General features: G+C 42.9%; 1 protein-coding gene across 4 annotated transcripts; it reads left to right on the top strand.

The window, feature by feature from the left end:
* The first annotated feature begins 106863 nt into the window (after positions 1-106863).
* On the top strand, positions 106864-142626 carry CBFB (core-binding factor subunit beta). Of its 4 annotated transcripts, none has more exons than XM_072980780.2 (7): positions 106864-107087; positions 110778-110864; positions 117646-117762; positions 129808-129924; positions 132370-132465; positions 132936-132996; positions 138815-139960. In XM_072980780.2, the coding sequence occupies exons 1-6, from the start codon at positions 107010-107012 to the stop codon at positions 132969-132971; spliced, it is 531 nt and encodes a 176-aa protein (XP_072836881.1). In that variant the 5' UTR covers positions 106864-107009; the 3' UTR covers positions 132972-132996; positions 138815-139960. The 4 variants fall into 4 exon arrangements, with proteins under 4 accessions (XP_072836881.1, XP_072836878.1, XP_072836879.1 ...); XM_072980777.2 differs by having other exon boundaries at positions 132370-132496; positions 138815-138947; XM_072980778.2 differs by lacking the exon at positions 132936-132996 and having other exon boundaries at positions 138815-142626.
* Positions 142627-144179: the final 1553 nt, after the last annotated feature.

The raw sequence follows: 144179 nt of genomic DNA, 5'->3' as shown, positions 1-144179 counted from the left end.
GCAGGATAGTGAAGATGGTAGCAGCCAGCACAGCAATGCATGGTCTAAGTGAGGGAGTGGCATACGCCAAACCCCTGGAGGAGAGCTTAGAAGGGCTGCTGCCGTTCTCTTAGGTCACGACAGTGGGCATAGCTGCTCCGTTTTAACCCAAAAGTAGACCTGGATGCAAAGCTTCCACCACCCAATCTTCTGCAAGGATTAGCTGTACTTACACAAGAAGCCTCTTGGTTTTATTTATTTGCCATCAATTATTATGTGCATCCAGTCAATCAACTTATTAATGTCCTTCTTCCAAACGGTATTGTTTGATGCTAAAAGACTGGCAGAGTGAACCAGCCCTTCCTGGCACCAGAAGTAAACTTCTATTTATTTGCACAAAGTTCGTGGCCTCTTGTTTTCATCTTGTCAGGCATGCTCTCATCATCATTAGCTCAGTGACACGTTTGATTCTCACCGCTAAGGAATGATAACAGAAGGGCACCAGAAAAAGAAAACAAGAAAAAATGTCAAAGACATTTTAAACACACGCACACTCATCAAGGGCATCAAGAAGAAGATGCAAAAAATGCAAGAAAATGCAAAAAAAAAAAAAGTATAAAGACATTTCAGGTTTTCCTAGGCCAATATGGTTCACTTTTATTTATTGACTCATTCACTTATTCATTCATTCATTTCCATTTCTATGCTGCCGATCTCCCAAATAAAGAAAACCGTTCACAAGTTCTTATAAAAACAACATGGGTATTTCTAAACCTCTCTTGCCTTACCTCCCTAGAACGTACGTAGGTTCTTACTACTTTGCACATTTCCCCACAAAAGGAACTTCAAAGCACAGCTCAGCTCACCCCTGCCTACAAAGCACAGCTAAGTTCTACACAATTATTGTCGGGTCTGCAAAGCACGGTGCAATCTTGGTTCTGTGCAGGAGACACAAAGATGAAAAACTTAATCCTTAACATCCATTAGATAAGATAGATAAGAAGACTGAGGAACAGATGAGGGACTCCCATCAGGTGGAAATTAGCCACCCACACAGTAGATTATCTCTGAGGTCCTTTGTTATCTTACTATTCTACATATAGTTTGATATAAAAAGAGATTGCTTAGATATATGAACAATATTCACAAGCCACCTAGAGTGGTCGAAATGACTAGATAGGTGGGGTATAAATACAATAAATAAATAAATAAAAATAGATGATGACAACTGCTATGGTGGACCCTCAAAATATTCTTCTTCTTTTTTTAGTGTTGTCTTGTTGTTTGTTATTATAAAACACACACACCGCATGGAGTTCTTCCTTCTCCTGCAATCTATATGGGCCCATCCGGGGAAGGCTGCAGGTTGGCTGCTTACCGAAACCACTGCCCGAAATGCACCTGAGCCTCACGCTTCATTCACTTTTCTGACAGCAAGGGAACACAGATCACTGGAGTGAAAAGGAATGATGAATAAGGCCAGGAGGAAGACCAGGAAGCGATGCTTGGAAAAACACTCCCCATCCCTCTAAAAAATGGAGGACAGATGAACTGGAGCCCAAAACTCAAGGAAAAGGGTCACTTCCATGGAGTGATGGGCACTGATGGCAATTCTTCCTGGAATTTCAACCATTCACAATCGTCTTCATTCACAGATAGGCACTTAAACATTAAGTCTTACTGAGTTAGGGATGGGGGAGACTTTGGGCATGGCACTGGCTTATTGGGAACGGTAGGCTAAAAATCAACCCTGAGCGTTCACTGGAAGGACAGATCCTGAAGCTGAGGCTCCAATACTTTGGCCATCTCATGAGAAGAGAAGACTCCCTGGAAAAGACCCTGATGTTGGGAAAATGTGAAGGCAAGAGGAGAAGGGGACGACAGAGGATGAGATGGTTGGACAGGGTCATCAAAGCGATCAACATGAATTTGACACAACTCCGGGAGGCAGTGGAAGACAGGAGGGCCTGGCGTGCTCTGGTCCATGGGGTCACAAAGAGTCGGACACAACAACAACTAAACAACAACAACAAAGGCTAAAAACCTAAGTTCTGCTCAATAGGGCACAGAGGAACTCAACCAAGGAAGCTGCCCAGAAATGGAAACCATGGCCAGCGGGAGCCCTCTTCAGGCCTCTGATGAGAAGCAGAGAGAGGGAACATTGCCTGTCGCCCTGTTGAGAAACTAAAATTCTATGCATCCAGTTAATTAATTACATCCTGTCAAATCAATTCCCATGGATATTAACCCCTTCCAGGGTTTCTTCGGTACAGAGTACTCAAAAGTGGTTTACCCTTCCCTTTCTCCATGGGTAGGTGGGGGGCGGTGGACTGGGCAACTTTCTCAAAGCTTCACAGCTGGGTTTTTCTCCTGCAACAAGCATGTGGCGGTGAACGGAACCCCTGACCTCTGGATCCAAAGCCAGGTACCCAACTCACTGAGCTATCTATAGCAGGGTTAATGGTGCAATCTGTAGGTTTGTTGCCTCTCAAATACAGGGCTCTCCATTTGACAGCTTCTCAGAGACACAGCCAAAACCTCTGTTTCTTCCTCCCGTTGAGCCTTTATCCTTCCCAAGTTCTCTCTAGTAGGTCGTTCCTCATCTAAGTTTCTTTCCTATTTGCTCTTCTGTTGCGTATCATGGTGTGCCCTCAAGTCAATTCCGATTTATGGCAACTCTTTTCGTGTGCTAGGTACAGAGTATTGGAACTGGTTTGCCATTCCCTTCTTCTGGGGGGACAGTTCTGGGACTGCGTGCAGCTGGCCCAAGGCCACCCAGGCTGGCTCTTCTCCCACGAGGCCCAGTGGGGGAATCGAACTCCCAATATTTTGCTGAGCTATCCAGTCAACCGCCAGCTGGTGTATGAGCTAGCCGTCATTCTCCTGTTGTCTTGGTTCCCACATTTTGCTCATATTGCTGCTCAGCTTGCCACCGTTTTTAGTTCTTTTTTTCAGGGCCAGCCCTACCATTAGGCGGAGCAGAGCAAAAAAATTTGGATGTTACAAAAGGGAAGTAATTGTTTTCTTTTTGTGTTTGCTGAGTGCAATGGACAGAGACGCTTGTGGGATTTTCTCCCTCATGTACCAAAATAAATTGGCTTGCGTTAGGAATGACGCACCTTGACAGAGGTTAGGAGGTGGAAATTTTTGCCACTGTGCTCCAGGCAAGAAAATAACGTCTCGGATAAATGAAGGCTCCTCCATCTGACAGGTTACCAATGCATGCTGGTGCACAGGACGTACAGTATAGACCTCTAAGTAGTCACATGCTGGGCTAAATCCAGTTTCAGTGTCAACTAAAATAGACCCACTGAAATTAGGGTTTGTACCGGATTCAGACAAAGGCGAACTGAATCACTGATTTGAATGGAGTTGTATAAGAGTCAGACACAGGTGGTATGGCAAGATTTAGACCCGGAGAGAAGCAAACCATATTTACAGATCAATTCAGATTCGTCACATAGAACACTCAACAGCTTTTTCCTTTTTCCGTTAAACAAATTTCAAAGGTGCCAAATATGCAAGGCCCCGAAGCTTGTTGTGTGAAATTTGGCAGGATTAAGTGCCTCCTTAGGATCTATCGTGTTTCATGTACGTCAGGGTAGAAACAAGAGAAAAAGAATTGAAGCCATTTTGGTTTCCCAAGGCAGGTCAAAGAAAGTCTTATGAATTGACTCAGAACTGGGACATGAATCGCTTTGGACCGAACGGAGTTACATTCCAAAACTCTAAATTGGCCCCATAGATTAGGCTGGAGCCTGTAAAGAACAGAGAGGAACAAAGCAGCTTGTGATCTGCTAGATGTATAGAAACAGACCAAATGACAACCTTTGGGGAGCCTTATGTGACCCATGCCAGTGTGCCGTTTGTGTAAATTTCTATGTGATGACATTCTGGTTTAAATAGAGTTTCAGTCTCAGCTAGAGCAGCCTCATTAAAATCCATGGGACTTAGTTTTAACTAGTAAGTCCTGTTCTTCCCAGTGGGTGCACTAAAATCAGATTCAGTCCTCTCTTATCAAGACTGACTTTTGTGCAATGATTTAGGCTCAAATTCTAAGTCAAGGGGAATGTACGTTTCCTGACACTATAAATGTTTTCCCTCCAGGCATGGAGTTCCTTCAACCCTGCATGCCAGAGTAATCAGACTTGCAAATGAAGCTTGCCTCCCAATCACCACGGAAAAGCAACTTAGTATGCAAAGTGTGGGGCGGTAGGCCAGCTTGTGTGAGGACAAACACATATCTTCCTGTTCAAAATGGTGTGCTGATGGTATTGTTGAGTTCTGCCACTCACCTATTGATAAACCCCACAGCTGTGGAGGTTGAGATGGAAAGTGAAAACACCAACACTGTACAAGGTGCATCTGCTAATTCAGAAATTAATTTGAGAACCTGCACAAATTAAGTCGAGGGCTTTGTGGAGCAGGACAGAACACAGGAAAAACCTCTCGCTCGTAATTGTATTCAGCTCCGCCGGGACAACCTGACCCTTTGGTGCTTTCGCTGATTTCGCAACCGTGCCGGAAAAGTCCCTCAGTGGGAGGTTTCAGTGGGAAATCCGCCACATGAAAAAGGACAGGGAGATGAGCTTTTAGTCCCCTCGCTCTGGTGTGGCTTCCGGTGCCAACACGTAACTGCGGAGGGTTAGCAAAGTGAATCAGAGTCTCCCCCGCCACTAAGCGGGAAGTAATTAGTACGGCAGAATTTGCAACCCAACTGGGCTCCTCTAAGCTTTTATGAATTAAATCTCAAATCCAGGCTTTGTTAGCAACTGTGATTAGTTAAATACTTGGAACTGATTTTCGGCAATCCTGAAATGACCTCCCTACCCTGTCTCATCTTTGAGTCATCCGCGTCCCCTGAAAGGGCTCAAACACAGTCACAGAGGGCAGGAAACGGTGAGCAAAACCAGGGAAGGCCCAGGAAGAACAGAGCAGAACAGCTTGCTGATTTTGTTTGATTGAAATAAATAAAAATAATCAGACATGTAATTCATTACAAGGTCTTGCAGTTCAGTAAACTTTAAAAAAAAGCATGTCCACATTCTTAAGCACCCACTTTTCCTACTTCTGTGTCCTGGTTGCTTTCAATTTTTCAAGAAAACTCTATTCTGTCTGCACTAACTGGGTCATTTGAAGAATGGTCCTTGTTTTGTTCATTTGTTTCTGTTTGTTTTTTCAAAAAAAACTACAGCTCCCAGGATCCTACTGTCCACACAGTCTCTCTAAATAGGATATTGCATCAGTAATTCATAGAATCATAGAATGGGGCTGGACTCCATAATCGGGAAGGTCCCTTCCACCTCTGCACTTCTTAGATTATTATCATTATAAATTGGAATTGACTTCATAGCACGCTATTATTATACGAATTTGTATAAAGCACTGCAAAAATCTGTCTTGCAATTCACATCAAATCATTTTTGGCATAAACAGAAGCTCAACCAAAAATGTCAAATACTCTCATCAGAACGGAACATTCATTCATTCATTCATTCATTCATTCATTCATTCATCCATCCATCCATCCATCCATCCATCCATCCATCCATCCATCCATCCGTTTGTTTGTTTGTTTGTTTGTTTGTTTGTTTGTTTGTTTGTTCGTTCGTTCGTTCGTTCGTTCGTTCGTTCGTTCGTTCGTTCGTTCGTTCGTTCATATATTTATTTATTTATTTAACTTATATGCCACCCACACTACCCAAACATACCAGTATTTCATAACCATATGTTCCAGCAACCCCCCCCTTTTTTTTTTAAACACTTTATGTGAGTGCTGTCAGCCTGGTTACTCTCCGTGTGTTTACATATTCATTGCATGGACTGTAGAAGAAGAAAAAAAACAGAAGCACAGAATGGGAGATTTGCCTGCTTATGGGTAAACCAACTCATCTTTCTGTGCTCGTTAGGAGCATTCACTTCAGTTTGCAAAGGGGGGGGAATGCTAGAGACTTTTCTGAGCACATTTTGCAAAATGTCGAGCAAAAGACGGGGCGTCTCCTGCAGTTGTGCAATTCCAGGATCGGCCGATTTTGCCTGGAGACGAAGCATTCGCAAAATTCCTTCACAGCTCTAATCAGAAAAGGCCCGGTCCGCTCCTGACTTTCTCATGCCCTAAGCATTCACTGCCTATGCATATTTAATGACTAATAATGGGATTTCTCTGTTGATATACTCCTTGCAGATTTCCTTCCACCTTGATAGACTTTCAGGTTAAGTGTATGTGCTTTCCTGGGTTCCTTCATGTGTAGGGAAAAGCACTGAACCAATGCTTCAGCAAAGCAAGAAGAAAAAGAAAGAAAAACCCCAAAATATGGCTTTTTAAAGGTTTCCGTGTCTTCCTTGCAAGCACCAAAAAATTCTTCGGAGAGTTTGCAAGGCATCTGAAAGAAGTCCTACCGCAAGGGAACTTCTTGCTTTGCTCGTTTTTAGAATAAAAATAGAATTGACAGGCAACCGTGACGAAAACACAGTAACAATAACTAATGCTACCATGAGTGCTGAGCAGGTGTTGGTGAGGAGTTTGTTTATTTCTTTTTCTATAAGAACTCTCTGAAACTTGCAGATTTATATAATAAATTTCATAAATGATGATGTGCTATTTTTTTAAAAAATGGAGACGGTTTCGAGTGCTCTTAAAAACAAAAAAGCCAGCTTTGAATCCTTGTATTTTTCACCGTGTTTGAGGCATTGAATCCACATTGCCACCTCTTCCCTTTGTGAGAGGCTTCTCTTCTTTAACAGCTACGCAACACACACTCAATGCCACGACCTTCGACGATCTGAGAACAGCAATAAGGGCTTAATTTGGGCATTGCAGCTGGCAGAGGATTTTTGTTGTTGTTGTTGTTGTTCCATTCACTTCTATGAACCTTGCTTTTTATGGAAAGCCAGCAAAGAGCTTGTATGAAGATGTGAGCAGGGAGGAAATTGTGATCAGACCAGAGCAGATTTGCATCATACTCTGGCCTCTATAGCTGGCCTTTCTTCACATAAGAGGAAGGAACAGATGGCGAATTCGTGTTTTCTTTCCTTGCTCAAATTACCTCTTCATTTAATATCTGAAGAGGGCTTAGAACCACCACACGCCAGGATATAGCAGGTGGTTCCTTTAATACGATGTTGTCAATATGAAGCTTGGCATGGTCCTCCATGAACGGTGGCCCTCTCTGGAGCTGAAGGGACTTTTCTGACCCCTGTTCTCTAAGACAATAACCCTGCCATGGGGTATTGGGAATACAATTGTTCCTTATATCTGTCGGCGCCATATTTCTGCAAACGGAATCAACTCTATTCCGTATATCTTCTTATGCATCTGAATTTATCCTAAAATTTTGCTAGCATTCAAATGACTTTAAAAAAATGAAAAGCTGAAACCAGGAAATGCGTCCAAAGGAGAAAAATCCACACACATATATAAATGACAGAAAGCCTCAGAAAAGAGAGGAGAGTGTTTGGTTTTTTCTGAATGGGAAAAATGCTGCCATTGTATCTCGAAGGGCATGAAATAATGACGCACATGCATTGACCCCCTTATCCTGAGTGTGTAATGAAGGCAGAATTTAAGTGTTCACAAAGAAGCAAAGCGGTTCCTGCCCATTCTTTTGGCTACCCCAAAGTGTAGAAAAGTTACATTCTCCAGCTATATCTTTCAGATTCCCTCTCAGCCAGCATAGCCAGTACTTCATCAAGCCGTTGGTTTCTGGGAACAATCATTCAAGTAAATGTGTGTGTTTTTTAATTAGGCAAAAACATAGAAAGCACGAAGAAAAAACAACTGAATACACACACATATAATAAGAAGTACGGTAATGGAATATATATATATATATATAAACGTGTGTTTGTCTGTGTGTTTATATTTGCACTACTGTGCAAATTTGTCAGTGTTTGAGTATATTTCATACAGACAACAACTTGATGAAGTTTAGAAGTCTTTCCTAGAAGCTTGTATGTGTGTGTGTGTGTGTGTGTGTGTGTGTGTGTACACACACACATGTCAAACACTGACAAATTTGCACAGTCCTCACTCTATTGAATAACAGGAGGTGGGGGAGCCATGAAAGTAACTTTCTCAACCTCTACTGCTGCTCTGCTGTTTGTGGGGAACTCAAAATGAACCTGCAAGGCCTGCTCCCATGGCAGACCCCGCTCCCCATCACCATGTTTTAGATGATTGCTCTTGAAAACCCTTAAATGGCTCCAAGCGCATGCTATGCCTGCACAAAATGTCCGCCTCTTGGCCTGCAATGGAACAAAGGTCTGAAGACTGATGAGACGGACGTTTCCCTCTCAACAGTGGCCTGGGAGTTTTTCCATGTGCTCCTTTCCGCTCCTGTCCAAGGTTACAGATCACCGCGGATCGCTTTAAAAGGACAGGACAAGAGCATTCTTCCAAATACCCTATCCGAGGTCCCAATCCACTAATAGCAGAATAATCCTCTTACTGGGGCCAGATCAGGGCACTGAGAGGAATCCATACATATTTATTTGCACATTGGCAGAAATGACAGCTTTTGCCCCCGACCCCACCTTCCCCTCCCCGGCCACCGCATTAGCAAAATGTTCTAATATAAGCACACAAGTCCATTCTGGCCACTTACGTAACTCAATTTTAGACTGGGCGGGTAGGTGTTCTTGGGAACAGTACCTTTCATTCAAATGGTGCCGTTATGAATCTCTCTCCTGTTGCCTCCTCCTATCTAACAGCAAAGTCCCCTCTGCGGTGTTGTGCTGTCATGATCAGAGCTTATAAAACACAATTTTTGGAGCACAGAAGCAAAGTGCTGCTTACAAAGCCCAGCATCCCCTAGCTAGCATGGCCATTCTAGAAGTCATCGTCCATAAAACTGCCTTGTCTAGAGTGAAAGTATTGGGGATTGCAATCATCCAGAGCGACCCTGAATCTGGTGAAATGACAGGCACGAATTCAGTTTGTATGCTTCTGCTCAGTTCTCATCGGAGGAAGGAACTCCAGGCAGACGATTAAGATCCACAAGCAAGTTCCATTAAAGCAACAGGACAGAAGGGTGGCTGGTGATATTCCATGGTGTCTGTTAAATGGGGGGGGGGGTCTTTGTCCCTGTTTATAGCTCTGACTGCAAGTCTTAAGAGAAGATCGCCCAGGAACTGTGATGTAGTCACTCTACCCACAACACCACACTAATCAGTGGCAAAGGATCATAGGATGTGTAGTCCCACAGGATCTGGACCATCACACACCTTTTAAATCCCTAAGTTAAAAAGTTTCAGCAAGTAGTAGGAAAATCCTTTCTTGGAGACTTGTAGGAATCATCACGTGTATGAGATATTCATAACACTACCGTTTGAATGAAAGCTAGCATTCCCAGGAACACCTACCTGCCCAGTCTAAAATTGAGTTACATAAGTGGCCAGAAGGGACTTGTGTGCTGGAGACACTTCCTGCATTCAGGTGTCCTGGCTTTCTTCTTTCGGCTTGTTCCCCTCACTCTTTAGCAGATGAGAAAGTCACAGCCTGGCTCATGGATGGAGCACCAGGATGGCCATCTGATTTATTAAAAATAAAAACTGGCATCCGGCCTGCAACCTACTTACACATTAATCTCTTCTGACAGATGCTGATGAGCAAACACACTTTCCGCTCCCAGCAGGGGGAACAAGCCCTCTTTCTAACTCTGTTTTATTATCCTTTAAAAGCCATCATCTTTGCCTAATTATGAACACCAAGCTCTTAAGGCCTGGGTGCTGAGGATCAGGCCTTGGTGAACATATTGTGTCTCTCCCAACCTCAAAGAGGAGCGAATGAATGCAGAATCAGGCATGATTCGGTTTTTCCACAAGGAAGAAACCAAGATCCGCCAGCAACAAACCAACATCAGTGAGGAAACTGAGCTCATTGGCTCAGCTTTTGCATCACTTCGGCTGCAGATGTTGCATTATTTCGCTGTGGCTTGGGGGAGGTGAATTTCTCTTCCTTCCCTGAAGGAATGGCATAGCAAGCCAGGAAAGGACTCTGCTTAATGCCGGCATCCACAGTCAGGCAGAAGTGCAGATTTCAAAGTTACAAAGTGCCTTAGAAAAACAAAGCAAAAGCCAAATGGCATGCCCAGGTAAAGGGCAAAAGAGAACAGAGAACTGCATATAGACATAATGCTTTTTTAAAAAAAAATTAAATATAAGTAGTACACAGGTGGAAAGACTATGGAGGTCTGCCAGGTTTCAGCGTGCCAGCTGAAATCTCAGGGCATTGCTGTGCTTTTCCAGGTCTCCACGTGAGCAGACAAATGAGAATAAATAGTAAAGTCTGAGTTTTGTATATGAGGTGTCCCTGAGTAACTGTATCTATTCCCAGTTGGTTCCGGGGCTCCCGGGCTCATATGTGGAAAGTGTATTTTGCTCCAAACGGCACAACAGGTCAAGCGTCTGCACCCTGGATTCTTCTTGCCTATCCCATCCCTTCCCTTCCCTCTTAGCTTTCTCCCATGCTGACATGGGCTCCTCATGCCCTGTGGAGCATGACAGGAAGAGGAGAACTGGCGCCATGACTCCTGAGCCTTCTTGTTCTGCAAACTGATTGAGGTGTCACTCCTAATTCTTGCCACTCCCACTTCTGTGACATCACAGGGCCCCGCCCTCTAGTCTCTGGAGGAGGCACCCAATTCTAAGGGAATATGGGATGCTGCTCAACTGACAACCCTACCAGGTGGAATGGCATAGCTGCAGTGCGGTCCCCTGTCCAGGGATGATGGCAACCTCAAGGGCTCTGGTGATCCCTTTCTCCTGGATGTTCATCTGTAAACTGGACTTTGTCTTGAAAGCCCTTCAATAGAGGGGTGTCCTCAGTAAAAGTGGACTCAAGGGTCATTATTTTAGGAATGTCAAACTAAGGCTTACATGCTATACTCGCTTCAAAGGGGCTAAGGGTGCAATCAAACAGGGAAAGTTGGATCGTGTTGGACAGTGCTGGAAAGGGTTGCTCTGTTGGGTGTGAGCTTCTTTACAGTGACTCTTCTGGGCACACGGGATCCTGTCCCCATCGCTCCAGCCCAGCTCCAAAAATAAGCAGCCCTGGCACTGAAGCAAAAAGGTCTGGATTGGGTGTGGAGCTGATTGGGATGACTTCCTGTATCTCATGTACCCACCAGGAAATACCTCAAGCTGGATCAGAGCACAAGCAGTTCAAAACATGAGCTAATGAACCATCTGATTACACTGTAAGTCCAACTTACTTCTGAGTAGATGCATATACAGAATTACAGCAGACACATTTTAACTTGTAGGTATTAGCAGAATCAGGAATACCTCGTGCACTTGAGCAAAATTTCTCACAGCTGCATACAAGATACATAAAGATTTAATGAGCAATGCTTTTAAGCTATATCTTTCCTTTAATTCTTTTCCCCTCTGTTTTAGCATTGTGACTGCCTTACAAATTTAACCTGTATTATGTTCAATGTCTTTTCCTGGTCATGGACTGTAATGATAATAAAACGAACCAAACCAGAATACCTAGTCGGTGAGGTAACATTCTCCAAGGATAACAGTAAGGTGCTCCCTTGATTAGATAGGGTGAGGACTAAAGCTTTTCATTCTCCAGAACTCTTATTCAAAAGAAGGCAAAACGAGGAGAAGGAGGGAAAAAATTGAATAAAAATTAAACGCTATTTCCAGAAAATAAAAAGCTATTTCCAGACCAGAATGGAAGTTTGGAAGAACCCATACACATGTAGTGCAGGAGGTACTGTATTATGCAAGCTTAATTGAGATGTGATGTGTGCTTAATTAAGGGCCAGAGCAGAAATGATGTTAATTGCATCAATGCAATTAACATGCACTTGAAAATAATGAAAATAGCAGCTGCAAGAGAGGGGCTGAGGATCAGTTGGACTGAAGGCTATGGGAAGGTGGGTTTCATCCATTCTCCCAGAATTATCTGCCCTTGATATCAAGAGAATAGCCGCCCCGAGTAGACACAGTCTAGAGGGGCAGGGTAAAAATCAAATCAAATCAATAAATAAATAAATAAAGAGAAATTCCCCTTTGGACACAGCTGGCAGCTTTAGAAGGATATTTGCATGAGAACAGTGGATGAGAAAGGCAGAAAATCTTCATTTCCCCCCAAAGCCCCTTCATGTCTACTAATTTTACTCTTTCCACATTGACTGTTATTAACTCTTTATCCAGTACACAACCCAAATTTGATCTTTGGTCCAAATTTGACTTTAGCCTGAGTCAAAACAAAACAAAACAAAACCCAATCCCTTCTGCTGGTTTATTCCAGCAGTGGGAACAGGCCCTTAGGCTGAATGTCAAAGGAGTGATCCACAAAGCTGGAGCCTTTTGGATTCAGCACCCTGGATAGCTCCTGGAAAACCCGGAGTGGCTGCACTGCCTGCTGACACTGGAGCCCTCAGCCTCCAGTGGGTGATCTCCATGCCCCTAGAAAGAACAACAGCAGTTGCTGGTGACTCTCCAAGCAGGACAGGTCTCCATCATCTGAGCTGGGCACCTCACCTTGCCTAATAGAAATGCCAGCCCTGCTCTTTCTGCCTTCGAGAGTAGATACAAGTTCTGTACAAACTTCTTGACTTGGTTACTCTTATTCCTGGAAGCTGCTGTGCAGTTGTGGTCTCCTGGGTGTTTTTTCTGAGAGGTCGTGATCCAGGTCCTCTTTTCTCTTGATTGCTTCTGGTAATAGCTCGCTGTAAATGTCTAAAGCGCTGCAGCCCTCCGGCTTTTGCTTGTTATTGCAATGATTAACACCCTGAAATTGGAAATGCTTTTCATGGGGTTTCTAGTGGGAATGCAGGACATTTCATTTGCCCCAGAGCCACCCCCCGTACCCCACAAAGAATTAAATCTAGGCATTCTGCAGCCTCAGCAACTCACCTAAAGTGTTGGGTAAGAAGGCTCCTAAATTTCAGGATTATGTCATGTACGGGTGTGGGGTTTTTTTCCCTTCAAAGTTAAAAAAAAGCAGAAAGGCAATAAAGTCCCAGAAGATGTGCTATGTCTTGCCATTGCAGTATTTTTGGCCAAGCTACAGAAACATATGAGGACAAAAACTGTTCTGTGCTCTTTTTTTTCAATGAACCATGATGCCAAGAAGCAGAAGTGGCATCTCTGTCTGGCTAGCAGCAGCAAGCATGTTATTTTCAGGTGGAAGAATTCATAACATCTACCAGAATTCAACAGGAATTCTCTAGCTTGAGTTGCGATAGCTTTAGCCAAAAAAAAAAAAAAAATCCAAGTTCTCAGAGGAGTTTGAGATCACAAACCTGTTGTTGTTTTGCCAAGGATCTCTCTGCATCAATGGCCATGAATCATGGAGAAGGATGTGGGCCGAGCTTCCTAAGCTGCATGGGAGCTGCAAAGCATTAAGGGACTGGTAGGTGTTGGGTTTTTTGAAAGGCATCTTCTACAGAGCCTAAATAACAGAAAGACTACCAGTCTCATAATGCTTTGCAGTTCCAAATTAAAGTACATCTGACAGATGCCTGTCAAGAGCGGTGCTATTCGGGTGCTCTCTAGCCTTCTACAGATACAACAGATAGATGGTCTGCACTGGTCTAAATCTCCTTTCTTTCCAATGTTGTTGCCCTCTAACACGTAGAAATTGGAAAACCCTGAAGAGGATCTGCCTGTACTCTTCCTGGGGCTTTCCATGTAAGTTGAAACCCTGGAAAGCCTTATGAGCCACCTTTGGGCATACATCCTATAGTTAACCAGCAGAGAGAGAGAGAGAGCACGAGAGACTATATGATGGGAAATGGCATGTCACAGTTCTTCTCTCCGATACGTGTCTTTCAAGGCACAGTGGCTTCCCTCCATTTATACATGAACAGCATGTATAAATAGCAGCTCTATGCCCTGAAATGAGAAGAGATTCAAAATGGCACCCAAGGATTGCTTGGATGAGTAAGTGATTGAATTTTTCAACTTGCCTTTCTCCTCAAGAAAAGCTCTTGGAGCAACTAAGCAATATTAAAAGTGAATGCCGTTCATATATATGTAAGACAGGTTAGAAATCACAAGTCCTGTTTTTAAAACATCAGCCCACACTGGTACACCAAGCCCTTGGCAATTGAGAATAGCTGTCAAAGACTTTCTGGACCAAACAGCTTTTTGTCTGACTGGCCTGTCTTGGTAGGAAGCTCCAGAGGAATCCTCTCTCTTGTCCACACTAGATGTTTCTCCAAAGACAGCAAGACCATGGGAGGGGCTTCCTCAGGACCTCTTGAGTCATGAGCAGACTCATGAGAAGATATGGCCTCTCCAATCCCCAGGCTGCAGAGGCTGAAAATCATTTCCACCACTTCTCATTTCTGCACAACACTTTGCCCATTGTCCTCTCATGTATCTGTGCTGGGAGGTCACTCGGGAGTCTTGGTTTCTGTGTCGCACATACACTCGGCAAGTTCAATAATTAACTGTGCAAACAGCATCCTTGGGACACGGAAGCCTCAGAGCTGTACGAGGGCCAGCTGTTGTGCACAAAACATGTACACAGAGACACAAAAAAGGACCCAGAAATGTTCTGCATAAGGTATAATTAGAGACTGACAACAAGCACCGGACCACGGCACAATCCTCACAAATGAATCATCCCTCCAGAAATAAACACAGGACTGCCAAAAGGCCTATCATGAATACAGAAGGTCGCAATTAAGGAGGGGTATAACAACACAACGTGAGAAGAGACCGGCTAGGTCGAGCTGAAGGCCTATCTTATCAGGCCGTCTCTTCCCACTGTGGTTCACCAGGTGCCCACAAATCCGACAGAAGTGCGACAGCAACCTCCCACTCTGGTTCTGTAGCATCTGGTTTGCCAAGGAATGCCACTTCTGATTTGGGAGGAGGTCTAAAAGGAAGAAAATGATGCAAGGACATCTCGAACAAAAGCAAAGATGCCAAAGAAACAGGGCCCCCCAAATAAGATGCAGAAATAGAAAATTCAGAGACAATCCATGACTTCGTCAATGCGCGTGAAAATATCAAAGCCGTCCGTCCGTCCGTCCGTCTGTCCCTCTATCTATCTATCTATCTATCTATCTATCTATCTATCTATCTATCTATCTATCTATCTATCTATCTATCTATCTATCTATCTATCTATCTATCTATCTATCTATCTATCTATCTATCTGTCTATCTATCTATCTATCTATCTATCGATCGATCGATCGATCGATCGATCAATCAATCAATCAATCAATCAATCAATCAATCAATCGGTCTATTGATCTGTGTCTTCTACTAATGGATAGTGATAATACTTTGATATTTGACATTGATTATAAGAAAAACTAAAGTATGGAGTGAGTATATTGAAGAGTTGTTCAAGATGAAGAGACCTACAGAATTCATTGTACCAGATGCCCATATGGGACTGCAAATACAGAAATCTGAAACACAGCATGGCTCACAGGAACAGCCAAACCCCTGGACTCGACGACATTTTTGCAGAAGTATTAAAGCTAATAGAAGATCAAGACTCGGATGTTTTAGTGCATCTTTTCAACTGGATCCACATCATACCTCAAATTTGGCTAAGACTATCATTTTCTATATGACTCAAGATGGTGACTGCAGAATAATAAACTTAATAAGCCATGTGCTTAAGATTTCCTTCAAAACACTGCATGACAGAATTTCTGGGAAGTGGAAAGAAGGGCCAGGAGACACACAGTATAGACTCAGAGGGCCAGGAAGGTCCAATTTTACACATTTTGTCAATTATCTACAATTAGCCACAGTGAATACTTATAGGAATGTGACCTTCGTGTTTACTTAATTGCCTCAACAAGGGTTCCAAGCTCATCCAGTTTTCCTGACTGTGCTTCTGGACCTGACCTTTCCAGGTTACCTGGAAAGAAGCTAGAGACAAATTTTAGGTCAGTGACTCTCCAGGATATGCCTTCTGTGCAAATGACCCACAGTCAGTCCTGTTGCAGAATCAAAGGCGAGAGAGTTGGAAAAGACCGTTCACACACTGGTATCCATGGAGAGTTTTTGGCAGTTGAGCAGAGATATTCTACAGCAAGATGGCTTTCTGACAGGACTCTATAGCTACGACTGGGTTTTGCAACCACACATTTGTGTATCTGAGTCCATTGTGGAGTCCAGTCCCACCTCAAGGCCAGAAAAATAATGTATTCCTGCATATACTTAGCAAAAAAGATACTGCCTGATGAGATGATGTGAGGGAAGTCTGGCAGGTGTGCTTAAAGATAGTAATTTCCTCTAAGCTCTGTTCCATATACACACACATATTAGATTAGGCATCCTTCAGTCTCGAGAAACTATGGTAGCGTGCTCTGTATGGAGGTCTTGGAACAGCATCTAGTGTGGCTGAGAAGGCCAATTCGAGAGTGACCATCCGTTCCACACTGAAAACAAATACAATCTGTTCCCTGTCCAGCTCCCTGATTTTGCTGCTTCTGGGACTGCCTCTTTGCCTCGGCCTGCTGTACAAGGGTCTCTTCAAATTGGGAGAGGCTGTGATGCAATGCCTGCCTCCAGGCTGAATGCTCAGGTTTCCCAACTATTGAGATCCATTCATAAGGCCTTCAGTTTTTTTTCTTTGACAGATCCCAAGTCTGGCAATTTCGTCTCTTGTAGGGCAACAATGTCCATCTATAGTCTACTCAGTTCCATGTCGATGACAGCTGCCTTGCACACGTCATCTATTTCCTGCAGGTCATCAGAAAAGCCGTAGTCAGAAATGCCACGGGTCATTGTCCGAACATTCCAGGTGTCCAACTTTAGGGCATAAGTTTTCTTATGGTTGTTGCATGGTTCAGGGTTATTGATCTGCTTTTCAGCTTTCACCCTAAACCCCACGCACCCCATGAGGTTAATAGACCCTGGCGAGGTAGCACCTTACTGGCTCGGGGTTGCCCAGCTTAAGGCGGGTGGTAGCTACCTAGTGAGGTGCAATGACCTCTCCCACTGTCGGAAGAAGTCCCTGGCGTCATGCTGTACGCCAATCAAGGAAAGACTTATAACCGGTAACTGCTACTTCCCATGTTGTTTCAACGCTGTATGGGAAGCTGGAGTGTCCTCTCCAGAGCACAAGGCCTGGGTAAAATAATGTGGAGGATAGGCTGTTACCCAAGCAGCAGATCCCCCCTCTCCATGTTGCTGAAATAGTCCAATGGAAAGACAAGAGCCAATACAACTGGTTCCAGTGACGTCGCAGGAAGATTACTGGCTAAAGCAGTGTAGCAGAGAAAAAAACAATCACAGGCTTCTGTATTTTCCCAAAATTAAAACATGGATTCACACAGTGGTTATTCAAAGCAAGCTGTTTTCCTTCCTTCCTTCCTTCCTTCCTTCCTTCCTTCCTTCCTTCCTTCCTTCCTTCCTTCCTTCCTTCCTTCCTTCCTTCCTTCCTTCCTTCCTTCCTTCCTTCCTTCCTTCCTTCCTTCCTTCCTTCCTTCCTTCCTTCCTTCTTTGCCTGGAGCCATTGTAGCATGTGTTGTCGTTCTGTCACATCTCACAAGCTAAAGGGCTTCAGGAAAAGACAAGTCAATATTTGAACATGGCCGTTGAGCAGGGAATGAGTCACGCATTCTCCCTGGCTGCTCTCGGTCCATGGGACTCTACCCCCCCCCCTTCCTGGCCAGGTTTGTTCTAACTCTCAACTATATGTTTTCAAACCACTGCCTCACTAGCTCCATTCTGTAAGAAGGGGAAATCATTTCCTAACAGCCATTATTGAATAACTGAATTCTTTTAAACCCCCTGTCTTAACATGTATTCTTAAAGAAGCCGTATTGTGTATCAGTATTGTAAATCCTTGACTCTACGCCATGTTGGCTGAGAGACTATGAGAAATGTAATCCAAAAAAGGACATTTTCCCTAGTTCTGATTTATAAACTTTGCACGCACTCAGCTAGTCTCCAGTATGTAGAACCCAAAGCATAGGTCCATCGCAGGACAGAGGTACAGCTTCCTGGGTTTTTTTCCCCCTCCTCTAAACAAAGTTACCCAACCCTGTCTTTTATTCTCTGTGTTCTCATCTTCCATTCTGTTTGGCAAGAGAACAGAGGAATTTTCTCTGCATTCCAACCACTTAGTTAGGAAACAATTACCATTAATTAGTTATGGAGCAATGCTTATTTCTCAGTTCTTCAGAGCATGTTAGGAAAACGTCTTTCTCTCCCTCCCTCCCTCTCCTGCCTTGCTGAGCAGAAATACAGCAAAATAGGGGGAAAAAACATTTAAACTGTAAAGAGGAAAATAATAATAGTAAGGGATTTACTACTTCTACAATAACTTCGGGTAGCAAAAATTGCCAGATTCCTTCCCTGGCTGGTGATTCTGACTTTGCATACGTAATGCTTCTACATTAGGTTTTAGTTTGAAACGGTCTTAAGATGTTGATTCCGCACATAGATTCAGAAGCATGAGTACCAGGAAAAACTTCTTAACTGTTAGAGCAGTACAACAATGGAACCATTTAATTTGGGCCATGGTGAGTGCTCCAGTGCTGGAGGCCTTCAAGAGAAAATGGGACCACCCTCTGTCAGATCTGCTTTGATTTGGATTCCTGCCTTGAGCAAGGGGTTGGACTCAATGGCCCTAGAGGCCCCTTCCAACTCCATGATTCTAGGATAGCTCCTGTAATGTTTGGACTAAAACCAGAAACTGCCCACTTCCGCAATACTGGAGTGAGCAGCCTCCAATATGAACAAAATATGCCTCAAATGTTCTATTCCATATTCATCCAATCCTTGCACTGTACGAGGTGCTTCATTTAATTCGTTCATCCAATTTTGATCTTTACCCTTCCTTCATTTCATTCCTAGTTATGCTACCCATGGGAGGTCTATGCTGTTTACCATTCATGCTCACTGTTCCTGTGCTCATGCATAGACCTGTTCATTGCTGTACAATTCCACAGGCAGTCCAACTGTGCTAAGATTTCCCCCCCCCCTCCACATTTTCTTACTTGGATTGACCTTTAAGCAGCTGGTGAGAAGACAGGGGGAAGAAGAGCAGTGCTAATCAGTGACAAAGTGCTGATTATGCCTGTCACTGAATGCGTGGAGTGATAAATAATGCAAGCCAGCATGTTCTCCTGCACAAAGGAGGATCTTTATTAAAATGATTGGATTCAAAATCTCTAGCTGGGCACTGCTAACATTAGGATCAGGCCGGAGCCAGTGGCCTGGTTAAGATTCTTTAAGTATTGGCTCAGGATTTTCTAGGCATACGATCATGACAGTTTGCTCTATCGCCTTCGACAACAAGCAGAGCCCTCTAGGGAGCTGCATCTCTTTCAAAGGAAAATTAAAGCCATCGGTCTAGACTTGGATATCTTCGGCTCACTTAAATTGGAGCATGCATTCTCTTTTATTAAACACAGACTTTTGGATATTGAACACCAAAACCTGTTGAGTTCTGCCAATAAGATATGTTCGCCTTTATACATCCAGCTCTTGGTCAGGTGCGGACTTATGGGGTTTTTTTATTTCTTAAAATAGTCCTAATTCCCAGAGAACCTTTTTGTTAGCCAGAAGTAATGTTGTGCCCTCCAATATGGAAGATTTAGAGGAATCCTTGCTAAGGAGAGAAACTGCACGCGAAGGAATCTATTCATCTTTCATTGTCCAGCTACTGGTCAGGATCTCCCATGACTACCTGCCTTTCTGATGGCATGAAGGTCTGAATGGGTCATGGGGGGGGGGGACTCTAAATTATATTAATTACTACACCATTCTTCTTGTGACAAATATTGCAAACTGCAAACTGGACTGCAGTAAATCAAATGGGCAAATATTTAGGGTGCCAAAAGATTCTTTGGGCAGATTACTCAGCAGGGGAAATACAGTTTGATCCACTGTGATGCACACACATGGAAACTAGGTTTACATGCATGAAATTACTGTAGCTGTCCATATGATAATTTACAGGAATCAGAAGGACAGAGGCAGAGAGCTTAGCTGGCATGGAGCTCCAACTCCCAAAGCTATCTTAACATGGTGCTAAATAAGGTGCTAATTGGCAATTTCCACTCCTCTCTTTTTAAATATAATTCTACGAAATGCCCTAGCTGGGTTGACATTTTTTAAAGAACTGGTTAAGAGAGAAGGGGATCCAACATCTTTGCACACCTTTGCATCAGATTAGACCCATACATTTTCAGTTTTGGAAAAGTATCCTTTTGGGACCAGAATTTTCCGGACACAATCTCTCCACCTCCATTGGTTTCATTATGCATGCAATAAGAGCTTTGCTTTCCACTGATATTTCCAGTGATAACAGCATTTTGGGAACTGTAAGCCAAAACGTCACTTTTCCAAGTGATCTTTCGGCAGGGCTTGGGGAAAACAGCTTTATCATCAGAGAGCACAAGACACAGAAGGCAGTTCCAGAAAGATTCCATTTTCCAGGATGCTCTGATTACTGATCTCAAAGGGACATTGGAGAAGGAAATGATGGAAGGGGGCTACATTCATAAATTCCAGCATACATCTAGGGCAAGGGTGAGTGATCTCTGGGCACTTGACAACTCAATTTGTGTCCCAGACTAAATTAATGAATGAAACTCACTTTTTAAAAAGAGCAGTAATTGGGAAAAGGGCAGCTTGTGGAATTTTTGCCAAAGATCCCTGGAGGCAGGCACCTGCCATACATTACAGTCCCTTCCATCTGGTGTGATGGGGTGAGGGACCAGTAATGAACCAGTAACAGATGCTGCCTGTCACAGGGATGAATTTAACTGAAACACATTGTCCGAACAAATGGGGAAATCTTCAGCATTTCCATTCAAGTAACGTATCCCTGAGAGGGAGCCCTCAGAAGGGCCGAGGCAACAAAACATGGGTTTGATGGCCCCAGATTGGATTCATAAAGCTCACTGCAAGACCCAATGAAACATGTTATCTGGGTTCAGAGAGCTGATCGGGAATGTTGGATGTTCTCCTCATCCACTTCTATAACTCATGTCAGCATCCACATTTCTCCATCAGATGTCTACTCCAGCATTGCACAATCCACAGCTTAAGCATTAAGGACTTGGGGTTTGTGTGTGCACGTGCGCATGCGTGCACATGCACACACATGCACACATACATCTGTTCTGCTCCTCAAAGGAAAATGACACTGGATAGATTTTGCAAAACTTGCAAAGACAAGATTAGAGAGAGAAGATGCTCCTGCTATCAGCAGGAAGTGAGGCATCTCATGGAGCTTGCTAAGTCTTCATCAGTGTGTCTTCGTACATTGAGACAGCCTGAAAAAGCTAAAATGCGGAATTTAGCATACCTTTTTCCATCCCTAGAAAGGTTGTGTTCTGGGAGATGCTGTAGAGTCAAGGAACTCCCAAGCTTCTGACATGCCCGCTAACAATCCATAAATCAGCAGCGGGCGTGGGGCTTCTAGAGTTTGTGCACTGCAAGATTCTCCCCTGGTCTTAAGAATAATAATGGGGAAGAAATGCTCTACAGCTCGGCGCCCGGTCAAAACCTTCCTGTTCCAGAAGGCTTTTAACTGAAATAACATCAACTGTGGGTCCTGATGGTAATTTTTAGAGTATCTATTTTTATTGTATTTTTATTGTTTTATCTTTTATTGTATTTTAATTGAATTTTAATTGTTGTAAGCCACCCAGAGACCTTTGGGTAGAGTGGGTGGCATATAAGTTAAATAAATAAATAAATAAATAAATAAATAAATAAATAAATAAATAAATAAATAAATGAATGAATGAATGAATGAATGAATGAATGAATGAATGAATGAATGAATGAATGAATAAGCTGAGCTATGGACCCTCCCCAGTACACCGCCCAGGACTGACTGGTTTCCCTACCACTGCCACCAAATGTAGTACCCAGGACGCTCTTCTGCTTAGCTCTCAAAATCTGATGAAAGCAGCTCAGTTGTGTGTGTGTGCGGGTCTATTGTGTTGCTTGCTTCACGTTCTGCTCTGGACTTCATGCTTCTCTGGCTTTTTCCTTTTTTTTTCCTGTTGGAAGAGACTGATAATGTTCACCACTGAAATAGAAACTCGTGTTCTCTTTGTTAATTTTTGAATCAACTCATTTGTAAAGGAAGATGGGGGTGGGATGGGGGGGGGAAGAGAAGGTCCCAGCATGGCCGTTCTCTCTGGGCCTTCTGCCAACGCAGGCAACAACAAAGGGCCATGATTTGACATTATCAAATCAATGTCGCACATTTGGAAAGGATGGCTTTCTGTCAGACGAAACTCTGGAGCACCATCAAAATCCTCCGGATTTCAAGAGGAATAGAAGCATTTATCTTCTCTCTGCTTTTAAAGTTAAACACACCGGTGAATGCATCAGAAAACAAAGTATTGGGGGGGGGAGCTCATGGAGTCCTGATTCCCCAGGAAGCTAGGTTGCCAAGACAATCAATCATGTTGGGAAAGGTGAAAAGCAGCAGGAAAAGAGGAAGACCCAATGTGAGATGGATTGACTCCCTCAAGGAAGCCACAGGGTTGAGTTTGCAAGAGCTGAGCAGGGCTCTTGAGGACAAGACCTTTAGGAGATGGCTTGTTCACGGGGTTGCCATAAACCAGGGGTGATTTGATGGCACAGAACAACAGCCTTTTGACATTATGTTTCATTGCATTTAATGTACAGTGGTGCCTCGCTAGACGATGATAATCCGTTCCACTGAAATCGCAGTTTAGCGAAATCATCATCTAGCGAAAAGCATTTCCCCATTGGAATGCATTGAAACCTGTTTAATGCGTTCCAATGGGGAAGAATCGTCATTGTCTAGTGAAGATTGGCCATAGGAAAGCCGCTTTGCGAACCACCGATCAGCTGTTTAAATCGCTGTCTTGCAAAGCTTAGGTCCCGAAAACACCCGTTTTGCAAGCACGGAGGGAGCTGTCAAAATCGTTGTCTAGCGAAAATTGGTTTGTGAAGCAGGGACCAAACATTGTCCAGCGAAATTCCCCCATAGGAATCACTGTTTTGCGAATCGCTATAGTGATTGCAAAAAGTCAATGTCTAGCGAAAAACTGTCATGCGGGGTAACTGTCTAGCGAGGCACCACTGTATATCATTGTGCCTTTAGTGGTATCTATTTTAAAATGTTTTGTAAGCTACTGCAAGCCCATGTGAGGATGCTCCACCCATCTGTGGATCAATGGCTGTCAAAGACCCCTACTCCCGATGGTAATTACAAGGAAGGTCCAACAGAATTTACATCGGGCAACACCTTCACTGTAGAAATGTTCACCAGGGAGCCTTCGGAGCCATGGATACCGCTCTCCTCTCTTATAGTCTCTGAGTCACACTCAGGGGATCCCACTGCACCCCTGGTAGGACCGGACCTCAAGTTCCTCAAGAGGAACAGCTCATAGCATCAACTCTCCTTTACCAAGTCTTGGGTCATCTGGTGCATTCTCTTAAGCTGTCTCTGATGTCTATACCTTCTCAGTTGGGTTGGGTTCAATGTGACCCTTGCAGTTGGGGGGGTTCTCAGCAGGTAGAGCTAAAAGGAGCCCCACATCATGCCTTGGGCATGAACCAAAATGCTCTGCGCTGATATTTGGTCTTACCGATGTCCTCTTAAATCCCCAACGGGTAGCGCTGGTTTACCAAAGCTTGCAGAAAACCCTTGGCTTTGGCTAAGATTTCAGAGAGCAAAACGGGAGCATCTTTATCATTGTTTCGCTAGCGGGCAAATGAAAAACACTGTGAACTTGTCTTTCGTAGTAATGGATGTGCCCTCTTCCCTGAGCACCTACCTGATGCCATGTCTTTTAAACGATGAACAGAGCAGCGACACGATAGCCCACGGGCTGAGTAACAATATACAGAGGATCTTACCCCTGCGGCCAGCTGAGTTCCCAACCTAGGTCACTGGCTACAACCGGACATTTCATCGGGGAACATAGGGGAGATGGCAAGAATGAAGCATTTGCACGTACACTATTGGTGCCTGAAGCTCTGATACATTTATATTGATGCCCAGTGACATTTCTTCTCTAGCTTGAGGACACTGAAGCCATGGCTGAAGACAAGGAAGAATAAGAAGCCTACACATACAGTATGCGCCCCGTTACCAAGCCGTTACGAAGCACTACAACCTCTCCCCTTTTTTTCCAGGAGGGAAACTGGCAAAGGGAATTTCAGTCTTACAACGGTGGAAACAAATCCAAAGCCGACAGAAATATAAGCAGAGCCATAAAGGGGAAGGCAACCCGGTGTATTTTGACACAGTTGAGCAAAATTGGATTCTTGTGACAGTAGAAGAGACCGAGGGAGAAGATGGATAAAGCTTGGTACCACGGCTGAAATAAATTTGCATGGCTAGTATGAATTATGTTGGACAGTTCACAAGAGCAGTGGCGCTGAACTGTTTCTCCATTCATAACGAGAAGCAGAGGGTCGAGATCAACCCCCAAATCTACCTGTATATTACATGTTGCTGTTGTGGTTACATGCCGTCAAATTGCAGCCGAGTCACAATAACCCTAACAGAGTTTTCAAGGTAGGTGAGATACTTGAAGGAGTGGTTTTACCAATTCCATTCCCCCAACAAGTTTCCAATGGCTGAGCCAGGATTCGAACCCTGTTCTACTAGTCCATCACGATAGTGTTTATGGCTGGCGCTGATTCCCCTCTCTTCCTATAATTATAGATGGACAAGAATTCCAATTTGCTTATTACAAGCAAATGTTCACCTGCTGGATTTGTATTTTATCTTTCCTTCAAGGTTTTCGGAGCAGCCTTCATGGCTCACATTTTGAGTCCATTTCTGCAACATTGTTACATTCCAATGGGCCAAAACATGAAACTCAATGACGACACCCTATGCTCGGAATATACTCTTCTTGCTCCCTCTAACAATTTGCTAAATTTCGATAATAAACATTTTTGTTTCGGCACACCAAGAAATTAAATTATTTTGTGGCACTACAGTGCCACCCACTGCTGAAAGATGTGTTTTTGAGTATTTTTGTCCCCATTTTTTTCCTTATTAAAATGTAAATCTTCGTTTACATCGATGAACACACCACATTCGCCATGCACCGTAACACTGCGTCATGCTCTTCTAATTTAAATGCATGGGGGAGGTGGTGTTTGACAATTACTCAGAGATTAAATGAGGAAGGAACATAGGGAGCGATCTTATCTCAAGACCAACCATTGGTCTATGTAATTCTGTGTTAAACAGGGACGTGTGAAATGCAACCACTCCTCGCTTTGGCAGTGTTGATAAGGAGTGATGAGGTACCATATTTTTCCGTGTATAAGACGCCCCCCAATTTTCTAATCCAAAATTAAGAAATTTAAGTGGGGCTTAGCAAGGGTAGGGGGGAAAGGGATAAAAGCCCTGCAGGATCGCCTTGATCCCTGCTTTCCCCTCCACTTGTTTTTGTTCTCTCCTCAGCTTACTTCCGTGTATAAGATGACCCTCAATTTTTAGTCTAAAGATTTTAGACAAAAGTATAGTTTTATACATGGAAAAATACAGTACTTCCTGCATGCAGAGCCCAGATAGCTTCTTGGTCTAAAATGCACCTTTTAGACACTGGAGATCTGCTATCTGTCCATGTTGAGGTGGGAAAAGTACCGTCCACCAAGCAGAACAATACTTGATGGACGGCACTTTTCCCACCTCAACATGGACAGATAGCAGATCTCCAGTGTCTAAAATGTGATTTTTTCCCCCACCCCTATGTGGATGTGCAAGGAGCTATGACCCAACGTTATCTGAAGTGAACATAGAAAGTTGCCTTATACCGTGTCAGGCCTGGCCATTGGACCATGTTATAAAGGCCCTGTTCAAAGAGGTACATTGTTCCTATATTACTGAAAAATCTAATTTTAATTTTGTGATGCCCAAGGAGCGCTTATCACTTGGCCAGAAAGTTCGACAGGCCACTTACCTACCACCTTTGCACTGGGGGAAGTCCCGAGACCTCAGCAGTTTGTAGCATAAGCCCTTTGAAGAAGTCTGACCTTAAAAGAACACTCTACTTTTACCCTGCACTTTGCAAGTACAGACACATAGGCTGTTGTGATTCCTTAGAACTCACAATACCTCAGTTAAGCAGGACTCTTAAAGATAGCTAGTTCCTGGATTTAGCCAGACCCTTCTTTTCAAGAGACCAGTCCTTTTGTAAGAATTTTTATAATTATTTTTATTAGAAAAATAGTTTCATAGAATCAGTTTATATTGCTCAAGCTTTAGCATAAAGAACATACTCGAAGATTATTACAGTTAAATAAAATAACTGATCCCCATTAAAATAAAAAATACTACTAAGCTGGGCTAAGGTGGGCTAGCCCCACCTCCTTCTTTCTCTTTACTCACATTCTGTCTCCTTCAAACCACATGCTCAAACCATCAAGTTCTTTTTCTCTCCCATCATGGAATCAAATCTCTGCCACATAATCCATCATCCATTTCCTAGATTCTCTAACTCCTCCCTTCTTCTTGACACTTCATGGCTGTTAACCAATTAGCCCCAAGGGGCTGTAACACCTTCCTTCACCCTCAATTCCCATGAAGATCCAGGTGTTTTATCTCTTCTCCAATGTTGAGTCTTTCACAGGCCTCTTTGTCCGACCTTCAGCTTTATCTCAAACCATGCTGTTCAGAAAAAAACACTCTCATAGCACTTAGAAAAACACATTCCAATGTCTCTCAAATCATCTTCACACAGAATCTTTCTAACTCCATCTCACACTTCTCTAACTATATATCCCACATTGCTTCAACTCCATCACAAATTAAATGTAATTTTAGCCAACTTAAGGCATCCTAATTGTTCAGAGTATTTTGATTTATGATGTGACTAAGCTTGCTCTATGTCATTAGCCACTGCTTCGCTTTATTGTCACCAGTTTTTGTGCTCTGCACCGGTGTGTTAACCACCACCCTGGCATCAGCTGCAAATACGGGGAAAACATTAATCATCCTCATCATCTTAGAACTGCAGAGTTGGAAAGGACTCTATGGATTGTCAAGTCCATGCATTTCAGCAATAGTAAGAGGCCACAATCTCAACGGAGAAACGAAAATCCATACCTTTTCCTTTCATTTAAAAACACATCAAATTGTGTCTTTTCAATTCATGGAGTGCATTCGATGAGAAGAAATAAAGACCTTTTCATTCTGTCAGCCTTTCCGCTGTTGAAAAAAAGTTTCCTTTGTTTAAAACAGACCATGATGTTCTTTCTTCTGCTGATTTGTCTTAACATTGATCTTAATTCAACAGCGTGTTAATATTACAGGCTGTTTGACAGCATTTTAGTGAGACAGCAATTTATGTGTTTATAAATATAAATATTTTGATGGATAAATGGCAGTTGTTATATGCCTGAAGCCAACCCTGACTGATAAAATGAGTCGCTCAGCTGGCACTGCACCAGGTGACGTATGGAGAGAGGTGGCAGCTAATAGCAAAAGTCTCAAAGTATTTGTGTCAAATGCACACACATGCCTCAGTGACTCTCCTGCCCCTCCCAGATTAAAATCAAGTCAATGTTTTTTTCATAACATCTGTGAACCTTGAAGGTACACCAGTGAATGCCAAGAATATAATGTGGAAAGAACAACGCAAGTCTTAAAATGTCATAATGGATGGAACGCCAAGAAAGTTTAGGTCCCAGTTGCATAATGAACTGGATGACTTGGAAGTTACAGTATATATAGTATATATAATATGAAGTGGAATTGGCAGAATCAAAGTGAACTTAAGAAAATGTGTGTTTTCACACCGACACAGTCCTTCGCGAGTGCAGAGAAGAACAGACATTTCCACACTTTCGCCAATGGACTCTGTGCCCCTCAACAGGTGCACATGGAAGACTCGATGCTTAGCTGGCGCAAGTGCTCTTGATATTCCCCATTATTGGGTGACAACATGAAAGACATGTTCACCTCAAGGCACACGTAACATCACACCTCCTTTATTTGTTGATTCACTAATTGAAATATTTCACATCCTGCCTTGTTCATTTGTTGATTTATTTCTTAAAATATTTCTATTCCATCATTTATTGAGGGTACTCACAACAGCTTACGGATGACAGCATTCGGGTGGTAGAACAACTGGAAACCATTTTGAAGGATTCAAAATGGAAGACGATCTCAACCATGTCTGGAAGGAGCTAACCAAGGTGCTGAAGCAAGGATGGGGTAGCATTGGATGGACAGTGCCTGTAAGGTGAGGACAAACACCTAGAGTGGACAGACCCCCCCACCTGCAAAATAAGAGTCACCACTAGCCCCACTGAGCTGAGTTTAAAACTGCAAAACTGTTGAGCTGTAAACAGATGACTCTTTGGTTCAAACTGTGAGGGAGAGCACTGAAGCTACTACCAATTTTGATTCTTCAATAAACAGCAGAACATTCAACAGCTGACTGATTAAAATGGGCAGATGGTGAAGATTTCAGTACACTGTTAAACATTTCACCACTTTTCAGAATGGCGATAACTCTGTCCGGTTTCAGGACAGGGTTTATGTTTAATTTTTTAAACAAAATAACCCAGGTATAAAAGTGGTTGACAATTTTATTCCAGTTGTGATTTGGCTCCCTCCTCTGCCTTCTCTTTTCCCCAGCCCTTAAATGATTTTAACTCCAGTATGGGCAGGCAGATGTAAAAAGCTGGAAACAATCTGCTTTTTGCATCTGAATGGGTAGCATCTGGTGCAAATTGATGAAAATTTTGCTTCAATTGAAGCGGTAGACAGAAATGATACTAGCCTTCATATAGTGAGTGTGGCACTCATCTCTGAGCCTGAATCTCTGTTTGTCCAGAGAAATGGGCTGCTTTGTACTTGAATGCCAGGTAGCTGATAATGCTGTGGAAAAACTCAGCAGTCCACTGGAGGGCAGTATCCACCAGGAAATCTCTAGAGAACGGCAATAATGTTTTGTACCACGGATGGCAGAGAGTCTCAGAATGGGTTGCTGTGTTCCAAAGGAGAGAACATACGAAAAATGCAAGAAGATTCCATGCAAAGGGTTTCTATTAGGCAAAATTATGAGCACAAATTAATGACTGTGCAATTTTGTGCAATTTTGTGCACAATTTTGCAAAAATGCAAGAAAATTCCATGCAAAATGTTTCTATTGGGCAAAATTATGAACACAACAGCACAACATGGCTGAGCAATTTTGTGCAATTTTGTTCATCATTTTGCTATGCAATTTTGCGTCAATTGGGGGAAAACCTCATAGGTTGGAAGTCATAAAATGACAGGCGAATGGGGTTGGAGGGGGGCCATAAGGCCATCAAGTTCAACCCCCTGCTCAGTGCAGGAATCCAAATCAGCAAATGCAACACACTGAGGCAGGGAATTTCCATTTAATCTTGGGGTAAGGCACAATGTTCGAGATGAACTAAAACTTAAACATGACAAAATGGAGCGAAAGTGAGGTGGGCAGGATCATTCAGCTCTATGAGAAGGAGTGAGTGAGACCAATTTAATGCCACATCCCGGACAAGCAAGGTGACAGACCCAACATTAAACTCTTGGGAAGTTCAACAGCTGATTTGGTTGTCAGCTTAGCACAGCAGCTGGACAACGATGTCCCTGTTGCCTGATCAACAGGGTCATATCACACCCAGCCTTCTGCTGAGACTCTGATAATTCCGGATGGGGGGATAGTGAGTATCAGGGACTCCCTGTTCTGCTTCCACTGTGGTTCAGAAGCTTCCTTTGAAATTCCTTTATTCAAGAATTGTATTTTTACGGTGGCCATGCTTAAATCAAGGACTCCCAAAATGACAAAACTGTTGGGTTAGAATGCAGGAAATTTAGTTCTATTCAGCTGGGTTTCAATAAAAATAGTGTTTTCCTGTTCCATCACAATTGCTTATGCATTCATAAGCAAGTGATGTTGATTATTGATTGAGTAAGCAAGTGTTGTTGATTATTTCTGTTTTATTCCTTGTATTACTGCATTTGTAAACTACCCAGAGTGGCCTTGGTAGCCAGATGGGTGGTATAAAAATCAAATCAATCAATAAATCAATAAATAAATTCAGCATCTGAGGTTGGACTCATTGGCTTTCTTGGACTGCACGTTTTAGAATCTCCTAGTCGGTGTGTGTCTTGGCCGAGCATGGCTTCTGCTTGGAGTTTCACAAATAATCTGTGTTTATTGCCTACTGTGGCTTTCGAGATGGTGCCTCTGCTTATCTTGCTTGTAGTCAAGCTCGAGTTGAATAAAGTTCCAAAAAAAACCCAAAAAGCCTTTCCCACGCTCTGTAATCACAACAGCCCACAGATCATGTGGATTTGTTGATGGTTGTGGCTATTTTGTTGGCTGCTCATCTTCTTGTTTTTCTTCTAATTACAGATCACAAATAAAAAAACAAGATTTCAGAAAAGACAAAATAAGGTCACATGACAATCAAGCTGCGGGGGGAGAGAATTATTTTTTAATTGCCAAACAGAGAGATATTCTCAGTCTGGTTCAGCAGAGAAATGCGAAAAAAGCACTGAATCATCTCAGAAAAGATGCCACGAGGTGCAACTTAGTATGGTGGTTTCCATTCTTCTCCATTAGAATCTTCTTCATTTTTATTAACCCATTAACATCCAGTGTTGGGAGTAGGCATCCCCTTTCTGCTTCCACAAATTTGTATTTTACATTATTCCAATCCATGTCAGTCCCATGATCTTTTAATGTCAAACATCCATTGTTTCAACCCAAGATTGCCATTGATGTGTTTCTTTATTCTTTTGCCCACCCACTTCTCTTATCGTGTGGCCCATGCATCTACAAATCGATGATGCTCTTTGTTCTTGTACATCTACTTGTTTTCCTCTTTCGTCAAATATACTGCGTTCCTACTTTATTCATTACCCTGATATGGAGCATCTCTCTTTCCATTGTTCTTTGGGTTTCTGAAAGCTTTTCCATTATGGATTCTGTCTGGGTCCAGGTATGTCTACCAGGGGTCAGTGCTGGCAACACACATCGATTGTAAACCGATCTTCTTAACCTGACATGCTTCAGATTTTCTTGAATGCCTCCTCCGATGAATTCTAAACACTGTCTCGATGGCTCGGTGATTTAGGTCCCTGGCTGCGGAGCCAGAAGTTGGGAGTTTGATTCCCCCACTATGTCTCCTGTGAAGTGGAGCCAGCCTGGGTGGCCTTGGGTAAGCTGCACCATCCCAGGATGCCCCCAGAAGAACAAGGATGATAAACCACTTCTAAGTCTTCCCTACCTGGAAAACCCTGAAAAAGGGGCTGACATAAGTCAGAACTGACTTGACAGGAGATGATGATTACTGAAGCTGACAAAATAGCTCAGTAGTTTAGGCATCCTGCCAAGGAGCCAGAATTTGGGAGTTTGATTCTCCCACTGGGTCTCCTGGAAGGAGAGCCAGCCTGGGTGGCCTTGGGCAAAACCTGCACAGTCCCGAGATACTCCTAGAAAAAGGGAACAGCGAACCACTTCTGAATATTCTCTACCTAGCAAACCCAGAAAAGGGTCACCGTAAGTCAGGATTGACTTGATGGCCTTGGTTCCTTTTAAGATGGGGTAAACAGAAGCCACTGGCAATGGTGCGGCTAAAAAATATTGTAAATAAATAAATAAATAATAAATAAATAAACAAACATATTTATTATTTAGTTATTGAATAATTAATTAATTATTATTTTAATCAACTAATTAACCTATTGAATTAATTAATTAAGTTATGTATTAATTAGTTAGCTATCAAATAATTAATTTAATTAATTAATTATAATTAATTAATTGAATAAATAAATATTTTAAATTTAATTCTAGCAACAATGATGCCTACTGGGAGTGGTAATCCAGTGGACTGATAATAGGTGCCCTTTGTGACCGATGTTGAAAAGAAATGATCCCCTGTCTGTCTGCAATTATATTGTATCAATGCTTGGAAAAAGTTATTTATTTGGTTACAGGTCTGAGGAACCTCAACCAGCATAGACACTGCTGGTGGAAAGGTTGTGGAAGGTCTCACCCCCCAAAAAACAACTTTTGAAAGCTCTGTAGTTTACTTAAAGATGGCATGGATGGAAGCTTTGAGACAAAGCTGCCACTGATGAGAAAAACAAGCATGTATTCTCCCTGGTTTCTAAAGTTCCTCTCACTCTCTTCTATCTGTGGCTTCTATCATGACAAGTCTGTTTTTCATCATTTATTACTGTTGCCAGATTAAAAATAATTATGAAACGTGCCCATTTTCTCATAAGGCTTTCTGCAATTAGTTATTTTGCTGAAAGCATCTCAAGCTTGCCTTTGAATTCAGATGCTTCCCACCCGTTCTAACCTTGACACTTTCCCTTAATTGCAATAATTAAAAGAGGTTTTTTTTCCTCCCAGTGCCCAATGAATCATGCATCTTTCATAGGAGAATCTTCCCGACCAGATATCTCAGATAACATGTACTTTAGTGTTCAGAAATTTTGGCCGTGTGTAAAAGAAGAACAATCTAGACAGAAGAATCAGCTGGCGTTCTGGCAGAAGGAGAGGGTTGAAAGATCCTGTCAGGACTGGAGGAGAAGACAGTTCCTGCAGGAAAAACAAGCAAACGGATTTTTCACTCCAAAAAGAACCCATTTGTGGCAAATATATATTTTTCCAGAGATTGGGCATTCACGTTTTAAGAGTATTAGTTGCAGATATACTACTGTGACCTGGAAAGTTTGCCACCTCTTGAAGCGCCTCAGAAGCAAAAGATAAAAGGGGAAAGTCACAATGTGCATCAGGGTAAGGAAAGGTTGTCTGTATTCCCCCACAAGGGTCAGAGAGGCTGATTTCATGGGCATTTTAGCTCGCTGTTTGGTTCACTGCAGGGAAAGGACTGGTTTGTTCCTAAAGATAGCCATCAGATGACTTCTTTGCGGGAGTAAAACCAGCCCCTCCTCAAAGAGGTTCTACCCACACCTTTCTGGCCTCTGTTAGGGGCCTCTGCTCTTTTTGTGTTTGTAGGATCTCTCTGTTTTGGTTCATTTCCAGCGGGCACAATCACCGGAAACAACCCAACAAATGAGCCATCCGGTCAATGGTCAATAGCAGGAGGTGGTTTTTCAAAAAGAGCTCTTTCAAGCTATTGGCAAACTAAACACTTCCTCACCTCCATGCAGGGGCCAAGGAAATGGTTTTAATTTAAGAGTATTTTGTGTTGTTGTTTAGTTGTTTAGTCATGTCTGACTCTTTGTGACCCCATGGACCAGAGCACGCCAGGCCCTCCTGTCTTCCACTGCCTCCCGGAGTTGGGTCAAATTCATGTCGGTCGCTCCGATGACCCTGTCCATCCATCTCATCCTCGGTCGTCCCTTTCTCCTCTTGCCTTCACAATTTCCTAAAATCAGGGTCTTTTCCAGGGAGTCTTCCCTTCTCATGAGATGGCCAAGGTATTGGAGCCTCAGCTTCAGGATCTGTCCTTCCAGTGAGCACTCAGGGCTGATTTCCTTCAGAATGGATAGGTTTGTTCTCCTTGCAGTCCAGGGGACTCTCAAGAGTCTCCTCCAGCACCACAATTCAAATGCATCAGTTCAATTAAGGGTATTAGTGCAGCGCATATGCACGGCATCACTTAAAAAAAAAAGCTAAAGGGGAAACTTCTTCCCAGAAGTGGGAGGAAACAGGAGAGAGCAACGAGGGGAATGTTTTGCTTGCTTGTCTTGGCCAGATCTCCTGGTGACTCCATTTAGTCCAATCCAACCTTCTCCAAAATGGGTATCTAGACATAACCTTGGCATCTTCTCAGTTCAGGTAATATGGGCTGTAATTCTGCTTAAATTATTTCTGAACAGCTTGTCCAATTTTCCTCCCCTTGTATCCAAGTTAACAAAAGCTTTTTTTCTGCTAATGGATGTGCGCAATTTTATTGAAATTGGTTTCCTCCTTGGTCTTCCTTTTAGCGACGCCTGTCCTCCGTTCCGGTGAAATGGGGGAGGTCACTCTACTACCCACCCTCTTCATTCCACCCTAGACATGCGTCTAAATGATGTGCATTTCCCTTCTCCAAAAAAAGATAATACTACAGCATTCTGAAGAACTCAACAAGGTTGAGAAATTGCCCCAGAATTTCTGTAGTCCCTGAAGACCCCCAACACACACACAGAGAGAGAGAGAGACGCAGACACAGACACACACACTTTGATAATCCTTAGAGATTCATCTCCAGATCTACCGGCAGTTTAAACAGCAGCACCCCCCACTGCCCTGTGACACCCTCCTATAGTATCTATGGGAGCCTCGTGCTTGAAACCATCTTGGCTTCCTTTAAATTCATCACACATTTTGCCTCAGGAAAAACCTCCCCCTTTGAGTTGACATTTCATTGGCAACTCTTGTGTTCAGTTGGCCTGCTTCCACGCTTAGCAAGAGTCTCGCATGCATTGACTGGTGCGTCTGCATTAAATGCTTCACCTAGGAGTGAGGGGAAAAGCATCACAAAAAAATTGCATCGTCCATATTTGCCTTGCTTGGCTTCATCTCTTTTCGGACCGATGACCCCACCTTAGGGGCGAGGGCTTCTTAAATGTCTTGAGCACTTTTCAGGGCTCCTGACAGCGAACAAAACCTACAGAAATGGAAGAGAGAGGAACAATGGCCGATGCAAACCATCTGAAAAATGAAACAATTAAAATTATAAAATGCTCCCCCTGTGAAATAGGTCGTTTCATTTTTAATTAATTCACCTTAGAACTGCAGAGCTAGAAGGGACTCGATGGATCATCAAGGAGGCCCAGTGGGGGAATCGAACTCCCAACCATCGGCTCTACAGCCACATTTGGATAATCAGGTAGCAGAACTCCACTGTTGAGAAACTGACTGAACACATCCCGAATAGGACAAAATATTACCTTCTGGCCCAGATTGCAGTTATCCCTTCTACATGTCCACGTTTCCTATACCCAGAACTTGGAAGATAACAAGGAAGCAGACTTCTGTTTGGAGCCACAGAAAAAAAAATCTGGCAGAGAAATAGGGAACCAGGCTGTTCAAGTGGCAACTTGAAGAGTCCATTTGGGGTTAGCATCACTTAATGAAAAAACCCTGCAGAGGCTATTATTTCTTCTCCACTCATGGGAATTCTTGACAGAGCAATTAAGTCCCTGAGCATCCTTCTGCCTTGCCAAAAACATAAAACCCCAAAACCTCACCCACCTAGAGCAAGACAAGAAATAGTTCTCTTATAATTTGGGAATTAAAGAACAGCTAAAGAAAGACGCCATCTTCTTATCCCTCCTGGAGAAAGAAAGAAAGAAAGAAAGAAAGAAAGAAAGAAAGAAAGAAAGAAAGAAAGAAAGAAAGAAAGAAAGAAAGAAAGAAAGAAAGAAAGAAAGAAAGAAAGAAAGAAAGAAAGAAAGAAAGAAAGAAAGAAATCTCAACTTTTTTACAGTCATCTCACATTCTTCAGGTAGATGTTCCAAGAGGCATAAATGAAAACGATCTGAATGTTCTTTCAGGCCAGTGTCTACTGTATGATAGCTACCATGCTTTAGGAAATCTAGAGCTGAGGATTTATTCTATGGTGATCCTATCTTTTCCCCTCTTGTGGTTCTGCAAATAATCAAACATCCTTGCTATAAACCTTGCAGATTTGCCTAACATAAGAATTCGTCATTCTTCTAACAGCCAGAGCAGCCTTCCAGATAATATCTAGAGAAGCCAGATAAAGATCAAAAGCTTAGTAAATCCCATTAGAGTAGGCCAATTCAATCAGCCGGAATTTACTGCGTCAATGGCTCCATAATTTCTATAGAGCCAAATGGGCCTACTCTAAGTGCTAAGGTAGGACACAATTAGAGTAGGCCCATTTGAATCCTCGGGACTTGTGAAGGTGCTGACCCATCAAACCTCCATTGATTCAATGGACCTATTGGAGTACAATTTACGATGCTAAGCAACAGGAGTTGGACCAAAATGAAAACAGTGTCTAGATTCAGACTAAACCACCTTTCTCCCACTTCTGGTGGATATTTTCAAGATTGGTCTTTTGGACTACAGTTTCTAGGATTCCTGACGAGAAGTCAGAACACTTCCAATTTTTGACAATCATGCCCAGAAGCCATCAAGCAACATCAAGAATTTCTGGTTGATGTGGGATAAAACCAATATAATGATATGATGTAGACTAAGAAGGGAAGGCTACTTTGACTGCTTTTTCCAGGGCACTAAAGGTATTGGAGTACAAGCACACCGTTTATCTCCCCTAGATCAGTTCCCGACCTGGGGTCCCCAGATGTTCTCGGACTACATCTCCCAGAAATCCTGGGGATCACAGCTAGTGGTGAAAAGGCTTCTGGGAGTTTTAGTCCAAGAACGTCTGGGGACCCAAGGGTGGGAACCATGATCCTACAGCTGTGAGATAGGACTATTTCTTTGCCCTTTGAAATGTTGCTCTGACTTTGGTCGCTAGGTGTCCTCTTTCCACCAGATAAGAACGCCGCTAGCAACAGCAGCCGTGAAAACCCCCTTTGTGTGCTTTTTGATCTGCAGTCTGAGATTAAGGATGGGTGAGAATTTGGTGGGGTTTTTTTTTAAATCAGCATTTAGCAAAATTATTAGATGCCTTCATATCTGGAATGGAAAGAACTCGAGATTTACAAACTTCGAAGGAGAGAGGAAATGGAATGTATCTGATTTGTGTATTTAAGCCCGTTACTTTGAAGACTTAACTCTTCAAAGAATCTTTGAATCCCTATGTCTACAACCACGGTAATCCTGCATTAGGGTCACCAGGAGTTGTTTGTTTAATTTTCTCTGAAAAGCTTCTGCTTTCTAGCAGTTGTGTGGCAGGCTGGTAAAAAAAAGGGGGGGCTCTCCTTGCAAGAAATAGCCGTATCCATTTAATTTGGCTGACACAAGGGAAGGAGGAGAGATTTGCTTTTGCTTATTTTCCAAAAATCTACTAACATTTATGGATTTCTCCAGGTTTTGGATGAAAATGACACAAACCTTTTTTTAAAAAAAAATCCTGCTTCTCAGAAGAACTGTGCAAATATTTGTTGAGCATCAAAATTGCTTGCAGGGGAGATCCAGAAAGGTATTGCTATTCAATCATCTAGTGTTTTGATTTTGATTTGATTTGTCCTTGTGTGATAGACCCTCAAAATTGTTCTCCTGGATCAAAGCCATCACAAGATGGCAGGACATTTTTACATGAAATTTTCAGCATTTTGGTCAAACGAGCAGTCGTGGAAAACGAAATTACTTTTTCGCTGCACGAATAATCCGTCACGCTGGGCGAGATTATTGTTGTTGCGACCAATCTGCCTGTCCTGCTGTGTTGGTGTCACAGTGGGGAGAGCACGAGTTTTGCTCAGCAACAATTTAACACAAATTATGTTTTGCTCTGATTGTGAAAACAGGATGAAATAAAACTATTTGGCTTCATCCATGGGAATGGAGATCTTTCAAAAACTCTGGAGGCTCCTCATGGAGTTATTCTGCTATGCTAAGACAGTCCACTTTAATGAGTGTCCATGCTGCTGGGGGGATTCTGGGCATTGTAGTCCAAAAGGATGACATTCTCAAGCTATGCTTCTGCCTTTATTTGTGATTTATTTGAATCAGATCTGTGAAATGTTCCTTTTCAGTACTACAACTTCAAAATCCCCCAGCCAGCATGGCCCTCATAGACCAGAGGATTCTGGAAGTTGTGATACAAAAAAATTAAGGGCATGACTCTAGTATGAATATCTGGCTTGCTTTATTCTGTCTCATTCGGCTCCTGTCTCCCAGCTTTTTGCTCTTTTGCTCCTGCTGACAACGCTTGACCCATAACCCAACTTCTAAAACTAGTCATAGCTTTTATACAGCAAACCATAAGGATATCCATGTTGGGAGATACTCAACAGTCAGATCTGTGGAGACTAAAAATGGGATGATTGGTGGTAAGTATGTTTTAAGACATTTGTTTCAACTCAAGATCCAACTTTCTTTTTAGCGTAGGCGAGGATGCGTTTAAACATAAATGGCTCACTTCTGTGCTACCCCCTATGACAGGAGCCAAAAAGGGTACAAAGTTTTGAAAGATATGTTCTCTTCTCTGCCTCTTAGGGCCTAGCTTAAGAGTGCACACTCGTTCATTACTACCGAGGGTGGGGCCAGAATGAGGGATTTCTGAGGGACTTCCTCCAGAGCCATTAATTCGCTTTCTTTGACATGACAATGGCTTCTCCTCTTCACATGGTCTGGCCACTTTGAAAAGCCATCATCATCAAATGGATACTCCCAGTCAACATACAGATGCACAAGCCGGTCATGCAGGAAAACCTTGCCCACTTCCTTCTGGAACATGCCAGGGGGTAGGTTCATCCTTCCCACCCACCCTGAGCCAACGGTAAGCTCTCCCCATCCCATGGGTGATGTAGCCAACCTTCACGGTTCTACTTTTGACCCGTCCTCGATTTATTTGGTTAGCTTAGAGAAGGATTCTGCACGCATGCTGATGCATACAGATAGGAGAAGCCCATGGAAATGGAGACAGATGGATGAAGACTAGAGACTGAGGAGGAAGGGCCTGCACAGTTGGGCTGGTATTTACCTGGAGGAACACCACAAACATCCCTTAGTGAACGCCTAAAGCTTTTTCTCATGACACCCAAAAACACAGATGAGGAAGGATGGTTTCCCCCATAGGAATCATCCTCCAAGTGTTGACAAAGCACATGATATTGTTATGGGAGAATAGGTAGACCAAGGAGATACTTAAGGACTAGTATCATGGTGTCCTTAAGGACTAGTATCATGGCTTCTCCCCCAGCCCTGAAATGGCCTTTCATGCTCTCTCCAGGCATGTGAGGGACCTTATGAACCTTTGTCTTCATGTGCTGAGAAACAGGAAGCACACACCCTCATATTTCCTGCTCCCTCTGCTTACAACCTTACCTGAGGGATGGTTGTAAGCAGCTAGTGTGTATCCACACAATAGCAGCTTGATGCCACATTGACTGTCATGGCTGCCTCTGAGAGAAGGTTGGTGTTTCCCATTCAGTGAAGGACCTAGATGTTATCTGCTGTAATTCAGGGAAGTGTGCTAAGTAGAAAGCTTAAGGAAACCAGCTCAAGTGCTTTAGCTGCGTAGTGTAGACAGACCTGTGGTATCTTGAGCTTAATTTTTCACCTAGATTGACATTTTAACTAGGTTAAAATAGTAGTGAAATAGGAGAGTGGGGGAGCCACCCAAAATAACTTCTTGCCTTTTTTATTTTCAGGAGGTCCTGCGCAGGTAAACAGATTATAAAGTCTGAGGTAAGCGAGATATTTCAGCTGCAAAAAATGAAGGAATTTACCACCCACCTCTCCGCAGGAAAGGCCAGTGGCATGCTCTGCCCGTTTGATTTCAATTCTGTCGTTTCTGTATTGACTTCTTCGCCATCTTTAAATCCTGGCCCTTTAAAGGCTAACCTCAGCTTTCGAAATAGATTTTATGCCAGAGCCTTAATGGGTTTTTGCTGTTGTTTTTGTATACTCCCCTTCCTCACCCCACCCCCTTATTCACGGTCTTGACTTTCTCTCCCCCTCGCCTTGCTGCTGGTATAAACGCGCCTGGCATTTGGGAATACATGTCTACCTGCACTGAAATCAATCCGTCACATAACGTTTTCCTGCATAATATTCTGGAGAGAGAAAAAGAAGGTTGCATAGAAAGAGACACAATGGGAGGTTGAAGGTTGCAGAACAGGGCTGAGAAAGCACTCCGCAGGTGGGATTTTCTTCCTTTCTTATCAGAGTCCCTAGATTCACAAACAAGACCCTGGTGGGGGAAAAAAACAGCAATTTGATGCAAAAGGCCCAGTATTAAAGAATTTGAGGCCCAGGGCTTTCCCTGAAGGCTTAGAATGAAATGGAGTTTATTTTTCTTCTTTCCACGTTAAGGAAGCAAATCTTTGTATAATGATATAAGCAACCTGTCTCTTTTAAGGAGGAAGGTAGGAAAATATTTTAAATAAGTAAAATATTTAGGTTTTGGAGGTGAGGATGAAAAGTTCCAATTTTTTTTTCTTTTTTGTTTTTAAAATGCATTTTTAACTTTTCAGGGGTTTTTTTGGTAGGTTGTTTGTTTGTTTGTTTGTTTGTTTGTTTGTTTGTTTGTTTTGGCAAAGCCTTTGTGGAGCATATCTGCAAAAAAGAGAGAGTATATTTTACACGCATATCTCCAAAAATATTCTTTGTATTTTACCCAGCTTGCTTGTATTCTATGCACAACATACCACTATTTGCATGAAATATATTGCTAAAATTGGAAGTTTATCTGTGGTCCCCCTGGCTGGTAGCCTGCCCCGTTGTCTCCAGAAACAGAGTCCATTTGCTGCGCAAATGGACCTTATCAACAAATCAGGAGTGGGTTTTTTGCAGTACTAGCGGCTCTTTATTGCCCGCCCAACCTCAAACCACTTTCAAACCACATCAAACCACCTGCAATACTTTGCATTGCAAGTACATATACTGTTCCTGGGAAAACCCATTTTTTCCAATTCATATGGCTAAGTCCAGGGGGACCAGGAAAATCTAAAGGTGGTGGGTTTATGGCATCCCAGTCCTTGGTCATCATATAATCCTGGAAGTCTGAGCTTGATGGTCATCACTCCACTGAACCACCAGCACTTGGATGATAGAAATGTTAGGGTTTTTTGTTGTTGTTGTTGTTATATGACAAGTCCCAGAATCCAATCACCAGCATGGCTACCAAAGATCATGATGTAAAAAACATGGAGAACCGTTGCCAATTATTGCAGATGAGAGATGGGAACAAGGGAATGTGTGGTGTTTTTGTAGTTCTTCTCATCACCTGGCATTTACTAACCTAATTCAAGGATGATAGGCCTTGTGACCCAAGAATGTCTGGAGGGCCCGATGCTCCCCAACAATGCTGGTATGAAAGGAAATGGGTTCTTCATGTGAAAATGTTTCCAGCACATACAAGAATCCAATTTCTTTTATTTCCAGATCAGGCACTCTCTGAAACCCTGTGTGTGTGGGGGGGAGCACTTGGTCGTGGCTTCAGGCAAAAGCTAGAGGGCAGGCCGGTGGGACGGCCTGTCTCCCTAGAAGGCAGCTTCCTCGGTTCCTAATTAGCCTGACTTCTACGGAGAGTGAGGGATACATAAAACTAGCAAAGGCAGCTTGCGCTGGCGAAACTCTACAACTGTGTGAAGAAAAGGTAGCATCCACTCTGACTTCTGACCCTTGTTCTCCCTCTGCTGCAATTATCCCTGGCAAATGGAGAGATCGGTAGAAGAAGGGCCAATTAGAGTTGACTTAAATTGTCAAACCCGCTCACGGTCCAAGACAGGTAAAAATTTAAAACCGCATGCGCTGGACTCAAATGAGCCTCCCTGGAGCATGGTTTCTCATTCTCTCTTCAGCTGTCAGTATTTTTTAATGAGATGTTGGAGAAGTGGTACACAAGTCCCGGGAAGCCACTGGTTGAGCGACACAGAGAAATGTACTGCACAGGGAGCTTTGAGGTTACCCGGGCCATAGAAAACGCTTCGAGTCTAGCATCTATGGTGTGAATAGGGATCAAGGCTTCTTAACTCACTCCATGTATTAGGGGTGACCACACTGATTTTTAAAAAGGCAGCAAATGCTTCAGCACAGAATGGTTCACTTTTTTCTCTCTCCCCCCTTTTGACCACACGATGCAAAGGGAAATGCAGAGCAGTCCAGAGTGTTCCCTGACACATCCCAGTGGTAGTTTTAACCTCCGTCGTGGGGGCCTGTGACTCTCTTGAAAAGCAGATCCATTAGGTAACGGTTCAAGCGTGTGATTGATTGAACCAATATAGAAAAGCCCACCAGCACCAGCAGCACACACTTACAGCTTCTCCTCTCTCTCCCTGGGCAAAACTCTCTCTCTTTTAACAGCTTAATACTGGTGCTTCTCTCTGTTGGTAAGAAGAAGAAGAGATGAGGAAAGGAAGTCCTGTTTAGGTGTGTAACGGCACCATCCACTGAATGGTTTCCACAAGCTTCTGCAATGTTTAAGAAATGGAGAGAAATGCACCCTCACGTTTATATATGAATATATGCATTTTGTATGTACCTTTCCTTCCATGCAACAGCCCTCATGCACACATTTGCTTGGCTGAAGAACTGCATCATAAAATCTGGAGACTCACAGAACTTGCTGAATAAATGCATTTCAGTCCATGTGCAAGTTGAAGAACGGTGAATAAAGTCAATATTTAAAAATGCAGATTGAAAAGAAAAGTACAAAATAGCCTTCTTTGTTCTCACTGCTGGTGCATGTAAGATAGGGGGGGGGGGCTTAGTCTTCTGTGCTCTTCCATATTCCTGGAGGCTCTTAGGTGATCTGCCTGATGCTATATCTAAAGCTTGGAAAAGCTAGTTTTTGGATTAGAGGTGTCAAAACCTCCCAGTCAGTACATCCTTAAGGTTGTTATGACCATACGTGAGCCTTGTTAGATATGCAACCAGTCAGTACAGCTGGTTGTGTTCTGAAACCGTTCTGTGCTCTGGTACTACACATTGACTCTGTAACACATCATCACAATTAGGTTTCCAATACCATTTATCAAGCGGCAAAAGAGATATGGCAAAACTTCAAGAATACGGAGAACAAACCGCAACACCCCTTGAAGATCTGGCTTCTTGATCTTTTCGGTAAGCTGAAGCACTCGGGAGGCTTAGATGCAAAGGATTGAAGTGAAGCCAACGTCGGAGGGTTTTGAAATGCAGCCTTCAGCACAGAGGTCAGCAAGAGCAAAAGATGCTTAACTGAAGCAGGGAACTGTACATCTGTATGTTATAAAAGCACGGGACAGCCAAAACCACAGCTTGGGGAAGGCGCTCCGGAATAGAATGATAGCCTACGAAGGGGTTTCCTATGCTTTACATCCAGCATCAATCTAAGTGGGGGCTGTGGCCAAGAAATCAGAACAAAGCTGAGACTTGGAAGGGCGGCTATGAAGGAATTGAAACAAGATCATCAAGGGTAAGGATGTGTCACCAGAGAAGAAGGCCAAGCTCTTCCATATCATGACATTCCTTATTTCTAGGAAATAAGCTAGGCAGTGAAGAAAATGGATGGGGTAAAACAAATGGATTCATGGAAAGTACAGATTCCATGGACTACCAGAAAGACAGATAAATGGTGCTAGATCGAATCGAGTCTAAACTGATATTTTAGTTCAAAATGTGCATCTATGCCTATATATTAGCAGATGCAAAATATATGCAGAAGTATGACGTCATTTGTCTTTTCTTTGGTGTGATTTAGAGCAAAGACATTAGAGACAGCCCCCAAGTAGAGCTGAAAACAGAGAGGGGATTGCAACAGTCTTTTCCAGATTGTGCAATTCACGCTTCAAAAGAAATCCTGAAGACACGTACCAAACTAATCTTTGTCTTCCTAAAGGTCAAAGAAGCTTCTGATGTGACACTCAGATGTTTTCATTGGCTAAGGATTTTCCTGTTCTTATTATGAGTTGTCTCTAACATCTGTTTCTAAACTCAGAAGTACAGTCAGATGGAGGAAGGACCTGGTTTTTTTAAAAAAACTAAGATTTTAAGAAATGGAATGAATTGTGGGGATAGGGAGAAAGGAACTGATGGATTTGCCGATTTCTAGTAAAAAAAAAATAGTTTAATTCAGTAATAACTGAGTTAGGGGGAAAAAAGGATTTCTGAGGATTTTCTCCTTCACACCTCCTACCTCCTCAAGTCTCCCATAAACTTCTGGACCATCTCAACAACAACAACCCAGGAGTACCTTTGGCAAAACCAAACATGCCAACTAGGGGATTATGGGACATGTAGTCCAAGAAACTAGCCTTTCCCAGCTCTAAATGTACAGTACTTGTTTCAGCAAAAGTAAATCATGGAAATGATCGCAGGGGTAATCAGCTGCTGAGAAATAATTGCTGTAGTTAAAATAACAAATATTATGAGATTAAGAGAGTGATTGCATTCAACTTTTTATGATACGTGTCTTGATCTTTTTTTGAAATTTGAGACATTCTCATAATGACAAGAATGCTTTTATTATCTCCATGATCTGATCGCTCAGTAATTTGTTCTTTTTAACCACCTGGGTGATCTTCAGCAGGAAAATTTTGCTTATCCTGGGTGGGTGGGTGAAATCATCAGAAGTTGCAAGCAGAACAGAGTAAACCTATGGCTCTCTCCTAAGAAACATGACTCGTTATTTCACCAGTTTCACTGTGTAAGATTACATGCTGTTACTTGAAACAAGGAGAGCCAATGGATCAGCTATTCCATAACCCATCATCCAAATGCAGAGTGTAACAAATTTTAAGCAGAATATTCTGGTCATCCCATTCCATCTCTGGCTCTCAGTTATGCTCATTCATGTTTTAGCTTGCATGTAGGCCCTGGAATAGGATTTTTGCCTTGCAGCTCAAAATCGTATGCCATTTTATTCAAGATTTGCGTGGGACACAACATTTCCCTACAACCAGAAGACAACGCTGGGTGCTTTGAAGCAACCTATGGAGGAGCAATGTATATATTCTTTTCATGGCATGGATGTTAAGCCCAGTGTCTCCTTCCACACTACCCACCTTCAGAGCCTGTGTTCAGGGTCAGAACTGGTGGTCACGGCCTGACGTCTGTACCCCAGTAAGGTGTCTACTAAGAACCCCCCAGAACCTCTAGCCCTGATAAAATTGCTGAACACTGATCATCCCCAGGTTCATCCTTTTAGCTCCTCGTTACTGTGATGGAGCTGGCATGATGGATACCTAAAACAGACCCAGTCTTGACCAATGAGACTTGAGCTAGTCATGGCTACTATCAATTTCATCAGGTCTACAGTATGTATGGTCAACTCTGGATCTAACCCATTGTCCAGCTCTTTTTTGGATAAGGAAGGAGACTGATATTCTCACCAGAGCCGAAACGTTCATAGGATTTTCCTCATAGATGCTCCTTTCAACCTACAAACACATATGCTTAAATGTTGGCTTCTCCCACAGGTGTCGTATCGGAACCTGTCCTTTTGCTTGGCTTTTAAATGAAAGTTGCCTCCCTTTCTTCTGAAGAGCTTTCTCCAGGATTGGTCTCGGAGGCTCTTCCTAATAAACATGCCTTCCTACGCTTCCTTTCTCTAAGGATAAAGCATCTCACCTCCGACCTTTTAACTTGGATGTGCGCATAATTGGTAGAACTTGCACCCGGCTGGGCCTCTTGCGGGTGAAGGGATACAACCTCCAGAGAGAAAGTGAAGAATAACTCTTCCAGTTTAATTAGACTTTCCCCGAAGCGAACCACAGATATCTCATTAACTTCACAGGCTTCTCCTTCTGTGTAGAGCAGAATCCTCCACTGGCTTGCTCCTAGTGGCCTCCCTTCTCCCATGTCTTCCATTACGGCTCAGAGATGCTACGCTGAAGTTCATCACCATCTTTCTCTCTGTCATCAAGGATCCGCTGTAGGTCCCTGGTGAGCTGCCATAGGACATAGGATGCTGGTGTAGACAAGCCGTTGGCCTGATCCAGCAACCTTTTTCTTATACTCTTAGACGCAATGGATCCTCCACCTGCATCCTCAGTCTTTCTTCTGAATAAAAAGGGGGGGATGAGTTTTTAAAAAGAAATAGAATGTCAGTTGAACCAAGGAGGGCAAAGTTCCTGTATTGAAAAAGCGAACTTGTAACTTGATTCAAGCAACCTTAGGTATATTTTTAACGGAATACCTTTTCAACAGTTTTTAAATTTTTTAAATGAGTGCAGGAGGTTTGGCCCATTTTATTTCCCAGAAATGCACTAAAAGACTTGTTAGGATCCAGATCTCAGAGACAAAGTGTTGCAGAGTTTTGCAGTTTGATTAAATTCCTCTAGCTGCACGGAAGTGCAGGGATTCACAGAGCAGAATATCTTCAAGTTACCCAGAGCAGACCACTCCTTTCTCTCATCAACTGGCACTTACAGTCTCAATAACTCACTCTGTGACATTAGGAGGAGAAAGAAGTAAAGGTTTCCTTACTTACAATTGGAACGACCCAACAGCAAGCTGACAAACACGACTGCTTTTGGCAAAAGGCTTCAACAGACTCCTTGCTTCCAACAGGCGTCAACAAAGGGAAAGAGACACAAAGCAAAGAGGCAGAGCTTTTTTTGACTTCTGAGGCAGGAAAGAACTATTGGTTTCTGCTGGATAGATTGACAGTTACTCCAGCACACAAAGGTCGCTCCCAACCACACCTACTAAAGGCAGCATGCAAGTTTGAAGAAGAAAAATCTGCATCACCATGTTTACCATGTCTTGCATTGAGTCTTGGAATGTGAGACCTACACCTTTATTAAGAACAGTGAACTTAATTGAATCCTTTTTTTATCCCCAGTTAATTGCTCCTTTGCTTATATTATGCTTTGCATATGACTGCCACAATTTGTTTGCCTCTAGTGCTGTCATCAGCCGCATTTCTTGTCTTTTTTCTGTGGACATAAAAGGGAGGGTGATACTTGTGTGGGTCTCACACGGCAGACATTTACAACAACAACTTCATGAAGGGCCCAGAAGACTCTGATTCATTTTGCGAGAAGCAGCTAGCAGGCGACCGGCCTCCCTTATTCTTGCACAGGAGTTACTGTACAGTAACTCGAAGCAGACCTTAAAAAAGAGGTTGACCGCATTGGAGGGAAGCAAAGATCTGTTTGCTTGATTCCGAACAGACAGAAGGGGCTTTCTCTGGCACAGGAAAGGTAGCAAAACATCTCAGGCATTATAAATCTCCCACACCGGCAAACAGCCACTGTGACTGACATTCAGGAATTTGCGTGGAAAAAAATTGCAATGCTTGTGCCAATTTTTTTTTAATGGTATTACTTCATCGCCTTTAAAAAGCAGAAGGTTACAGTTGCTGATGCTCTGACCATTAAGCTGCCTACCGCTTGCTGTGGCCCAAACCGAAGGGGAAGACTTAGGTCTTCTTGAGCATGGCCTGTTTCCAACAATGATGCCGTGTTGTGTTGTGGTTGTTGTCTGTCTTGCACAAGAGGGGTTGGTAGAGATTAAGGCTGCATCCTACAAACCTCCCCCCCCCCCCCAAATCTGATCTGGAGTCCAGATCGGGGCTTTGAAATATATTCCGATTCTGCCCAGAGAAATCTGAGCCCCATTTCCTTTGATCTGCCCCACAGATCTGGGTCAACTTATAGGATTTCTATTGTGCACCGAGGTAGATAAAGCTAGACACATGATAGTCACCAAAGAGAAAGTAAGCCTGTTAAATTCCAGATGCCTACTGTGTGGAGTTTGCTTTTTTTAACTTTCTTTCTTTTTATTGACCAGCATAGCTGTCTCAGGATGTGAAAAACCAGTGTTCTACCCACTCAACTGCAACTCTTCCTCACAACACACAAAGCATATTTGCAATTTTGTTTGTCTTTGATGGGGGGGGGGAAGTATCTCAACCCATTGAAAAAGCTCACAGAAAAAATGATGAACACCTGCGAGATTTTTTGCTCCTGTGTGGCCTCAGTGTTAGCAAATCATCATGACTATCATCACCGTCATCGTTAGCAGCAAACCTCCTCCTCCCCCCCATCCCGAGAGTGCTTTGAGCACTAAAGGGTGGAATAGAAGCAGCACACTTTGGTTTGTGTTATTCACTTGCATTTTGTGTTAAGAACTTTGTACTTTGCACAGTTTTTTTGCGCAAGACACATTTTTGCAGAACATCCAAGATTTTGCACAAAGTACAGGTATCTTGTGCAAAAAGAAATGTATGCATTTTTGGCAAGAAAAAGGAGATGACTAAAATGCACAAAAGTTCTCACAATCTTGCTTTGTGGTTTGAAAAAGTTTGACATTTTTTGTTCTTACCTAGAGAAATGGAATAAGTGGGGATTGTGCGAAATTGCAGGAAGGGTTCCCCCCCCCCCCAGTCTCCTTGCCTAAACAGAGGCACAAAATTCAGCCTAGCACCCTAATAAGTGTGTGTTCTCTTACTGAACTACAGCATAGTTCTTCTGCGGTGTATGGCTGATTCCTAGATCCCAGGAAACCAATTGACATGCCAGCATTCGTGTTTCCCAAATACTGAAAAGTATGTATCGGGAACTCCAGTTTGGCAACCTTTCCATTGCTAACCCATGAATTATGAATGATCGTTAATTAGGAACGCAGCAAATTAATCAAAGTCAGCCAGAGTTCATGATAGCTTTCCAAAGGTACGCGCGCTAATTCCAGGAAATGTATATGATTCATAAATTTGGCAGGCATGGTTTTTGAAGTGTTTTTCCCCCTTGTTTTACCAAGATACAAGAATTGCATTTCATACAGGAGGAAAAAGATTCAAACTCAACCAACATGAAATGAAAATGCTGGACGTAATTCCTTTCACATTGTGTGTATTTTTTAAAAAAAACCTTTCCCAGTCTAGAATCCAGCACGAATCTGTTCCAAAACCTAATTAAGTTATGTAGTTTAAACTGACACATGGACATTCACATTAGAGATATATTTTATTTGTTTTATTCATTTGTATTTATTCAACTCCTATAAACCCTGCCTGGTCTCGTTTTCACAGAGGAAAAAAAGCAACCCTTCCCCCATCAAGGAGGAGGACGAGGAATTTATTTATTTATTTATTTATTTATTTATTTATTTATTTATTTATTTATTTATTTATTCATTCATTCATTCATTCATTCATTCATTCATTCATTCATTCATTTAACCTGTAAAGCATAACCTCTACCTTTCAGGTGCCCAGGTGAAATGAGGGGCAGGAACACCCCAAACCAAAAATAGAAAAATTGGTGTAAAAAAAAAAGGAATAACAATTTAATTGCTCACAAACTCCCAAGCTGTTTCAGTAGCAAAACCCTATTGCATAAATTTGTGCCGGTGGAAGTTGATGATGTCATCAGCTGGTGCCGGTAATATTTCACTTAAATGAAATAAAAGCTTTCTATGCTCTGCTGTGATCCTGTTTGAAAGTCCAAGGCTCCCCGGTGCACCCTTTTGCCCTGTTGAAGCCTTTGGGAGCCTTAGAGTGAGGGACGCCACCAATATGCCTCCAATTGGATTGCCATCTCCCGAACTGGGGCTGCTGGCAGTGATCCATCAGTGATTGTTGGTATTTAAAGGCAACTTTCCCCTCCCAAGGCTCTCGAAGGTTTCCTCACAGAAAAACGAGCCCTGGGGAGCCTTGGAACCTTAAAGAGGAACAGAACTATTTTAACTACTTAGAATTACATTTGATCGTCTCCAGCTAATGATGTCACCAGCTTCCACTGGCATAAACTTATGTCAACTGGAGTTTAGCCAACGAAAATGAACGATTTTCTGTTTTTCTATTAAGTGTCCCTCACCTGCCCCAAACCTATTATTCAATCAAATGCTAGGCAGCGCTAAAATTAAAATTAAAGGGTATTCCATAGTATATTGAAAGAACACTGCTCTCAATAGCAACTGAACTAGCTATGGTAGGACATTTATCTTTAAACCAGCGTGGGACTGGTTGTCCTTGATCAAGTAGGACCCATGGTCACTGTACCCAAAAGGCTTTACAGCCTGCTTTGTACAAGGGCCTGGAGATTCCCAAACCAGGTATGCTATTTCTCTAATTAATCTATGGGAACTTAAAAGAACTGTGCATGTTTAGCCTTGAAAAAAGAGGGCTGCGGAGAGCTACAATAGCACTTTTCAAATACCTGAAAAGTAGTCACACAGAGGAGGGGAAGGATCTGTTCTTGACCATCCCAGAGTACAGAACATGTAATAATGGGCTCAATTGACAGGAAGCCAGATTTTGCTTGAATATCAGGAAAAACCTCTTAACTGTTAGAGCAGTACAACAATGGAACCATTTACCTTGGGAGGTGGTCAGCGCTCCACTGCTGGAGGTGTTCAAGAGAAAATGGGGCCACCCTCTGTCAGATCTGCTTTGGTTTGGATTCCTGCCTTGAGCACGGGGTTGGACTGGATGGCCTTAGAGGTCCCTTCCAACGCCATGATTCTAGAATTCTATGAATTTAGCACTAAGGGTGGATGGATTTGCCACTTTTAACTTCTCCTGCATTTGACTTTACACACACACAAACACACGGGGGGGGGGGGGGAGAGAACTCTAGTTCTTTCTGAATTCATGAAGAGGTTGCCATGTTGTCAAAAGCAGTGGTTAAAAATGAACCAAATGAAACTTTCAACCGATTCCATAACTATGGCTGTTTCCAGCATCCAGAAGACTATGTTGTACCTTCCTGTAAAGCAATTGTTAAAAACGAGAAGCCTGTAAGGGAAAGGTGCTGCCAACCTTAATTTAGCAGCACAAACATGGGCAAAGAGGCCCGGGACTCGCGCCCAGAATGTTTATGTGTTAGAAGAAGCTCAAGGGCTTCCTCCTAGATGGGTGTATCTTATACACTTTGCTTTCGCTCACGTTCAAGTTACAAGAAAGAAAACAAGCAAGCAAGCAAGCAAGCAAGCAAGCAAGAAAGAAAGAAAGAAAGAAAGAAAGAAAGAAAGCTTGGGTCCTTTTAAGGAGGAAGGTGGGGTCAAAACATTTTAAATAGATGAAATGAATATATAGTATTGAACAGAAAGCGGCTGAAATACGAAGGGTGTCCAACCATCCGCGTGATCTGGACCCATAATGTCTGAAATAAAGCACGATTCAAGACGAATCTCAGAAGGTGGGCTGCTGTCCGTCAACCCTAAATATTTCCAATGCTTTTTAGAAATGTGTGCAGGAGGCATTTCGTCTACAAGCATGGAGAAGAATTCAGAAAGGGGATGCGCGGAAGGGGGGAAAAGTGTGAATTGCAGGGTTGTGGGATCCCCCCCTCCAAAAAAAAAAAAACAAACCAAAAGGTGTCAGTAAGATTTAATTCATCTCTGTTGGAAAGAAAAACACAGGTCCTGAGATGAAAGGTGTTTGGGAGAATCCGGGCACGCTTAATAACATCCTACAGGAGCGGCTTGTTAAACCTCCAGCAATTCAGAGGCTGACATCATAGAGGGAGTTTTACTGGCTTCCAGGCCTGGCGAGTTTGCCTTTGCTAACGGCAGCAAAAACCTCAGGGGTGGTCAAACCACACAGAACGGCTCGGTCAGACTCTGCTCTCGCTTCATAACAGGGCAGGGGTGGTAGGGTGCTAAGCCCCCCCCGCCCAGTCCCGCTCAGGCTGAAGCGAGAAACATATGCTGCAAATTATATGAGAGATGTTGTTGTTGTTGTTGTTGTTTAAAAAATACATGGCATCAGTAACCAGCAAAAGGGCCGTTGCATCCTTAATATTTAAATATTAGGAGCGGGGATGGCTAAAATACTTTGGCGCTCGTGCCCACATGGAGAAATGCTTTCTTTGGCACCCAGCAACCGCCCCAATGATACATGTCTGGAAAGAAACGGTAGGAAATAATTACCACAATAAACAGCTAATTAGAGGCCCCAAAGCCCGGCTTTGAACACATTTTTTTTATATCTTTCATATCAAAGGCTAACTCCACAAAGCCGGCATCATTGCATTCAGCTCTGCTCCTCACTGCTGTAATTAAGATTTCATGTTTACCCATCCACCTACCCTTTCATTTTTGGAAGTTTGGGAGCCAGACTTGAATCACGAATGTGGGGCTATCTTTCATACAAGAAACATATGTTTCTTGGAGACTAAAAGGTCTGCTTGAGCTACAGCTTAAGGCGTTCCAATGGGAAGAATATGTCGTTGTTGTTCCTTGCTGCCATGTCGCCTCTGACTTATGACGATTTGATGAACGAGCAATCTTCAAAATCCCTTGTCCTCAACAGCCCTGCTCCAGATTTGCAAACTCAAGCCTGTGGTTTCCTTTAGCGAGTCAAATCAATTTCGTTGTCTTTGGTCGTCCTGTTTTCCTGCTGCCTCCAACTTTTCCCATCATGACGGTCTTTCCCAGAAAATCCTGCCTTCTCCTGATGTGGCCAGAATAGGATCGCCTCAATTTTCATAGTTTTGCCTTCAGAAATCGTTGAGTCTTGATTGGCTCTAGGACCCACTTGTTCCTCTTTCTGGCAGTCCAGAAAATATATATCTATACTTAGCTGTTTACGAGGCAGAACCTGAGAAGGCAGCTTGGATGAAGGGTATTGACAAGCTGGAAGACGGGCAACCAAGATAAACAGAGAAGTCTGGAAACCAAGCCTTGGAAGTCAAGGTTGAAGGAGTTGAGTGTGTTTAGCCTGGAGGGGAGAAGATTGAGAGGGGAGGAGGTAGCCATTTTCAAAAGCCTACAAGGGCTGTCATGTGAAGGAGGGAGGGTGGTGGACATTTGGAGAGCTTCGCCTGCAGGCTGGAAATCAAGCAGTCGCTGATGGCACTGAGTTTCAATCCCTCCTGACCAATCTCAAGTCAGAGCCCTTCATCACCCCCTCCTTTTTTGCACAGTTTTCACTCTTTAATAATAACCTTGTGGCATCATGTCAATTCTTCAGGGTTTTCCAGGTAGGTAGAGAACCCATAGAGGTGCTTTACCCTTCCCTTCCTCTAGGGGGAGACCTGGGACAGTGCAGCTTGCCCAAGGCCACCCAGGCTGGCTCTGTTTCATAGGTGGCCCGGTGGGCAATCGAATGACCACCCTCTAGAATGGCAGACGCCATTGGAGCGAATGCTATTTGCACAACACCACTGTGGTTGGCTAAAACGTACAACTGAACCAGCCGCTCTCTCTGAAACGTAGAGCTGTTCTTTGCGTGTGTTCTTTGAACAACCACAACATGCATTTACAAACACATAGACACACGTACACAGCGGCAAGCCGAAGGATGGATGTGTACGTTATTATTCATCTTATTATTTGTTCTCCTTTTCTCTCCCAGCGGTCCACAAAAGTGACAATACTCAAGGCATTGAACAGCATCAGTTTAATAGAACATTAAATGAATTCGAATAATTGGAAAAAAAAAACTGCCTGAAAGTGCAAAGTGAAGACACATTTTTCACAACCCGCTTAAACTAGATTGTTGTCACCATCACCACCCCTTACTGTTCGACATAGGCATGAATTTATATTTTTAAAAGGCAGTCAGAGCGACAGTGGACTTGGTGTTTGGCTGGCTGGCTGCCTTACAGAGGGAGCAGAGCTTGGAAAAGCAACTCCCCCCCCCCAAAAAAAAGTAACTGAGGCTTTCCCTAGCTCAGAGAGGAAGAACAGTGGCTGGATGGCACCGCTTGCCGGCGGAGCAGCTGTATGAATGTTTTACTTGTGTAGCTGTTGGCAGGAACAGGCGGCAGGGTGGTTTATGGTTAGGGACACAAGGGACCCTGGAACAACTTACCACAGGGCCTTCTCTTTATTTAATCTGGCTCCGATCATTCCAGAATGTCAAGTAGTTAACGAAACTGGCCTGATAAGCATAAAGGGAAAGGGGGGGGGGAGCAGAAATGGTCTCAAGAATGAATGATTTGTTAGGACAGTTGCCCCTTGCTCGCTCTGACGGATAATCTTCTTTTTCCCGGATTTCTTTGACAGCTGTTCCAGAAATGCTTGCGGGAAATATAGTGACTACCTCCGGAAGTCAACCTTTCCAGCCTTTGGGTGACAAACGGGACTAAAAACATTAAAATAAATAAATGAACCACTTCCTTTTAATTACAGGGAGAGTAAGAACACTCCAGACAGGGTTAGGGGGTGAGGGGGGGGCGGGGATGAAATTTCAGCGTGTTTCAAAGACATTCAGCCCACAGATATTGGAGGCAGGGAATTACTGGGGCAGGCCAGCAGCTGTGACTGCAGTGGTCTAAATTCAAACAGATTGAAGAAGGTACCTTTTTAAGAGGCAGAGGTGGGAGGTGGCTCTTAAGAAGCCAGCTGCCCGAGGGTCCTGGACTGGCCGTAAAAGTGAAAGGAAATTGTGTTTTCCCTGCCCTCTGGCTAGAAAACTAAGCATGCGTTTACCATTCAGCAGCCAACTGCAAAATGGAACACACTGAATGCATGATGCATAGATGAAGAAAGTCACAGGCTGCGACCAGCAGACATTTTTCATCACCAGAGAGAGCACCTCTTCTAACTAAGTGATATATCTAAGAGAGAAATGAGAAATCAAGGATGTCACTTCCAACAAGCCCAGTATCACTGATTGACTAGGATTGTCTATGTTACTATAACAGGGAGGTGCCGTTTCAGACACTTGGCCTGTCCCTGTATGCCATGTGACCCTGCTCTATCCACTCTCAGCTGGTCTGTAGGTCATGTGACACCGAGGGGTAAGGCCGAGCTCTCCCACTTTGTAAGACAGAAGCAAAGTGCTGCCTTGGATATGAAAACGTGGAGAGGCACAGGGAGAGGTGCCATTCCTGTCCTTCCGATCAGCCAAGCTCAGCATGTTGGGCTGCCCAAGCCCGAAGTCAACACCTCTTTCTCATTTTTAATTTTCTCGATGGGAGCCACGTTGTGGTGCTGTATGCCTCTCTCTCTCTCTCTCTCTCTCTCTCTCTCTCTCTCTCTCTCTCTTAACAGATTCAAAATACAAATAAAGAAATAAACACTGAAACCATAAAATGCTAATGATCTTTGCTCAGCTCAGCCACAAAAAGCTGAATAGTTTAACTTTCTGGGGCAGCCACCACAGGCATTTCTGAAAGGTTTTTTTTTCCAAAGAGAGAAAGAGAAAGCTTATAGTCCTCTTTTTTAAATGGTTTCAGCATTTATGAGCCTGGGCATTCCCCCCCCCAACATAACATAAGGCAGGCATTTCACAGACTTTCAAAAAGACCCAGAAGTATTTTGAAATAAAACAAATAGTCTTTTGATCATCCTGCCATTGTCCTAGCCAGTTCACCCGAGCTTACCAAACTGTGGTTCAAAGCTACTATCTAATTTGGATTTAGAAAAGTCAATAAATGTTTTACTTACAAGGTATCAGATTTCTCTGAGCTCCCTTCTGACTCAGACGGTTCTGCCCAAGTTCAGTTTACCCTGGCGGGGCTCACCTTCAGGAAGTCATCCATCATGTCTGGGACGACCAGGTCAGCGGTTATCAAAACACAATGACCTTGGGTTACATTCGATTCCCTTCTAGAGAAGGAAATAGCCTTCCCTCTGCACCCGTCTTTGGGACAAGAAGCCTATATTTTGCAGCAAGGATGTGGAAAGCCATCGTCTGCCTTTTATGGGGTTGACACAGGCAAGAGAACGGCCCGGCTTCGAAAAGCTAAGCAGGCAAAAACTGGGAACAGTAGAACCTTGTCAGGGGGAACAGACCAGCAGGACGTTGGGTGAGGAGAGGAAAAAGCCAAGCTCACTAAGGTCAAAGATGCTTGAGTGGTTGCCAGGTGGTTTGGCATCCGCTATAAGGAGAAACGATCCAGAAATATTGTCCAACCCCACAGGAGTGTGAAAAGCGAGCCCCCTGGTTTTCTTGTGCAAAATTGTCCCTTGCTTCAATGGACACCGCCGGGGATGGCCTCCCATTGGTGGCCACCGCCGTCTCTACAACATGGATCTGTCCCACAGTGGCCATCGGAAAACAATTTTTTAAAAACCGCCATGGCCTATGAGCTAGGTAGACCATCAAGGTGTGTGGTTGCCGGGGGGGGCAGACTTGGTGTGGTGGCCACGAGGCTGGGGTGAACCATTCCCACCGACCGGCCGCCACAAGCGTGGCATTCGGCCTTGAGCGAACTGTGTTCGCCTACCGAAATGAAGACCTCTGATCAGCTCAGGAATCCGAGGCTGTTTTTTTAGAGGTGAGTTGCCAGCACTGGGAATTTTTTTACTATTTCAGACAAACCAGAAATTAGCTTTCTGCAAGTGAGAGTGCTGCGAAAACAACATCTTTTAAAAGTAGTCTATCACATCCAATGGATCGCAATGGTTTTTAATATAGGGCTTGTTTTAGTTCATCATACAGTGTTTACAGTAAAACCGATTTCTCTTGTTTTTATTGTTTTACAAAGACTCTGCCCCGTTGAGCACAACGTGATTGTGGGAAGGCAGGAGATAAATGCAATCAATAAAAATAATAAAATAATCATCTAAAAAAAGAGTAATGTTTCCAGGCTGTAGTGATAATTCATCTGTTGGTGCCAACATATTTGAATGCATGTTTTTAAAATGAATGTTTAGAATAAATAAATAAAAAGAGCTTGTCCCCTACTAATCTCTCTCTCTCTGTCTCTCTATCTCTCCATGTGTGTGTGTGTGTGTGTGTGTGTGTGTGTGTGTGTGTGTGTGTGTGTGTGTGTGTGTGTGTTGTATACACACGTACAGAATTCTGTCTTTGTGAATTCTGATGGAATTTACCCCATTGCAAACTTTTGTTCTAATTTAGTGCCTACAGAAGCAAACAGTTTATTCCTAACACATACAATTTTGAGCTGAAAGCTGGATTGCAATATTCAGATAAACACCCATTACGTAGGTTGACCTTGTTCAAATATATGTATTCGTCGAGAAAGTGGAAATTAGTTTGGTTTGGTTATAATTATAACTGAAAGGAATTCTTAACTCCCTTGATAAAAATCAACCAGCAAGACAACTGAGAATTCCTGTTGTGTTGTGTCCATTTTGGAAACAAGATTGGGTTCGTTAGGAACTACTAAAACCTTTACAAAAATACATGACAACTAGCTTGTCATTAGAGGAAGAAGTAATTTAATGTGCTGAAAACATCAGATTGTCACCAAAGGAACAATTCATCACCTTGTAATGTGGAAATTACCTTGCTTTGTTCTCTGATTGGCCACAAGAGGTGAGGATGGGCTTTGGTTGCAAGTTTAATTCCTCCGACACAGACGGCTGCTTGAAATCATCTCTGCAACACTAATAGAATTTCGACTTGTAAACAACCTTTAGTTTGGTTTTTAGAGAAGGAGAATCTCAGATTTTCGGAATTTCAGGTGAGAAATGGACACAACCTCTTGCTGGGAATGAACATCCTTCTAGATGACTTCATTGAAGGGTCTTGATTTTTTTTGGGGGGGGGGTGGAGTGTAAATTATTCCACGGGTGAAACTGTAGCTCCAAAACCTAGCCCTGCAGTTTCTGCACATTGACTGTTCTTCACGGCCAATTAATCTGAAGCCCTAACTCATTCCACTTGAGTTGCTGATGAATGGGTCGGAATTTCTTCAGAGTCACAGTCGGCTTAGCATCTGGAGCCACCATAAATTGAGATCAAGGCAAGGAGAGGGAGGGGGGGGAAGGATGATGGCTTTGAAGTTGGTGGGTCTACAACTTCTGAGTGCCCCATGATTATTTTAACTAGGAAATGCCATGGAGCAGAGCTGGCTGTAAAACAGGATGGAAAGTCCTCGGCGCACGCCTTGGTTTTTCTAACTAGCCCTAGAAGCCTCAAAGGCATCCCGTCATTAGAAGGCTCCAACTTTCTTAGCCGTTCCACGAATACACGCAAAGAGAGAAGCCAACGAAATCGCCCCTCTGGGCAGTGTCTGCACAATCGTCAATCTCTTGAATCTCCAGACGGATCCACTACCAGAGACTGGCAGAGTGCCGGCTTCATGTAGGAACGGGCCCACGTTTGTCATGTGCCCAGATCTTCTGCAGCAGCTTCCTACCTGGACGTCTGCCTGCCTTAGGAAGCTTTCAAGCTTGGCTGATCATCCCCTAGCGTTATTACTGAATTCCAGAACGATCCAGAAGTCTATGAGAAACACTGGGATTGGGGGATCAATGAGGATTTTGTTTCTGTCCCTTCTTTCAATAAGAGCTTGGATAAGTTACTTTTCCGGCTTGTGGTTCGCAGCATTTCCTCGCCAGCATGGCTACAGTGGCATTCTCGTCGCTGAAAGTAACATTTCTAGTCTCAGAGGGCAATTTGCCAAACTTTTCCGTTTTCTTCCTGTTTAGGGCTGGTGGCATACCCTTAAGGTCAAATTCAGGCCTTGAATGATCAAAGTTGGGGTGCTTTTGAGCCCTTCTGTAACCCAACCCCACCCCCCACTCAAGAGCCTGTATTCTCTTTTTGAGCTTAACTGCAATCCTCATGGCGGCTGAGGGTGTTTCGAGCAATACTATACTGATTTGAGCCTGCTGTAAGGCGAGGTCTGCTGGGAATGGCTCCGTTTTGAAGCAAACTTTCGGTGCCATCAGATGGCTCCAAAGAGGCATTGTCTGATAGCACCAGAAAGGTCGCTTTAAAGGGAGAAATCGCCCTTAAACCGTCTGCTTGGGAGTCGCTCCAGCGTGGCCCCTGAAAATAGAAACCTTACAGCTGAACCAAAAAGGTCCAGCCTGGGGACAAACTGGGGTTGGGTTGGAGTTCCTTTCTAGGATTCTATGGTTCTTGTATTGATTACCACATCCTTGTTTTTCTTAAGCCAAATTTTATGCTTGAATGTTCCAGCCGGAGGGGTAGTAGTGAACGGTGCTCTTTGACCCCAGTGCCCAAAGTCTGGTGGCCTCTCTGGCCTGCGCCCAGCCCTCCTGCAAAAGTCTGATTTCCCTGGATATTTGGACCACCTATATTGTACCCATTATGGTGCTGTGGATAGAGTGGCAGGCTAGGACTCAGGAGGCCTGGCTTCGAATCCCCACTCAGCCATGGAAACTCACTAGGAGTGTGAAACGGGTAGAACGACTCCTTAAATAACTCCCTTAACCTTGAAAACCCAGTTAGGATCACTATAAGTCAGACCCAACTTGATGATCTATCACACACAGACATATCATATACCTGTTTGCTGTCTTCCATCCTTTCTGGTAGTCCTACCGTTGCCTGAGACCAAGTTGAAGGTTTAAAATATTGACGTTTTTCTTCACCTCAATGGGTCCATTTCCTTTTTTTTTTTCCCTTCCTTATTTCCACCCCCCCCCCAACACACAGACACACATCTTTTCTTACTCTGCCTTCTTCTCTTTTCTGACAAGAAAACCACACCTTGGCAAACACACCCAACGCATCCTGGGTTTTCCAACTTCTTCCACCGCCCTGCTTCTTTATCACTATGAAAAATAACTTGGGAGCTGCTTGGATTCTCTCCTCTTTCAGCGCTGGACGATTTCGCTGTGAATCCATCAAGAGAGGGACGTGTTATTGGAAGGTGGTTGAGATTAGACTAAAGAGGTACCCAATGAATCAACTGTCTTGGTCGGGCGGGCCAGAGTGAGATTCCCCCCCCACCCCGCGCACGCCAGTTCCTTGAAAGAATCTCATTTATTTTTCCGGCCCTTGTAGCTGAAAGGAAGCCAGACGGTTCTGCCACATTTCTGACACCTTCTGTTATCAGGATCCAAATCAATCAAATCTTGATGGGCTGGCGCTCTGCAAGCCCTATGTCATATCACAGCACATGCTGTGGCTGAATTCATGAATAGCCTCATTGTTGGAGTTGGGTTGCGTTCCATATTGCTGTCACGCAGCCCTGGTTTTGATTCCACTCCCTTATTTTCATTAGCTAAAGGCATCCCAGAGGTAGAGGGGGAGGGGGAGTCAAAAAAATGCCCCCCCCCGGGAAGTGGTTAAATGGTTCATTTATCTGCTTGGTGAAAGAGATGCTGCTTTATATGGGTTTTTTTGTGGGGGGTGTTGCATATAACACTGTATATTTTGGCATTCTGCTTTTTGTAAGATCTTGCATTCCTGGGGAGAAATGCTTTGCTCCCTAATTGTTAATTTAAGGCCGAAGCAAAACATTAAGTTAGCTAGTTAGGAGGGCGAATGGAATGCTTCGGGTTTCTCTGTCAAGTTTTTAACGACCCGATTTTGGTTCTAAAATAACAGCTAATGGATTTTGATTTCTCTATCAATCCACTGTCCATTCTGAAGGAAATCAACCTTGAGTGTTCACTGGAAGGACAGATCCTGAAGCTAAGGCTCCAGAACTTTGACCATCTCATGAGAAGAGAAGACTCCTTGGAAAAAACCTTGATGTTGGGAAAGTGTGAAGGCAAGAGGCGAAGGGGACAACAGAGGATGAAATGGTTGGACAATGTTATTGAAGCTATCAACATAACTTTGACCCAACTCCGGGAGGCAGTGGAAGACAGGAGGGCCTGGTGTGCTCTGGTCCATTGGGTCACGAAGAGTCAGACATGACTTAATGACTAAACGACAACAAACAACAACAACAACAAACCTTACTGCTCACTGGAAGGATGGTTCCTGAAGCTGAGGCTCCAATACTTTGGGCATCCCATGAGAAGAGAAGACCCTGGAAAAGATCCTGACGTTGGGAAAGTGTGAAGGCAAGAGGGAAGGGAGATGACAGAGGACGAGATGGTTGGACAGTCACCGAAGCTACCGAAATGAATTTGACCAAACTCCGGGAGCCCGTGGAAGATAGGAGGGCCCAGCGTGCTTTGGTCCATGGGGTCACAAAGAGTCAGACATGACTTAATGACTAAACAACAAGAACAATATTGTTCTACTGATATCCAAATTTTATGCAAAGCCCAAATATTTACTCCAAACATTTAATATTCAGAGGAATCACACAATTTGAGTTTGATCTATATTGTCAAAACTTCATGCTACCCTTCCTTTTGTTCAAGTTGGGAAACACACGAGTTCTTTTCCATTTGATTCAGAAATAACTTCAGAACTCAGTACCAAAAGATATGGCATCAACATCAATAGATTTCTGGCCATTGATTCCACTGATATTCTCTCACTGAAGTCCATAACTGAATGTAGGGCTTAGACAGCAAGAAATAATATTGCACCATTTGCAAAGTAACTGCAACTATTGTAGTTACTTTTATACTTACAAGGCGTGGAGAGCCTCCTTACATAGATTTTGAACCACCAAACCAAGGGATTGTAGCACTGCATTTTCTAAAAAAGCATTATTTATTTATCTACAGTACATACTTGCTTATTCATTTATTTATTAAAGATGTTGTCAACTCTATTTTCATGGCCTAAAACTACAATTCTGTTCCTGCTCACCTAGACGCAGTCTCCTCAAACTCGGCGAAGCTTACCTCTGAGTAAATGCGTATAGGAATATACTGAAAAACTGTATTTTGCTAGATCATGTTCAAAATCTCACCACACTGTTCCTTTGTTTTCCTTTGCTCTGCCCAAATCTTGAACGAGTCCATTTCGTAGGCCACAAAACACTATATATTTATATAACAATGCTTAGTTTCCTTCTGGAATTTCAAGTTACTCAGCCTGCTTTCCCATCTAAAATCTCAGACTCAGCAGGGCCTGAATACAGAACGGCCACCATAATATGCCAAAATAATCATTTAGTCACACAGGATTATCGCCAACCGATATCTCTAATTAGAGCACAAAACGTAGAATGCCATTATAATCACTAGTTGATTCTCACTAGTTTTACAGCTGGAAGTGACTAGGATGGCGGTAGAATTTTACCTCAGCAATGGAAAAAGAGCCGTGTTCTCCATTACACTAAACAAGGCTGCAGACTTGTTCAGTGGAAAACGTCCATACAAACCGCCACTGCTACCTTCAGCCTTAGGCATTTCCTACCACTAGGAACAACGTTATCTAACTGGTTGTCTAAAAGACTCAACTATCAATCTGGAAGTTGCTAGTTCAAATCTGCCTCTATCATATCTTCAAGACATAATTGCACATGAAGAAAAATGTGCATTCTCTACTATTCAGGTATTTTTCCCTCCAGACACTCATTTCCTTCAAAGCTCCACGCCTGAGCCATCAGAGGAGCAAATAAAAGCCTCTGTTTGCCTCTCATCAATTCGTACTGAAACAAAGCCAGCTAATTGGCAACGTGGAGAGTGAAGCAAACTTGTGTGGTGAGGTAGACAGGTGTCTTTTACCTTTCAAGAGACCCTGATTCTAGTGGCACATTACCCTGATTGTCTGGTTTGACCCCCCCCCCCCCATATCTGTAATATAGGGATGTGACAAATTCTACAACATGCCCCTGATCGAAGGACATGATGACCAGACCTGCTCAAAGATGATCAGATTCCCATTGATCTTGCTCTGCTTCCATGTGTTGGAACAGACCTCATCTTTTATGACAGTGGTATAATCCTAGCAGATTGTCATGTCTTGTTAGACAACAACTCCCATCAGCCTCAGCCAGTCCTAGATATCAGTGAAGGATGATGGGACTCCCAGTCCAATGACTTCTGGAAAACCACAGATTTGCAGCCAGAGACAGGCGGAAGAATCACCAGCAGGGTGTATTGTCAGATCAACTCAGACTTCTGGACAGTCAGATTCAAATTTCATTCCTTCTGTGGGAATCTTGGCCATCTACAGAAACACCTTTGACAAAGGGATGTTGCTTTGTCTGTGTGGTTACTGGCTGAAGGCCATTTCCCTTGCTACCTGCCAGAAAAACTCAGCTGCCACCTGCAACCAGCTTTTGTGATGTGAACTCTGCTTTAGTGTGTGTGTGTGTGTGTGTGTGTGTGTGTGTGTGAGAGAGAGAGAGAGAGAGAGAGAGAGAGGTCAGGAAACACTCTATATTTTTCTTGTTTTAAGTTTTGTCTCTCCATTGTTATTTTACTGAGGCTTTCCTGCATAGTGAAAACACAGCAGAAAACATAGAAACCTAGTAACTGTGAAAATACCACATCATAAAGAGATTGTGCAACTCAAATACATTTCTGCTTAATGTTCTTTTTTTTTTTAACATATTGTAGGCAGGCAGCTTTGGTGTAGTAGTTTAGAAAGTGAGAAGTGGGAATTTGAATTCTAGTTGAAATAGCCTGTTTGATGGAGTCATTCTCTGTCACCCCTGGCCTACCTCACAGGTCTGTTGTGAGAACAAAATGCTTGGATTTTTTCGGATGAAAAGCAAGATGCAAATTTAACTGTCTTACTAATAGATTGAATATCATTAACATCACCAACTACCAAGACATTTCATTTCTCAGTGATCTTTATTTTATGGTACAGTAGGGCACACACACCCCATCTGCAGGATAATCGCTGTAGAGTGAAAATGTCATCAAACGAAATTAAAAAAACCCATAGAAACACATTGAAAACCATTCAATGCGTTCCAATGGGTTGAATACCTGCTCGTCCAGTGAATATCCTCCATACGGTGGCCATTTTCAGGTGCCTGTCTTGCAAAAAAGCCTTCCTAAAAACAGCGCGGGGGTGCATTTTCTTCAGCCGGTGGCCATTTTGAAACCCGACAATCAGCTGTTTGCTGATCGTCGTAAAGCGAAAATCGGTTCAACGTTAAATGAAAAAAAACTATTTAAACCATAGTTTTGCAATCACAAAAGCGATCACAAAAACCTAATCGTACAGTGATTTCCTTGTTAAGCGAGGCAATCGTTAAGCGAGGCACCACTGTATTCTGTGTGTGCACGCACACACGCACACACATATTCTGAGCAAAATGAAGATTTGGAGGGGTTTTTTTACTGCAAAGTGCAACACTGCCTGGAGAATATGCAGTCGTCCAAAATCACAAATCTACACATTTCTAGTTGGAACGAATGGCTGGATTTCATTCCAGAACCTGACTGCCTTCTCTTTTCGTCCACAATTGTGGTTCTATCCTGGTTGGGCCTGCACTTTAAATCCATTAAAGGCCGCTAATCCCGAACAAACTTCTTACTCATAGCAAATATGACAAATTGTGTTTTCTCCAACTACTGGTTCCAGAACCCTGCTTCTTGTAAGCCTAGGTTGGCATCGGATGGCTGGTCTTCTACGCTTCTCGATGGCTACCCCAGCTCCGTGCATGCCTCCCTTCTTGACTTTTCTGCTGAGGTTTCGCAGGCAGGAATGCATGCCAAAGGCATCAAACAGAATGTTTTCTTTATAAATATGTATGCTGGACAGTATTCCTGACTTCTTCAGCAGGTCCAAGAAAGGCCGACATGTACTAGAGAAGAGTAAGAGAAACAAAGCCAGCCAGAATCAGGGCAATTTAAAACGACACGTGGGAGTACCAGAGTGTGTTGAATATGCAGCGATGTGCCCGGAAATTGTAGGATTTGTGAAAACCACAGCATGAGCTATATGCCTTTACTAGCCTCCATCCTCTCCCAGACCTGCATATAACCCATTAATAGTTTCACATTCAGTTTATAGTGGAACTGGGTCAAAGCCCTGGGATTTTCTGCAAAGCAGGACTTGTGTCTTCAGGATCCCCTGTTCTCCTTTAGCTTAGCTGCCGTCCTTATAAGAGCAGGGGACGTCCCAGGGATGATATGTTATTGCAAACCATCTCTGTTGCAGGGCAAAGGATTCTAAAGTGGTTTGTATTGAATCAGAAATGAAGATCCATTAGCTAGGCAAAAGACCTGCTCTTGATTTACTGGTTATGGGTGGAATGAGCAACTTGAATGTTGGGACTCTCCTCGTGGGGAGGGAAGAGGCTAAGTGGGTGGTCATGGTCAGCACCTTCCCTTCCAAATTTACCTCTTTAATAGTGTTTGCAATGTAGAACGGCTGGAGAGCAACATGGTTTAGGTATCTAGGAGTTTGATTCCCCTGTGGCACCTTCTTGACAGCGTAGGGTCCCTTCCAGCTGTGCCGTTCTAAGATTCTTAATCAATGGTTTTTTAATTCTTCTTCATCATAACATCAGTTTGACTGCTGCTCTGTTTGGATGTCTCCTGTTTGATTGGCAGTTCCACAGCAACTTAGAAGATGTAGCTTGACCTGTGGTTTTATAAATGCTGGGTCTCTGATTCGAGAGATTGCCTAACAAGACATTGAGGCGATGTCTTGCTTTCAGGTAGCGAGTCTCGGTTGGCGTGTCTGGAAGCGCTGAAGGAGTGCCAGCACCAACAGACCAGCTAGAGCAGAGTCCAAGCAAGCAGTCAATCAAGGTCACGTCCTGCCATCCCGGGTGAGCTTGGAACAAGGAGTTTCCTAAACCAAGGCCAGCAGCCATCCAAGATCAGCAGCCAGCAGAGATAAACAAGAATTTGAAGAGGCGGCAACATCTGGCACAACAAGGGGCAGCTTCGGTTGAAAACGGCAAAGCTACCAACGAATTTCACAAGCAGGAGTTGGCCGTCGCCCGTTCAAGCTGGGTTGAACAGTTCGTTCCCAGCGATGAGGAAAGAGGGAACTGGGACTCCACCCAATATGAGCTATCTTGCCCTCAGTCTTCCAGTGAGCTGAGGCTTGCTCTCAGGGAGATCTCTTGATCCTAAGGAGGTCCCTACCTATGGGGAGATCCTCACTGGAGCCAGGAGCATCTCCCGAAGGTTGTAAGACTGAGTCCTTACAAACTCTTAAATGTGGTGCCTCTGGGAGAAAGGCCTTTGAGCAGAAAGCACTGAGGCGTAGCTCGGCCTCGAACTCCCCCAAGCTTCCTGCTCAGAGAGAAAGCTCCCAGCTAGCACTGGGGCAGGAAGCTTCAGAGGAACTAGGCCTAGCTAAGCCTCTAAGGTAATGGTTCCCAACCTTGGGTCTCCAGATGTTCTTGGACTTCAACTCCCAGAAATCCTGGCCAGCGGAGGTGGTGGTGAAGGCTTCTGGGAGTTGTAGTCCAAGAACATCAGGAGCCCAAGGTTGGGGACCACTGCTCTAAGGCATCCGGTTGAGGCCCTTCCTCCAGAGGCATCACAATTAGATATTTGTAAGGTCTCTGCAAGGTGAGTAGGACCCAGAGAACTGAGAATTCGGGTGTTTGTAGTCCAGAAAATTTGAAAATGACATCCCTCAGAGCAACCATCCTTGAACGTATTTTTACCAGCATTTGAAATGTTTGGGATGGAATCTTACTGGCAAATGCAGATGGGCATGAATTGAAAAACGAATGGCAACATTTGTCAAAAATGGCTAATTCATCTGTTTGTATTTGTACAAATCAGTGCCCCCGACAAATACGAATTGATGAATTTTTAGCAATTTTTAATTTGTCTCTTTGTTGGTCTAAACCCGCCCCCCTGGGCACCCAGAGATACCAAAATTACAGAGAAGCTTCCACTGACTCTTCCCAACAATCTTTCCAAGTTTGGTGAATATTGGGTTTTGGATGTCCCAGGTTATACACCTACAAAGAGGGTATTCAAGAAAGTCCCCCCCCCCGGCACCCTGAGTCCCTATGCAATTACAGTGGTGCCCCGCATAGCAAGGTTAATCCGTTCCGGATTAACCCTCGCTATGCGAAATCGTCGCTAAACGGGTAGGGGAAATGTATTGGAATGCATTAAACTTCGTTTAATGCGTTCCAATACCTTTGTTACTTACCTGTTCAGCGGGGATTCCAGGTGCCGGCAGCCATTTTCGCACCTTCGCTAAGCGAGGGCAGGGCGCGAAAACGGCTGCCGGCAGCCATTTCCGGGCTTCCAGCGGCCATTTTGGAACCGCCGATCAGCTGTTCGGCGGCTCCAAAATGGCCGCCGCAATACCCGATCTTCGCAATGCGGGTTTTCCCCATTGTGACAATCGGGGATGTTTCCGTATAGCGATCCCGAAAAAGGGATCGCTATACAGAAACATCGCTATACGGTGCACTCGTTAAGCGAGGCACCACTGTACCAGCATCAAGGAGAGGAGACCCATTAAATCAATGGCTAGATGATGAATGCACACGTATGTAAATCTCACCGAGTCAATGGGTCTACAGGATTTGGGACTAGCCCGTGGGTTCATGCCACCACCCCTTCTTCCATTGGGGAGATACAGACCAAAGAGTTTGACCCTGGGTTTTAGGAAGGCTCTCTTTTTAGAAGGATTGTGTGTTCTGTGCAGGAAAAAAAGAGGTTTCTGTTTTCAAGAATAATATATGGGTGGAAATGAATATCCTCTTGCTGATGTTCTGAACGGATTCTATCTGAGACCCAAGAATGACGAGCTATGCTTGTGTCAGTCATTCTGACAGCCCACTATGTTTCAGAACTGGTAACCAACAATTCCCAACAGTTCGTAAATGCTTTCCCCAAAAGTGGGGTCCTTTTATTGTATTCATGATTTTTTTAAAAAGGAAAAGTTGAAACAGCTTTCACCTCTCCCTGTCTTGAGACTAAAGGCTTCGGTCCTTTCTGCTCGGAAAAGAGGAGGCATCTCGAAAAGCCGTTCCAGCCTTTAGACACATCCAGTTTTCACTGGACACAGTTGCAAATTATCCACCCTTCGGTCATTAGCGAGTACAGTCAGATGCCGGGATTGTACACGCACTCTCCCCCTCGTCGGTTCTTAATTATAGCACAATTTCAAGATTATTGTAAAACAATGGCATTCCGAAGACGGAAGCGATGCTGGACTGCTCTGTGGCAAGAGAAATGATATAAAACCCATACACCCGTTAAAAATGGGAGTTACCGCAAGCACTCTAAGAAAGCCCCATCCTGTCATTTAGATAATAAACTTGTCTGCTTTCCCCATTTTCTCTCCCTCTCTCGCTCCCTCTTTTTAAGAAATGTTTTTCACGCACAGCAGCCGAGCAAACCACAAGATTACAGCATCAAAGGTCGGATAATGGTCTGTGAGCTGTTGCTCAAAAGTTTCTTTCGAAGGGGCCTGGTGGTAAACAGAGGCAATCAAAGGCCTTGTGGCACTTTGAAGCTTCATAGGTTTTAATTTCGGATGAATGACACATATCAGTCAATAGAAAAAGAAATTGGAAAAGTCATCCCTAAGAAGGACTTCTCACTGGATGAACCTGGAGGACTTGTACGGATGTGTGACCTCCAGTAGCAGAAGAACAGGAAGAAATGTGCGTTGCAGAGTTTCAAATGTTTGCTTAATTTCCTCTAGCTGAGCAGCAGAAGTGGAGGGATTCACAGAGCAGGATAGTTTCAGGTTTCCCAGAATAGACCACCCTTCCCTCTCATTAACTAGCACTGACAGTCTCGGTCAATTCACTCTGAGATATTAGCAGGAGAAATAATAAAAGGCTTTGTTACTTACAATTGAACAGATTGTACAGCAAACTGACAAAACGTGACTGCTTTCCAGCAAGAAACTCCAGCAGACTCACGGCTTCCAAAAGACAACAGAGGGTGAAAGAGTCAGAGGGAAAAGAGGCGGGACTGAATTCAGAGGCAGGAGGGAATGATTGGTTAATGATGGATAGACTGACAGTCACACCAACCCAGAAAGGTCCCTCTGTTAAAGGCAGCATGCGAGGTTGCAAAAATTCCAACAATTTATTCATACAACATGTTTTAATACTGTCCACAGATTAAAACAAAAGCAAAATCCTGTCTCGAAGCCGTGTTCCATCTGGACTGGAACTCATGATAAATCTGCCTTATAAACTGCTCCATGCTCAGAATCAGGGCTTGAGCGCTGGCACACTGGGAAGCCGTCAAAACCTGTGCCAGCTCGTGTCACTTTCCCCCTGCCTCATTTCAATCAGAACTCCTCATTTAGCTCCTCTGTTCTCCAGCTTCAGCCGGGGTGGAGACATGACAGCCCTACAATCAGATACCGAATTACAGAACTGGCTGAAAGCTATTTACTTCTCTTCGTGAGCATTGAAAAGCGCCTTTATGGAAAACACATGTGCTTTGCTTCATGTGGGCCCCACTTTCCTTCCTTCTCTATTGCCCTCACTGTCCTCCACCCTGTTCTCTCTGACTGCCTTTTCATCCCGTTGGCCTGGGAAGCCTGGTGATTATTATTATTTTTTTGCCTCTAGCCTCACGACGTCGCCTTATCAGGGTGACGCCATGAATATCGATAAAAACGGGTTGCATGTGAATCACCCCAGCCAATCGGATTAGGAGGTAAAGCTGGGCCAGCAATATCGAGGTCGGGGAGGCAGATTCGAATCACAGGACTCGTTGTCCAGTTGGACTTAAGTTACAACCGGTGACTCAATTCAGACTTGACTTTTCTTTTCCATGACTTGGATGCAGCTCGCGGCGTGAAACCCACCCCTCCCTCCCCTTTTCTGGGGGGGGGGAAGCTTGTTTTTAGTTGGGAATTGAATTCGGGGCTTTGAATTCGGGATTTGGTACCAAAAACTAGGACTCAAACTCATTACCAAAAATTTGCATTCGGACATGCGATTCAAACCCAGAGATTCGTTGACATCCCTGCCAGCTCTCCGGTTTGTTTCAGATGCTGCTTGGGGTTTTTTGGGGGTCAGAAACCAAACACTTACCCATTCAGCCCCCGATGCACACCTGGGAATTCACTGCACTAAGCCCTTCCTCAAACGACCCAGCCAAGAATCGATGGCACCTAAAAGGACTTCAAATACTAGAACTGTGATGCACTCACCGAATTTTAGATTTGTTAAGCCTTCGCCTCAATTACTTTACACATTATGAAACACGGCACAAAATGCCGTCCTTTGGAGATATCACCACACCCTCTACTTTCAAACCTCCCCCTGGTTCACTGTTCTTGTGACCCTGTTTTTTAAAGTTCATTTCCCCTGTCCTTTTTGTCTGTGGGGGTTGTACTTCTTTGTGCTTGCTCCACCACTGCGTAGGTGTGTTGCGGAGTTAATGAATCCCCCCTACTAGAAGCCCGTAATATCACTGCACTTAATGACACAATTGTGAGTACCTTTAAAAATTATAATCTGCTGTCTAGACGGTAGATTTTAAAGGATATTACATGGCTGTGCTATTGGATACAGTGATATTATAGACTTTATATATTTGTCCTGACAGAATAAAAGCAAAGGGCTTAACTCTTGGGGGAATTTTGGTAGCTTGTTTGTGCACTTCCTCATCCTCTGCCGGAGCATTTGAAATGCTTTGTCTTCAGCAGATTTTAGAATTACGTTGACTCACATTTCAGCCCCTGTCTAGGAGTGATGTCGCTTTCTCAGCCAGCCAAAATTTACAGGCTAAACCAGAATTTCTTCCTCTTGGACAATTGCCAGAGGAAAAAGACATAAAGCCAGAAAAGGAAATGGTCTCTTCGGTCATGTCTTACTTCTACGAGATGTGCTTTTGGAGAGGCGGGGAGGGAGAGATGGTTCTGGAAGCGCTCTGTTCTTGATCCCTGTACCTTGCAAATTCTGCTTTCTGCCTCAAAAGCAAAGGGTTCTGTACATGTTTTAAAAACTGCAGTCCCTCTCTCCTTCTATTTTTATTTTTTTTAATAATGTTCTGCTTGGAAAAACGGTATTGTATGCTCGGCAATAGCTGCTCTGAAGTGCCAGAATGTTTGAAAAGAAACGGGGCTAGCAATTTGGAATTTTCATATAGCAATATGTATAGAATGGATGTTAGTATGTCATTGCTTCTCCTCTTCCCCTTAACCTCAATCCCTTTTTCCTTCCTGTTACCCTATGTTGAAAATAAATTATTAAAAAAAGAAAAAAGAAACAGTGCTTATTTTCCTTCCACCAATATTGCAGAACTGCTACTGGACTGCCCAGTGGCGAGGCACAATGGTTGTTGGTTGTGGCTGTACACAACACAATGGACGGGCAATTTTTCCCTGAGCATGAGCTGGCCTGGAGGGGGTCAAGAATAGGTCGAAGGCTCTCCTGCTCTTAGAAATCCTTCTGCTGGCTGACCTCAGAGATACGCCAGCAGAGAAAGCTGCCAACGGAATGTTCTCCTGGCTCAGATCTGCCAGCAGAAAAGGTAAAGGCGAGGCACAGAAGAGGCAGGGAAGACAAAAAGGCAGGTTTTGTCAGACCCAAACATCCACTAGCCTAGTGGTCCCCAACCTTGGGTTTCCCAGATGTTCTTGGACTACAACTCCCAGAAGCCTTCACCACCACCTCTGCTGGCCAGGATCTCTGGGAGTTGAAGTCCAAGAACATATGGAGGCCCAAGGTCGGGAACCACTGCTCTAACCCAGTGACAGAAGGTGATCTCTATGGCAGAAGAGGTTTGGACTCAGCGCACCTTTACCTGGCCAGGTGTCAGCTCACCTAACCCTTTGCCATCCTAGCTAACTAGGGTGGCGCTTTTGAACAGCAACCAAAGATTACGCTCTTAAACTGCAAGGGAGTTCTCGATCCGCAACCGGCTTGCTGGCTGACCTTGAGCATTTCTCTCTGCCTCACCTACTTCACAGGTATAATACTGCAACGTTTGTCTAGGTCTTTTGAACTACACAGGCCTGCACAGGTCCCTATTTAAGTCCTTGCTTTCGTACGTTTAATAATCTTGGGGGATAGAAACGGAGAGCAGAGAGGTTCACACAATGTTTAAAGGTTTCAGCACAATTCATCAGACGAACAACAGATCGCTTTCATATCTGTCTTGAAGCCCAGCTGGATTTATAAACGGTTGCAGAAGAGCACGCCTAACTGATGTTCACCAACATCCGTTTCTAATTTCTCAGGAAGATTCCTTTGATTAGCATCACTGAAGTTTAAAGGGCTGCAGTTTGAGAGTCTCACTTTGAATGTTGCTCAGCAATGAATAAAATTCTGTTAGTCTTTTTTTTCTCTTTTTTTCCGAACACATTTCTGTTATAAACCTGGGCCTTTCTTGTCGGCATTAGTTGTGCCGAATATTGATGAACGCCTGGGAGTTAATAGAGGTTACAGAACCCTTGACTGGAACGGATCTCCTTACTTATGTCAGCCGAGTTGGTAGGCAGCCAAGTTTCCCAACAGAATGTGTGGTGGCAGCCCATAATATAGCATTATATTTAACCATTTCTCAGAGCTGTGTCAGTTCCAAGGAACAATGGACCCACCTGTAGCAACCAGCTGCTTAAAAGAGGGGGAGTCCGGCTGCACACACACCCCCAGTGGTCTCACCTGATGTACCTGTACTTGCACTGGACCGATGCGAGCTGGAGGGAGAGAGATGGATCCAGATGTGGGCATCCTTCAAAGATATAATGACTCCCTGGACAGAACAGGAAAAGTTCTTACTTGGACATCTTCCTGTTTAGGCTACTGTAACCCGCTCTCCATGGAGAGTGTCAAGAAACATCAGTGGGTCCAAACTGGGGACCGGCAGCCACTGTGTTCCCAGGAGGAATTCAAAGTGATGGTCCTCACCTTTAAATAGATTTAAATAGCTCGGGCCCAAGCTATCTCAAAGACTGCTTCTCTCTTTCTGAACCTGCTTAGATGTTCAGATCCTCAGGAGAGGCCTTGGTCTCACCACCTTCACAGGTGTCTCTGGTGGGGACCCAGGAGAGGGGCCTTCTCTGTGGCTGCTCCCAAAGACTCTGGAACTCTCTCCCACTGGAGGCCAGCCTGGCCCCCTCTTTGCTATCCCACCGCAAGCAGGCATTTTTTTCCCTCTTAATGACTGGCTGCCTGAATGGGGTTTGTAAAATGGATAATTGCGTCTTACTGCGCTGAATGTTTTGGGGTGTTGCTTATTTTTTTTTGTATTGTATCCATTGATCTTTTTAGTATTGTATACTCCTTATTGCTAATACAAATACTGTCTTTTAATTCTTGTAAACCGCCTCAGGTTCTTTTAAAGAAAAAAGAAAGATAATGTATCTTAAGTAAATTTAAATAAATAAATATTGTTCAGATTCTGCTTCCTTTTTGGGAGGGAGCACAGCATTTTTGACCCACCCGTCCACCGCTAATTTAAAGTAGCATGACCCAGTGGCAGATGCTTGACGCGACACTCACAACCAGGTCCAGAAGGTCAGCATATGTGATTGTGAAAGGGTAGCCACACACATTCTTCCAGCTGTCTGTCGCACCCTCGGCTGCCTCCTACTTGTGTAATGGATCGTGAAGCAAGGTGTGCAAGAGACAGCTGGCAAAAATGCAGAAACTTCATAAGCAAGTGCCCTGCTATGGAGAGTTTGGCCCAGGTGCTGTTATCCTTTTTCACTACCTCAAAAAGGCTTGACAATATGGACCCAGAAGAAGCATGTTCGTTTTCTCTATGGCCCTGTGCACACTTCCTTGGCTGATATTGATACTTCCAGGGAGAGTAAAGCTGCCAAATGTTTGCCTGTTCGGGAACAGTCCTGATTCATTCCAAGCTTCTTCCTCTTCCGAAATCCCAGATTCTGGAAAAGTTCCTTTTCGAGACGACAGTTCCAGAGCCACCCACTCCTAGCCTGCTTGTGTTTCTCTTTGCACACAGTCTGGTCTTGACATTTGGTTGTTTTTCAACTTGATAATCATTGTGTTGTGTTTTAGGACCAAAGGGGTATAAACAACTTTAATAAATAAAATACGGTGCTTTGGAGGGTTCAGAAGGCATCTCATAGATTCACCTGCCAGGCAGAAACACTAGACGGCTGATCGGTTGTAGGGATGCGGCCCTGTTGAGGATTAGGGTCTCTGATATGCGAAGGGGAGGAGCCCGGTTTTTGCTGGCCTGTGAGGTTTTGGAGGGCTGCGACCCATCTCTAGAAAAATGTCGGCACCAAAAATTTATTGATAGGTTGATTTTAAATATTTTTAACTCTACCTTTCCCCTTAAGAAGGGCCAAAGGTGACTTGCATCAGGAAGACAATATTTAAAGCTAAAAACAGTAAGTATACAAATACTTTAAAGGATAATACAAACACCACACTAAAAGACAGGAAGCATAAGCAACATCAAAAACATATTCAAAGCAGTAAGACAGAACAGTCCATTTAAAAAACCCCATTCAGGCAGCCAGTCAATTAAGGCATTGGTCCCCAACCTTGGGCCTCCAGATGTTCTTGGACTACAACTCCCAGAAGCCTTCTCCACCACCTCTACTGGCCAGGATTTCTGGGAGCTGAAGTCCAAGAACATCTGGAGGCCCAAGGTTGGGGACCACTGAATTAAGGGAAAGCCTCCCTGAAGAGAAAGTTCTTTGCTTGTTTGCAGAAGGACAGCAAAGATGGGGCCAAGCCTGGCCTCCAGTGGCAGGGAGTTCCAAAGTCTGACAGCAGCGACAGAAAAGGCCCTCTCTCATGTCCAATATGGCAAATAGTGCCTTTGGAAAAATCAGAGATTTTTGCTTTGCCATTTTTATATGTGCAACTCTGGGAGTTAACAGTCCACCAGGCAAATTTTTTCAAGTTCTGATCTTGAGTCAAGTGCCTACGGGGTGTGGGGAAGGGCTGAAGAGAGAACTGGTCCAAATTGCCTTGAACTACGGAGTCTCCCGGATGCTGTTAATACTTAATATTTTATTTTGTCTTTTCGTTCTCCCCTTTCTTTCTTGTATAATATTTTTAAATGCCATATTGTTGTGTTATTATGTGGGGTCTGTGGGATTTGTGAGACGGGATGTAAATAAATAAATAAATAAATAAATAAATAAATAAATAAATAAATAAAGTAAGTAAGTAAGTAAGTAAGTAAGTAAGTAAGTAAGTAAGTAAGTAAGTAAGTAAGTAAGTAAGTAAGTAAGTAAGTAAGTAAGTAAATCACAGTAGCCCCAGGCAATGTGTCTGGGGATCCTGGTAGTTCCCAAAAGTTACATTCTCAGACTTCCGTTTTCCCGCAGAAGAGCTAATTTTCAGTCTTCGCTTTTATTCAAATGAATCAGAAGAAGTTGGCGACCGAAAAGTCCGAGCCCTCGGCGGGTATGGCCGGCTCAGAGTCCAGCTGGGTGGACTACAGCTTAGCTGGATGCCTTTCGAACCGATCCCTGCCTCTGGAATCCAAGCCGGAGCGCACGAATGACCCGCCACGCCTTCGGAACAAATCTGACGAGGTCAACAGTGCAGAACCTGAGTTAACAAATGCCCCTGTGACCAACGGTGCCTGGGGAAAACCGTTTGGGGAAAGAATGGTTGCCAAAGTAGCCGAAACAAAGGAGTGTTGTATGTACATTTTTCAGGCAGTAACAAAGCACAAGCCACCTTCTGTTGGGTAATATCAAATTAGAGGAGGTGCGTGCTTTTTTTTTTAACATCATGATCCCCACCTCTTTCAAAACAGCAGGGATTCCAGGGTGGAGAGAAATATCTGCTCCTAAATTATTATCAAGCCAGTTCAGATCAGACATAAGGAAATTTACTCCAAGCTGGGGCCTCTAAGTTCAATGAGATTTATTCACCCAAGGCAGGTATCAGACGGCTGCCTAAACGGATAACTTAGCAAGCATTCCAAAAGCATTGATGGTGGTTGTTTTTACGCTGCAGGTTGGTTGTGGCAAAGCCTTTGGCATCCTCTGTGTACAGAATTGGGGCCTTTCTAACCACGTGTCCTGCTGCCCTCTCTGATCTGCCATCTTCCAGATACGCTGGACTACAGCTCCCATCGACCCCTGATAGCAGAGTCATTGGCTACACTGACTGGAGATGGCGGTCATTGTAATAATTCAACTTGCACGATTGTGTGCCTTCAAATCATGTCTGGCTTAGGGTGAGGCTAGTTATGTTTCTAAGGTATGCGAGATGTTCAAGGAGTGAGAATCCATGACCAAAGAGGGATTTGAACCCGGGTCTCCTCGCCCATTGTCAAATGTTACCCCCTTCCCCTTTTATCTTGTTTTCATCTTGCCTTACAAAGGGAGCATTTCAAAATAAACATAACCAGAGGAAACCCAATCCCTTTACCGATGTGTCATGCAATTGTTCCCATTCCTTTTCAAAACTCTTAAAGCAGTTGAAGAGACTTTGTGACAGGTTTAATTTTTTTTTCCCCCAAGTTTCAGCCCATCCTATCTATCTTCATTGGGTTGGTTTTCAATAGAAAGCAAGAAGTCGTCCACAAAGGACATTGTGACGATTCTGTCCTTTTAATATTGTGAGCCACCTCAGGTCCCCTTATGGGCAAAAGTGCAGCCTATAAAGAAAACATAAACAAATAAATAATAAATCAACAACAAACGACTTTCAAAGCACTTCAGGGAGTAACAAGGAGAAATGTTTAATTTTTTCTTCTTCAAAAGGAGGCTGTGTTGAAAACCAGGTAGTACAATGAAATGGTCAACATAATAAGGACCAAGAGGAGGTGCAGGATCGGTTCCCCATCATCCTCAAATGCAGGACTCGTTATGGGACCAACTTACAGGAAGCCACATTTCAGTTGAATATCAGGAAAAACTTCCTTACTGTTAGAGCAGTACGACCCATTGAACCGATGACCTCGAGAGGTGGTGAGCGCTCCAACGCTGGAGGCATTCAAGAGAAAATTGGACAACCCTCTGTCAGATATACTTTGATTTGGATTCCTACATTGAGTAGGGGTTTGAACTTGATTGCCTTATCGGCCCTTTCCAACACCATGAGTCTAGGATTCTGTATGCAATTCTTTCAGGATAGAATGGGTGAAATTACGACTGGAAGCAACTTCTGTGCCTCAGAGCGACTGTCCTAATTTTGAGCCTGACAGGAACCTAACTCCAGAAAGTTAGCTTGAAACAGCTCCCTTTTTATAGGAGAGAGGATTCCATACTCTGTGAAAAAGGGAAGCACCCTAAAACAGTCATGGGTCTCCCTCTCCAGCGCAGAACGCTTCTCCTCTCCCTCCCTCCCATCTAATTAAAACCATCTTTGCCTCTTTCTTCGCCTCCGTCCATCCCTTTTCCAGCCCTGTGGACTCCACGGGTGTGGAACAATGAGGTAACGTTGGGTTGCCCAGACGTGGCCTGTTAGTACTGGGGCTGGCTTCCTCGGTCGACGGAGAAATCTTGAGTCATCGTCTCCTCCTCTGGGATCCTGGCTCCTGAGAAGGAAGCCGGAGTGGCCTCCTTGGCTTTCTCGGTAAACAACAAACCTTCTGTCTGGGAGGCTTAAAAAATCAACGGGGGAAAAATATTTACAGGAACACGACACGGCCCCACACCCACCAACTCCAAGCAGGGAGCTCGGGAATTTGAGTCATGTCATCCTTAAAAGCAGCATCTGCAGCCGATGCCACGGTGGCAGCCGACCACCCGGGTGATTTATGGCGGAACGGTTTCCGAAGCAGCTCACGGGCGCTCAGAAACAAGACTTGGCTTTCACTGTACTTGCCCGAAGGTAAGGCTATCATGCTTAACCTTCTAAGCCCTGCCCTGCCAGGAGCTGAAGAACGTCTGTTCATTCACAAAGATTAATGAATGGAAGTGCTTATTATGCCAGCTGGAAGGCGCTGCCAGCAGAATCGCATTCCCCAATTAAACAGGTGGAGTGGAAACACCTCCATGCCACTCGGTCGTGTAGGTTTATCATCAAGAAGGGGTGGGCTAGACATGGCCTTCCAAAACACCGCTTGGAAACCTCATATATTTTTTTTGGAGGGTGTGTGTGTTTCCCCCCCCCCCAACGGTTCAGAAGGTTTTAATTTTGTTTCAAGTCTTTTTCAGGCATGTCCAATTGTCCTATTGTTTTTCGCTGTTTTAAATTGCTTTATTGCCGGCACCCCGTCTTGTCATTGTTTGATATAGGGCAGAATGTGAATGTTTTAAGAAGTGCACGCCAAGAATATGCCCCACCCACCGGGGCTCGGCAGGAGATGCTGCTCGCTGTGCAACGCTGGCATTGAAAGGAGCTGACGTTCAACAATTTTAGGAGGACTTCATGTTGCAGTGAAGACTCTAAGTGATAGAACCCAGGAAGCATGCAGAAGGTCCTGGCTAAGAGCAATGTCAGAGAAGCAAGGGCCCTCCAGAGGGAGTTGAACCCTAGCTCCCATCAGCCCCAGCCTGGAGGACTATTTGTCCAAGATGATGGAATTTGCATTCCAGCGACATCTGGAGACACATTCATAAGCTTGAGTTAAAAATCCCTATGGAACACGATAGCTTAGTTCAAAGGTATCCAACCTTGGCCCCCCAGATGTTCTTGGACTAAAACTCCCAGAAGCCTTCACCACTAGCTGTGCTGGCCAGGTTTTATGGGAGTTGTAGTCCAAGAACATCTGGGTTATCCAAGGCTTAGTTGGGCCTTAGTTAGATTTAACCTGGAGTTCTGGACGCCCCAGTTGAAGAGGGATCTTGACAACCTGAGACATGTCCAGGGTTGACCCAGATCACAAAAGGTCTGGAAGCCAAGTCTTAAGAAGAATGGTTGACAAGTTGAATCTGGCCATTCACACTGGCCAAACCCAACGGGTGCAGCTCTGCCCCAGAGGGCTGTGTTGTATCTGCCACTCATGTCTTATAGATACATAACTGCTTGAGATGAAAAGAGAGAACAGCCTTAAATTCAGGATTCAAACCCAAGACTTTTAAGAAAGGAGGCCCTAGATGTATGAATGAAGGATCGTCTGAAGGGTCATCCCTGAGCATCTGTGTGCTATAGGTCCCAGAAATGGGGAGTTTTCTCACCGGCTTTATTTAATAAGGAGGGAGGGGGAAAGAGTGTGCAGGAGATAACAATGTGGAGTGTGTAAAAACAAATCTTACTGTGACACATGGAGCAGAAAAGAGACACAAGGCAAAATGGGGGGGGAATAGCACTCTTCACACACACACACAAACAAAAGCAAAGGCACACTAGGGGTGTAACAAGCTAAGCTGCAGCTTCTAATTAATACAGTTTAGGTTCCTGTGTCTCCTTAATAATTAAACAGCTGTAGCCAACAGCATCTTCTGTATAGCTCTATTATGGTTTCCCCTTTTTCTTTGTTATGCACAAGTCAAAGTGCAGACAAGGAGGCACCATGTGTATATAAGCTATATATAAAAGCTTGCTCCATCTTGCCCCAAAGCAGCAGATTTTTAAATAGGAAAAGTTACTGAACTCGCCCTGTCTGGGTTGGCTTGCCACAGCCTTACAGATGTTCAACAACAACAACAACAACAAAAAGCAACAGCAGGGTTTGTCAAATCCCGGCTGCAGAGAAACAGGGGGCGAAACGGGCATTACGCTGGCCTGGGGGTTAAAGGCAGGAAGAGGGGCATGGGGTGGACGGTCCAGCACGGCGCAAGAAGAAAATGGCGAGATTTGGATCCTGGAGGACGAAAGAAGATAAAATGGCAAAGTATCCTGTTGGGGTCTCTTAAACAACCCTTTAAATGTTTCATTTGGCCTCCTCCTATGCAGGCCACTGCCCACTTCATAGAATCATTTAGCAACCTATAATGGAGGAGGCTCTTGAGAGTCCCCTGGACTGCAAGGAGAACAAACCTATCCATTCATTCGGAAGGAAATCAACCCTGAGTGCTCCCTGGAAGGATTGATCTTGAAGCTGAGGCTCCAATCCTTTGGCCATCTCATGAGAAGAGAAGACTCCCTGGAAAAGCCCCTGATGCTGGGAAAGTGTGAGGGTAAATGAGTCCTGGGTGCTTGGGCACACTTGGAAATTCTTGTTATTTCCTCATGGTCACCCATCCAAGGACAAACCAGGCCTGAACCTGCTTAGGGTCCATAATCACACCAGATTTGCTATGTTTCTGTGATATGTTGTTGGACTGCAAGAACCATCAGCCCTAGAGAGCACTCTATATATATATATGCAGCACACACACATACCCCCTAAATATACACATATAGACATGAATGCTGAATGCTGACACATGTTTTCCTCTGAAGGTGCAAAGGAGGCAGAGATTCACCCTGGAGAAAACATCCAGTGTTTAAAACTTTAGCAGGAAATGGTTCAAATGCTTGAAATTAGCAGGAAATGCTTCCACCATTTTGTGGGATGCGGAAAAAACAGAATCTCGGATATGGGCGGATGGCAACGTCAAATCTTCTTTTCAGCACGACACTGCTTCAGCGATGTGGACTTGGTCATGCTTCTTCAACCTAATATAGTCACCGGGCTGCCGTGCGACGGGGTAGGGAAACTCTTCTCCACCCCTCCAGCAAGCTCCTTGGAGGAAGGGTAATTTCTGCATTTTAAGGAAACATCTCAGGGAGAATTGCCTAGGATGATGGATGGTGACAAGAAGGAAGCGGGCTGTTCCTTTGTGAAGCCCAACTCCCAACATGACCAGGCGGTTGTTTGCACAGATTCCCAGATGTTTCCAATGGAGATCAAATGCCCACTTCCCAGTCTCTGAAATCAGCACTGACATACAGTTCGCCGTTCCAGGAAAAGCTTCTAGACATTTCAATTACTGTTTTCTTTATGGCAAAGGCTGTTTGCGGAATGCAGAGGCAGCCAGCCAAGACCCAGAGACGAGATGAGCCTCAAAGAAGCGATATGGCACAGCGTGGCGGCGTCACGCAGAATTTCGGCACGGGGGCCGATCGGGGGCCAGGCTCTCCTGCTGCTTTTCCTGTAGCTACTGTACGCTGGATACTCAGGGTGCTGTCGTCGTTAGATATTTTGGGATAGGCTAGGACTCAGGAGGGTCTGCGTTCAAATCCCCGCTCAGCCATGGAAGCTCACTGGGGGAGTGGAACTGGTAAAAACCACCCCTTAAGTATCTCACTTACCTATGAAATCACTATTGTTGCTGTTATGTGCTGTTGAGTCATTCACACACAAGGCATACACACACACAAACAAAAGCAATGCCAGTGTTTACTTTTCTGGGCAAAGCCTCTTTCCCATGACACCACTACCACTGCTACTATCTCCTCCTCCTCCTCCTCCTCCTCCTCCTCCTCTTCTTCTTCTTCACAGCTTCTCCTGTGTGGGCATGGGTGCTGCTTGTTTGTCTACAGTTTAACCAGCTATGAGCTCTAACATTGGCAAGATAAGATGAAGAAATGTGTAACTAAGGAGCGAAAGCCTTCTTAAGGCAGTTCCTGTGAACTACGCCATCTACAGGTGCTTCTATAGATCTACAATAAAACTACAATTAGGAGGCCCTTACTCCTCTGCTGGCCAGCCACTTAAATCCAGAAAACCAAATCCAGCTGGTGCAATTTCGCAGTAAGAGAATGTAAATAAATTAGCCTGTCCCTTGTTGTGTAGTTGCATGCTTACACAAAGCTGTGTGCAGTCACCAGCAGGATTCAGGCCCTGGCTTTTTTACATTTCCTGGTTGATCAAGGCATTTGGGCACCATTGAGCCTCCAGTGGTGTCATCAACGGAGACAGAATTTCATGAATGGACTCAGGTGGGGGTCGAAACCAGATGTGTCCTGATATTTTGGAAAAGAGCTCTGCTTGCTGAGCCCGAGTCAGGATGAACCAAAGGGAGTTTACCTACCCCCAGACTAAATGAAACATGTTGGGGATAGCAAACTTTACGATTTCTGTCTGCCAGGTTTTGTTCCAGAAGCTGAAAGTATCCAAGTAGCGGCACCGTCAATGCATGACTTGAGTTATTCCACATAATTTCCTGTTCATTTACCTGCAAGACACGTCCAGAAGCCTTCCAGAAGCTTTGAAAAATGATGGATCTGTGTCAGGGCTTTCCCCCCTCCCTGTCTCTCAGGAGACATTTAGAAAGCTTTTGTAGGCACCATGGTGGGGCAACTCTTTGAGCAAATAATGGCTGCCCCTGAAGAAAAGACAAGCAATGCCAGAGAGAGCCAACACGCTGCGCCTGGTGAAAATTACAGGGTAGCTGCATTCTTATCCTGGCCTGAATAGACAATGCATCTGATGCAGATTCAGTCTACTTGGGCGGGGGGGGGGCAGGAGAGACAGAAAACACAGTGCTCTTAGGATCTCTGCAAACAATTAAGACGTTTAGGCATGTTTACTCATGCATTCAACCAACGGCAACTCCTTAGATCTCTCTGGTCTAACCCAGTGTCTCTCTTCTGCAGAAATCCAGATTAAGGGGAGGGGGGGGGAACCACACCTGTGAGCCCAGCCTTTGAGCCCCCAGCTCAGGCAAGAGATAGGAGGATAGGTTGGGCTGTGCTGAACTAAGGAAAGCCCTGGTGGCACACCCAAATTATGAAGCTGGCAAGAGGCCCGTCAGATTAACAGCATTCAGGTAGAATCTTCCAAATTACAGTCTCCTGAACGGCTAAGGACAAGGCACGTTCCCATGCTCTGATAACAGGAGTTTTCCCATTGACTTGAAAAGAACAAGAACCAAGGTTTTAATCAGTTCCTCTAGATTCTTCTTTTCATATCTCTCTCTCTTGCTCTTTAGCCTTTAATTAATGACAGATTTTTCCTGATCCATCTAAGGTGAGTGTTCTGTTAAAGGTTTACTGATTACCTAAGATATCAGTCAACATCCTGAGATCTGGCAGTCCTAACCTTTAGTGGCCCCTTAACAACTGGAAAATTATATTTGACGTCAGACTCCAAGGATTGGAGGCTATTGCATCAATCCAAGCCCTCCCAGTGGCCCACAGGTTGAAATGGGTTCAACCCAGTGGGCTCAGTTGACTGAAATCGGACTTGGGATCCATGGAAATCAGCAGGGTGAGGTCGGCACGATGTGAGGCTGGTTCATTTTGATGGGAACTGCATTCAACTAAGTCTGGATCCAGCCCACAGCTAGAGAAACAAATTGGTTCCACGAGAGCTCATTCTACAAAGGCTGGGAAAGTTACCTTTTTGAAGCACACAATCCCACAAATGGCCAGCCAACATGACCAGTCAAATCTTGGGGAGATCTGTAATCTTCAGCATTTGACATCCATTCTTTGCCAATGACAATATTTGTTCCTCCTTATGGCTGGATGTAAGACAAGGATCTGATTTAAAGACTAATTTCAACACAAATACAAAAATGTGGAGTTTTAGTCTGTGTCTCCTTAATTTTTTTGTTGCGTTTGTGTTTCTCGCTGATAAACGCTTGCACAGACGAACACAGCCATCATTCCAAAAGCTACGGTTTTTTGGACTGTGTTTGACAACTGTCACGTGACATCAGTCAACACCCAACACCCCCCGACGGCTGGCAAGCAAATTTGGCAAGGCTTGGCATGTATGGAACTGGCAGCGCTGGCAATAATTAACCCAAGACTTGGAACAGCAGCCGGCGTTTTCACAGCTGATCGGCCAATTGCCAGCTATTAGGGTAAATGGATCCATGTTATTAATCCACTCCATAGGAGTGGCCATGATCTTTGGAGGCCTCTGGGGATTGGAGTAGGCCACCTCTAGAGCAGTGTTCCCCAAACTTGGGCCTCCTGATGTTCTTGGACTACAACTCCCAGAAGCCTTCACCACCACCTCTGCTGGCCAGGATTTCTGGGAGTTGAAGTCCAAGAACATCTGGAGGCCCAAGGTTGGGGACCACTGCTCTAGAGCAGTGGTTTTTAATCTTTGTTACTCGGATGTTTTTGAACTGCAACTCCCAGAAACCCCAGCCAGCACAGTTGGTTGTGAAGGCTTCTGGGAGTTGCAGTCCAAAACTCCTGAGAAACCCAAGGTTAAGAACCAGTGCTCTAGAGGACACAAGGGACCAGGGAAAGCTGCGTTACTGTGTTTCATGAAGCAGTGCTCTAAAAACCTGGAAACCCCACACAAGAAGAAGTCTGGAAACAAATGATCACTCATACAATCTAAACAAGGTTCTGTCTCGTCAGCTTCTCTACTTGGTGAAAAACGGGCAGCCTCTAGTCTCAGGATGTTTCCTCCAGTCATTTTGGCCTTCGGTCACATGGGAGCGGAAAAGAACGTTGACAGGATCACAGGAATAATAGCAGGCTGTCATGGGAAAGGGGTCCACAGAAGGTCAAGCCGACAGCCTCTTTTTTTTGGAAAGACTGGTGGAAAAAGACTCTGATTGTGTGGCTGAGCCGTGGTCGCACGGGCTGGCGGCAGTGTGGCATAGCCCAGCGTGTTTGCCAAGGAATGACACGTTACAGGTCGCCAAGCCGGAACCAACTTACAGCAACCCAGAAAGGGCTTTTAAGGTGAGATATTTAAGGCGTGGTTTTACCAGTTCCACTTTCCCAGCGAGCTTCCATGGCAGAGCCAAGATGACATACTTGATGGCAAAACCGAGAGTTGAGCAAGACATTTGATTTAACGACAACTACAATAATAATATTTTGTCAAGTCGCTTCTGACTTACGACGACCCTTTCCACAGTTTTCTTGTGTAGAGTGTGGAAAATACTCAGAAGTGGTTTCTCCTCCCCTTCTTCTGAGGGGGCAGTTCTGGGACTGTGCAGCTTGCCCAAGGCTACACAGGCTGCCTCTTCTAGAATGAACTCCCAACCTCTATCTTCACAATCAGATACCTAAACCGCTGAGCTATCCAGCCAGGCACAGTTGTTTAGCATTAGAGATGGGCAATGATACTTTGGCCATCTCATGAGAAGAGAAGACTCCCTGGAAAAGACCCTAATGTTGGGAAAGTGTGAAGGCAAGAGGAGAAAGGGGACAACAGAGGACGAGATGGATGGACAGGGTCATGGAAGCCACCAACATGAATCTGACCCAACTCCGGGAGGCAGTGGAAGACAGGAGAGCCTGGCGTGTTCTGGTCCATGGGGTCACGAAGAGTCGGACATGACTAAATAACTAAACAACAACAAGAGATGGGCATGAACAGCCCCGCCTCCTTTTGTGGGCACCCACTCAGAGACAGTGCCCTTGATTCCCTGCCCCGCCTCCTCTGGGCGCTGCCTCTGAGAGCCCGCAGAAGAGGCGGGGCTTTGAAGCATAGAAAACTCATTGGGCTGAAAAACAAACCAGGACGAACCATCAGTTTGGCAGTTGGTGCCCATCTCTAATTAGCACCGGGGGGGGGGGGATGCTACAAAACTGGTCAGCCTTAGCCAGTAATTGCAAGCCAGTGCAAGCTTTCAACTTCCCCAGAATTCTTCACCAAGCTATGATGATGCACATTTTAACAGTAGCCTTATTCACCCTGATTCACTACAGAGGTTCTGGACTACAGTGACCATTACTCTTACACCTTGCCATACCGGCTAAGGCTGACAAGTGTGGTGGGTTCAAAAAGCACACTGGGGAAAGCTGCATTTAGGAGCACCCCGGTCTACTCCAGGTCAAGCCATTTCCACTCCTAGTTTGCAAAGCCATTCAGCCGAAACCTCCCGAGCATCCCCACTCCCGCCGGTGCCACCACTACCATCGCCTCCCACTTCCTCACTGACATTTCGAAACACAAACCAGGAACCCAAAATTATGGGTCTCAAGGAAAACCTCAGAAAGCTGATGTCAGGAATGTTTTCGTTTATGAATCTCCAGTTTCTGGTTTTACATCCCAGATAGTGAACGTTGTACGAGAGTTACTGTAAACTGTGCAATGAAAGAAAGAGATCACAAATGGCGGGAGCATCAGAACGGCCAAAGGAGGCGCCCATGGGGATGTCCCCATGTGATGATCAAGGTGTGTGAGGTTTAGGAGGTGCTTAAGCCACCCTGTCCGTACTCAGGCGTCATGAGCAGCTTTGCATCCGAACCCTGGAAAGAAGTGTTCTGGGAGATCTTCTCTGCCACCGGGGAATGGAAGGGCAGCTTGCCTTGATGAGGGGGCTCGAAATTGGACAGCGCCTGCTGGAAGCCGGCCGCGTACTTCTGAAGGTCGTTGCTGAGCCAGTCCGCGACGCTGGCTTCTTCGGAGGAGCCCTGCTTGAAGAGGCAGACCGTGTTGACGGGGTTGCTGTGCTCATTGTCCTTGATGACGATCACGTCTTTCTCCTCCAAGTTTTCCAAAGCCAGGTCAAAGTCATTGGAGGACAAGGAAGCCATGCTGGACTGGCTCATAGTTTTCTTAGCTTTGCTCTGGCCTTTCTCCTTCGAGCTGAGCGTCGCGACATCAATAAAGCAAACCACTTCGCAGTCTTTGTCTTTATGGGCCCCGTGTTTATACAGGTCGACCCGACACAGGGATGCTTGGCTGTTTAACCAGTCGATTTCCTGAGACATTTTGGGGATGCAATACTTGATGGGATACAATAGCGAGCGTCCTTCTTTTCTCAGTTGACTGGCCCGGCTGATCCTGCCAGACTGAAGAGGCTGTTGGCTCTCTCTACTTTCTCTTCTCCTTTGGGCAAATTTCCCCTCAGACAGACATCTGGTTCCTAAGCAGAAATGATGTCACAAACCATCATCATCATCCTCCAACCAATGGCCCAGAGGCAAGCCCAGCTTCCTTCTAGAACAAGGGCATGTGTTCCAGAAGAAGAAAGATGCCCTTATAATTCCAGAGTCTCTTATAATCTCAGAACGGCAGAGCTGGAAGGGACCCTCAGGGGTCATCCATTCCAGCCCCTGTCAGGGAGGCTCAGTGGGGGAACTGAACTCCCAACCTCTGGCTCCACAGCTGGATGCCTAAAGCACTGAGTTTGCCTGAACTACATCTCCCAGCTTGCTTGACTACATAGCTAGGGTTGACGAGGGTGGATGTGCCAGTAACCACCTGGAAGGTTGCAAGATTCCCCACTCCTATTCTAGAACCTAAAGCCAGAGGGGAGGGAGAAAACCCAAATGCCCATATCTCAGCATCAGATTCAGAGTCTGCATGGAGATTCCAGCTGGCTAAAACTAGGACTGTACAACCATGTCACCTTCGTCTATATACACTTATCCAAAGAGAAAAGCAAGGGAGAGAGTTACAGTCATTTTTATTTGCCAACAGATGCCACCAACATTCCGTTTTCCAAATCTCAATTCATCCTAGCCTTGAATCGGATCACATCAAGTCCAAATACAATTCAAAGTGCTGGTTTTAACCTATGAACCCCTGAACGGCTTGAGTCCAAGCTATCTAAAAGATCATGTCTCCTTTTATCAGCTTGCCCAGGCAATTAAGATCGCCAGGGGAGGTCTCTCTCTCAGTCCCATCAGCTTTGTGGGTGTGTTTGGTGAGGACACTGAGAGAGGGCCTTCTCTGTGGCTGCTCCCAGAGACTCTGGAACTCCCTCCCACTGGAGGCCAGACTGGCCCCGTCTTTGCTCTCCTTCTGCAAGTTGGCAAAGACCTTTCTCTTCAGGCAAGCCTGAGTGGCTGCCAGAGTGGGATTTTTTTTAAAAAAATTGGTGGTTGTGCCTTACTCCTTTGAACGTGTTTTTTGTGTTGATTTTTGTTTACTGTTTTTCATGTGGTATTTATCTGATTCTTTTTTAATATTTGCATATGATCTGAAGAGAAACCAAACTACTATATATCCTATAGGACCACTACATTTGTTAAATGAGCTATGAAAAATGGAACTTATTGCTTGTTTCACAAGTTCTTCAAATTAATTTCACATCTTGTTAATTTTTTTGAGAATGTTTATTTTATTACTATTATTGCATTATTTTATGCTTGTTTATATGCATTTACAGTAGGTTTCAAACACTATTTTGAAAACTGGTTTAACTTAAGCTCTTGCATGATTGGCTATAAAGCAATAAAGTATGCACGTTATGTACAGTACGTCTATTTGTATACTTAATGTGTTTTGCTTTCAAATACGTTCTTGATGTAAGCCAAATACGTTCTTGATGTAAGCCAAATACGTTCTTGATGTAAGCCAAATACGTTCTTGATGTAAGCCACATCAAGTCCTTTTTAAGGAGAAAGGGTAAAAATATTTTGAAATAAACAAAAACAAACATTCCTAAGCCAAATTGGGCTTGAAGGATATGCACCATCCCAGTTAAAATAGCAATATTATACCAGCAGATCTGTGGAAATGGCTTTGTAGAAGTACAAATAAAAGGGTGGATAACGATTCCAGAACAATCCAAGGAGGACACATCATGGCCAGTGACCACTAAAACAACTGTTGGCTCTGGGGAAGCCATTGAAACAGTGGTGGTGGTGGAATGGAAACTCAAAACCGTTGCCCTACAGGGCAAAACTACGTTGCATCCCCCACCTATAGGAATGAAGCAGAAAAATCATTCGGTTCTGCTCTGCATCCTGTTGGCACCCATCGGCAGAATGTTGTTAGGGATGTGGTGGCGCTGTGGGTTAAGCCGCAGAAGCCTCTGTGCTGCAAGGTCGGAAGACCAGCCGTTGTAAGATCGAATCCACGCGTCACTTGTCCCAGCTCCTGCCAACCTAGCCATTCGAAAGCATGTAAAAATGCAAGTCGATAAATAGGGACCACCATGGTGGGAAGGTCACGGTGTTCCGTGTCTAGTCGCTCTGGACATGTTACCATGGAAACTATCCTCGGACAAATGCTGGCTCTATGGCTTGGAGACGGGGATGAGCACCACCCCCTAGAGTTGGACACGACTGGACTAAAGGTCAAGGAGAACCTTCACCTTTACCTTACCTATGCTTCCTGTTGACAACCATTGGCAAAATGTTGTTAGGGTCCCTTCAGCAAAATTAACAAGGCAAGATCACTTCAAACTATGGGCAGTATAACCAAGATGTGCAGATCAGCAGAACTCCCTTTTTTTCCCGAGGTCATCTGATTTCACATTGAAGCACTTAAGAAGTTTATCAGTCGGGACATCGCAATGCAAAAATCAATATTCACTCGTCTCATGTACGGATGTGCATTTATTTCAGCCGGCGGGGAGGGGAAAATATTGCAGGGTTCTTGAACGCAGTTCTATCTTTGGCTTTGGCTTCATCCTGTATTCCCATTTTTAAACCCCCCCCCCCCGCTTTTTTGGCAATAGTTCATCTGATGCGACTGATCCTTTTTCCTGATGAAGTTCCGAACCAACACTGATGTGGAGCAAGTCTTCGGAAGCCCATTTCTGATTGGCCAACCTGGACCACTTCCATCAGAACTGGAGTTTTTCTCACCATTGGCCCACCCTCCTTCTCAAGCCAAGGAGTCCTCTAACTAGGAGAAGCATCACCCCCCAAAAAATTTCCACCTGGAATCATCCAGGTCAGGATTCTTTCAAGAAGGGTCGTCTTGACATGAGTGATTGCCTTCTCTTCTCTGGATCCATCACATTGAGTTTTCCTTATATCCCAGGACACACCCTATACACATTTCTATTGAACTTTGCCTAGGAAGCTGGGCTGAGGGCGAAGGCCAGGTCTGTTTGCATGGATGCCTTGCTGAGTTTTTTTTTCCCCTGCGCTTTCTTTTTGTCTCCTGAGCACATGGCCTGGGGGTGGGGCCTAGGGGTTGGACTTCCTCCTTTAAAAGAGTGTGTTCCAGGACCCTGGACCCTTTTACCTAGGAAGCTGGGCTGAGGGCGAAGGCCAGGTCTGTTTGTATGGATGCCTTGCTGAGTTTTTTTTCCCCTGCGCTTTCTTTTTGTCTCCTGAGCACATGGCCTGGGGGTGGGGCCTAGGGGTTGGACTTCCTCCTTTAAAAGAGTGTGTTCCAGGACCCTGGACCCTTTTACCTAGGAAGCTGGGCTGAGGGCGAAGGCCAGGTCTGTTTGTATGGATGCCTTGCTGAGGTTTTTTTCCCCTGCGCTTTCTTTTTGTCTCCTGAGCACATGGCCTGGGGGTGGGGCCTAGGGGTTGGACTTCCTCCTTTAAAAGAGTGTGTTCCAGGACCCTGGACCCTTTTACCTAGGAAGCTGGGCTGAGGGCGAAGGCCAGGTCTGTTTGTATGGATGCCTTGCTGAGTTTTTTTTCCCCTGCGCTTTCTTTTTGTCTCCTGAGCACATGGCCTGGGGGTGGGGCCTAGGGGTTGGACTTCCTCCTTTAAAAGAGTGTGTTCCAGGACCCTGGACCCTTTTACCTAGGAAGCTGGGCTGAGGGCGAAGGCCAGGTCTGTTTGCATGGATGCCTTGCTGAGTTTTTCCCCCCTGCGCTTTCTTTTTGTCTCCTGAGCACATGGCCAGGGGGTGGGGCCTAGGGGTGGGACTTCCTCCTTTAAAAGAGTGTGTTCCAGGACCGTGTGCCTAACGGCGCGCGAAATTCTCAAATTTTATATCTGGCCTTAATATGGTAAATAGGAAAGCCAATGAGATTTGCATAAGCCGGGTAGTCAGGAAAGTTTTAAGGATCAGATCATACTTTTGCACTATTAAAGAGCAGGCTGGGTAGGTGGGGCTCGTCAGCCATGGAAGGCAGCCCATCTAGGAGAAGGAAAACTCCAATGTCAAACCTCCACTGCCTTGTGGCTATATCCACTCATGGAAAAGGCTTCAGGAGTTAACCTCAAGGCAAAATCCGGAGCTGGAGTCCCGAAGGCAGCATGTGTCGTTCTGCCAACTCCTGCGACATTGCTGGAACCAGTTGTATTGGCTCTTGCCTTTCCATTGGACCATTTCAGCAATGTGGAGAGGGGGGATCTGCTGCTTGGGTAACAGCCTATCCTCCATATTACCTTACCCGGGCTTCATGCTCTGGAGAGGACACTCCTCGATTCAGAGCATGTTACCATAGTCTCTCGAGACTGAAGGATGCCTATGCATGAACTTTGCCTGCGAGGGTCGGTCAGAGAGTACCTAACAAGGTTACCACAATGTGCTGTTTCTAGCCAGTGTTTCTTCACCAGTATCACCAGTTTTTCCTTTGTGTCTTTACCACCTAACCAGCCCTCCATTCTCAATGAAAACTAAACACAAAATCTGTAGCAAGCATTCTTTAACAATCCTTCCTTGGGCCTTAAAAGAACAGAGAGTCAATAACGGTTTCATTGCAACTCAGACTTTGAAATAGTTATTTTTTTTTTACTACATCTCCCAAAATCCCCTGTCAGCATGGCTAGAGGTCATGGAGGTCGTAGTCCAAAAAAAAGTTCTGTTTATTGGCTTCTTTTCTAAAGAGTCTCCTGTTTTGTTTTAGTGGAAACACTTCAAATTACAGCCAGTGAACACAAGATATTTCAGGGTTACACTTCTCTAGAGAGTCATTTATTTTCAGCAAGAATTCTATCAATGCAGAACTTTATGGTTTGGCTATAGCTTGTTAAAAAATATACAGTATATCTGAATTTGCCATTAGACTCCATCTTCTATGCCTCACCTCCCCACCCATAACTATTACTGATTGTCTTTCTGTCTTGAGACAGCTCTTTCTAATTCTTTCTCTTTGAATTAAGGGGGGAGTAGACCCAAATTTCATCTATAATCAAAGCAAGTTACGTAACTTTTTCTCTATCTACTTTGTTTTGTGTAAATGTTGTAAATTGTTATTTGATATTAATTCTTTTTATTCTGTGTTTTGTGAGACGCCCAGAGCAAACTATGTCTAAATGGGTGCCATATATATATATGATTAACTTGCTTTGGTTATAGCTTTTTTCCCTACTAGTCTCTCCTATTTGTTATGCAAATGTGTAAATTTTAACTGACGAGATAGCACTGATGAGTTGGCAGGATCAATCAGGTAAGAGTTCTTTAAATTGGCAGGAGCCGTACCATAAAATGTTAAGAAAGGGTTGATTCAGTGTTTCCATCCCTTCCCACAGTCTGCATTGTTAAACATGAAATTTGGCAAGATGTTCATTCCAAAGAAAGCATTTCAGCTCATCCGTCATACGCTTTGGGCTTCTGTAAGTATTCCTGGAGACCAACAGAGAGCTGGAAAACATTATATGCATGTTTCAAGCCAGTGGTGTCATTCTTTTGAGTTAAGGATACATTTCAGTTCATGCAGGATTGTTATTGTCTGTCTGCAACCTACCCCATTTGGAAAGTCTATTATTTGGCTGACATTGCCCTTCCAGAAGTACGTCAAGAGGTGCTGGCAAATAATGAATGAAATAAGGTAATGCAGCACCAAACCCATTCATTCCACAGGCACCAAACCCTGAGACGATGGCAAAAATCAAGCTCTCAAGCTCTAAATATGAAACCAGAAGAGTTGAGGCTAAATCTAAGCAGAGCACAAACAGAACACCTTGCCAAAAGGATGAACGCTGAAGAGTGTCTCCGATGAGGACCAGACTCTGGCCGGATCATCTGGAAGTCACTTAATAGACTTTGAAGTTACGGAGGAAGATAGAAGAACAAAGTGAGAAAATGAGGGTTGGGATTAAGTCTGTGTTAGGGCAGAGCATATGAAAATAAAAGATAAATTGAAAGCTTCCTCCCAGAAGCTTTTGTTTGCTTTTGAAAGCTTCCTCCCAGAAAGGTGGTCCAGAGGAGAGCCTGCCCGAACATAATTCTACACATCAGTTCAGGTCCATTTAGCTCAGCAAGAATCTATGAGAATTAGGAATCTCTCTCCAGGCTTTCAGATATGGGTCTTGCTCCCATCCTTCCTGGAGATGTCACAAATGAAACCCAGGATCTTTGTGTATGCTCAGCAGAACTCAACACAAGAAACTCTACACAACTGAGGTTTGTATAATCTGTGCTACATTGGGTTCAGGCCAGCATCAGACTCAGGATTGACACTCCAGCTGCTTCCATCTCCTAACAGTGTGAATAGTGTGTTTGTGCGTGTAGCAGTCTCCCCATACTAGCTTTGATCATTTCCTACTGTCATCCATTCTGAGGAAAGTTTCAGCCTAACTTCCCTTCAAACTGAAGCAAAATGGCTTCAGCCAGAGACAGTATTCCTGCTTCCCCCCCCCCCCTACAGCCTGATCGCCTTCCCTGGACTGAACAGGGAGATGTTCATGATCTCTCACCAAAAACCAAAGAGAAAATTTATGATTTCAGAAAATGGAAGAAAGAAAAGAAGAGAGAGAGAGGAATAGAGAGAGAGATAGAGATTGTGTGTGTGAATGGGGCTGGTCGGTGTTGCTGTTTATTTTCGAAACACTGACCAGTAGATTCATCGCTAAATTTTGGGGCCCTGAGGGAAAATCCAGATAACTCTACCCCAGTTACAGCCTCACCCCCTTTGTCGTCATTTCTGTTGCCCTCCTACACATAGGTAAGGATGAGTCCAAAGAAAGACCGCTTTTGTTCTCTGGGAAAGCTCTCCATACAAGTCAGGACTGTGATTTTCCAGAGTCCCCCCCCCCCACATGGGGAGCATCCAGAGATGGTGCCGAGCAGGGATGTTGGCAAGTCCAAGTCCTGAGTTTGGGTCTTTGGGTCCAAGTTGGAGTCTTTGTGACCAAACCCAAGTCCCCCAAACAAGCTTTGCCCCCCAGAAAAAAGGGAGGGGTGGGTGGCTTACGAGTCACATCTGAGTCCCTGATTTTAAAAAAACCAAAAACAAATCCAAGTCAAGTCTGAGTCAAGTTACCCATGGGACCGAAGTCTGACTTGATAGCGGTCCTGCAACTTGAGTCTCCACCCGTGGTGCAGAGTTCTGTCTTCAAAGTCAGTCGCCTTCTGTGAGTAGAGGAACGTTGAAGGCGGGTTGCCAGGAGTGAGGCTCAGGGACTCCCCTCTGTGTGTGAGCAGTTCACACTGATCTTTGACAACTAAATAGGGCTTTGATTTTCTTGTTATTCTTGGACTGCATGAGATGCAAAGAAAAGAAGGGGGTAAAAGAAAGAGAGAGAGAGAGAGAGAGAGATAAATAGAGCAGAAGAGATGTTTTCTCTCTCTCTCTCAATACCAGATGAATCTACTGCCAATCAGGTGGAAACAAACGGAGATGGGACCACGGCCAACACTGCTAGGAGTCTTATAAATTGCAAAGTTTTGCTGAAGGCGGACTGGAGATGCAGGGAGGAGACTGCAGACAGAGCGCTGGATTAATTGCTCTGCAAGAGACAGTGTGGGCTTCAGCCACATCGAAAGAAAAACTAGCTGAACATGGAGCCAAATAAGAGGAGAGAACAGGACTTCACATACGCTGTTTCCCCCAAAATAAGACAGGGTCCTATATTAATTTTTGCTTTCCCCCCCCACAAAAAAAGCACATTAGGGCTTTTTTCAGGGTTTTTTTTTATGTACAATCATTTACGTTTATTCAAATACAGTCATGTCATCTTCTGGCTGCTGCACAAAGGTGGAGGGCGGTGTTTCACTTAACTGGGGCTTATTTTTGGGGTAGAGCTTCTATTACAAGCATCCTGAAAAATCATACTAGGGCTTATTTTCAGGTTAGGTTTTATTCTGGGGGGGAAAAGGGTATTGATGATGATGATGATGATGATGATGTCATTTCAAAGCACCATCTCCATGGGAGTTCAGGATTCTTGGAAAACAATGAAAACAAGAGCAATTTATTCCATGGCAGAAAAGGACTTGTTTTGGATAGAAATGCAGCCATACAGGAGCAGCGACTCAAGACAGAGGAGCAGGTTGGTCCACGTTTGAAAACACGTGGGCTGCTTAAGGTCGGAGGAACTAACATATTAGTTCCCATTAAAATCAGTAAGAAAATTAAGTGTGACTTTTAACTGAAACAGAAGCAAAGCTTTGATCCCTTCCACCACCACCATTTATTTAGAAAATGAACTCTACGTTTGACGGCTGGGTGAGATTGGAGCCCCAGACCTGAAGCACAAGCTGTAGCCTGGGGAACTGCCCGAGACTTCACTGAGTACTGCAACCAAGTGACTCATGACAGGTTTCTCCTTCACAGATTCCTCAAAAAGAACAAATAAGGATTATTTTTTTTAAAGGAGCAGGTCTGTGCAAAGCTTTCCCCTGAGTACCCTGTAATGCATACGACAAGAGATTATCATAACATATTACCAATCACTTTACAAAACCCACAGCCCTGGTTTTGCATTACATATTGTATTACTCCACACTGTTTTACCTCCCCCCCCCCCCGACAAATACTTACATAGATTTGAGAGGGGAAACAAATCTGAGAGAGCAAGATTCCCAGTCCTGCTGTATCTCAGCAAAGGATGTCACAAATACTTGCAAATTTCCGCATCCTGGACGAAAATGAAAATCTGTCTTGAAACATCGAGACAGCAGAAAGAACAGCAAACCTGTCTTACACGGAAACAGAACGACACTTTGTTCATCAGCAGCAGCCTTAGCCAGACATGTGGGGCTTCCGGGGGGGGGGGGAACCATGTCCTTTGCATTTTAAAAACCTCATGTTCTGCTTTTATAAATGTGCATTACCCATAAAATATCAGGGGTACATAAAACACAGGTTTTCCTGTGAATAACTCTTCTGTGCATTTTCTGTAAATGAACAGCCATAGTGCAAAGGGGGGGGGATACAAAAAAAAAGAAAAAGAAAAAGAAAGAAAGAAAGAAAAAGAACAGTCTTTCACAATTTCACACAGGAAAGAAAACAATTTTGAAGTTTTCCATTGTCACCTGCGAGAACTAAATATATAAAGAGATCTGTCCCTAAGCTCAACTGATTCTCACCCTCAAACCCACCCTTCCCTTCCCTTCCCTTCCCTTCCCTTCCCTTCCCTTCCCTTCCCTTCTTCCTTCCTTCCTTCCTTCCTTCCTTCCTTCCTTCCTTCCTTCCTTCCTTCCTTCCTTCCTTCCTTCCTTCCTTCCGGATGAGAAGCAATGGGAAAGGAGGGGATTTGATCCATGTGGGGCTGGGATGTCTTTAACACTTCGGTATCCAGCTGAAACCGGCGGGGGCGGGGGGAGAGAACTGATTGAAATAGTTTATTGAATTGTTTGAAATGTGATGCTGGAGGAGAGCTTTGCAGTGACTCTAGACATCTAGAAAGACAAATGAGTTCTAGATTGAATCAAGCCTGGACATGCTGGGAAAGGCAGAAGGCAGCAGCAGAAGAGGAAGACCAAATGCGGGAGGGATAGGCTCCCTAAAGGAAAGCACAGGCTTCCTTGTACAAGACCTGGGCAAGGCTGTTGAGAACAGGACACGCTGAGGAGCGGTCCCATTCGTGGAGTGCACTATTCTGGGTGGTTTTTACAATGTAATGAAAGCCATAAATCAACAGCATTCAAATAAAACACACAAAGAACAATACAAACTCCAAGAGGTGCAATTACAAGCTGCAACATCTGCTTTTTTCAAACAGGGGCTGCCGAATCTTTTAAGAGCCCAGCTCATTATCCCAGGGCAGCTGTTTCCCATTTACTCCTTGCTAATGTCGGGACCTTGCAACCGTTTTTGCTCTGCCCATTGACTCCGACCAGGTCCCACTGTGTTCAATGGGGCGTACACCCAAGTGAGTGCATATAGAGTGGACTGCTGCTTAAATTAAATTAGAATTTCCTTCTTAACATATTGCACAGCAATTTCTCACCTCCCCAACGGCACCCGCTGGCCTAGCTGTTTTATGTCAACTTTCCATAGGTCGGGAGGGGCAAAACCTGCTTTCTGGTTAAACGGGAGCAGGACATGGGGGGTTAAAAAGCGCCCAATTAATCCGAATGTCTGCGGCACACGTTCTTCCTCTCGCCCACCTCCCGGATATTAGCCACAAGTTTAGCTTGGATGAATGTCTCCAAACCAGAGAATATTTTTAGACATTAATGATCTGGAGATATTTGAAGACTGGCAAAAGGGGGAGGAGATGCAAAATAAGGTACGGATATGAAACAGCCAAACAACCCTCGATTTTAGAACCCTTGGGTAAACGAACATGACACACGCGGCAGAAATGATATTTGGAGACTGGAGACGTGTTGTCCATCAGGGGCCGTACTCTGTTGGCAGAGCAGACCTCACCCCAGTAAAATGGAGACCATCGGCTTCTCCTGGAAGCTGTCCAGCCCTCTGAATTTACGGGAGGCAGGCCATTCACCATCCTTTTCCTGGCAATACAGAGAGAGAAAAGGATGCTCTATTCTCTTGGTTGTTTCTTCAAATGGCTAATTGAATATGAGTTAGGAAATGCATGAGGACGGGTGAAGTGGCTAGATGAGGGGCTTCCCCCCCCTTGCTCGTAACACTAGAATCCAATTAAGCTATTTAGCATCAGGTTCAAAACAAGTGGGACCTGCGGAAACTGTTCCATTGTGTTGCCCACATACACAAAGGTGCATGCACACACACACACACAGAGAGAGAGAGAGAGAGAGAGAGAGAACTTGGAAGTAACTCTGTTACAGGTCACATAGTTCCATTAACTAGTTGTGCGGGCATTGAATGATGTGACTAGTAGTTACAACATTATTTTTTTTTAGATCTGTTCAATTGTAAGTAATCAAACTTTTTTTTATCCTTTCTCCTACTAATGTCTCAGAGTAAATTATTGAGACTGTAAGTACCAGTTAATGACAAAAGGGGTGGCCTATTCTGGGGGACTCGAAGCTATTATGCTCTGTGAATCCCTCCACTTCTGCTGTGCAGCTAGAGGAATTGAACCAGAAATTTGGAGCTCTGGAACAAAACTCTCCCTCCGCCTAACCAACCTCATTGGGTTGTTGAGAATGGGAAATGAGGCATATTCTGTCCATTGAGCTCACTGGAGAAACACAGGATGTAAACATAAGTAATAAATAAATGAACTGCACTTGCAATCCACAAATGTTTGCACTGAAATACATATGTTAGTCTTAAAATACAACACCACCTTTAAAAAAAACATACACTAGCATGGGATTACAGCAACCAGCAATGATGGAAGGCTGGCAGAATCAGTCCATAATGGGCAGGAAAGGTGAAACAAGGTTCAAGGCGTCCTCACAGTTATGAACATGGGGTGTGGCTTCTCCCCTCCCCTTTGTTATTCCCCCTTTGTGTGACTGAGCAACTGATCACAAAACACACAGGGGTGGTGGAATGAATTTCATGCTTGCTGCACATAATTGCCCTTTGCAAACGGCTTATTGTCTTTGACTTGATCCACGAGCTACATGTGTGTACAAGCCATACTGGGATCAGGTTGACTCCTCCTTTCAGTGTCACACATCAGTGGCTCAGAAGGACGGCGAGACTCCTTATTGACTTTGCTTTCCTTCTTTCATGTACATAATCCTCAGTGCATAAATAAGGCAAGAATATGCCTGTATCAAGGAGTTCAGATAAAATCACAGAGCCGAACGGTAACTAGCAAGAATGGCTGGAATCCCTGCATCTTATGGAAATGAGTGCAGTGACACCAGGAAAGTGTGTCAAAAGAGAAAAACCCACAGGAAACTGATATACATACTTATACAGTGGTGCCTCGCTAGATGATGATAATCCGATCCACTGAAATAGCTATTTAGCAAAATCATTGTCTAGCGAAAAGCATTTCCCCATTTGAATGCATTAAAACCTGTTTAATGCGTTCCAAAGTGGAAGAATCATCATTGTCTAGCGAAGATCGGCCATAGGAAAACCACTTTGCGAACCGCCGATCAGCTGTCTTGCGAAGCTTAGGTCCCGAAAACACCTGTTTTGCAAGCACGGAGGGAGCTGTCAAGATTGTCGTCTAGCCAAAATCGGTTTGCGAAGCAGGGACCAAACATTGTCCAGCGAAAGTCCCCCATAGGAATCACTGTTTTGCGAATCACTATAGCGATCGCAAAAAGTCAATGTCTAGCGAAAAAACTGTCATGCGGGGTAACTGTCTAGCGAGGCACCACTGTATACACACAACGATAGTCCATCCTTTCAAACTCTGCACTTCTAAGATGATGATCCTGATGTTGATAGACTTCAGGGAGGTGCAGTTTGGGGAGAGCTTGAAATGAATGGAAGTCCATAAAAGTTTATGTCATAGTAAGTGTGTTAACATTAAACTGATGGTGCCACTAGACTCATCATCATCATCACCTTGCAGAACTGCAGAGCCAGAAGGGACTCTATGGATCACTGATTTCAACCTGTGTCAACCGCACCCAAAAACAACCTTGCCACTTTGGAAACTGAGTCCAGAAAGGTGTAGGAACTTCAGTCATCTATTCTCACCTGGCTCATTCCTTGCTTTATTTTTCTGGACTTTTCCTACAAAGTTGATGAAATAGGAAGGTTTTGGAAACCGTGAGTAGACATTAAGCAGCGCCACCTAGCGGTTTGTGGCCCGAGAAAGTTGACAAATTTCAGCTCAGTCTCTGACAGCAGGGACCATTATTGGACCACTCGAAAAAACTGAACAAACAGCTAGCTTTTGACATAAATCTGTCTTCCTTGGGCTGGGCACCAAAGTATGATGGACAGTACAGACAGAACGGTGTTCTAATCATCCTTGCCAGTTGTCTGTGCCCGTTTGGTTCTCAAAAGCGAGTTCAATAACAGACGGTTAAACAACATGGGGTTTAAGGTTTCAAACCCCACTCCTCTTGGCTGTGCTTGGATTTCACCCCCTGGCGTCTTAAACAAAGTTCGTAAACAAAGCCAGGAGGGCTCCATGGTGGTCCAATAAAGGCATCACCGGACCTTGACTTTGTATCAGACAGGGACGATGTGGCTCTGGTCTGGTTTTTCTGAACTCTCGGACAGATGTAAGGATGATTGAATTGCTCATTGCTAACTCACGGGCTGCATCCCAGCTACACTGGAACTCATGAACTCACAACCAGGGTGAAACACCGTATTTCAAAATCCAGGACATTGACTGAAAGAATTTTTTGTTCTCTGGAGTCCGGCCCTACCATTAGGCAGGGTGAAGCAGTGGCCTCGGGTGGGAGATGCTGCCGTTGGGCAGCAATGTTGAATGGCTGAAGGACCAAGCTGTGCCACAGAGGCAGGCGAAGGCCACTGCCTCTGCCACCTCATATCGTGCTGGCACAGACGTTGAAGGAACCAACAGAACTTGGTAAAGTTACTTTTCAAAACCTAGAATTCCCAGTGGTCGTGCTGGCTACGGGATTCTGGGGATTGTAGTATCAGAATAACAAGGGAGGAAGGATTTCCCAAATAACCGGAATTCCCAGTGGAAAGAAGCAATGGTCCCCCATCCAGCAAAATAAAAGGCAGCCACAGAGCCTTGAACGCAGTAGTCTTTCATTTAATGGTCTAATTCCGACAGCAGTACCACAAGAGGAGATCCTGTGGCTTTCAGTGACATACGGCTACCTTGCATTTTGCTGGATTCAGGGCAATGCCTTTTGGGGGAAGAAAGAAAAATTTCAACCGTATCACAGATCGGTCATGAACAGAGCCAGATGAGCCCCTCCCTGAAATTTGGGGTGGGTTCAGAACTTGGAAACCTTACTTTTAATGTGGGATTAAAGTCTGGTGAGCCTTCACAGCTCAATTCCCAGACGTAAGCAGATAACACGTACAAAAGGGTGCACATCGAGCACTGAACTAAATATTGCCACGGCTCTCTAAGAGCACTGGGGAAATTTGAAAGCTAGCCTGCTTGGACTTCCTGGACAAATCGTGCAGACTGGGATATAATTGTCCTTTGGCGTACGTACAGTCCGAGTGGATAATGCAGTATCTACCCGCTGCAAGAGGGCATGTGAAAAATGTGACTAGGAGAGAAAACTGAATGTGAAATTGTGGAGGAATGGATACCAAAGGCACCACTTGAAAAGATGTGTACAAAATGTGTACATAAGGGGAAGCTGTTTTATGAAAAGCAATGCAAATGTGGCTACGGGAGGGACCTTGGGTACATGGCGTGTTTTGCATGGAGAAGGTGCTCTGTCCAATTTGCTGCGTCTCTCAGTTGAGCTAGGAAAGAATTACGCCTGAACCTGTGGAAAGCCTTTGACGTAAGTACATTTTACAGGTACAAAGTGCATTTCAGTTTTGGGCACCTCATTAGAAGGCAGGATTCTTTAGGAAAGATGGATGGCAGCAGGAAAAGAGGACCAAATATGAGATGGACCAATTCCCTAAAGGAAGCCACAGGCTTAAGTTTGCAAGAGTCGAGCAGGGCTGGGAGTGAGTAGACGGCACAGAACATCAACTTTTCTGTTTTCAGGTGGCTTTTAAAAGCCAAGCACAGCAGGATGGGGAAACTGGACAGCGCAGAGATGGGAGTCCATCAGAGCTTCGAAAAGTTACGGTACTCTTCCTGGACTGCCGCTCCCCGGATCTCTGAGCGTGCCATCGTCCAAAAGGAATGTTTCCAAGCGTTGAGCAGAATATATATGAAATATATATAGCCGCCCAGAGTGGTAGAATATACCAGATGGGCGGGATATAAGTAAGTAAGTAAGTAAGTAAGTAAGTAAGTAAGTAAGTAAGTAAGTAAGTAAGTAAGTAAGTAAATAAATAAATAAATAAATAAATAAATAAATAAATAAATAAATAAATAAAGGGCACCAATACATTCCTACATCCTTTACCGTAGATCTTATAGGAATCCTCACCTTGCAGATAACAACACAGAAAGCCTACACGTCCTTGGGTAGCCACATGCTGGAAGCGTGTCTGTACTCTCCAGCTGTAGCTCTCTGATCCCACTTTGCATTGGCATGACTCTGCCGCAAGAAATCCTGGAACTTTTGACATGGCAAGGCACTTACACTTCCCTGCTGTGTTCTAGGGGAGCTTCCTGGCACACCTCATCAAAATCCCACCCCAGGATTCTTCACACTGGAGCCACGACAGCTCAAGCGCATTGCAGACACACCCTAAATCTCGCTCTGGGGCTCCAAAAATGTGTCAGATGCTGGACCATGTCCCTGGTCCCCAGATGAAATCTGGAAGCGGTGCAACGGATTAGTACCCAAAGTAACAAAATACTAGGGAAACACACCAGTGATCGCCTCCTCCCCACGCACAGGCTGGCACAAGAATTTGCTCCCATTATGTAGAGACAATGCTGATTTCAGCCGATTATTTAAATTGAATAGGATTACACAGAGCGATGAAGGATTCAAGGCAATAAAGAAGGAGCTGGATCTCTAGGTTGATAGACAGCTTGGCAACCCTCCGGAGAAAGCTTGCTGTTAGCGCATTGTGTTGTTGATCCCATAAAAGTTGGACGTGTCTGTATTCGCTGTTCTAAATATGTAATTATTCCTCCTAAATGGGTGCAAATCCCAAGTACAACGGTACTTCAGGGTAGAAATCCAATTTGGCCTTTGCCAAAAACCCTCAATTATTGCAGCAATTTTTTACACAGGGGCCTATGGCCAAAACTACGCATTGTGAAGTTAAAAGCGAGCCATCCGAATTCTGAATTCCTGCAGCTTTGGAGGAAAAGGACAGTGGGTGGAAGAATCGACTCAGAACAGGGTATTTCCCTCTTTCTCACCCATCGTTCATTCCCCCTAAAAAGTTAACTTTGTCGGCTTTGCTCTCAGCCCTTATGATTTTTTGAGGAAAACGGTTGATGGCTTTAAAGTTTTAAAGGGGGAAAAATATGAAAGGGCATTGCATCCTAAGCGATCAAACAATTTATATATTTATTTAAAATATATTAACCCCGTCTTTCTCCCAAGAAAGGACCCCAAGGCACCTTGCATCATTAAAATGCAATATTAAAGCTAAAAACCGAATTATCCAAATATTAAATAATTCATAACCTCATATTAAGAATGTAAGGTAAAGCATTACTAAAACACATTGAGAAGCAACCGAATGGAAACCATCTCCTTTTAAAACCTCTCCGAGACAATCCGTCACTATGGAAAAGCCAGCCTGAAGAGAAAGATCTTTGCCTGCTTGCAGAAGGACAAGAGTGTGGAGCAATGGTTAGAGGAGAGGTGGGGAAATACGGGCTTCCAGATTTTATCTTTAAGAGTTATTTTCTTGGACCTCCGCTCCCTTAGCCTACACGGCTGAAGAACACACTCCTTCAGTGGCCAGTTGTGCTATTGCTTTATGTATAACTTATTATTTTCATAAATAATGGGATGGGCAAGTTTTAGGAGAACTGTTTCTGGGCTAGCTAGCTGTGGGGAAGGACACACGTAATATGTGCATGTACGCATGTACACTTGAAATCTCAGGTTTCAGCCCTGAAATCTCAGCGCACGGAGTATTGCTGGGCTAGCAACCCTTTTGCCTAGAGTTAGGGCCAGCACAGCCCTGACTCCTGCTCTCAGACAGCAGAATACAGGTGGGTGGGCCGGTTGTAAGCACCTGTACTTGAGTCAGACCAGCAACAATTTCAGCTGGGAAGCCACGACACAAAAGTCTCAATTTCGGCTCGTTCCATTTTTCTGAGATTGTCAGATTGATCTTTCTTCTTTGTCATTTCTTGCCTCGCTCATCCATTCACTTCATTCATGCTATCTTGTCTTTCTTAGTCTGTAGACCCAAGAGACGTGTCTTTGGATCACTCCAATGCGTTCCTCGTTTGATTAGCTACATTCCCCTTTCCCAATCTTTTTCCGTAGCTGTCATTCAAGGGGCCATGGCAACTTTCTCTTTTTCATTAAACAGAATAAGTGATATAGCGCAACTGCAACACATTGACCTAGTGTGGTACACCAATGTGTCTCATTTATCTAGAATAGCGCTACATCAATAGGAAAATATATAGATTTAAGGTGATGGAGCCCATGAAAATAGATGAGTTCTCCAGCGTCCCCTTCAATGCCACAATGCATCTCATATGTCACAGGATTGTCAACTCTGATTATGCCACCCAAAGTTATATTTGGGTGTGAACCAACACAGGCTACAGAACAGGATAATTGGGAGCATCCAGAATTGTGCCTAAAAATCTATAGCCTTAGACTTATACCAAAAGGGAGCAGGGCACTAAAAGGGGGGTAAAATGATGCACGGAGGTCATAATTTGATTAAAATCAAGTACTGTAGCACCAAAAGCAATCCAAACAATGAGCTGTAGGCCTGTCTGGACATGCTCTTGGTCTGCAATGCCACATGGAGGTGCCACACCCTTTTCTATGTGCCAGATTCTTCAACTTTAACAGCACCATGACACCTAAACACAAGGCACTCTTCCACCCTGCTGGAAACAGGTTTACCTGTTGAATTCAGCCAGTGAAGATGGGTGAGAATTTTGTTCTGGTCACTTTTTTTCAAAATACACTTCGGCCGATGTTCTGGAAAAATGCTTTTTAATGCTGTTTGATACTCAATAAGGCAAGCTTTTACTTACCTGCTGCAACTAAACTATAAAATTAAACATTTAAGTTGCTAGAAGACTCTCTCTCTCTCTCTCTTTCTCTCTTTATGCAATCTGATGATCATGGGTTTGAATTCTGCCAGCTGGCTCTCAGAGTCACTCTCAATCCTCCTAACATGTTAACTTTAGTTCTTGGCTGATGCTTTTTTAAACTTCAGCAGGAAAATCAGACAACAAACAGTAACTTTAAAAAAAAAAAACATTTATGCAGCATAGATTTTTGCCGATCTGAGTGCACCGTACATCACCTTAAAAAAGGTTTAAGACTTCCTCATCTGCTTAAAAAAAGTGGGCCATCACTCACATGCGCTTATGCAAAATATATTTTCTCTTTTCAGGCCCCACCAGTCCTTTTGTATTTCCAGATAAAAGCAACAATACTTCCTGTTAACTCTTAAAATGGAATGAGGAGTTGCTTGAGAAGGTTCTGAGGCTTCCCACAGGCACCTAAAAAGAAAAAAGGCCAGTAAATATAAACAAGGTTTTAATATTTAACATAGCATGTAAATAGGAACCCTTTTTTTGTGAACGGCATACAAAGCACGAGGCAGAAGGCAAGCCAATTACAGTGCTTCTGACTTTCCACAAAACAGTTAAAAGTGTGGTGAAATCACATTTTCCCCAGTATTTCAAACATGGGGATTACGTTGCTGGTTGGGAATTGTGCAGTTTCTCCGTCATGGTGGGTCGGTCTGTCAATGAAGCAAATAAAACCTGGAAATTTCTCTCATTGCTTAAAAATTTATCAGGGCCCTTTTCATCCTGAGAATGCTTGACGGGGGGGGGGGGAGAGATGTAAGAGTGGCTGGAGGTGGAAATCAAAGTTTGGAAATGGGACCATTTTGGATCACGCTGGCTGAAGGACTCAGAGTTGAAGTCCAGAAGGAATAACATTTCCATCTCTGGCCGAAACAGGTTTTGAAATCTGTTGCCTTCGTTCGTGATTTTATGGGATTTTCTTGTATTGTTTTATTTCTTTGATATTCTTCAGAGTTGCTCCTTCTCTTTCGGGGTTAAATGCACTTTATCGAGCGGGACGCAGTAAAAGCATGGCGTTCACTCCCCAGCAAGCAGCCCCTGCCAGCGCTGTCCCAAGACACCATGCTGCCTGAAGCGAAGCACCAAAGGACCCCTGTATAGAGGGGGCAGCCCAAGACACCACGCTGCCCGAGGCAGGAGGAGAGCAACTGGTTTCTGCGCCTCCTCTCATCAAGGGATGGAGCATCCAAATCCAACCAAAGTTCCTGGGCAATAAGAGGCTGAAAAATCCCACAAGAACTTCTTATCCCTTTCAAGCAATCAAATAAAACAATGATAAGTCGATTGCTCCAAAGCCTGTGCTGAGGTGGTACCGTTTCTCACACCCACCGACGAGGCATATAAAGTTAGGGAACGCTCCCAAGGATGCTCTCGCTCTCCTTCAGGCAAGAGGATGAATGTGAAGAAAGAGTATACTACCGAATTATAATCTCAGAATTGCAAAGCTGGAAGGCACCCTATCGAGTCCAGCCCTTGTCAAGGAGGGGCACGGCGGGCATTCCTCGAACTCCCAACCTACCTAAACCACTGGGCTGTCCAGCAATTTGAATCATAATCATCTTAGAAGGGCAGATCTGGAAGGGAACCTGTGCGTCGTCCAGGCCCTGTCAAGGAGGCGAGTCGGGGAATCGAACCCCCAACCTCTAAGCACTGAGCAAGCCAGCAGCTATCCCTTGAGGGCGCAAGGGAGGAAGGGGAAGAAGCCTGCATCTTAAGCCTCTTGCTTCCAGATAGGTTGCTGGAGACCAAGACGCGGGGGGGGGGGGCGGTCATCTCAGGAGATCCATCGCTTCCCCTACCCAGGGGTGAACTGAACATGAGGACTAGCGCCTTAGAAGAACCTTTTGGTCTCTCTCCCTCCCCCCCCCCCGCCCTTGTGATCTTCGGGGGGGGTGTTATGCGAACTTCTGCCTGCCGCTGGCTTCCCTTCCCCACAGGAGCGTCTGGGGGTTGCAAGGGGGGGGCTCGATCCCGGGCCGGAAACCCAGCAGACAAGGCGAGCGCGTGTTCTTTGTGTGTCGTCTGTGCGCGCAAGCGAGCGGCGCAAATCGACGCGTCCTTGGGGAGGGGGGAGCCAGCCGAAATGACTCAACTGTTCCCCCTTCCTCTCCCGCTTTTATCTGCGATCAGCCACGGCGGGAACCCTTTCCCATCCACCCCCACCTTCTGCAAGCCCGGCCCCAATCAATTTACTCCGAAGGAAGCCCCGCCGGTCCGAATGGAGGTGGGGGCCTTTCCCTTCCGACTCAGAAAAGAATGAGGGTTCTTCTGTTTCCAAGTGAGCGCAGCACTGAGCAGCCCGATCCAATAGGCAACGCGATCCTATACTTGTTCCCGGGCAGTCCGATCCTATACTTTTTATGCCAAGTGACCCGAGCGCCCCCGTTCCTTCCATCTTAGCGTGCTCAGGATAGCCGGCAACCCACTCGATCCTATGCTTTTTCACTCTGAACTAAACCCCCATTGATCCGAATTGGGTTTCTCTTCTTTCCGTGCCGGGCAACCCAATCCTGTGCTCCTTTTTAACACAGAGCAGTAAGCCTCACTCAGCTTTACATTTACCCTGCCCAGGCCTGCAATGCGCAAGCCCGATCCTCTGTGCTGGCACGTTGGTTTCAAAGGCTCCCCACCCAGCTTTGGGAGTTTCGATCCCGAGCGAAGTCCTGCGCTATTCCGCCAGACCGATACCGATTTAGATTTCTTTTTTGCCAACCGGGGAAACCAAGTTGCGCATTCTCAGCCACGATCCACGCCCAAAAGCTCTAGCTGGCAAAAACCCAGGCACACTTAACTAGCGAGTGATGAGTCCCATTGAAAGCAACGCGCAAGATGTATTTGCAGGACGGCTTAGCACTGCGCGCCCCCCCCCACCCGCCGCTCTGCGAGTGCGCCCCGCCTAGTCCGATTCCCATCCCACGACCCGCGCAAGATAGGACGAACCCCGCGGTATTCCTTTGAGACCACCACATCCTCCCCCCCCCGCCTCCTCCTCACTCCCATTAGACCCGGCAAGACTTGTCTCTCATTTTTTTTAAAAAAGAGAACCCTCCCCCATAGGATCGGGCTGCGCGCAAAAACAGGCGCATCGTGCATACAAGGGAATTGAGTCCCCGTTCACAATTTTGGAGGCGAGACAGAGAGACACACACACCCTACCACCAATCCCAGCCATGAGATGATTATTTTTAATAAAGGAAGAAAGGGGGTGGGGAACCCCTCCGAACTTTGTTTCGCCACGAAACGCGCCCAAGGAGCGCAAACCACCCCGGCGTTCCATCCCCCCTCCCCTTTTCCTCCGTCCCGGCCCCGCCTCCTCGCCGCGCGCCTGCGCGCTGGGCACAGCCGGCGTTTTCAAACCCCGCCCCCTTCTCCCCTGCCCTCTTTGCCTCGCCAATTCGTTGTGAATGGCGAGGCTGTTTGGCCGGAGAAAACCAGAGGGAAGAACCCCCGCGCATGCGCCCCTGGCAGGAGAACGCGGGGCGGGGCCATGGAGAGGGGGGTGAGCGCGAGCAGGGCTCCGCCTCCTCCTCCAGCCCTTCCCCTCCTCGGTGGCTCCAGAGACGCCTCAGAGGCGCGGCGGTGGCCGGACGTGTCTCGCTCGCGCTCCCTCAGCGTCCGGTGTGTGAGGGGAAGAAAAAAAAAAAGGCGCCGTCGTGAGGGGACGAAAGGCGGATCTTTATTTTTTTTAATTCCCCCCCCCCTCAAATCCAATAAAACAAGCCCCCTTCCTAGCCGGGCTGAGGTAAAAATAAAATAAATTATTCAGTAAAAGAGCCGGCTGAGGTAAAAAAAAGAAAAGAAAGGAAGGAGGAGTCCCGGCTGAGGGAAAGGAAGGCGCCTCAGGTCCCGCCGGCCGAGAGGGGACCAACCGGTCCCTCGCCTCCGCCGCCTTCGTAGCCTCCTTCCTCCGGCGGCGAGCGGGGAAGGGCAGGGTGCCCGCCCTCGGTGGCTGGCCCGCCGGCCGGCCGGCCGCTTCTCTTCCTCCTCCGTCTGTCCGCCCGCCTGCCCGCGTCGCCGCCTCCGCCTCCGCCGCCGACCATGCCGCGGGTCGTCCCGGACCAGCGGAGCAAGTTCGAGAACGAGGAGTTCTTCAGGAAGCTGAGCCGGGAGTGCGAGGTGAGGGAGAAAGGAGGGAAGGGGAAAAAGGAAAGGGTCCGGACCGGACGGGGCACCGCCGCCGCCCCCGCCGCCGTCGCCCGGGCGGGCTGGCCGGCTGGCTGGCTTCCCCGACGAAGGAGGAGAAGAGGATGATGGGGGGGGGGGAAGAGAGGGGCTCCAGTTTATCCCACCCCCGTGGCCAAGCCCTCCGACGAGGGGCAGCTTGGTTTCATGAAGGGTTTATACACCCGCCGAGGTGCGGTAACTTTTATGCCTCGCAATACGTTACTTTTCAGAAACTTCTCTTTTTTTTCGGGGGGGGGGGGAGGAAGAGGTATTATTACCGAGCCCGGTATTGCAGGAAAAACTCCTGTGAAGGGGGTTTGGAGGGAGATTTCATAAGAATAAGAATAAATTTAAGGGTGGGAGGCACTGCAGGGAGATTTAACAATAATTCAGGGGTGGGGGTTTGGCAGGGAGATTTAATCATAATAACAAGGTTCTAACGCGTTCAGATTTCTGTAGTATGTAGAAAAGCTTTTTTTTTTTAAAAAAAGTAATGTGTTCAAAAAAAGGAGGGTTTGTGATGTCTAAATGGGAGTGGTGGTAAGTGAGGAAGGGATCTGGTAGTGGGGGGTTTACTCAGAAGTAAGCCCCCCTTCCCTACAACATTTAATCAGGGTCAGGCAGGATCGGAGCTGGGATCCTAAAGGAGAGAGGCAGGGCTGTGGGCCCACAGTTGTTCACTTCTGTTTTCACTTTTCCTCTGCTGAAGTGGAGGAGCCATGCTTGCTCCTGAGTAAACTGGGCGCAGGTCCTGTGAAGTAGCAGTGGCAGCCCTTCCGCACCCAGATTCCTCTCTCTGAAGCTCTTGGAGTAGTGGAAACCAGTAAAACTCCTCTTCCTAAGCATGTCTGGGGGTTCACTCCCAGGTCCGTAAACCTCATTATTTGGAAGCAGTAGGATGATTTCAGTAGGATGCCTCTGAGGGTCGAAATGTTGGACTGGCGATTTCTTATTGCTGGCATCCCACTCCCACGCCTTAAAAAACCTTGTGACATATTGTTGTAGTCTTTCGGTACCTCCTTGAACTGTGGAAGAAGCTTATGTATCATCTTACATGAATGAAGGTGCTGATGAACATCCCTACTTCCATAGTGCATTTTCTCTTTCTCTTGCTTACATGGCCCATCTTTTTTTTCAATGCCCATACTGATAGGTGAAAACCTGCCAGGAGAGGGTGGGAAAACCCTTACAACCTGTAGTTCACACTGTTGCTTTTATAGGCAAGAGTCAAAAAGTGTCAAGAAATCTGCTGTCTGCCAGGCTGCATTTGAATGTAACAGTACAATTTAAAGGCACCTATTTTACAGTAGAGCCAGTGTGATGCCGGGGACAAAGCGATGGACTAAGATCCACATCTTTATCAACTCATCTGCTTTGAAAACTCTGTTGGGGTTGCTGTAAGTCAGATGTGACATGATGGCCCATATACAAAATCTGCAGGAAGGAGTAATGTACCCCAGACTGTACTTTAAAAGAGCAAGGGCAAATCCACCCTCACTCTTAATTGACCTAGCTTTTAGTGTGAGGCTGTAGGTGGGGGGGACAGCATTGAGGGGGCAATATCAATCCATTATGATTTTGTTTAGATACTTACCTGGAATGTTCTGTCTCCGTGAATTTGCAGGAGGGGGGACCTGGGTGAAAATAAAAAAGAGTAGCCGCAGGCTTTCTTGTGTTATCTGACATTGTTTTGTTCAAGAATACAAGCCTTGATTATGCTCCTCGCCCCCTTTGCACATGAAGTACTTGAATGATATTTTCCCCTCATAATAGACACTTCTGCAAGGTAGCATATAACTTTCTGATTCTTTGTATTGCCATTTGTGAGCAGAATCGGCAAATAGTAGCTACTGCAAATTGATTAATCCCTAGTTTAAAATAACCTTCCATGTGGTGATAGTAATACACATTGGTTAGCTCAGCCTTCCTATCCTGGTGTTTTCCAGATGTCTCAGACTCCAGTTCCTCTAAGCTCCCATTGTTGTTCATAGTAGTGGGGTTGATGACAGGTATTCTCGAAAGATTTTGAGAGAATAAAACAATTGAGCTTACACAGGCTGCTTGAAACAGGCTTGTTGTTCCTGTATATCAAATATATAAGGTTATCCCTGGTCGGAAATACCTTGATTTCCTTGTGAGGTTTATGATATTAATATTTGTAAAGACAAGAACTGGATGTGTTGGGAAAGAGTTAGTGTTAGCCTCGCCACATTGCTTTTCAAGGTATGATCTTGTTAATATCTCACATCCTCCATGTGGCACAGGTTACCTCATGGAGATTCCTGAATTTGAAGCACACGTGGCAGTTCCTGTTTCCCCTTCTTCAGGGTCCAGCTCATCTGGAGCATTTATTGTTTCACATGCTACAGATGACATAATAATGGAAATCCCACTTCCTAATTTGGGGCTGAAACAATTTATACACACACTCTAATTTCTCTTGCTCTGTTCCTGCCTTGCTGTCACAAGGCTAGATTCTGTGCTGGATTGGTTATTGTTGTTTTGCTTGCAATCCATGAATGTTTGCAGTAGTGCATTGTGGAGTTTATTCCCTACAAGGTTGTGCATTTGTTTCTTATACACAACTGCACACAGAAAATATGGTCCCTAATCTCTGCTGTCTTCCTTGGAAGTGTATGGGTGTATTTTTTCCAGAAATATTTAATACCTGAGGTAGGAGAGGTGTTCCTTACATGCAGGTTCATGGTGCTGAGGAATTGCCTTTCATGTCACTGCTTTTTGTCCTTCCTGTGAAGATGTTGAACTTCTACTTTTTACGGACACACATTTCAGCTATCCTCTAGCTGGAAGGTGTTGCAATTTTAGAAGAACAGATCTTCTTTCATACAGTTCTTTACCTCCCGTACAGTGTTGAAGGCACTCCTTCTGTCTTGCCCTCCGATAGAACACCCCTACGTATCTTATTTCATGGTCCATGAACAGTTTGTTCTAACACCTGTATGCATAGACAGTCAATTGTACTGGAAGTCATGGTGTATTTTTCAAAATAATGTTGAACTGTGTGTGAGAACAACATTTTAAAGTAAAAGTCTGCAAGAGTAGGGGCATGTCAATATTTGGTTGCAGCTAATTTGGAGTACTGTCTCTGCTGCATCCAGGATCTCCTGTCAGCAACGCTGAGATTAGGGGTGTCAGACTCCTGTGTATGTCATTCAAAATCTGTGTATAATTATTATGCCCCCACTGCATAAGCAGTTGTTTAACACACATGCATACAGAACAGTTCTCTCTATTGGGTTTCTCTTCCATAGTGTGGATAATCCTTTCATACAGCACTCTGTGCAGTGAGCCTCAAAACCCCCTAATCTAGAGGCTGAATTAGAGATAAATTGTGTGTGAGATGTGTCCTTATAAGAATTGATGCCTTCGGTGTTGAATTCATGGGGTTCTGGGTGGCCAGCGTCACAGTCTGTATTGAATATATATTTATTGAATATTTCTTTGTTTATTGAAAAAATCCTTGTATAACCCAAACTTTTCTACTCAGACTCATGCAATTCAAGGGAGAAGTGTACAGTACTCAGTTTGTAACTCGGTGTGTGATCTCTGCAGACTTGTCCTTATCTCTAGTATTGCAAAACAGGCAGGATTCACTTTTTGATTTCGCACATGTTTTTGCAGATTAAATACACAGGCTTCAGAGACAGACCACATGAAGAACGACAGGCCAGGTTTCAGAATGCTTGCAGAGATGGACGATCTGAGATAGTAAGTATATAAGCTTACAGTCTGTACTTCAGTGAACTATGCTTGTGTCTTTTCTTCCACTCTGTGCACTGAACAGTATGAAGACACAGATAGTTTCTTTTCATACAACGATAACTGACCTAATGCTTAGGCACCTATTCAGTTTCATTATAATACCATGTCAAGATGAAACCAAAACTCTGAGCTGCTGTTTTTTAAAGCTCCCACACTCCCTTGTTGGATTCTTAATGCTACTTATATACCCTCTTAACAAATTCATGAGAATTGAAGTGTTAATCATTATGTCTAGAGCTGCAAATTCCATGTCTGACTGCAAACTGTTGCGTAGTTACCTGCCCAGTCTTCTTCCGTGCTTTTCTGTCTAAAAAAGGCATGTTCTAGTCTGAATGTCTGGCTGTTACTGATAGCATCATAGCAAATAAACTTACATGTGGGAGCCTAGCTGTTACTACTTTCTTAAATTTTATTAATTCATTTATTTATTAATTAAAAGTACTTATTGGGTTTTGCCTGCAAGATCTTGCAAATAAATGTATGATTGAATAAAACTGATTTAAATTGCTACAGTTGAAAAACCAGTGCACTTGCAGTGTAGAAAAGCTGCTTAGTTTGTCTGATTGATAAGTCACCCAGAGTGAGTGAGCATCAACAGATTCTGATTAACCCCTTGAATTCTGCAAATGGCAATATCAATTATTATTTATGAAATTCCTAACATTATACTTATTTTAGCTGGCTAGATAGCTCAGTGGTTTAGGTATCTGGTTGTGGAACCAGAGTTTAATTGGGAGTTTAATTGCCCAAGTGCCTCCTGCGAAATGGAGCTTGTGTGGACTTGGGCAGGCTCCACAGTCCTGGGGTACTCCTAAAAGAAGGGAATAATAATCCACTTCTGAGTATTTTCTATCGGGTTATGGAAAACCCTAAAAAAGGGTCACCATAAGTTGGAATCATCATACATTCATTTAAAATGCATGTGAAAAGCATGCTTGAACGAAATAGGAGCTCACACTTAACAGTTAAAGGCTTGGCTTATAAATGTTACAGCAAAAATCTCCCTCAAAATTGAATATTGCTGTTCAGAAAAAAACTGCACAGAAAAGAGAGGAGTGAGAAGCTCAACCCCCCCCCCCAGTCCATTGATATTTCATTAGCAAAGCATATACAGTGGTGCCCCGCATAGCGACGTTAACCCATTCCGGATTAATCGTCGCTATCCGGAAACATCGCAATGCGGGGGGGGGATGGAACCCATAGAAACGCATTAAATTTTGTTTAATGCGTTCCTATGGGGCGAAACTCGCAGTTATGCTTCTTATATGAGGTGTGTCCTTATTACCTGATGATAGGTTATATATAGTAATCAGTTACTTGTGTTTCCACATTTAATAAGGTTGTATTCTTTAGGACTTAGGGGTGCTGGGTCCATTGCTGAGGTCTTACAGTTTTAGCCACATAAATGATCACAATTAATTTAGCTTGTTCAAAGCTGTTATACAGCAGTGTAAAATATGTCGAATTTGACAGTAGCATTTGTACTGAGGCCAACTTTTGATATAATTGTCATAAATGAAATGTTGACAGTTAACTTCCTGCAGATGCTGTGTTAACTTGTGGTCTTAGATTTTTGTCTTGAATGATACTTGTCTAATTAAGATACGTATTTAAATTATAAACCAGGGTATACTGTCACAAAAATAATCCTAGGACTGACAGAACACCCATTCCATCTTTCTTTGGTGCAGCTACAAGGAGGAACTTCTGCAACAAGGAGCTTTTTAAATTAACCGCAGCTTGTTGTTTTATTCAGACCTGGCAAATTATGGAAGAGTAACCACATTTTAAGATTTGAATGTAATGCTAAATTGTGGTTAATGAAAAACAAACATTTTCTCTATAATCACAGGTACACATGAATGGAGAAGAGCCTGAGTTGAGGGCTCACTTGATCTTGTTGCTTTCATGATAAATCACAGTTGATCAAAATATCTAAATGCAGCCATTTGATACTTAGAAACAATTAGCAGAAAGTACACAATATTAATGCAAATATGTTAGTCTTAAAATGTGTACCTTACTGTTGAGGAGAGTTAAAGTTGGAACTGGCTTCTAGCTTTTAAAAGGAAATGATGAAGATTTTGCCTTAGGTAGCTAATTAAGGTTCTGTAACTTTAGAGGCCTATTTCCAGGTCATGTGTGGCCAGATACTACTTATATAAGACATAAGACATAAGAAATTTATTTGTCATTGCGCTCACAAGTGGGTGCAACGAAATGAGGTGCTCTTCCCCAAGGTAAAACTGGACAACACTACAAAAAAAAGTTAAAATATACACAACTTTCACCATCCAAATATAGATACCCCGTTTTCTCTCAGCAATTAAAATTCCACCAAAAACCTATGGCCCCGCATTTAAACTCAATACTGCACTTGGGTAAAAACTGTTCTTGAATCTGCTTGTCCTTGCTTTCAATACCCTGAATCTCCTTCCTGATGGTAATAGTTTAAAGAGCTGATATCCCGGATGAGAGGAGTCTTTCAGTATGTTAGATATCTTCCTCTTACATCTGTTCTTATACAATTCTTCCAAAGAGAGGAGTGAACAGCCAATGATGTTTTGGGCCGTCTTAATCACCCTTTGAATTGCCTTTTTCTCTGCCACTGTGCAGCTCGTGAACCATACACCATATATTTATTCCATGACCCCCATATGATGGTCTTAATATGGAATCCTGGGAAATTTACACAGCTTTACTATGAAGCTTACATAAAAAGTCACTAGTGGGTTTTTTTTGTACCAAATCTATTTATCAAAGAATTTTGAAAATTAGCCTGTAAATTAGTAATACATAAAATGAAATTCTACTATAATCCGTATTAAGTTTTCTGTACTGAAATGAAATGATATCTATTATTTTGCATACTTAGAACTTACAAGAAGGGACTTGTAAGATGTTGCAATACACCTGTAGCCTATGTGGTGTGTAACTTATAGGGCAGCAATGTCGAACCTATGGCACGGGTGCCACAGCTGGCATGCAGAGCCCTTTCTGCGAGCACACGAGCCATAAGTTGCCAGATCACTAATCCCCCCCCCCCCCCGGCAGCCAAACCTCAGGAGGCGGTTGCAGCCGCAGTGCTGGCATTTCAACAGGTGGCAGGTCAGGATCCGAAGCAGCTGGAGCTGACAGTGGATCCAGAGTGGGGTCTTGAGGCACCTCTGTGCCCAGGATTCTCCCTTCTAGCACCATTTCTGGTTCCTCCACCACTACTTCCGGTTCTGCCACTGCCACCATGGCACACCACCCGTTGATTTATTTATTTTTTTCCAGTTTGGACACTCGGGCCCAAAAAGGTTTGCTGCCACTGCTGTAGGGTATTAGACTAGGACTGAGGAAACATGGTTCAAATCTCCACTTGGTCAGAGATGCTCCTTGGGGATGGTACTGTAAAACTACTCCTTAAATATTATTGTATATGTTGAAAACACTCCTAATCATGTGTTGAAAGTGCTTGACAGAACTTAATATAACATGATGAACAGGAGTGTTTCCACTTCAAGACTGCAGCCAACTGAGAACCAGGAGTCTTGTCCTGTTGGAGGTTTGTGGAGGATTTTCTTTTCATATCCCACTCTCATGAAATCCTCCACTGTACTACATAACATGAGAGGTTCAAGTTTCAGGCTGATAGCCCTAAATTTTTGTCTTCAGCACCTTCAACATTATCTTGATACTTTCTCAGAATCTGCCTGACCTTTGTATATACACACCTTTATTTACCCTTGGAGAAGCAGTGAGAACTGCTTAGAGGAGGTAACAGGGAAATGCATGGTTATAGTGTAGCAGTGATTTGGTTAGCAGCATATTCCTTTCTCCTGTTCTTCTCCCAAAACACAAGCAAAAATGGCAGCAAAAATAAGATCCTTAATCCAGTACTCCCAGTGAGAGTAGACCTCCTAATCAATTTCTTGGAGTTTGCATATATTAAAATTTAACTGAAAAACCAGTTGGATTTAGACAAAGAGCTTTAACTTTATAGTGATTGCCAATGATAGTTTCCTCAGCAGACAATGAGAAGAAGTAGTGTAATACTTTTCCCCTCAACATTACTTTTGTGAAACCTCATGTAGTTTGGAGGATTTTAAAACATATTTTATTTTACAGTGTTAAATATTTTTTTCTGTCTAGGAATTCCATGAATAAGGAGCCACTATTTTATTTTATACTGTATTCTACTTCATTTTGTTTCCAGATACAGTGGTGCCTTGCATTACGATCGCTTCATTTAACGACGAAATCACATTACGATGAACTTTTTGCGATCACTTTTGTGATCGCAAAATGATGTTTCCTATGGAGGAATTTCGCTTTGCTATGATTGGTTCCCTGCTTCGGGAACCGATTCTTCGCAAAACGATGATTTTCCAACAGCTGATCGGCGGTTTCAAAATGGCCACCAGGTAAATAAAATGGCTCCCCGCTGTGTTTAGGGACGGATTCCTCGCAAGACAGGCAGCGAAAATGGCCGCCCTATGGAGGATCTTCGCTGGACGGTGAGTTTTAAGCCCATCGGAATGCATTAAGCAGGTTTTAATGCATTTCTATGGGCTTTTTAATTTCACTTTACGATGTTTTCATTCTACAGCGATTTCGCTGGAACGAATTAACATCATAATGCGAGGCACCACTGTACTGTAGATACAGGGTCAACCCTGTTTGTTATTAGAGAGAATAATTTTATCACACTTTAGATCAGTTATGCAGCTGTCTTTTCAGCATTTGACAATTTGTGCTCATAAACCTTCTCAGATATTTTACTTCAAACTAAGTGACTGGTTTTTTTTTTAAGTGCAGATAATAAATTAACCACGTAGCCTCTAAGGACCTATGTGTATTTCCAAAAAAATGACATTGATTTAAAAAAATTGCATCCAGGCTGATATAAAGCATACAACAGTTTTATTTTTAATGAAAAAGTAGAAACTGTTCTAATGTTATTATATAAAAATTAAAGTCCCAAGTCGTGTTCTGGTGATGTTACCTTGGTATTCTAGTGATGGGCCCTCTTTAAGGAGAAAGACAGGATAGAAATATTTTAAATTTTAAAAAATGATGTAATAACTTTTGCTTGTTTCTCTGTTGTGATTGCCTCACAGATGAACACTACATGAGCACTGGAGATTTTTGAATGTTTGATATTTCTGCTTTATATTGAAATTTCAGATAGTAGAATAAGTTTGTAATTGGTTTAAGGTGTATTATTTCTGATGGCTAGCATCTAATAGAGTAGAAGCTCTTTCTGTAAAATAGCTTCTAGACTGGCTTCCTTTCCTGTAAAGGAACAGTGACATTCAGGATTTCACATAACAGTGACATTCCATACGTTTTTGCTTACAGTTTTGAGCAGCCCCAGTCAGCTTATTCAGTGATGAGAGAGGATGGAACTGTTCTCCAAAAACATTTGGAGGACAATGTATTCTCCATGTTTTTGTAGAACATTCTTGCAATATCTATATGCATAAATTTAATGGTTTTTTCTAGATTTAAAAAATATTGAATATAGTTATAAAGGCAGGTAGTTTAAAAGAACTTTGTATTATTACAGTGGCAATTGATTTAGAATTTGCTGTTTCTTTTATATGGTGGCTAATCTGGCTAAGTCAGAGGTGAAGAAAAGATTCATCATGTACACAGCAGCAAAAACAACACAAATTATGAATGTGCTAAATATCCTTCTCCCCCCCCCCCCGTGTTTCACCCAGAATCAGTTATAAATGTTAATGTGGTACTGAACATTCAATATTTTTTTCACATCCCTTTCTTAAAATAGATTTATTTTTATTCTCAACTGAAAGACACCCTTAGTACTCATAACTCTACATGTTGTATTCAGCCTCACTAAGTAAACATCAGTTGTAATAATTCTGAAGAAGCAGGACATATTTTACTTAAATTGCTTAGTAAAGCACTGTGTATATTTCTTATATGACAATTTGTAGTGGCATGTTTTTATTTAAGTGTGTTACTTGTGGTATTTGGTTTATGAGCAAAAAAGAGGGTCTATTGTTCCTAAGAACTGGCTTCTTGAAGTTAACAGATAGGTTTAATGCATGTATGGGGCTTCTGCATGTGTTTCAGAGTGATATTTTCAAAATCTGCTTTTCTTTCTTAGTGCTGGAATTCCTGTAACAAGTTTATGGCATGTTTGTTACTTTTGTTGCCCTTCATTAGTTGCTAGAGATGTAGACAACTTAGCAGCGACAGATCTTTTTAATTGTACACCTACAAATGTTTGTTTCGCACCCTGTTTCCCACATTGTAAGTGTTGTGCAGAGCTAAGGCTTTCTGCTCATAAGCTGCACTCAAAAACAGCAGCTGGCTGTTGCTGCTTCTTCTTTTGAAATTGTTTATTTTAGGAGAATATGCCTTTTAAAACATTCTAACCACAGTAGCATTCGACTTTCTGGTAGTATTCTGAAATAGTTCTTGATAGTTCTGCATGAAATAAGAGTATGATATCTGCAAGAACAATTTAAATATAGTATTGATTCTGTGTTGTATCTTATATCTGAGGCAGCTAATGGCAAATGTTGTCAAAATGAAATCAGATGTTTGTAACTTAATACTTAAGAAAAATGATGAGTGCATGTTTTTGACTTTGGGTATTCTCTGTGCTGCTCAGCTTTAAGACATAAACTGATGTAAAAATAAATGACTGCCTGCATAATTTATGTAATGTCTTGCTCCCTGATCCTGTTTGTATTGATTTTTCTAAAAGGCTTTTGTGGCCACAGGAACCAATCTGTCTCTCCAGTTTTTTCCGGCCAACTGGCAGGGGGAGCAGCGGCAGACACCAACCCGAGAGTATGTTGACTTTGAAAGAGAAGGAGGCAAGGTAAGGACAAAAAGTGTGAATTATAATTGTGTAGGTATATTTTAGAAATATGAAGTGGTCCCATTAATATTCCATACTTCTCACAAATAATTTTTCTGAAATCCTGAATAAGCTGTTCTAGTCATACCATTGAAGATAAGAGACTATATTTGTTTGCAAACAAAATAGAATCTTTCTGCTTGTTCATTGCAATTATGTCTCTATTTAAGCTTTCAACCCTACCAGTATTTCACTGAAATACTACCAGGATTTTATTGAAATACTTAAAATGACTACACAATACAGTACTGTAATATAACAGGTTTTAGTTTAGCATGGGGCACTTTCTAAAGAAGGGCATCCTTTTCCTATGTCATGCTTGCTTTGTTGAACAGAATATGTGTGGGACAGCTTGTGAGGTAGTACATGAGAAAGAAAAAAAACAGCATAAGGGAAATGACATGAAGCATTCTGTAATTTAGAAAGTAAAAATGGAAAACCTTATAATATTTCCATGATATTTTCTCAATCATAAAGAACAGAATAAACATTACTACTGTTCTTAACCCTTGATGATGCTTTTGTTATAGTATTCACATGTAGATTTCTCTTTTCAGTTGACAGGCTTGTCTGGCTTATAATATTTCTGCATCATAGGTGTAGGAGTGATTGTGTACAAAAAGGTTGTGTCATTCTCATCTGTTTGTATGCTGCTTTCCCACATAATTATGCCCAAAGTGGCTAATTGCTTTTTCAAATGATGGCAGTAAATCTAACAATTGAAAACTGTAGAAACAATTTGCGTACTTAGTAAATGTCAGTATATAGATTTTATATATACTCAAAGTAAAAGAATACAGATAGTTCTACTTAATCCATCAGTGTAGTATTAAATAAGAGAACAAAGCCTAGTAGTGATAATAATACATATGAGGCCAAATAGATTTCCATTTTAGAAAGGTAAAATAGGGTTCTCCTTAAACATTGGTCGTCAACAAGGCATCTTTCTTTCATAAAAGTATTCCGTTTGGTACTTTGGAATAGGAAGAGTAAATTAAAAGATAAATAAACTGGAGTGTATTTTCCAAACACAACTATCTCTTCTATCTGAATGTCAATGCAAACCGATTTTGTTTTTTCCCTAAGCCATTGGGATACAAACATTTTCTGCTGATAATGTATTTGCAGTGTTTATCAGATTGACCATTTTTTGTTTATTAAGGTATTTAAGGTGGTTTTCGTACTTCTGATTTTGCTGCTGCTTTGTTTCAATTTCTGTTTTAAAGGAAATTTTTGATATTGATTTTTTAATTCTATATTTCATCCTTATAAGTGTTATGGAAGGGTAGCCTAAAAAATCTTAAATGAGTTTCCGCCATGATTTTCCAAAAGTGAAATATAAAGAGGAATCTGGAGGTGACTGTATGAGCAATGCATCCAGGAGATTTTTAAGAAAGCTGTAAGGTCAGAGAGTAGTAAGCAATTTAGTGTTGTAGTAGGCAAGGAGAAAAACTATACATATAGATTAAATTTTCAAGAAGAATAGTAATAAGCTTGTTTATTATTGCAATTTGGCATATTCAGATATGGGAGAGAATCAGTGTTAGTAACATTTTACGTGCAATTGTTGACTTTCATGTGCCTGTGTAAACTGTAGAACTGAAGCTTCAGAAGCAGCCCATTGTCAGAGAAAGTGAATTTGATGGACTGAAGTTCTGATCCAGTATGATTCTTTCTGCATTATTTGTCTTCCTTTGTTTTTTTATTCAGACTTTTGTACAATACTAAATATGTTTTGGAATGCTAAAACCAATATCTTCTGTTTATAGGCTTCTATGTTTCAGCACATAACGGGTGGGGACTGGTATTTTGTGATAATCATTAATTTACCTGTTACTTTTTTTAAAAAAGCTTTGGCATATGGCAAGCTTCCCCAGTGAGCAGATTTGCAATTAAAGATTTGGACCTATGTTGATTTATTCCTGTTTTTCAGTCCTTTCCATATTCAGGAGGTATTTGTTGTGCATCATAGTGAAAAGTTACTGTCATTTTTTTCAGTGGAGTTATTTTAATTAGGTGCCATTGCATTAGCTCCAAGAATACATAAGCTGCAGTTTAGAAATCAGGAAAATGCGAGTCAATGTAGGTCTCATGTCTGCCCACATGGCTGATGTTGAGCTGGCGCAAGCTGTCTGGCTTGTACAGGAGGCTTCCAAAATAACAGTCTTGGAAGAAAAGATACCTCTGTTTCCTTTGTTACATTTGTATGGTTTTATGATCCATGTAAACATACCATTAGGGTGTGGACAGATACTGCCAATTCTGCTTTGCATACCCTGGAGTACTGAAACCGATTGCCAGCCCCAGCTTGGTTGGCGGGGCGGCCCTCCTCCATCCATCCTTTGATCCCTATACTTAAGACCAACACCTTGAAGCACAACAAGGTTTATTGAACCTGGGAGGGGGTTAACAACAACTGGTCTTATAAACAGACTCAGTTCCTTAATCCCAGTTTCTGGCTCTAGCCCAAGGTCATTGTTGTACCTTTCTTGCCCCTTTATTCCCTTCACCATGGGGAAAGAAACTTCACTGTAGATTCCACTTAACTCCACTGGATTCTCTACAGGTCCCTTCAGAGCTAGTCCACTGGCCAAGGGTCTCACGCTGGGTCTTGCTTCCTGGAGTGAGGGCAGGTCTGCAGGGTCAGTGGTCCTTCTGACTCCTTGGTTTCTTCCATTCCTTCACCTCTTAATACTGACAGGATCACTGACACTTCCTCTACCCTTTGCTTTGGGTTGGAGTTGGTTCACCAGTCCAATGCGCCTGCTTCCTTTCTTGTGCCCCCCAGTACAAGGAGCGTGGAGACTTCCTCTTTGGAGACCCGGATCTCGACGAAGACCTCTCCCCAGGGGTCCTCTTGATAGATATATTCCCACACAGCTCCAAGGATTCAGGCCCTTCCTCTGGGGACTCCTCAGCCCAGCCATTCCCAACCACTCTTCCTCTTCCCAGACAATTTCTCCTGGGTCCTCATCTGACTCCATGTGGGACCCTGGGCCTGGTCTTTCAGGAGGTTCAGCAACAGCCTCAGCTTCTGCCCCTGGGCTTTCTGGCTCCAATTCCTCAGTTGGTTCTGTTTGGCAACCTGTCTCCTGTCTCTGATTCCCTCTCAAGCTCTGTCTCTGGTGGCAGGAGGTGGCTTTTATATCATCCTCCATGGATATACTGTAGAGTTGGTGCTTTTTTCCTCTAGGCAGCATGCCACTTTCCTGGAGCAGATATCACTACCAGGACCTCTGTTTGACGCCCATTTTCCTGAGCAGAATGGGGCCCCTCTGTTGGGCTTTGAGGACTGACTCTTGAGCCCCTCTGTGTTGTCCATTGGCTTCTGGGTCTGTGCCTCTAGCACCTCGGGTCCTGGGTGGAGTGCAACAGCAAGCCCAGAGGGATCCTATCCAAGGTCTTATCCCCACACTGATACAACTGGAATTACGTGACAATTCCTTAAGAAGGGAAGTGAGGAGAACTGCTTCCTTGGAGTTTAACTTTTATGTTTGATTGACCTCTGATGGTGGTAAGGCAGTTCCTATTGCCTTACATAATTCTTATTTGTCTTACTTACTAGTAGTGTTTTCTTATTTTTGTCTTTTCACCTTTGTTTATTGTTGTCTTCCGTGAATCCATAGAATAAAAGATACACAATTTGTACTAAGTTTGTGAAGTAAAAAAAGAAAACAGACTGTGACATCAGCACAAATTTCTTAGGAAAGTACTGAAGTGTCAATTTCCTATAAAAACCACACAGGAGAAAAATGTGATTGTATGATCATGAGGGTATCTTTTATTATCATTTTAAAGAATCTAGCTTTAGTTTTAATGTTTCTTTAATGTAGAAGGTCTCCATTAAAGCTATCTCTGTTTGTATAGCATTCAGTTTTGCTGGATCACATTGCTTTGAAGTTGCATTTACTTGCATTTACCTTCTGCAAACCCCTTTAATAATGGAGTACTAAAGTTCAGAATGAGAGGTGTATAGCAATTCCTGCATTACCCTTGCAATTACTTTTTTGTTCCTTAGGAAAGGGGAGGTATATGCTGAGAAACACTGGCTTTTATAAGGCCACTCAGTGAGATGGAATAAACATCCAGCCTTATAACCTGAAATTCTGGTTACTTAAACAAGCCAGATACCAAACTCTTGGTTTTAAGTTCACTTATTTAGAAACTAACTAGAGTTTATAGTAAATCCAGCATCTCTAGGGTATATTCCATGCTGTCCTTGCATTCTGTAAAACTGAAACCAAATGTTGCAAGTTCCTGTGCAGCAAGAGTAAAGAGCAGTAAGTAATCTGTGGCTTTGCTTCGGGTTCGTTGCAGCTTCTGCACACATAGCTATTTTAACACTCCATGTGAATTAGTTCTTGTTTCAGTGTATTCTGTAGACTTCAGTAATATAAGAGTGTTATGGTTCTAAGATGGTTAAATTGGATATTCTCTTATCACATCTTTCAACATTGACCTTTGTGACCTAACTTTGCTTTATTTAGTTTAACAAGTTTTTCTTTATGGTTGCTTTGTAAGTTTTCGCCTTTTTATCAAGGCCTACGGTTATTGTCATTTTGTTGTTGTTGTGAATGGCCATAAGCACCAAGGGTTTGAAGCCTATCTTCAAACACACACACACATCAATGCTTATTTACTTTTTCTGTTTGCCCGCTCTCCTTCCTCCTTCTAATCAGCACAATGGTCTGTCCATCACTTCCCTTTTTGGGGACTCCACTAAGAGGAGAAAGGAATATCCCAGACATTATTGGAGTTTCCTCTTTGATGGTTACGAGAGTTTGCAACCTAGTAACTGCAGACAGCAATGCAGACTAAATAGATTTGTTAATTGCCTGAAAGGATCTCAAAAATTAGTATATTTTCAACAAGAATCTAAAACAATTGCTAAAGCATATCAGATCTTGAAGGGAAATGCCTTCCATGTACTGACTACCATAATACTAAATACCCTGCTGCAAAAACTGCAGAGGAGACTTAAGGAGCATATGGCACCAATAGACTGTTGCTGTTATATATATGCTATTACAAAAGCACACTTGTTTGTGTATACAGACACGCGAGTTGAAAGAGGAAGCCAGAGGGATTGAAAAGACTGGAGGTGCTGTCATTTTGACAAAAGCTTTCAGTACTCAAACTTGCAGGAAAATGTATTTAATTTTTGAATTTCTAAAAATGGTGTAATTCAGGATTGCAATTAAAACCTATTAAAAGGTTTCCTCTAATCTGTAAATATACAGAACAGCACAGCTCAGTGACATGGGGAGGGGCCATGAATGAATAAAAGTCTACAGATGAATTGTAGTGTTTTCTCTTAAGCACTTATTCATGGCAAGACCACCATGATTGCCAGTTGGCATTCTGCCATACATCTGGACAACAAACCACACAGGAATAGCCAGTGCTGTGCACAGCTCTGGAATAATGTCACTCAGGAGACGACATTTTGACTACTAGAAGTAAGAGACAGAATTTTCTCCTACAATGAAGCGACACCAGACAGGATTTATGAGGATAGCACTAATGTTACCAATGCCTTTTCTCAGAAAAAAACTTCCCAAAGGAAATAAATCTTAAAAATTTAACAAGCACATATTATAGTAAGAGAGAGAAACCTTTTTTTCTTTCTAGGGCTACATCTAGACAGGCTGCAAGGGGGCACAAACTGGTATACTGGGCCGGTTCACTTCCTCTCGATTAACTTTCTGGGGATGTGTCGGTTGTCCCTGATTTGTCCCTGTCAGTGATGGTGAATGTAGAAATGGCTACCAGTCACTAGAGCCCTGTGGTTGTCTTGTCCTAGTGCCATGTTGGGCTCTTGCTGCAAGCCACTGGCAGACTCTGCTGTAGAAGTTTGGTGTCCTGTTTACATGGAGTGAGGATGCCAAGAAGGCATTTCAGATCAAACAGATTGGTCTGCTCAAGGTGGTTTTTGGTATTTTCATAGCTGGTCAGTATTTTCCCATTTTCTCTTCCCCACATGTCATATGAGGATGTCTAAACACAAATGTTGGAGGAAGGAAAACAAATGAGGAAATCCTATAGAATCTGCTCTGTTCATTACCTTCACTTTTGTTAAAATGAAAGCCCCAGAGGTCTATCAGGGAGGACAAAATAGATCAAAAATGAAAGTAACAGCCTCTTTTGTGATGTTATTCATTCATGATAAACCAGAAGTTCCACCCCTACTACTCACTGGATTCCAGCCAACCCAGGCCTTTTTATAGATTCAACATTTCTGCTTCCCCCAGTTGGACATTCTGATTGTCTGCTAACAACAGCCCTCACAACATTGGTGGATGAAAATTTCATCAGGATGTTTGATAAAAGGTGAAAGAAAGATTAAACGAAAGAAGAAAACATACCAAAACCTTATAATGCTTGTGTACTTTTCTTTCAGTAATAAGATTCATTTCAGCAATTGGTGAAAGAACACAAATTCAAAAGAATCTCATGATTTTTCCATTCATTTAAATGTTCCTAATCTTCAGTCCTTAATTTCCAGTGTATTAATTTTACATTGCAACTTGTGTAATTTCCACATTTAAAACTTCAACAGTTTCTAATTTACTGAAACTTTGATACTCTAAGCTACTTCTCTTTTGTTTCATTAACTGCAAAAAGGGAATGATGGATCAGGGTGAATGAGTAATGCATCAGAAATTAGTTGGAAGGCGCCTATAAGACCACTGAGTCTAATCCTCTACTCAATGATCAACCACTTGTAATACATCAGCTGCATATTTGATTTTGTAGATTAGGTTTCTCACAAAAGGTTGTGTTTTGTTTAGTTTAGAATATTTGCACGCAGTAAAAGATGCCCTATTCTGTATTCCCTCTTATACTCTCGCTTGCAAGGAAGACAGAAATAGCATTTTAATAGGTACTGCCTGGTATCATTTCACATCCTGTTTTTAGACTTAGCTTCCTTCCTGAAAGAACATATTCTCATACAAATCTCATTAAGTTTACTAATATGAGTAACAAATAATTGTCATGGTATCTAGACTGTTTTAGCATCTTCATGGAGAACCACCTAGTCTAACTAAGCTAGGTAGTCTATTTTCTTTCTCAGCTCTGCTCCCCCATTGACATTCTGATTGACTGCTGAGTGTGACACTTTGAATTGTTTGGATAGTCTACATATTCTGAGAAAAGCCACAAGGTACACTGTGTCAGAGATTTTAAAAATTCACTGTTATATAGGATCTTATCATTTTAGATACTTAATGCTCAGCTGTCTAAACATGGTAAGTTATTTAACTAGTCAGGCTAAAAAGCTTTAGACTCGTGGTCCCAGAATATATATTCTAGCTTTTTTCTTTCTTTCTTTCTTTCTTTCTTTCTTTCTTTCTTTCTTTCTTTCTTTCTTTCTTTCTTTCTTTCTTTCTTTCTTTCTTTCTTTCTTTCTTTCTTTCTTTCTTTCTTTCTTTCTTTCTTTCTTTCTTTATGAGGGTTGAAGTAACTCATGAGGCTCTGCATTAGTAACAGGGAACAATACCTGTTGCCTCATTGCTAATAAGGAACAAACAATTTGCATGTATTTGGTTAGGGCTTTAGTTTAAAGACTGACTTCTAGGTGGCTTGAGACAACCACTTAATGGTTTGTATGTTCTGTTATTGTTGTGGAATTGCTGCTGTTTCCTGAAAAAATGCAATGAAAAGATTTCCTGTGAAATAGTCAGAACAGCCTGTCATTAATTTCTCTGATGATATGAAGAGTTCTAGATTTGTTAGAAGTGAGGAATCCTTCATAATCTCTAATGAAGCCCTAGACTGTTCTGTTCTGTTAATGATGGTTAGCAATCATTAAAAATTAGAGTTTTAGCCCTTTGGTGGCTGGCATGATTCAGGGGAAGGTGGAATTAACAGTCAAGCATAATTGCTGTGCTTAATAAGTAGACAGGCATTTCACTGTGTGCTTATCAATAGGGAAGATTGTACATGGACAGTGACTCACACCTGAGTATCTTCTACAAGAATGTATGATCAGCATGTTTGCTGGGAATATGACTGAAAACAGATTCCAGAGCAGTAGAGTGTTCATGCCTTTTTGTCTATATGGTGACTGATAGTGTGCTGACTCACCAACTGATGGTGGTAACTGGTGAACTGTGTGCACTCTGATGTAGAAATGATTCAGTTGTCTTAGAAAAAAATAAATGCTTCTGTAGTAATCTTAAGATAGTGAGAAAAAGTGTGATCCTGTCATACTGATTTATTTCCTGAGCTTCTGTGGCAAATAGAGCATCTCACAAACATTTACAGCTTTCAGATTGAAGCTCTCAAGGAAGATATGACAGTTTGAGAGCTGAGCTTGTGTTACCTTTTGACAACACCATGAAATGCAGTTGGTAAATGAATAAGGTATATGTTTTATAGATTAGAACAGTAGTTCCCAACCCTTTTTGAGTCACAATCCCCTTTTATAATAGTCAAGTTACCTGCAATTCCTCCTGCCACATTTGATTAAAAGGCATTTTTAATGGAGTAAAGTCATCCCCTCTCAGAAAATAGAGGCTTCTCCTTCACTCACCCCCCAGGCCCTATTTCTCATGCTTACACATACACAGTAACCTTAGCTCCAAAAGGTCAAGAAAGAAATTATTTAACAAGGGCTGCAGCACATAAAAGGTGACTCACACACACACACCCCATAAAACATTTTGGACTCCCTTGGTTGGGAAACACTGGATTAGTGTGTTCTCTGTAAGATGTGTTTGGAAGGCAGTAGAGTAAACTTGGAAATTAAGGCTCTATTGTTCCAACTTCTTGACCTGTCGTAAATAGATCTTGTCTGTTTTTTGTTTATGTGCATGCTTGTAAGTGACCAGCTTGGTTTTTCTAGTATTATTAGTCAGTGAAACCTCAATTACAAAATGCATGAAGGTGTTTCCTTAAAGAAATTTTGCAAAGAGCCCTCTGAGAGCTAAAGCAGCTTTGTGCTTCACATAAGTGAATACTGTAAAGTGATTAAAGTATTCTAACAGGAGTTGCATATATGAACCATAGTATTCTGAAGACAACCTGGTAGATCTGAGCTATCTTGGGCCCTATAAAAGTAAAACCTCTTCTGCCTAGCAGCAGACAGTAGCATGCTTCTGGATTGTACATGTTGTTGCCCCAAACTCTTGTCTCAGACCTACAGAGAAACTAACAGGCTACATGGATTTGCTGATAATCAAGAAGCCCCTAAACTCTTTTTATCATGTGAGCATCTGGACCTGATGTGGCAAATGTTCACCTAGGGTGAGGAGAATACACTGTGCATGCCCTATGGACCTATTTGCTTCTCATAGCAAACAAAAAAATGATTTTCTGGATGTGACCCCACTGATAATCAAAATCAGTTTCTGGCCGAAAATTATTTGTTTGTTGTGTTAGGTATGTAACCTAAGTTCACCAGAAAGTTGCAGTTTAGTTTTTCTCTAATTTGTTGTGAGGGAATTTTATTTTTCTTTTGTAGGTGATACATAGTACGCATAGTATTATTCTGTATAGTGCTAGGACTAACAAAATGCTCTTCATATCCTAATGTTTATGAGACACTAGTATTGTTAGTGCTGTTGTATTTGGACAGCAGTTGTTTTGAAGTGGTATGCAGTGAGTGGGATGTCTGTTCAGGTAATTTTGTTTGAAGACTAGTTTACTTTTGAAGAATAAACTGACTTAAGAGTTCAATGTGGTAGTTGTGTACCAAAAATAGACTTAGAAATACAGAGGAAACAAGTTTTATCTTCAATGAAGGAAGTGTGGTCAAACGGCTTCAGCAATAGCAGCTGGCAGTTTGTGCCAAAATGTAGCCTTCTACTATTCTCCCCAACAGAAAGGAAATTGTACTTTTGATTTAAATGACATTTTGTAGAGAGAAAAATGTTTAAAAGTAAGGGAATGTAAGTATTGCTGCAAATGAAAAAAAAATCATTTATTACACTTGGAGCTCTAAAGAGAATAGAGTAAAGCAGGTGAGGGCAAAACATGTTGCAGGATTCAAAAGCCCATTACTCAGCATATTGAAGATATAGCACTCAGAAAATGTTTGAAAAAATCAGTAAATCAAACAGAGTATGCACTTGTACAGTCAGAGAATTTAAGACAAAATGTGTGTCCACATTTTTCACAAGTTTGTAAAGAGCTAGATCTTCATATTTGGAAGGAAGGCAAAATAGCCATGAATTTCATGATGATTGCCCTCAAGCTTTAGAAGTCTACTTCATCTTTCATTACCCTCCAAAAATCTTTCAAGTGGTTATTTTTGACCTTCTTGCTCAATATTGTATTTCTTTGGAGAACATCATTCTGATCATAAAAAGTGTTATCCTTTATTAAAATGAGATTGAAGGATCAGATATATATATTATATATATATATTAATATCTGATCCTTTCATCTCATTTTAATAAAGGATAACACTTTTTATGATTTCTATATCTTGCCATGTGAACTGTTGTAGTATTTAGTGTGGGGCATTTCCTTGTCCTACCAGTAGGCAGGAGTTTTTGAGTTCTGGCCTGAATCAATGAAACAATTAACTTTTATTCTCTTGGATGAAGTCTGGAATAATCTTGTGTCTGGTTCTAAACTTTGTAGGCCCAAGACGTCTGACCATTTTTTTAACAAGCTGTTAACGAGTAGAGTAGTCATTATTTGAATACTTTGAAATAAATGTCCAAAATTAGTCATATACTCGCCTAACAAGCAGATGGTTTTTTCACTGTTCTTATTTTCTACTTTCCTTTACATGTAATGTGCAAAATTACAGAGACACTTTATGTACACACTGCATATTGCATAATAATTATAAGAAGCATAAAGTTATAATCCAGGTCTAGTTGGTTTGTGAGTTTTCATTGCTACTATGTTTCATATATTTGAAATAGAAGAGTTTCATTGTAATGGTAACCGTACCTATAGAATACGAATGCAAAACTTAGAGAAAATTGAAAATGAGGAAAATTAGAACACTTTATAGACAGTTTTCCAAGATGATTTGTTTTGGTCTCATTTTGTTGGCATTTAAAGCTAGAATGCTATGTCATTTTTAACAATCTTTGTGTGTAGTAAAACTCTGAATACCATTTAAAGTCCATTAAAGGATGTAACCATTGTTCAGTGCATTGGACAATCTGACAGCATAGTTCCTCTTCTTTCTCTCTCTCTCTCTCTCTCCCTTTGCCAGCTCTTCCCCCTAGCATGGAAATTTCCATACTCCCTCTCTGCTATTCTTTAACTATGATTCGCTGTTACACCCATACAGATTTTAAGCATGATTATCTCTTAATTTAGGATTTGATCTCAAGTTCTTTGTAAGTACCTGAAAACATACTCATTTTAATCTGGCACATATACATTATGGATTTAAAATAGATTGCATGTCCGTTACATGCAAAGATGAAAGTACTATTTGTAGTAGCTTAGTTGAAATATCTTCATCCTCACCTGTGCACTTTTCTTTTTCTTTCTAATCAAAGACACTCCTTTTCCTTTGCTTCACTTGCTTTGTTCTACTACCTCATAATCTGGCCACTTCTACTGCCTACTCCCTGCATGTTAATTTCCTTTTATACTAACATTGCTGCATACATAGTAAGTGAACTTAAGGAAATGCGAGAAAGTCTATAGATGGTTCTTTCGTCAGGTAACTTTGTCATTAAGTAAATTCCATAGCAAACCAAGTGTTCTTATGCTGACTGGACTGCCCCCTCCCCACTAGAGTTGGCAGTGGTTATCCTCCCATCTGATTCAAGATAAAAAGGGAAGTGGTTGGAGAACTGAATGAAAGAACAGGAGCCAAACTTTGTGATCTAGCTTTAGCACCTGTAGTCTAGCATATGTAGGTCGACTCTGCAGATTTGATAGTACAATGCATGCACTAGTATTTTGGTAGGTATGGGCTGAGTCAGAATGTGTTGTAGCATGTGAAATCTCTGTGTAAATTCCTGTATGTATATATATGTATATATATATACAGTCTGCACTATTGGCATGTATCTTCTCATATTTTAGGTCTACTTAAAAGCACCTATGATTCTTAATGGTGTTTGTGTTATTTGGAAAGGCTGGATAGATCTCCAGAGACTGGATGGCATGGGCTGCTTAGAATTTGATGAAGAGCGGGCACAGGTAAGAACGGCTTTTTGAAAATTCTCAAATGCCAGTCCTTTCATGCACTAAAAGCTGTAAAATTATGACATATACTTTATAAGTGAAAGACAAAATTCTGTAAAGAGAAATGGAAAATTCAAGCAGCACCACTCTAAAGTTTTTTAGACTTAGCAGTATCAGTCAAACATGATCACACATTTAGACCTGCCTTTTTTGCTGAGAGAAAGGTCTTTTTTTAAAAAGGCAATAGAGACTTTTATGTCTGGACTTTTTGAGTTTCTTTTTACACTTACCTTGTGTATTTTTCCCCCACAAGCTTTTGATTTCACCTTTCTTTGTCACTGAAAATATTTGTACACTCATTCATCATCCTTTTATTCACTCCTTAATTCAAGTGATGGGTAGCAAAAACCTCTTGAGTTTCCGGTTGGACCATAGTGGGCTTGCTTCAGTTCAGACTTGTGTGCATGTGTTCTTCAGCCCCATCATTTTAATGGCTCTTCTCTGTTTGGGACTAAAACTGCATTTAGCACTGAAAATCCTTATTTGTCAAACTGTAGACTGGGATTTGTATGGCTTGCTCAAACTGAGATAGGAAATGCAGCCTGCTCTCCTTCACAACAGGGTTTCCAATCCACCACGTTCTCTTGCTTCCCACTCCCTTCTCATGCCAAGCATGTGCAGAATCTTCCTTAAATGGAGATTTCCTTGGGCCTTTGTATTGACTAGTCATATTCTACTTTGCATTCGTTAAAGGTGTTTCCGTCTAACACTTAACTATATTTTCAAGGCTATCCTCTTCCTCTCTCTGGCTCCTTAGATTTCTGCCACTCTACTAGCCTGATATTCATGCCCTGCTCCCTTAACTATATGAATCAAGTAATGGATAAAAGCAAGATTCAAAAATGACTGAGTTATTTAACCTTCTAAATATATATACAACAATTTTTGCCTTTTAATTTACCAGACTTAAAATATTCCTGTAATTCATAAACCAAAACTGTGAAATTGTGCATGATTCTTTAAAAATAAGATATTTTTATTAACTTATTAATGGTCTTTAATGAACGTTCTGCTGTAATCTGTCATGTTGCTTCTTGTAGGAAACCACCTTATACCTCCCATGTTCTCAGTGTTTCCATATCAGAAAAGGATTGTGATTTTTTTTGGTTACATTGTAAAAAGTGCCAATGGGAACCTGATCTGCTACCCAAAAGTAGAGCCTACTGGCAAATTTGCATGTTTCCCTTCAGTATATAGTGCTGAGGATTTAACTGGTGTTTATTGATTGACAGATGTTTGTATTAAGCTAAGCTAAGCCACAGGGGGCACTCTTTCACATCATTTCACAAAATAGCTTTAGGGTACAGGAAGTGCCTTTGGCAAAAAAGGCAATTTGACATTCTCTCACTATAGATATTTTATTTAAAATTTAATGTGCTTAGTCCCTTGGTATATTAAAATGTAGCTGGTTCTCTGGAGCAAGGTTTTTTTTTTTTGTTTGTTTGTTTTTGCATCCATGAATCTTAGGAAAGGCTGAGTGTTAGAGAGATAGCATCACATCTAAAGGTAGCATGATTGTACTTTTGGCAGTTGTATCTTGTATGTATTGCTTAATATAAAAGTAAAAAAAAACAACAAAGAAGAAAGGATGTTGTTCTGCCTAGAACAGTGCATCAGAATTGTACTTTTTTACATATGCATTTCTCCTTTCTATGCCAATTCACTGGGAAACTTGACAGAGCACCCCAAGTTATTTATTTCCATTCCAGGTTCTGTGCTCCAATACCAGTTCTCTATTACTACATCTGTTTTTTAAAGGAAATTGTGCTCTCACTTTTTTATATCCAGTTTTCTCTGCTTGTCCTTAACTAAAACCATATTGGCAGTTAAGACAACAGAAGGTAACTAATATATGTAAGTACTGAGGGAGATGTTAAGAGCCTCTGCTTGGCTGCCTAGAATTTGCCTGTAGCTCAACAGAGCTTTACTCTCCCCCACTTTGCCACTATCATTGTTTGTTTCCATCGCTCATAGCACCCCACTGTCTGTACACCAAGGAGAGGCTGGGTGGAGCCCACATGTGATGGTTGCACCCTTAGTGGAACTGTATCACACTATTATTTTAGTAAGTGTTCTGATCATAGGAACATAGTTATTTTATATGTTCACTTACAATATTTCGTTTGTTCATTTTCCATTGATAGTATATCTGTTGTTAAATTTGGCCAGTGGAAAAAGCATGTTGATAGTGGTTCTGCATAATCAGTAGCTAATATCTTTAAGTTGTACATCCTTTCCCAATTTTGGCATTACACTCATGGATATCAAGAATTAATCTGATTTTGGGGAGAAAAGTGGGGTTGCAGTCCAGTAAATAAAAAAAATGCAAGTAAACAGCCATCATGTATTGAAATGAAAGTAAAGCTGCAGCTTGAGTGACTCTGTGCTTCTGCTTGGTAGCAGGAAGATGCATTGGCACAACAGGCCTTTGAAGAAGCCCGAAGAAGAACCCGTGAATTCGAAGACAGGGACAGGTCTCATCGGGAGGAAATGGAGGTGAGAGTTTCACAGCTGCTGTCAGTTACTGGTTAGTACTCTACCAAAAATCTAGATTTTTTTATTCCCCCAGAATAATTTTGTGTCTACAGCATGTTATTAAAATCTGATATTTTATTTATATGCTGCTATTTTAATTCTGTGTTTAGACTAAAATAATTATATTAATACATTACAAGTTAACATCTTTTTAGCCTTAAGAAAGGTTGCCATTTGAAATGGGGACGTCTAAGCCAGTTGAAGATGTGAATTTAAGCTGATTTGATCTAGTATTGTTAACATCCACTCTTCTGTCAAACAAGAGAATCAAAACAAAATGCCCAATTTTAGTGTGTTCCACATCAGTTGGGGTGATATACAAATTAAATAAATACATATGGTAGAATTCTGCATTGAACATTGTTTAATAAGATTTTGTCGTATTAGATCAAATGAAATTGTATTATAGAACAGCAGTTTTTATTTTGCAGGTGAGCCAGAGGAAATGGAGGAAAACATGGTGCTGATAATTAGTTGAAATATGTGTAAAATGTAAGGAGAAAATAATATTTTATGTCACATGGTAGATTGCTTAAAAAGATTTTATGTGCTCAGATAATATAGTACATGACTGAAATCTTATTGGCTAGTGTAGTAATTTGCACTGGAGTAGGCCCACTGAATCTGTGAGACTTTGGTGAGTTAACTCCAGCCTATTCTAATTATGGCTTACTTTAGGGTAGAAAGTTACAGCTAGAGTAACGTATACATTATACTACTAAAAGAAAGTGTTGTTTTGGAATGAGGTTATGTTTCTAGTATGCTGAATCTGATGCATGCATAACAACATCAAGGATAGCAACAACAATGATCTATATATAGTTAAAAAAATCTATAACCAAATCACATTAGTTTTCTTTGTTCAGTTTTGCTCAGTTTATCATGAAAAGAAGACCTTATCTAACCTCAGTTCTATTTCCATGGGGGAAAATATGGTATATTGCTGTTTTAAGATAAACCATAACCTTATATTTTCACCATACTGCATACTTGCTTACAGACAGGTAGAAGGCTTAAAAACAGAAATGATGGAAATTTAAAAGTTTAATTGTTTAAAATGTATGCTTTGCCTTGCTGCAAGATATGCATAGAACTTTCTTAAAACATATATAGCTTAAATAGCTTTAATAGCGGTCATATTTGAGTTTATTGTGCTTTCCCCTCCCTTTTCCACTCCCCCATACACCCTAATAAATCTTGAATGGCCAGACAGCCTTCTGGAGTAGATTTGCAAGATACAGAATGTTGCAGTGGGAAGGGAGAGGATGGAAAGGTTAACCCTGTTGGGTTTGCCTATGAACATACACTGTTGGGAGATTGGCCTTCCATCACTGGCAGCAGATCAGAATTACTGTTAAAACAGTGTGCAGAGGTGTGGCCAATAAGTTTTAAGAATAATAACATGGTACTTAGCAAGCATAGGGATGAAACAGACAGCCAAAAGTGAGATTGAGCACTGAGAGAACTGCAGATTTACAAGACAAATCAAGACAGGGAGGAAGAAATGATGCTTGGGAGCTGTAGCTAGAGTCAGGAGGCAAAGATTCACAGGAAGAATGGATGTTACATATCACATAACAACATCTGGAAAGTGTTGTCTACAGGATTTCTTTTTAGTGTGGGTAGTAAAATTTCTCTTCCTGCTAGGAGGACTTACTGATAAAGTCTGTTTCAGAATCATCATAATGCTTCCAGAGTAAAAGGCTAATACATTCTGTGTGTTTTGTAGATTTCTAAGGGGTGCTTCTTTACCATTCTTGTTAATACATTATTAATTAAAGTAAATCAAGGCCTGAGGCAAGGCTCAAAACTTTAAATCCTACAGTTAGCAGTGATCAAATCTGTGTTATCAATGTGAAATGGCACCAAGCAAAATGGAGGTTTAAACTTCCCTGTCACCAAATTAACAATGATATGCCTCATGTTGAAATGCATTCCCCTGATGTGTACTCCCTGTTAATAGAATTGCACTTTATGCCAAGAAGAGCTGGGCCCTGTTCCTCATAAGGAAGGGCCAATGAGCTTCCTGTGGCCCCAATATCACCAGGAATCCTACTCATTTGCCTCCAAGTACAGTTATTCCTCAAAAATCCATCAGGGCTGTTGAATTGTAATGGTTGTGTGGTCAGTGAAAGCTGAGATATTTCAGGTGCCAAATTCTGCAGCTAGTAAGTAGCAGGTTCTAATGTTTTCCAGTGCTTGCACAGAATCCCCTAATACAGGATTCCAATATTTTTTATTGGCTCCTTGTGCTATTAATTAGCTTCTCTTTGTGTCCGAAGATTTACATTTAAAAACAGTGACAAGTGAAAGATTCTTCCCTGGTAGTTCATGCTTCAGTAAGTAGGATGTGCCAAAATGTGTGAATCCATTCAAACAAGAAATTACGAATGCTGTTTCCTAGATACACTGATGCCACAGACAGGAGACTGCCAGTGTGCTCACCAGTATCCTTGATGTGGTTCTGTCTTGATACAAGTCTCACTGCCTGGCCGGGTCTAGAGTAGACAAAGAGTTGTGTTTTGTGTTGTTGGTAGACAGTCAGTAATCTTTATGCTACAGTTTTAGAAGCATGTGCTGAATTGGCATTTCCTGTAATTTCAGTATTTGATTAAGCTGTAGAAACAGAATTCAGAACAGATCAAATGATTCTTCATTAGACCAAGTATGTCTGAGGGAATGATAGCTAGTTGTCCAACATGGAGGTAGAAAAAAGGAGAAAGTTGTTTTAGGTATGAATAGAATAAAGAAATGTTGTGCCTATATTTTGGATATGCAGATTTCTTTATGCTGTTGTAGAAGAGGAAATGACAAAGTAATGTGATAGTGTCTGGAATACTATTGAGCAGATACTCTTGCATAACTCAGCATTATGCAAACTGAGCCAAGGCAGAAGTGCTATTCACAAAGCACTTCCTCAGGTGCTGCCTGGCTATAACGCCTAGCAAATTTACACAGGCGTAACTTCATATTATATGAAGACACATTGGATTCCGGCTAGTGTATGATAATGGGAAAGTTACTTTGCATGGTTTGAAATGCTAACGTTTCTGATTAAGTAATGTTGGGAGCCTTTCCAAAAGGAAACAGGAAACTGCAGCTTCTTAACAACCTGTAAACTGAGTTGCAGCTACCGTTTGCTTTTTCAGATGTGTGGTATCTTCATACATCTAGGAAGGAAGTCTGCTTCTAACAGATTTTTCTAACCATTAGGAAGAAAGGTGCTTTCATTTGAGAAAGTGTTGTTTTATGCCTGGTAAGGATGCTATAAATATATAATTACTATTGATTACTGTCGGCTGGTATCTGGCCATTGCTCAGGCCCTTTCTAACCTGCATTGACTGAAAGGAGAGCATACATTACATATTGCTTGCCTTGCAGAACTGACCTGTTCTGTGCTCCATTCAACACTGATTCTGTGCAAAACTTAAAAAGTTTGCTTAGTTGGGGCATACAGTGGCCCTTTCTCACTTGCACATGCTTTGTAGTTTTGGCACCTTTCAAAATGTAGTTTGTCTATTTAAGCCAAGCAGTCAAGAATATAGCAGTATAAATATATTACTAAAATTGTATAAATATATTAATGCAGTCCTAGTAAATATAAACACTTTAAAACAAAACATTTATAGAAATAAATGACTATCATCAGCAAATAAGATAAACTTCGTCTGTGAAGGTTCTCAGTCATCCAGGTAAGATAAACCTTAGCTAAAAGCTAAAGCAAACACTTAAAAAAAAAACCTTTTAAAGGCAGCTGTGAATGAGGTCAGCTGCATGTTGGTCATATGGAAGGGAGTGTCATAATAATAACAGGAACACCACTGAGAAGGCCTTTAACCAAAATGGTACAGTAGCAGAATGCAGAAAGCAAGCCTTGCTCCTGCCAGTCACCTCAGAGCCAGGGTACCATCTGATCCACGTTTCTGTATCAGTTGACAGTTGCTCTAACCTTTCCCATCTGTTTTGTTTGATGTGTATTTTGTCTGATATAATTTTATTTTTCTAAAAGGTTGCAAGATTTGCTTTTTTAAAAAATTGAAATGTCAATGCTTTTTGCTTGATACCGTGAGCGTTAGACTTTCAGCTTGAAATTTTCAAACAATACTAAACACAGGTTTCTTGGGATCCAACAGAATTCTGCAATACATTGTGCATCTCTTAGAGTCAGACTCTTAAGTGTCTGTCTGCACTTAGAAAAAGTCATCCATACTTTTGGTCTTTAATCTGGTTTCTTTCTGCAACATTTTGAAAAAAATCTCCTTTAGTTTACTGGACTGACTTGCCACCTTGTTTCTGTTTGTAATTTCTGCAACAATAAAGGCTGGTAGTTATGACCATTTGTGGTAGGTTTCAGTTAGACATGAAGGACATGAAAAATGTGCAGATAACAGTTTCTTCCTTTTCAAAGGGGCATACATTAGTTTATATCCGCATTATCCCTTTCTATCTGGTGGGATAGCAAGTTTCTTTTGTACTTAATATTGGCACTGACTGCAACAGATCACAGAAGAAGCTTTTGAATTCTGCCTCACCTGCATACAATTGAAACGTGTATTGTCCAACAGTAGACTGGGGGAAGCATGTTCATATGCACACTGAGAGTATATCTCGGTCTTGCAGAACATTCTGCATTATACTTGATTTGTAGAATCAACCACATTAAAGGAAGGAAGCATAACAAATCTGCAGTCTCTTTGGTGCTTCTGGCAAGTTAAGATCACCCTGAATTGTGTGTCCAATGCAAGTGCCATTTCGGCATATGTGACCAGAATCAGGAGAATTTCTGTGATGTCTCTTAAAGTAGTAGTGAATTGAGTCAAGTAGCTCTTCAGCTTGCTTGGACTGGAAACTGATATGCACACTGTACTTAACTAAATTCTGTTGCTGGAAATGAATTTCATCTAATCAGATCATGAGACAGAACTTTGGAGAAAGCAGAATTTAAACTGAATGTGTAGTTATGGGATTTCCTCTAACTTATTTATTTGGCTCATTTTAAAGTGCTAACCAACAAATTTGTTTTCTTTCCATTTCATTTTCAGGCTTTACTTTAAACATAGAAAGGCCATATGATTTTAAATCTATCAAATTTTGAGTTTTCAGTGGGCATTAATTATAATGGAAATTTATTTCCCCTCACTTCCCAGCCCATATACCCCAATCTTCCATTTCCTGAGAAATATAGAGGAGGAAATTGTTAGTAATCATTTGCAGGCCCTTGTCTTGGGAGTATTTTGTGACCAAGTGAGGAATGAGATTATTGGGTTGTCTTTGTTCCTTTGGTAGCATGTGGTCCACCAGAGGAGGGGTAGCCAACCTGTTTATCACTAATAATTAGATTTTCTAATGTATTTGAACTTTATATATGAAAAAAAGTAATTTCTTGTGCTGAAAAAGCCCTGTTGCACCCTCTAGTGGCCCAAAAATTAAATTTAGAATTTGAGAACATTTTGAGAGAGCTCTGGCAAAATTGCTCTCATGCCTGCTAGAGGGCACAAAGAGGCTTTCTGATCAAAATTGGTCTTCCCTTCCTCACAAAAAATTAAATTGGGTTGCTGGGGCTGCGGAAGTGGGTGGGTTCAAAAATAACCCCCAAGGCACTCCAGTGTTAGCTCTGCTGACCTGAGAGCACAGTTCTCTGGTAAATCTTTTTTTGGTTCAGGAAGAACAGTGATGTGATACATCTGGGTTGGCTTATAAATCATACTGATACTTTTCCTTGGATGCAATTTTATTAGATCTGCTGAACTCCCTGCTGTTGTTACAAAGCAGGATTCAAAGCTAATTTCTTAGCTTATTATAGAATACTGAAAAATATTTTGTGGCTTAAGTTCTTCAGTGCTCCATTTAAAAATCTTACAGCTGCAAAGCTGGAAGGGACCCTATGAATCACTGAGTCCAGTCCCTGTCAAGGAGGCCCAGTGGGGGAATCGAACTCCCAACCTCTGGCTCCACAGCCTGGAGCTGTCCTGCATGCCCACACAGGATTAGTCCACACTGATTTAGCATTTGTATTTCTGTCCTGTGGTTGCTGCATACGTTGTCCTTTTAACAGCCGGGAGATTCAGCTATATTATTATTTCTGCAGCGCTCTTTCTTTGGGGGAAGAGTGCCACATCTTTTATTCATTTATTTATTGTGAGTGGCATGGGGAGAGGATTGAGGGACTAGCAATTATTTTGCCAGCTTAGAGTGTCATTTTTAAAACTTTTATTTGTTTTACTTTTAAAACATTCTAGACACTTTTTAAGCATTTCCTTCCCCCTTTCTCCCTTCCCCCCCACCCTGCCCCACCTCATGTTAATGTAGGCAAGAAGACAACAAGACCCTAGTCCTGGATCAAACCTGGGAAGTGGCGATGATCTCAAACTGCGTTAACAGAAGCATCAGCTCTGTCCCAGATTTGCTTTTGAAACTTGTCAAATGATGGAAGTGAAAGACCAGAAACTGTGATAACTGGGTATATCCGTCAGTCTCTTCCTTGACCTACGGCAGCCAAACGATCATGTCCTGCCATGGTTTGCACTATATTTGTGTTGCATTACCTGCATTTTGGTTCTTTATAAATGTCATCAGTGGGAATTTGAGATTCTTGTTTTTCTATGCAAGCTTTTAATTTTGTTGGCACTATTTTAATGGGGAGAAAAACCCTTCATGCAGCCATAAAGAAACAATTCCTCAAACGTTAATACTTGTTCATTTCAGAATAGGTCAACACATTGCAAAATAAAAAAAAAGTGACTTCTTGAAAACCAAAATTTTTTAAACTGATTTTTATATGAGATTTTGGAAGTTTCTTTTTCTTAATGTTCATGCTTTTATATGTGCATTCTTTGTGGTTCTGTCTTTAGCACTTTCCTCCCCCTCTTGCTTTAGTGTTGTATCACACTTTATTGTTTCCTTGCATCATGCAACCTAAACCAAGTAAAACAGTATTTTCTGTTGATTTATTGAATTTAACTTTTTAGAAAATAAATAAATAAATAAATAAATAAATAAATAAATACATTGCAGTATCCCACGATAGATATTTTGACATGCAAGTTAATTCATAAAGAGATGTTCATCTTAGTACATTCTGTTGTAGATTGTATGATCTACTTTCAGCTTGGCAGTCAGTATGCTCTTTGTTTAGATAACTTACTGAAACTCATTGCAGTCTGGCTTTGATTTTATTTGGGGATTCTGAAAGAAACTGGGATGTCACAGTTCTTTAATTAGGTTTGACATTTGGCTAGGCTGAGAGTAAAGGTGATACCTTTAATGCAGTTGTGTTGAAAACAGCTGCTTTAATTGTTTTTATATCCTATTCTTACTCTAATTCAGGAAGAAATATGAACTGAGGTATTTTAACTGTACGTGGAAAGTCTCATACTGTTCAGAAAGATGCTTTTGATGTTGTTCCAGAGCAATTTTGTTCCAGTATTTTCCAACAGCACAGGATTTAGGATAAAATCATGAGACACTGTCTGCTTTTGCAGTTCATCCCCTACTTTCTTATATTTGTACTCTACACAGGACTTTTTGCCATATATCCAGTAGTTCTTGTTATTCTGTACCTTGGGATCTGTGAGTATCGTTCTTCCAAATGAGCCCTAAAGAAAATAAAATCACTCTGCCCTAGATGGGGTAGAGTCACTATCATCAGATTCCCAGAATGTATTTTAAAGACCAGATTTCGTGATTTCTGTAGAACTATGGTTAAAAGGCAAAGTTTACAGCACTATCTTATCCGTTTATATTGTGCTAAACTAGCCTACTGCCTTTCAGTTGGGACTGACATTTTGAAAGCAGCACTGACCATATAGGCAAGAGCAGTATAATCACTGTCTGGAAAGAAGTTTCCTAGCTCATTTTTAAGCCTTTTCTTTCTCACCTTCCTGTGTGAATCAATGATTGTCACCCATGGAGAACAATTCAAAAATCCAGGATTTAAGTTATTTGACAGTAGTATGTCAGATTTCTTTTTTTAAAAAGCAGCTGTAGCAGAGATTCACTGCACAGGCATTTGTCCTGCTGTTTGATCTGCTTGGAGGATGGGATGGTTCGCTTTTTTTACCAGGAACCACACCATATAAGTGCTGGTATGAACCTCTGTGTTCCTGCCTGCACCTTTCTGGTTCCTTTTTGGGGCTGCATTTTTTTAGACGTGGGTAGGATCGCTCCATTTTGATTCGACTCTAGCGTGTATGAATGATGGCCTTGAACCAAAGCTGCTAGCTGGCTGTCCCTTTGGAGAAGCCTTTTTGAAAATGGAGGGGGGGAGTAAAATAAGGGAACTTCTCAAATGGATGATTTTGCTTGTCAAGCAGCTGAAAGAGAAAGTGTTAAAACACCCTCCAGTGTTAGTTCGGTAGTTGCTATTGTAGTCCCAACTGTATTTTCTTAAAATAAAACTGAAACAATCACAGGAAATTTAAACCTCACAGTTGTCAACCTGTGCTTTAAAATCCTGCATTACAAGGTATTACCTTGATGCTACCTGATCACTTGCACCCAAAGTACTGAACATACCAAGGACCAAAGACTGAACTGCTGATTTGAAGGATGAGAGGGCACAAAACTTTTTATGTAAGTTTTTAAAAGAGAAAAGAAAAAACAGTGAAAAGTTCCTTTTTTTATTCTGAATTTTTTTGTTGTTGTTCTGACCATTTAACTAATTGGTTCTCAGTCTTTGGTCCTCCAGTTGTTTTGGATTTCTCAGTGGATTTCCCAGTGGGATTTGGGCTAGAAGTCTGAAACATCTGGAGGGCCAAAGGATGAGAATCACTGGGCTAAAGGTTATGGAATAACAGCTTGCATCATGCCAGACCATGAACCACCCTAATTGGTGGGAGTTCAAGTAATGCAGTTTTTAAGTGTATGCTTTGTCTCCTCTGAAACATGCTTGCAAATGCCAGTTGCACTGATATGCCTTGTGTTCCTTGTTAATGGTAACAGCTGGAATTTCCAATAGTTGCAAATATTTTTAAATTTTGAATTAGCTGATCTGCTGTGTACTACCATCCTTAGTATTCTCTATATACTATATCAGTTATCTGTTTGGTACTGCTCCACATAGGTTCACGAAGCAGGAATGTATTGTGGTAACATGTTTTTTGACATCATGATTGTTCCTGTGTATGTTGTCCTCTTTTGGTTAAGAAATAATGGTCTAAAAATAATGTCGTTAAAAGATTCAAAAAGAATATTTTCAAAATTGCTGTTGTTTTCTGTTCCCTGTATTCTCAAATAGTATGCTGTTACCTTATTGATTCAGCTGGTGATTTCATATAGAAGTGTGGTGATCTGTGCTTTTGGACTGCAACTTTCAGAATTCTTGAGGCAGCTGTTCTGGGAGTTACCAAAAACACAAATCTCCACATCTTATTTCAAATTATTAGTACAGAAGTTAATCTTGTTACATATCAGTTTTGTCAGTCTCTGTGTAAATAACTCCTTTCTTGTTCTCTTGAACCATGCTACTTAATGGCTGCGTTCGGATGATCATATCTTGGCTTGATAAGCTGAAGTACAAATGTACTGTTTATCCATTCACACAGCCACTTTTCTCCTCCATTCACTTTGGAAATATTCACACCAGAAAACCTCATAACTATAGCTTCCCATTTTAACCAAACCAAGAAGCAGTGATTATCCAAGTTTGGAGTTAGCCTAGTTGTTAAAGAAACTCCCATCTGTGTTTTAATATCCATGCTTCTTTCAAAGTTGATAAATATCATTTCCAGATAGCATGAAATAGGAAGCTGTGCTTAATTAAGAGCTTCCACATATGATCATCCTTAGTGTGGAGCAGCCAGGCTGTAGGTAAAGGTAAAAAGCTCATTCTCCAGTCAGCCAAAGATATGATTGTATAAACAAGGCCACTACATCTTAATGCTGGCATTAAGATCATACAACCTCTCCTTCTGCTAAGTAGTGCAGACCTGTGAGACTTATAAATTAAATTATTGATGCAATTTCATTTTTTTCATAATTCCTATTTAAACAGAATTTGCATCATCTTCTTTGAACTTTGCCTGTTAGGAGTTGCCTTAAAGCTTGAAGATTGCTTTTGCTATCTTTCCCTGTTATGTTAACCTTATGTTCATCTATAATAAACTTCTGTGTAGTGAAAAAAATGTTCTTAATTATTTTCAAACAATTACTGGGAACAACTGGTAGAACTGTCATATTGTGTTTAGGATTGAAGAACTGGTTAGCAAATGTTCTAAATTACTGCCCTTTCTAAAGGAAAATGGAAGGTAGCTTTATTGTCTGTAGTTAAGAATTATAGTGGTGTCTAGTGGTTCTTTTAATCCTTGTATTCCTTGTCATGAATAATCTCGTTACACTAAAAAATAACCTCATTACATGGAAAAATAAAAAGCATGACTTTCAGTAAAGGCTAATAAATAGTACACATATGACTATCACACTTTTTAATAGTTCATTAGATTGGAGTATAGAGAAACAAGTTCTGAATTTCAGTTGTTATGAAAGATGCCCTGGCTATTAATTGCCAGCAGCACATTGAAGATAAGGTACCGCCATTGTGAATGCAACTCCCATGTGTCGAGGGGCGTGAAAGAATTCAGAGAAACATGAGCTACGTTTGTGGAGACATATGCAGAGGCAGAATAAAGGAACAAATGGAAAAAAGAGGATTATTCTCTCTGCATTTGTTGCAAATGATTCATGCTTCAAGCAAGTTCTCTTTGTGTATTAACAGTTGTATTCTGCTTTCCCAACCTATCAATAGGCCTCCTGTGAGAAGGTAGCATACACAGTTCTTCTCTCTACTTTATCCTTACAGCAAGTCTGCAAGTTAGATCAGACGGAGAGAAAGGGGGTGGCCCAGTGAAACCAGCCCTCCAGTGAGTTTCATGGCTTAGCAGAAGCCAGGTGCTGGTTCAGCACTCTGACCACTGCAACACAGAGGATGGCTGTGTTGTCCTGTGGGGGAATCATTTTACCTAAGATCTTCGTGTCCCTCAAGCATGCCATTACAGTGTTTGTTCCTTTACTGATCTATTCATGGGGTGGAAGGCATTGTTGAGGCCCCCATCTGTCGTGTTGTGCCTATTGGCTGGGTGTGCCACTTTCTATTGTGCACCACCCATGTTAACATTTTTAAAAGATGATATTTTAAGAAGGACAATATCAATATTCAGATTTCTCTGTTAGGTAGAACTGTACGATTTAGTTATTTGTATTTTATCTTTGTCCAGTCCCAAAGGCACTGAGTCAGTTATTTTAGACATCAGCAAACATTAACTGCTGTCAACATATTTGAGTTCTTTCACACCCACCACCACTATTAAGTAAGATGAAATATCATTAACAGGTAACATTTCATTCAAGAGTATGCCCCTTCTCAAATTGTTTGCTGAACATCTCTGGTGTGCTTACAAGCTCCGAAGTAAAATAATAAGGAAATGTTTGTGTTCATACTCCTCCACTATATGTCAAAATTCATTTTTCATCTTTGCAGTTTGTAGTAGTCCTCGAGAGAGAGTAGTTTGGCATCTCTTAAACACAAAAAGGGATGTCCCTGAAGGACAGAAATTGAGCTTTTTTGGACAGCCCCTAGCTGAGAGAGGAGAAAACTCATTTTCAACTCCAGGAAGCCTTCAGGGGTGGCAATTTTGTATTAATGCCTGTTTCTCAGAATCCCGGACATTCGCTGTTTCAA

Source organism: Pogona vitticeps, chromosome 10 (genome assembly GCF_051106095.1).
Source record: "Pogona vitticeps strain Pit_001003342236 chromosome 10, PviZW2.1, whole genome shotgun sequence".
Classification (NCBI taxonomy): domain Eukaryota; kingdom Metazoa; phylum Chordata; class Lepidosauria; order Squamata; family Agamidae; genus Pogona; species Pogona vitticeps.
Note: the sequence above shows the minus strand (reverse complement) of the source record. Positions and strands in the feature narration are given on the sequence as shown.

Bases quoted from the DNA above. Each gene is read 5' to 3' on its own strand.
- CBFB (XM_072980777.2), top strand. From the start codon at position 107,010: ATGCCGCGGGTCGTCCCGGACCAGCGGAGCAAGTTCGAGAACGAGGAG. The intron at 129,925-132,369 runs GTAAGAACGGCT...TCTGCTTGGTAG, and splicing joins TTGATGAAGAGCGGGCACAG to CAGGAAGATGCATTGGCACA. The intron at 132,497-132,935 runs GTTAGTACTCTA...TTTATTTTGCAG, and splicing joins ACAGCTGCTGTCAGTTACTG to GTGAGCCAGAGGAAATGGAG.